Source organism: Peromyscus leucopus, chromosome 3 (genome assembly GCF_004664715.2).
Source record: "Peromyscus leucopus breed LL Stock chromosome 3, UCI_PerLeu_2.1, whole genome shotgun sequence".
NCBI classification, from domain to species: domain Eukaryota; kingdom Metazoa; phylum Chordata; class Mammalia; order Rodentia; family Cricetidae; genus Peromyscus; species Peromyscus leucopus.
In genome coordinates, this window is record NC_051065.1 from 82,632,592 (window position 1) to 82,748,736 (window position 116,145).

The 116,145-nt window shown below is 40.0% G+C and overlaps 1 protein-coding gene across 3 annotated transcripts; it reads left to right on the top strand.

Annotated features, from left to right (window-relative positions):
• Positions 1-10,474: 10,474 nt before the first annotated feature.
• On the top strand, positions 10,475-103,197 carry Tnip3 (TNFAIP3 interacting protein 3). Of its 3 annotated transcripts, none has more exons than XM_037203788.1 (10): positions 10,475-10,549; positions 46,281-46,374; positions 62,964-63,044; positions 65,879-65,956; positions 68,761-68,826; positions 69,955-70,053; positions 72,302-72,427; positions 75,459-75,575; positions 84,300-84,360; positions 100,267-103,196. In XM_037203788.1, the coding sequence occupies exons 2-10, from the start codon at positions 46,291-46,293 to the stop codon at positions 100,296-100,298; spliced, it is 744 nt and encodes a 247-aa protein (XP_037059683.1). In that variant the 5' UTR covers positions 10,475-10,549; positions 46,281-46,290; the 3' UTR covers positions 100,299-103,196. The 3 variants fall into 3 exon arrangements, with proteins under 3 accessions (XP_037059683.1, XP_037059684.1, XP_037059685.1); XM_037203789.1 differs by lacking the exon at positions 100,267-103,196 and adding an exon at positions 88,352-88,547; XM_037203790.1 differs by lacking the exon at positions 72,302-72,427 and having other exon boundaries at positions 100,267-103,197.
• Positions 103,198-116,145: the final 12,948 nt, after the last annotated feature.

Sequence of the window (116,145 nt, forward strand, 5' to 3'; positions counted from 1 at the left end):
GTGATTTAAGCTAAACATAATATTTAAGGCATTATTAGGAAAATGTTTTCTAAATTCTGTACTAGATGTGGTATAGTTCTCTATATAACCATCCGTGGCCATACTTGGTATTCAGTTCATTCAGTCCCTGTTTCTGAGACACTTAGGTATCCTAAGCACTGGACTGTGTACTGAGCATTCATTTGTTACAGAACAAACCAGCTGATAGAATGTACACTCTGTTGCAGAAGAATGATCTAGATTGAAGAGCCATAGGCTCCAAAAATAGTAAAATAACAATAAGTGCTGCTAAGAGGACTGAGAAAGTTGTAAAATTGCACATTAAAGGATTTACAGAGACCTGAGAGTGATTGTTTTTTTGTGGGAAGAATGAATCCAGAGGGAGTAGGAGCCCAGTGGGCAAGTGGAAGGGAGCACTGCACCTTGGAGGGACGTGTCACCATGGTGACTAGGGAGAACACCGGAGAGAGATTCCAGTGACCCATTTGAGGGATTCAGAACCTTCCAGCTGTGTTAACAACTTCTGTCTCTGTGATGGAAGACCACAAAGACTTGTTTATTATGTGTGTAGGAAAAGGGCGGATGACAAGATCGAATGTGTTTTGAGAAGATGGCTATATCATTAGACAGGGAATGGGCGGAGCACTCAGGATGTCGCCATAGTGGCCAGTGTGGATGGTATCGTCAGTGGCTTGAACACACTGGAGAGACATTGTTTCTTATCAGTCAGCCTGACAAAGTATTAAATGCAAATGTAAGGTCGACATATGAGATTGCAGTTTTCAGATGAGGCAAGTCTCCCGTTCTGCTTTGAAGGCAGCGAACACGGAGACTGTCAGCATCAGCACTGTGAAGTGAGGGTCCTCATCACAGTCCCGGGTTCTAACCGTCAGTTCTTGGACATGACCATTGTAGAGTTTTAGACTCCCAGTGACCTTAGAGATCATACAATTAGGCTGTGATTCTCCTAAAGACTGACACCCAAAGAGTCAGGGACTTAAGAGCTTACATTTAATTAATGTCAGGCCAAAAATGCATATGGAGAAACAAAAAAAAATATATAATTTCTAATCTACTATGTATTTTTCCCCTTCATGTCACTTTTTTATTTTATTTTGATGATAATAGCAGGGTTTTGTGTTATATTTTAATCAACACATTGGCATAAAATAGTTTATGCTTTGAAATTTGCAAAAAGCCACCCACAGCAGTTACTAGAAAAAAATAAGTGGTAACTAAAAATTAAGAATGTCGTGCCTTCTTCTGATGGCTTTTTTTCTAAATAAATTTAATGAATCGAGAGGAGAGATTCATTTGCTCATTCACACCATATGAGCACCTGTTGATATTAAGCTTCCTGACTCTTCAGGTGTCTGCCCACTCTGGGCTGAATTTACCCTACTTCCCCAGTCTTCGCCCAACCAACTCTCAACATTGACTCACCACACTCACTGTTTCCTCTGTACTGAATAGGAATAACATGAAGGGCAGGCCAAACGCTTGTGGTTGAGATGGTTCACTTGTGTGTGTGTGTGTGTGTGTGTGTGTGTGTGTGTTGTGTGTGTGTACTATGTGTGTGTGTGCACTAGGTATATGTGTTGTGTGTGTACTAGAGGTGTGTGTGTGTGTGTGTGTTTTTTTTTTTTTTTTTTTTTGTGTGTCTAGAGGTGTGTGTGTGTGTGTGTGTGTGTGTGTGTGTGTGTGTACTATGTGTGCTGCATGTCCATGCATATGTGAAGGCTGGAGGAGGCAATGATGTCAGGTGTCCTTGTCTATCACTCTCCACAGTATTCCTTTAAGACAGAGTTTCTCACTGATCCTGGACCTCAGATGGCAGCCAGGCTCTGGTATTCCTATCTCTGCCCCCTGGGGCACTGGGGTTATAGATAGGCTTAATAGCCATTTCTGGCTTTGGATGTGCTTGCTAGGGATCAGAATTCAGGTCTTTATCCTTTAATGACAGTTTTGTGTATCTTCCCAAGCTACTTGTGAATTTATGACTTTTTTAATTAACACAACTTAAGTGAAATGTGTATGTACTATGTTGTATGTGCTATGTTCAATAATATCAAAAGTAAGATTGTGTATGTGCAACCTAACTCGTATACCTGGGAAATTTCCAATACAGGTAGTCATAAGAATGTGATTGGAGCCGGGCGGTGGTGGCGCACGCCTTTAATCCCAGCACTCGGGAGGCAGAGGCAGGCGGATCTCTGTGAGTTTGAGGCCAGCCTGGTCTCCAAAGCGAGTTCCAGGAAAGGTGCAAAGCTACACAGAGAAACCCTGTCTCAAAAAACCAAAAAAAAAAAAAAAAAAAAAAAAAGAATGTGATTGGAAAATATTACAGAAATCCACAAGCACTATGTGTTCAGAAAGCATTGTTGCTTTCGTATGAAGAAGCTAAAATTAGAATCCACAGGACTGTAGTTAGTTGTTTTTTCTCTTTTGGCTCTTTGGGGGCCTGCCACCAGCTCCCACATAAAACACACACACGGAGGCTTATTCTTAATTTATAAGAATTTATAATTTATAATTATAACTTATAATATTAATTAATTTATAACTTATAGTGCCTGACCTTACCTTGGCTTGTTTTTTTTTTTTTGTCGCCTTTCCTTAACTTAAATGATCCCATCTATCTTTTACCTCTGGGCTTTTTCCTTTTCTTACTTCTGCAATCTTACTTTCACTCTTACTCCATGGCTGGCTGTGTAGCTAGGTGGCTGGCTCCTCATGTCCTTCTCCTTCTCTGGCTACTTCTTCTCCCAGATTTCTCCTGTATATTCTCTCTGCCTGCCAGCCATGCCTATTTCTCTCTCCTGCCTCGGTATTGGCCATTCAGCTCTTTATTAGACCACCCGGTGTTTTAGACAGGCACAGTAACATGGTATCACAGAGTTAAACAAAGGTAATATAAACAAAAGTAACACACCTTAAAGTAATATTCCCCAACACAGGACTGATCAGAAATTCTGGTTGGCAATGCACACATAGATCCCAGCTAGGAAAAAGAGGCATATATTTAAGTATTTAATACACTAAATTAATACTGGCACATTACTCTCCTAGTTTTAACAATGTTTTATTAACTTTCTACTAGTGGGGCTCCTTTGGGTCTGTTAGAAAGTTCGATACATATTCTTTATTTTTTATTTTCTGTGTATTAATGTTTTGCCTGTGTGTATGTATATATGCCATGAATTGCTTGTTGTCTTCCAGAGGCCATAACTGAGCAACAGAGCCCATGGAACTGGAGTTACATATGATTATGAGCTACCTTATGGATGCTGGGAATCTAATCTGGGTCCTCTGAGAGCAGCCAACTCCTTAGCCAGTCCCTGTTACATATTCTTAAATGCTAAAATGCCATAAAAATTCAGTAATTGTTCTTATATATAAAAGTAAATGAAGGCATGTGTCTCCATTTTCAAGACAGTATTTTTTAGACTTTTTAGTAGTTTTATATACAAATGAGTATAACAATTTTGATGATGGCTCAGTGCTTACTAAGAATACATCCTAAAAAAATGTCCTGAACCTGGTTAACATTTAATTTTAAATTTAGTAAAGGCAGATCCTGAAATGAAACAGGCTTGCTAAGCAAGTATAATGAGCTACGAATGCAACGCCTCAGAGAGAAACACATGTTGTAGAGATAGAATGACTTGTCAGCTTCAAGTACCTCCTGTCTTAAGTGAAGGTGTCATGCCTTTTGTGATATTTATATTCTGACACATTCTGACAATATAGCATAGGCTTGATCGGCACAGCATATTTCCAACAGTGCGTCTATCCCCAAGTTTGAATTATTTTGGAACTGGATTGTGTAAACTTCTGCTTAAACAATCAAGCAACTTATGATCTTCACTGGTGTACTGAACTCCATCCAAGAATCCAAGGCAAGGTTTGGTTAAGTTAAACACAAAGCACCATCTGCTTCTTTAGCGATATAGAGATTTCTTTGTGAAGAGGAGGAAGTGAGTGGGGTGAGGAAGAGAGGGAAGACATTAATCCAGGGATGGGAAGGAAGGAACATACCCGCTTTGAGCTTGAGAGGATGTCATCAGCCACTTGGGCATCTTTCCTCCTGTGGTCTTTAGTGCTAAATCTTTTGGTTCTAAAAATTACGTCTGACTTATAATCTGTTTCACTATGGGAACTAAATTTTGAAGCAACTCTAAATAAAATTTTCATCTTTCTGTTTTGCTTTCATTGATGTAAAAAAATGCAAAAACAAAACAATGTAAATAATCTGCAAAAAAAACTGAGCAGACCACTGTTGGTGACAATGATGTATAACCCTCTACTCTTAACTGACAACAGCATTTGTCTTTCATTTCACCATATGCAGTTAGCATGTGATCATTTTTTTCTTTTGTTAGGGTAAAAAGTCCTCACTGTGACCCATCCTGGGATATGAAAACAAGAAATCCCCGATTTGGGACCTCTCAGGCTTGTCATCCTATTTTTCTCAACAGGGTGATGAGTTCTCTGAGACAGTCTCGTGTAGCCTTACCTGAAAAATCATTAGTCAAAAGGAACTTCAGAAATAACAAGTTATATCTACTTCCACACATTAAGCTGTGTCAATATGATCATGAGTCAAGATGCTGAACTGACCTACTTCCTCAGAAGGGACCAAAATAGCATGATGGCTGCACTGACCTCATCCTTGCATATTATATCTACTCGGGAATATTGTGCTGTGTTCCAGTTTTTAAAATGATATAGACCTAGTTACCTGCCAGGCAGGCACTCCAGCTAGTGGCAGTCCTGTGAGGGGGTATACTCTTCCCAGCGACCTGCTCACCATTACTCTGCTGCCCTTGCTCTGTGGCTTAAAAAGTAGATAACTGGGGTTGGGGTGGGTGGTGGAAGCAGCTCTGAGATTTCCATCCTATGATCTTTTTGAAAGCAACTAGTATTGTTCACTTGGCTTTCCTTTCTTCACCCCATTCATCAAACTTTAACAGAACTTTCCTAAATATTTTCAAAAGAATATACCATAAATTCTAGGGGAGATTTTAGAAAAGGCTAATGAATTAACAATAACGTTGTTGGAGAGAAATTAGATGTATCATGGCAAGACCTTTGTTACATCACATTATTGATAAAAGATATGAGTGATTCTGGGGCAAAATAGGAGCTTCATCAATGATCCTGCAGGGTAGGAGATGGATGTCACAGACACAAGAAAACATCAAGAACAAAAAACCAGTAGCTAGGCTTGCAAAGATGGTTCAGTGAGGAAACTGCCTGCTAGGTGAGCTTGAAGACCTGAATTCAGGTTCCCAGAACCCACTTAAAAAGATGGCTGCGTCCAGATTCCTCAGTCCTTGGATGGGGTTTATGACACAACTATTAGCAGACAAATGGATGGATCTAGAAAAAATCATCCTGAGTGAGGTAACCCAGACTCAGAAAGACAAATATGGTATGTACTCACTCTAGGGAGTTGCTGGATGTGGAAAAAGGATGACTGGACTGCTACTCACATCACCAGTGAGGCTACCAGGAAAATGGGACCCCAAGAAAGACACGGAGAAATGGATGAGATCTACATGAACAGCCTGGACATGAGTGGGAGCAATTAGGGGCAAGGGGCGAGGGAAAGAGAGCGGGAGATCCTAGCTGGATCAAGAAAAGAGAGGGAGAACAAGGAATAGAAGACCATGGTAAATGAAGACCACATGAGAAAAGGAAGAAACAAAGAGCTAAAGAGGCCCACAGAAATCCACAAAGATACCCCCACAAAAGACTACTGGCAATGGTCGAGAGACAGCCGGGACTGACCTACTCTGGTGATGGGATGGCCAAACACCCTAGCCCCTGGTGGAGCGCTGGGAGTCTAGTTAGTGAGAAAGAGGAGGGTTTATATGAGCGAGAATTGTTGAAGTCAAGGTTGGATAAAGCACAGGGACAAATAACCAAATGAATGGAAACACATGAACTATGAACCAAAGGCTGAGGGGGCCCCGACTGGATCAGGCCCTCTGAATAGGTGAGACAGTCGATTGGCTTGATCTGTTTGGGAGGCATCTGGGCAGTGGTACCAGGTCCTGGGCTTGTTGCAAGAGTTAGCTGTTTGAGGCCTGGGACTTGTGCAGGGACGCTTGGCTCAATCTGGGAGGAGGGTACTGGACCTGCCTAGACTGAGTCTATCGGGTCGATCCCAGTCCTTGGGGGAGACCTTGATCTGGAGGAGGTGGGAGTGGGGGGTGGGCTGGGGGAGGGGGAGGGGGCAGGAGGGGAGAGAACGGGGGAGTCTGTGGCTGTTATGTAGAACTGAATAGTATTGTAAAGTAAAAAAATAATGAATTAAAAAAAAAGAAAAAAAAAAAAAGATGGCTGCGGTGGTGCCTATCTGTCATGCCAGTGTGAGGAAGGCAAAGACAGGCAGATCCTCAGAGGCCTCTGCCTAGCCAGTCTAGCCAATCAGTGAGCACAGATTCAGTGAAAGACCCATCTCTAAAGATAAGATGTGGAGCAATGGAGGAATATACCCAATAACAACCTCTGACCCTCACATGCACAGACAGGCATGTGTCCCCACATGAACACATGCATACACATTACACACACACACACACACACACACACACACACACACACACACACACACACACAAATAAATAGATTTTAAAAATAAAAACCATTGTACAATCATTGAGTGTACAGTGAGCAGTATGGTCTAAGCACAGTGTGGTCACTAATGTGTTGGTTTTGTAACTCGCTAGTTAACAAAGCAGAAACTTGACTAGTTGCATTTTTCAGTACTTCAAGATTATATATTAGGGAAGTCCAGCTTGAATGCATAAAGAGATTTAAGAGATTTGGTACACAATCCTGCCTTTGTTTTTGCAGTTTACTTAGCATTCACAAGCAATTTTTAAATTTTACTTATTTTTTAATTGCCATACAAGGTAACAACAGGTTTCTTTATGGCATTTTCACGCACAATTTTTTTGCTTGACACTTCTGTACCTCCAACACAACTGCTCTTGCAAAAAATCATCATCTTTGAGGTTGTGGGATGACCAGCTCAGCTGCTACCCAGGCCCATAACCTGGGATATGAGTTAGCTCATCCCAACATGTACCCCATATATGACCTGTTGGAGCAGGTGAAGGGGACAAATCTACAGATCCCCCAGAGCAGGATCTCCATGACACAGGACAACAACAGGATATCCAAGAGGAGCCCCAGTAAGAGCCTGTTATCAGTGGGTGGCACAGCAGAAGCCAGAGGCCTCAAGCCAGACCAATGACTTGTGGCAATGAACACTTGCAAGTAAAGATGAATGGGCTAAAGGGTAAACTGTGGGACTCAACGACCACACTACAGCTTCCTCGACAAGATTCTTCTCTCTCTCTTTTGTTGGTTTTTTGTTTTTGTTTCTGTTCCTTTGTTTTGTTTTGGGATGAAGGTTGCAAGGGCAGAGGGCAGACTTGAGGTGACAGGGAGATAAGTGGGATCAGAATGCATGATGTGAAATCCACAAAGAATCAATAAAAGTTAAAAAAAATCATCATTTTGTGTGTCCAGCTTGGTTATTTCATTTAAGATCTGTTTCAAGTATTAAAAATGTGTAATGAGGTAAACATGTCTTGAATTACATTGTATAATAAGTGAAGGAGTTATAATCAAAGATAGTTGCAGTGGGTTCCTAGTGCCAGATGGGCCTCTGACTCAGAAACTCTTGCCTGGTGTTTTCTCTGCCTGTCTGCTAGTCTTCATACCACCCAAGAGAAATCCAGTAAGTTCATGATCACCCAGTGAAGGGATCAAGTCAAGTCCTGAGTGAATGTGTATTGTTTGACAAGGGCATGGCCATGTCAAAGATCCCAAGGCCTCAAACCCATGGGAGTGGCAGAGCCTTCTTCTCATGGTAAAGCTCAGAGAGACGGCAAAGCCCTCCTCTGTTCCAAGTGGGAATGCCGAGTGTGTGCACAAGATGTCAGTGGTGGCTTTCTCCCAGCTTTCTGTCCAGATGTCTGCATCCTAAAGACTGCTCTCCTGCAGAGACTTCTCCTACCAAGATTAGCTAAATCTGCCTTTTTGTTTACCTGTATATACCAACATTGTTGTCCTGTTTGTCTGTATGCAATAGCCCTGTCTCCCCGCTCACTTAATAAAATAAATGCTCTGAGCTTCCAGGTACTGCAGCTTCTCCATGAAAGAGCACTGTCCACCAGATCCCATCTTTTCATCCCCTCACGACCTGTCGTCAGCAGCATTCTGGGCTTCCAGTCATGCAAGGATGAGACAATCCAGCTAGATGGATTCTGTGCTTTCTTGGCTCTATGAAGATTTTTTGAGGCGACTGTTTCAGTACAATTGTTTGTCTTGGGCCTCGAGGTTACCCTAACCTGGGATTTAGTGGAGATGAAGTCTGCAGGTTTCCTTTCCATGCATGCCATTTTCTTTTCTTCTTCTCCTTCTCCTTCTCCTTCTCCTTCTCCTTCTCCTTCTCCTTCTCCTTCTCCTTCTCCTTCTCCTTCTCCTTCTCCTTCTCCTTCTCCTTCTCCTTCTCCTTCTCCTTCTCCTTCTCCTTCTCCTTCTTCTTCTTCTTCTTCTTCTTCTTCTCCTTCTCCTTCTCCTCCTTCTCCTTCTCCTTCTCCTTCTCCTTCTCCTCCTTCTCCTTCTCCTCCTCCTCCTTTTCTCCTTCTCCTCCTCCTTCTCCTTCTCCTTCTCCTCCTTCTCCTTCTCCTCCTCCTCCTTTTCTCCTTTTCTCCTCCTTCTCCTTCTTCTTGGTTTTTTTGAGACAGGGTTTCTCTGTGTAGCTTTGTGCCTTTCCTGGAACTCGCTTTAGAGACCAGGCTGGCCTCGAACTCACAGAGATCCGCCTGGCTCTGCCTCCCGAGTGCTGGGATTAAAGGCGTGCACCATCACCGCCCGGCAGGCACCATTTTCAAGATTTCCCAGACTCCAAATAGTGTGACATAATGCCCATGACATCTTTTTTGAGGTTTCATTTATAATGTAAAAATTAGTGCTAAAACAAGCATACTTTTACTTTAAACTTAAAATGAGTTATCACCCGTACAATGTGTAACTACAGAAGTATAAAAATGAAGAGCTAGGTGTCTGGTCCTCAAAGAGCAGTTGACTGACTGGCTAGGTTGTTTGCCTCTCTGGGCTTCTGTTGCCTCCTTTGGCAACTGGGGGTGGTAGAGTTCTTGATGCCTTGGTTGAACTAATAGCATCTTTAAAGGCTTTGTTACAAGCTTATTTATTAATTCATGTTTAAAACCTCATCTTCTAGAACCACCACAGTAGGCCTTCTTGCCCCTCCTTGTCAGGTACCTCTGGCTTTGCTCCTCAGTGACTGTGACGAATTTTGCAATATCTCTGGGGCATCATGCAAAGAAGAGAGGCAGTTGCAAAATTTTGCATAACTAGGAAGGAAAAAAGCCACACTAGTTGGTGGTCCAGTTCCTACAGCAGTCCCCAGAGGCATCTGCTTTCATCTAGTAACTGGCTGCCATGGTGGTAGCAGATGACTTTGAAACAGCTGTCAGGAGCTCAAAACAAAAAGCCACCCTCCCACACTGTGTCTAGGTAGCTCGCCAATAGCTGAAGTGAGTCCTTCTCAGAGATCTGGGACAATCAGACTTTGGGGGCTTGTTGTTATAATTCAACAGAAACTGGAAAAATGCAGACAAGCTGCCCTCGTGTTCCTCACAGCCCCAACTCCCTACATTTTCTAAAGGGATCATGGAAAGTACTCGTTTCCAGAGGCATTTTAAATGTGTTAATTGCCTGCAGGAATTGGCTTTCAAAATATACAGGAGTCTTCCAGTTCTTTGAATTCAAGTGTCTGGTACATACCATCTGAGGCACCATGCTGCCTGTGCAACTTTTGACACAGTTTGGGTTACTAAGTTGCAATTAATGTTTAATAGAAAAAAAATGAGGACAAAAAATTGTGTCTTTTAGTGGTAACATCACTAATTCTTCTGTTATTCTAAAAGTCATGGAAATAATTACTAACTCCCATTGAGTAAAATCTGGAGTAAGTGGCATTTTAGGAAAAAAGACCTTGGTGGTACCCGGGTGGTTAGGCACTCCTGGACAACTTGTCCCTACAGTGTGGCTAGTTGAATTGCAAATATGTCAGCCTTTCAGCTTCAACAGTTTATGCTTTGCATGTTGGAATGCCCAGCCTTCTTCTCTTTGTTACAGGACAATTTCTCTCTGTCATCAGAATCTTCCTTAGCTGAAAGGTTGAGTCTTTGCTTACACTCAGTGCTTTACCCTTTCGCTGAAGCAGGCAGAGGCACGCCTGTGGTCTATTTTCTCATGACTAACAGCACTGAAAATAAGACATGAGACTAAAATCACGGCTTTTGATGGAAAACGCATTTAACACTTAACAGGTGGCTTTCTCTCTGAGACTCATAGACTCTTCTTCCCATGAGACACATCTGAACTTTGTGTCCTTTGCATTTATATATTTTGTCTTTTAGATTCCACATCGACACCTCACAAATGAGAAACATAACGAGACACTGGTAACCATCACCCACCAATGTGAAGATTATGAAAGGTAACAGCAGCGTTTGACTTAGAGCTTACATGCTCCGATGGAAATATTCTGCTTTCAGCATTTCTGCTTTCAATAATGTGTCTGTTAAGAACTCTGCGAAGTCTGCTGGATGGAAGAGAATGAGGTGGATAAGAGGAAAGAAAGGTGGTGGGTACAAGCATGAACCATTTAAGATTTTATCTTATTATCTTCTTCTTCATCATTGTCATCATTATGAAACAGGGAGAGGGACACAGACAACACACACACACACACACACACACACACACACACAGAGAGAGAGAGAGAGAGAGAGAGAGAGAGAGAGAGGGGTAGAGAGAGAGAATGCTGCATGCGAAGGCATGTGTAGGAAGGTCAGAGGACAACTTTGAAGACTCAGTTACCTCCTTCCACTGGTGGTCAGGGGTCAGACTCTAGCCATGCTGAGTGCACAGCGAGTGTTTTCACCTGCTGAGCTCTCTCACTGGCTCCTGATGTGCATGACCTGAGCCTGTTTCCTTTCATTGCTATCCAAGAGGCAAGAAGCATGGTGGGCCATGGAAACTGTTTGATTTTGAAAGTATTTGGTGAAGTTCCATAGAGAAGCTTTTGTGCTGGAAATGATTTCTCGTCAGTTGTCCAAATTTTGCCTAGGGAAGCAACTCTTCCACTAATAAGGTGAAGAAGTATCTGTTCTCCATCAACTGATTTGCTTACTCTTTAGCTCAGGTTCGGGGTGAGAAGTCGGCTGCCTCCCTTCCTCAACTGCACCCTTCATCCAATCAGTCTTTAAAGGACTTTCTCTCATCTCCTTCTAGTCATTGTTCCAGTGACTAACTCTCACTTCTCACTTGGTACCTTTTATGTGCTGGATGCAGTGTTAGCTGCTCTCAGGAGGCAGAGACACAGCCTTGCTGCCAGCTGCTTACAAGCAAAAACTGAAAATCTACCTGCATAATGCATCATAATATATGATTAAATATTTTGCCTCATAAAAATGACACAGTACTGGATGTAGTGGTGCACACTGGTAGTCCTAGCACACAAGAGACAGAAGCAGGGGAATCTTTCCAGTGTAGACCAGCCTGGTTCTGGCAAGGTTTCTACACTTAAGGATAGAGATGTATGCAGAGGCGTGTGACACACAGTGGTAAGGCGAGTTGAGCAGGGGTGTCAGGGTCAGGAAACAGGACATTTGAACTTGTTCATCTTTATGTGAAGTAAAGGGTAGCTCAGATGAGGTCCCATGGAGAAGCCGAATAGCTAAGGATTTAGTCTATAGACGAATATCTCTCTGTTCCTGGAGACTCCTTTTTATAATACCTTTCTTTTAAACAAACAGTCTAGACTTGATTTCATCTATCATTGTGGGTGTGTGGAGGTCAGAAGACAGTTTTATGAGTCTGTTCTTTCATTTACACCTTCTGTTGATTCTAGGGATTGAACTAGGTTATCCAGCTTAGTACTCAGCACCTGTACCTGTTGAGGGAGTGGGTCAGGCCTTTAATACCTTAAAAGTGAGAGATATTTAAAAACTTACTAAAACTCAGGTGCTTAACGTTGGTTCTTTCAGATTCTGAGTTTGTGAACAAACTGCTTCCAATAGGAAGATCATGGGTGTGGCCAGGGGCTCTTGTTAAAAAGCTTGCACAGGGATCTGATGGCAGGAGAGTCAGCCAACAATGTGGACAACTGATTCATGTAAAGAGCAGTAGTGTCGATTAGCAGCAGTGCTCACACTACCCCACATATGCACAGACTGGACCATTTGTGCTCTCCTGTCTTCAAGAGAAAACACATGCTGATATTTTACCATTAAATATTTACTTAATATATGTTTTAATTACAGCAATTACTGTTATATGATTCAAGCAGATGAGGTAATCCTAAGAGCAAAAGCTTGAAATAAAAATGAAGTTTCCAGCAACCTTAGTCAGTAGCTGCCTTCTTTTAGAGAGGTACTCAATAGTCTACGTGGACATTTGCTTCTCATCTATTTTTGATGATCCTGGAGTCTTGTATATGTGCTTATAAATAGTGTACGTCAATTAATTATATGAATTATATAGAAATAAAATGTGTATGCTCTGAATATTTTGTTAATAAGCTTTTTTAAAAAATATATCACAATATTGATTTCTCCTATTCCTCTAAACTATTTTAATTCAGTGCCTTTTATAAGTATATTAACTTCAATTACAAAAAATTTAGTATTTTGGTATGGACTATTTATCATTCTATAACAGTGATGTGTGTGTCTTGCCTCCTTGGTAAGACTTTATCTACCTCAAGGGAAAGAGTCCCCATGCAACAACCAAGCTACAATAAGTTTTAACGAAATATAGTAAGATGTGCAGTAGTCTGTGGATTAGTCATACTACAACCTCTGACATTAACAGAGAAAGAATGAGTGGAGTAAGAACTGGGAGGGGCACACGTGTCTCGGTACTTGGGAGCTAGAGGCAGAAGGTCCAAGAGTTAAAGGACAATGTAACAAGTTTGAGATCTGCAGAGGCAAGATGAGACCTTGTTTCAAAAAAAGACAAACAAAATGAAAGAATGAACAGGGTAAGAGAGATGGAAGTGGGAAATTGGAGATACCCAGCGTTTGAACAAAGAGGTGGAAGATATTCCTGCCCTATCCCTTCTTGGTGTAATCTTCAGAGCATCAGCCTCTGGCCTTAAGAATAAAATGAATCCAAGTTCTCAGACTGCTCCTTTTTATGTGGCATTAAATTGACTTGCTATAGCCATCCTCCAAGCTGCTGTTAAGGTGCTATCCAGCATATTAATACTTAACCTGTTTACCCTGCCTGAAAGCCACACGGATGCCAACAGTTTGAATCATTTTCATACAGTGTTGAAACTCTTTCTTTCTGAGAAGAGATAAGAGTGGGCCCGTTTTAGATTATTTCTAAAATGTGCAGATAACTGGCAGGTTAACCTGTGTGGTGTGTGTGGCTAGAGGTTCAGAAAGAGGGAAGAGGGGGTGAGGCATATGATGCAGTCGTATCTCTGTCCTGGAGAAACTGGAAGCTGGAAGGACGAGGTGAAATGAGAACAGATAAGGTAGAAAGTAGCCCAGGGAGTTACTGGATCAGCCATCTCTCACTGCTTCTGAACTAAGTCCTTTTGCATAGAAATGTTTCCCCGTCTACAAGAGCAAAACTCAATGCCCTTGAAGTTTTAGGGTTCATATATCAAGCTACCTTTTAAAGGAAAAGCAAGGATGAGGTAGAAGCAGCCTTGATATTCTCTCTCTCTCTCTCTCTCTCTCTCTCTCTCTCCCTCTCTCTCTTGTTTTCCATGTTTTGTTTTGTTTTCAAGATAGGGTTTCTCTGTGTAACAGCCCTGGCTGTCCTGGAGCTCACTTTGTAGACCAGGCTGGCCTTGTCCTCACAGAGATCCACCTGTCTCTGCTTCCCAAGTGCTGGGATTAAAGGCGGGCACCACCATGCCCAGTTCGCATGATCCACAGTGTTTTTTAAGTGGACTCACACAGCATGCCAAGATCCTGGAGTCGGGGCTTCGTTTAATTTTTGTAAAGCAGACGTTTCTCTGATTTTTGCCATGACATTTATTTTTAATATTTTAAACAGATTGTGCATTCCGAAAATTACAGTTACAGCCTAGCAAGGAAACTCTAATGATTCATCTTAGTCTAAAGCAGAGCTCATCTCAGAAGAAGGAGGTGAATGTCAGTTCTTGTGAATTGCCTGGCCTTGAACTCATGCCCTATAGCAGTCTTTGGCCCATATTATACACAATTAATACCATGGAGCAAACCCTGTCTTCTGGTAGCAATATACTTGTTTTCAGAAACCCTTAAAGGAGCTCTTCTTTCTGCACATCCAAAGCATTCAAGTATCTTTTTTGCAAAACATTGGTGTAATTTAAGAAAATTAAACAATGGGATGTTTTTTTTTTTCTCCATGTGAATAGCATACTCCCTTCCAGATGCAGTGTTTAGCAGCCAAACAGCTGCTATCTATTAAAAAAAAGTCTCTTAAAGCTCCATTTATTTGCTCATAAAGGGAAGAGAAGTGTAAGTACGTTTATGGGGTGACAGGCAGATGTTTGGGTTGGAGCAGGACAATGGTGGTGGTAATCAAAAAACTAAAATGATCTCTTTTATGGCATTGTAAGCAAATATTTTGGCCTCTATGTTTTTAACTCTCTCCTTTCTTGGTTAAAGATTTAACTACTATGGACAGGCAGAGTAAAGGGGCTTCTAAATAGGTATTTCCTCTACTGCAGAAAAGTGAATTCTGTTTTATGTAGAGGAAAAAAAATCTCTTTTGAAGAGTTGAGTAAATACTTTCATGATGTAAAGAACATGATTGATCGTAATTGTTTTACAAATTGTACTAATTTTATTTGCTATGGAAATGTGTCAGTTTTTCAGAAATTATATTTTTTTCCAAAACAGTAAACAAACATCAATCCCACTGGATTTCTGACATCAGTTTAATAAGTTATTTTTCTTTCCAAACTAAGAAAGACATGTGTCAACCATGTGCTTATGTGCAACATAACACATGAAATTCATCTTTAGTTGGTGGAGAGATTCACAGACACAGGGCTGGGGAGCCATGTGTTTTTACGAGGATTCTGTAAAGCTCAGTGTAGAAATGTTTTCTGTGCAGTTCATCCATTTCTGAGGCCTCACTTGTATGGAAAGCCCAAGCAGCTATCAGTGATGTATCTTTGTACAGATTTTAATAATTCGTGCTTGCTCAAATTTTGGACCCAGTGCGGCAATCACTTGTAAAATGAATACCGTCATCCAGGAAGTATTTGGGGGATGTTATTGGAAAATATAGAGCGTTCCCAATAATCAACTCACTATGAACCTAGAAAGGAGCCTCACTGCCTCTTCTAAGTACAGAATTCGTGTGTCTGGAGACTGGAGACTGGAGACTACACAGTTTCTCTCTCTCTCTCTCTCTCTCTCTCTCTCTCTCTCTCTCTCTCTCTCTCTCTCTCTCTCCCCTCCCTCCCTCCCTCCTTCCCTTCCTCTCCCCTCTCTTCTTTCAGCAACTCTGAGTCATCTCCTTTTGTGTAAGGTTTCAGAATTTATGCTGAATTGTCTCCTCCAACCTGATAAATACACAGACCCTCTAGGGTGATAACACTCCTTCTCTGTGGCTTGAATCCGAGGCAGTTCAAAACCAATCAGCACAATGAAAGACACTGTAGAAGCAAAATTCCGATTTTCAGGGTGTGTTAGAAACAGGAAATTCGGAACTCACCCATTTTCTGACAGGAAGCTGTGTGAACACACTGAAGAAAGAGCAGGTAGAGCAAAGAAACGGACTTCGGAAAACTCAGTTTGCTTTTGGTTTGGACAAGTTCCTTTTTTGAAAATTTAGCACCCTGAGGGGACCAGGTTCCCTTCTCTGGGGGCTTCTTTCAGTAAACTCACAAAAGCCTCTGCTCAAACATGGCTTTACCATGGAGACCAGGAAATTATACTGAGAAGTTTTTTGAAATACATTTTTTTCTTCCCTTTCAGAAATGTTTGCCACTTGCTAGATTCCTATTGGCATAGACTGTAGGTGACATCGTGTATTCCAGTGTTCTCTCCCATTATACAGGTGTGCAATGATTCAAATCGTGCATCCATTCATTTCCAAGCCAACCTAATTAGAGACATTTTTCTTATTCACATCTAGGAAATTTTTCTAAATCAAAGATATTTTTGTTTTTCAAACCCATTTATTCTCATTGTTCTTGTCATTAAATTTTCTTTAATCTTTTTATAGTTACAGATCTGTGTTTTTAATTGTCACAGAAAATGCTAGCATGTGAAAAACAAACTTAATTTTGAGATGCAAACTGATTGTTGATTTGTCCTTTTGCTTCATTTTTCTCCGTACTGTGTCACTATTTTAAAAACAGCAGTAAGCTAAACTCTCACACATAAATCACAAATTAAATATAAACATCACCAGTAACACTCAGAGACATTTTATACCCCATAGCATCATGATTACTAATTGGAACTGGACACCATTGAGTGCTATTATTCCCAATCACACGGTATGTTAGTATAAGGTTGTGCACCATATGGACATTAACAAATTTAAAGTAGTTACACAGAAAGGGGCTCTTTGGTCTACAGTTCTTCATCATTTCCCATCACATCCATGTGGTACCTGTTGCTTGGTTAGCTGCTCACAGGAAAGCACCTAATTGCAGTGAGTGAAGGATAAATGATAAGTGGCCTGCATTCGAGATTTCTCTGCAGCTCACATCTCTGAATGTACAAATTATGACATTGCCATCTTCTTATTCTTGTTGTCTTCTACTTTTAGAAGTAGTTTATATTTTTCTAATAATAAAACCAGGATATGGCTTACATCAGTTATTTCTGTGTGCACCAATTCTAAGAAGTGCTGCATGTATGCAGAAGCATTAAATGGTTGTGAAATATAGACAACAACAAGAAAAAAAAACACAATGTGTTTAATCCCTCATCCAAGTTAACTTGTAATAGAATATTTTGGGTGTCTTGTTTGTTTGTTTACAATGAGATCATCAGAGATGATATTTACTCTGCTTGTCTTGTTTTTGGTCGAGCTTGCCAGGCCCTTCTCCTAGAACCATCACCCTGCTTAACCCCGGCACAGTGAAATCACTGCAGTCCCTCTTCTTAGGATGTCACACTGACTTTCTGCTCACCCATATTTGCTCCTGAAAGCAAGCATTGTACTAGCTCCTTTTCCATTATTCCTAACTTTCAACATTCAAATCAGGGTCCAATTAAAAAGGAAATTACAAATTTGTTAACATAACTTAGGCATCACAAATTTAGAATAAACAATTTGAGTAAAGATTTAAAAAGAAAATAATGGGTATGGGCCAGAGAGAAGGCTCAGTGGGGAAACCCAGTTGTCACCAAGTTGGACAACTTGGGCTTGCTCCCCAGGACCCACATTGTGGAAGGAGAGAACCATCTCCTCCAAGTTCTCCTTTAAGCTTCCACATTCACACTGTGGCACATACACAAGCACCACATGTATACACATACACAAAAACACACACACTGTAATACACACAATAAAAATTATTTTTAAAAAATGGGTGCATGATAAAATGATTACGTCTGAATTTTTCTTTCAAATATTTTTGATTTTATATGTATGAATGTTCACTCTGCATCTATGTGCATGCACCACATGCACACCTGGTGCCTACCAAGTTCTGAAGAAGACATAGATTCTCTGGAACAAGTGTTAGAGATGGTTGTAAGCAGCTATGTGGGTGCTGGGAATTGAACCCAGCTCTTCTGTAAGAGCAGCAAGTGTTCTTCACCATTGAGCCATCTCTCCAGTCCCAAATCTCTTTCTAAAAAAGAAGTTGTGAAATTTTGCCAAGTAAGTATTTACTTGAAGAGTATCCAGTCATACGGTTCTATGGATATTTGTGTAATCATCAGCTTGTTTTGAGAAATTTAGCCTGAATTTAGTCATTTAACACTAGAACCAACAATGTAACAAACATATTGAAATCTTTGGGTACATTCATTTTTATTTTTTCAGGGTGAATTCCTAACAGTGGAATTGTTGAGTGAAAGCATTAATGAATTTAAGGAGTTTGATAGGCAGTTCCCAATATATTTTTTTTAGCAAAATGTAACACATAAAACTATCTCTATAGAATATTATTTTTCCTACATTGTTTTTTGCTATAAACATTGTCCACTATCGAATCAAGTAATTCAATTATCATTTTTTTCTAGTAATTGTACAATTTAACACCAGAGTTAAGAAACCACCTTCTACTGAAGTTGGTTGATACGATGGTCTGTTTTGGTTCTGAACTCCACTGAATCAAGAAGGCTCAGATATTAGTACAACACACTTCTTGGACACATGAAGAGAGGAACTGCCATGAATTTGGTTGACACCACCCAATGGGTTCCTGGCAACTGGCATGGACTCACTCTTCCTCTTCTTCTTCCTGTCCTCTCCTTTTCTAACTTTTGACTCCTTCCTGTCAGCCATAACAGCACTCTGTGCTGCAGACTCTCTCCACCATGGTAGACTAAAGCTTCTGAAACTAGGAAGAAAACTGAATCCCCCCTCCCGTCTGTTGTTTCTATCATATTTGTTACATTAACAGGAAGGGCTGACTAACACTGCTTTCTACATGTCCCCTCACCAAGTAAAAATAATGTCTGCCAGGTTTCCTCTTGGCCCATCTCGTTGCTCACCATCCACCCACCCCTGCTCAACTCCCCCACTCCTTGAGCTCTGCTCTCTTCAGTCTGGGCTGGCACTCTATGGCTTGAAATGTAACCCTTTTGCCTAGAATTTTTTTTCACCACCACAGGATTCATGACATCGGGCTGTTTTCTGGCTGTTCAATTTTGTGTTCTTTTCTGCTGAAGATGCAAAGCTATCTAAAGGTAAGGAAGAAAATTCAGACCACTGTAGTTGTCTGTGTAGAGGTTGTGACCCTCACTCCTGCCCCAATCCTCTTCTGAGCCTCTTTTATCTGACCCAAAGGCTCTGACATCCACTTCTCTGGCCTATCTACTCTTGGGTTCTTGACTATCGAGCAGTGTTGTGTGGGGGTTCTATCTTATGGAATGGGGCTTAACTAAAATTAGATACTGGGTGGTTACTCCCACCACCTTTGTGCCACTATTGCAACAGCACATCTTGCAGGCAGGTCACTCTTACAGACTGAGTGGTTTGTAGCTGGATTAGTGTGCCTTTCTCCTTTGGTAGCATGCAGAGCACCTTCCAGCATGGAATACTAGTCTATGGGGGTGAAGATTCTACGTCAGCACCAGTTTGACTTCTCTATGCTCAACCAGTTGTATACATGTTGTCTTCAGCAATGGGGCTTTCCCATCAATGTGTGAAGAGCCATGAATAGCCTTGCCATTAGCCTGATTGTTTGGGGTTCCCACAGGACTACTTTAGCCAAGAGCTAGATTAGCTATAACCCATTTTTGGTACTGAAGCCTCATTAGGTGATGAGAGATGTCCAGTTGGGGCTCTATTTTTCCTGTTATTTGGTGATTTTATTTAGATTGCCCTCACATGTGTATATATTATAGGAAGCTCATACTGTATTAGGTTTCCATATGACCCTTAGTTTTAGCTGTCCCTCTGCATATTCCCTCCCTTGCTCCCCTTCTTTCTCCTCTTCCCTGCTTGATTCTCCTAGTTCAGTCCTCTACCTCATTCATTCATAGCAATCTATGTTATTTTTCCTTCCTATAGAGATTAATCTACTCTTCCTAGTCCCTTACTTTCTATCTAACATCTGTGGTTATCAGGATTGGAGCATGCTTATCAATGACTTAAGATCTAACATCCACACACATGGAAATACATATCAAATTTTTTCTTTCTGGGTCTGAATTACCTCACTCTGGATGATTTTTTTCTAATTATATCTATTTACCCATGAGCTTCATAATTTCATTTTTTAACAGCTGAGTAATATCCCATTGTATAAATGTACTACATTGTCTTTACTCAGTCATTCATTGACTGTTTCCAATTTCTGGTCATTATGAACAAGTAGGCAGTGAACATGGCTAAGCAAATGTCTCTGTAGTTGGATGAAGGATCCTTTGGGTTTATGCCCAAGAGTGGTATAGCTGAATATTGAAGTAGATCAATTCCCATCTTTCTGTGGAATGACCACACTGATTTCCATAGTGACTGTACAAGTTTGCACTCCCACCAGCAATGGGTGAGTGTTCTTCTTATATCCTCACCAGCATGTGTTTTCTTTTGCTTTACTGATTTTGGCCATTCTTGTTGGTATAAGGTGAAATCTCAAGGTAGTTTTGATTTGCATTTCCCTGATGGTTAAGGATGTTGAGCATTTCCTTAGGTGTTTCTCAAGGATTTGAGTTTTCTTTTTTGAGAATTATGTTTAGATCTGTACCCCATTTTCAACTAGGATATTTGTTTTCTTCATGTCTACTTTTTTGGCCAGCACCATTTGTTGAAGATGCTGTCTTTCTTTGTGGCTTCTCAATAAAAAATTGGATGATAATGGGTGTGTGGAAGGTGTGTGTATTTCTGGGTCTTCAATTCTATTCCATTGATTAGCATGCCTATTTTTGTGCCAACTATATTTTTATTTTGATAGCCTGGTAGTACAATTTGAGGTCAGGGAAGATGGTACCTCCCACAGTTCTTTTTTTCATTCAGGAGTCTTTTAGCTGTCCTGGGTTTTTTGTGTTTCCACGTGAAGCTAAAAATTGTCTTTCCAACCTCAGTTAAGAGTTGTGTTGGAATTTTGATGGAGATTGTATTGAATCTATAGATTTCTTTTAGTAGGATGGCCATTTTTAATATATTCATCCTCCTAATCCATGAGCATGGGAGATCTTTCCATCTTCTGATATCTTCTTCAATTTCGTTCTTCAATGTTTTAAGCAAGATAATTTATTGAGGAAGGATAAATAGCTAACTCTTGAATGTCCCTATTTCAGACTGCTGGGTCCTTTCTTCCTGCAGGCCATTATATCATTATGCAGTGCCACCAGAACCCAGTGATTTGCTCCTTTTTCCAATCTAGAATTCAGCAGAACCTGCTGTGACAATATTCCTAAACCTAGCTTTCTTGGCTTGGGATTGAAAATTAAAGTATTCTGCTTCTTCACTCAGCCATAAAATTGATGTTTCCATCAAATCCCTGACCTCAGGGCTCAGAAAAGATGGCAAAAGAGGAGGCAGAAAAAGTATAAGAGCCAGAATGGATGGAGGAATTAAAGCCTTCTAAACACAACCGGGCTGGCGCACACATGAACTCACAGCGACTGAGGCCACGTGCACAGGGCCTGCACAGGTTGGCACCAGATGGGAGCCTAGAGCTGAATGAAGTGGACCCATGCACCCATCCCTAACCCAGAAATCATCTCCAGCTGATGACCTTTTGCAAATAAAACAGTTTTCTCTAAGGGAGTCTCACAGGGCAAGCAAAGTACTCTAAAGGGTGGTCCCGTCCCCAAGCCTGGCAGTAGATAACCAACCCAAAATGATCTCAATGGCATCTTTGGAGGTTGTTTGTCTCACAGTTTTAAGTCAGGGCAGATTTGGTTTAGTTTGTTTGTTTCTTTTCTAACTTACAGGTCCTGTGCACATATACAGTGCCTTCCAGCTTTGTGTTTTCATGAGATTCCTGTGTGAGCAAACATGTGTGTCTCTGCACCAATGTGTGTTTCCTGTTGTGCTTGAACTTTTTTCTTGTTTGGCTGTTGTGGCATATTCTGATTTGTTTGGTTTTTCTTTATCTTATTTTATTATTTATTCCTTAGATGCCTGTTTGTTTTCTAATGAGAGACAGAAAGAATATGGATCCAGGTGGGAGGGAAGGTGGGGAGGAACTGAGAGAAGAAAGGGAGGGGAAACCATCATCAGAATATATTGTATGAAAAAAAATCTGTTTTCAATAAAAGAAAAAAAAAAGACAGCTCCTCACATTAAATAAATGAACATATCCAGCTCACAAGCATGTGAATTTGGTTTTATATTTAATAAATGGTGAAATGATTGTATGTGCAGTAAATAAATAAATCAAATCAAATATTCTGATGCTGTTTCTAAGGCCAGACAATGCTGCCCTAGTGCCTTGTGATGGTATTTGGAGACAGGGTCCTCTGGGGGATGATGGACCTCTCTGTGCTCCATCTTCTCAGCCCTGATGAGAGGGTAGCCATCCTCAAGCTCAGAGTAGAGGCATTCAAATAACAAGACTGCAGAGTATGAAGTGGCATTCAGTTTCCCTCTCTTTTATTTACTAATGGTGTAATTTATTAGTGGTGGTAAAAATCTCACCAGAGCTCTTTCAGCAGAGCTGACACCATAGCTCTTATTTGTTAACAAGTGATGAGCACTCACTACCTCAGTGATACCACTTAGAAACAGTACTGTGGTTAAGAGTGTGGTTTATTGAGTCAGACTGTCTGAGTTCAAATCATGTTTTTTAGGTAAGTCATTTAATCTCTCAAAAAAATCCTTTTTTTTTTTTCATTTTTCCTGGTAGATCTAATAATAGTTGTTAGGATTAAGTGAGGAATACACGCACAGGCCCTGCTCTGAAGTAAGTATTCAGTCACCATTCGGGTGTCCTCAAAACAACTAGCCGAGGTCACCATGTAGAGCATGGCTAACTGGAAAACATTTCACATTTCAACCAGTTTCTTTTAGAAGCAGTCATGTAAAAGTAGATGCTACTGGATACATTACGAGAAAGTACTTATGAGAATATATTGTTAAAAAAAAGTATCTAAGGGAAATATATAGTTAAAAAATATTCATGGGAAACTTCATAAACATTTTCTGGGTAGGTGAATATAATAGTCATTCCACAGGGCATCAGGGAAACCCTCTGTGATAGCTCCCATCCTACATTGGCTGGGTGTACAGAACTCACCTACAGCACCTCACCATTGCCACCTCCTCTGGACTCACCATTCCTTCTCTGTATAATGTTACTTGCCGGATTCATGTAAGCCACTTACATATCAGTGTCCTTCTCCTCCTCCTCCTCCTCCTCCTCCTCCTTCTTCTCTCTCTCTCTCTCCTCCTTCTTCTTCTTCTTCTTCTTCTTCTTCTTCTCTCTCTCTCTCTCTCTCTCTCCTTCTCTCTCTCTCTCTCTCTCTCTCTCTCTCTTCTCTCTCTCTCTCTCTCTCTCTCTCTCTCTCTCGCCCTCTCCTGTCAAACGTGGGCTTTTGTTTTGTACCACTTCTCCAAAGTAACCAGGCATCCAACAGTTCAGTCCATTATCAGCTGCCAAGTGTAGGTTTAAGTGGGGTTCCCTCAAATTTGATCATTTCCTAGAACAGTTTGCTAACTTAGGAAGGCACTTATGTTTTCAAATTTATTATAAAAGATAGAGCCCCACGTACACAGATGTCTACAGAAATGAGTGGGAGGCAATGGACTGGGGAGGGTTTTCCTGCCCTTCCTGAACCATCCTAATCTAACTGTGTGTTGTCAACAGGGAGCATCTGCTGGAGATTGTGGGTTAGGGAGACATACACATTTTCCAGGAGTAGGTGTGCTCTTACTGGTTACCAGACCCCATCCTGAAGCTTTGGGTAGACTCCACAGAGTCACTTCATTACCATAAACTGAGGTGTGTTTTAGAGGGACTATTTATAAACAATAAAGGACAGGAAATCTCACTTGTCTAAAGATCTTAGTGCTGGGTCAGAGACAAAGACCAATCAAATCTCTGATTATATTAAGTTTCGGTCCCTTTCTCTAAATTGTCCTCTCTTTTGTGCCCCAAGTCTTCAAGTTTATTCTTGCTTTTATTCCCAACACCTTCCTTTAGTGTTAGAACAGCTAAACAAAACACTTTAAAGATTACCAAAATGATGAAGCCACACAGTGTACAATTTTAAACAATTTTTTAATTTTAAATTATGTGTAGGCAAATATGCCACAGGAATATGCAGAGGTCAAAAGAGTCAGTTCTCTCATTAACCTTTACATAGGTTTCATGAATCAAACTCAGGTCACTAGTCTTGCATGGCATGATTTTAAATTTTTATATATACATAATACATAGTGTGTGTGTAGCCAATCATTTCCTCCATTAACATTTGACTGTTATACTTTATTCCATAATACAGACTGATATCTAGCAAACTTCAATAAAATCCAATTAAAAGGAGTCCTTGCCCCCTCCTGGACTTGTTAATTTTCCCTTTGATTCAAGAATTTCTCTAAGCAAAGGTTAATGAGCTCTTCATGAGTTAAAACACGTTGCTGATCTGTCTTTTACACTTTTGAGATTTTGCTGGGTTCTTAACAGTTCTTTATACTTCTGAATAATTCTCTGAACACCCCAGATCACTTCTTCTTCAATCTCCAGTATTAACATCAGCAACAAATACAAACAAAATGAAAAGCAGCCCAAATACGTCTCCATTTTCACAAACACTGCTGTAGGAGCATCCTTTCCCCTGCCTGACCACCTCTTTTTCTTGGTTTTAGCTTTTTGCTCTTATCAGTTGATGCTTAGATATATAGTTTGTTTTTTTTTAATATAAAGGCCAACAAGGAACGTTCATGAACACAAAGTTGCATAGCTCTGCACCCTAAAGAGTTTTCTACAAGAAGTCTTGGGTTGTGCCATATTTAACATTTCAACAACTTGAAATAAATTTGTGCATAAAAAGTGAGAACTGGGGTTGGACACAGAGGTTAAGAGCACTGGCTGCTCTTCTAGAGGTCCTTAGTTCAGTTCCCAGCAACCACATGGTGGCTCACAACCATCTATAATGAGATCTTGCGCCCCCTTCTGGCATGCACGCATACATGCACGCAGAATACCATATACATAATAAATAAATAAATCTTAAAAAATGAGTGAGAACCAATATATAAGTGATATATATCTATGATAAGACACCTGTGACAGGATAGGTATGGTGGAGCCTGATGCTCTGCAAACTAAGACAGGATGGTCAAGATTTTGAAGAAGAAAAGGACTCATGTATTCTGCAAGCATCTGTATGGACACATATCCATGTACACATTTATTTGTATGAACACAGAGAGCAATCTGACAATGTCCTCATGATACTGCACATCATAGTCCAGTAGGAACTGAAGGAAGAACAAACATGGTTTCTGTCTTTTCTAATGTTTGTATTTGTATGATGTAAAAATACCCAGTAGTGTAAAACCAAGGGTCTAGGAACAGATGTAGCTCAATGACAGAGCCTACCATGTATAAGACTCTGAATTGGTGGCATTGGGAAATCCTTATATAAATAAAGTAAAAATAAAACAGGCTACCATATAAAAATATGGGATCCAGTAAGTAAATAAATAAGCCAATATAGCAGAGTAGATTACCTAGATTTTTTTTATGCCAGTGTCAATAAAATGTGGCATTTAAGATCAACAGCATGATTTCAACACTGGAATCGATGGAAGTCGTTCCTTTAATTTACACATGAGCAAAATGAGATTTTCATGCAAGCAGTGGGTTCTTTCAATACAAATGTTAAATAAGTAAATGTATGTGCTAATATGACATGGATTTATGAGCTGAAAGACTTTGTAAACTACAGCTGGCAGGTGGCAGAGGTGTGTCCAGTTGCATTCTGGGACTCTCTCCATGTTGGCACATGCTCTCCATGAAACACAGATGGGCATACACAGACTCTGCTCTCATTTGCCTGAGCTAATGGTGAACAAGTATGATCGTGTCTCTGTTTTAGAAATGCTAATAATACAGAATAATACTTAGAAAGTGAATGCAAACACATGAGACACATAATACTGGGTATTGATGGGACATCCCAGTGTGGAACCCCCGCAACTGCAGGAAGCCACCCGGATGGAGCAGCCTCGGGAGGTCTTTGTGACATCATTCCAGCATCAACTTCAGTTTGGTCACCAAAGTTGCTCCCTGGTGGAACATCTGCCTGGCAGGGGGTTCTGGACTTTCCTCACACCTCAAAACTTTCTTTCCTGCCCCCTACTCATCGACACTCATCCTTAGAGCCCATTCACAAGTCAGCCTTAGTTACTAAAGCCGCCGGATTTCCCCTTGACCTTCAACTCCTACTCTCTCCCCCAACACCAAGTTGCACTTTTACTTGCAGCCAGTCTCTTATCACAAAGTGACCTTTGCTTTTACTCTAAGCTAGCAGATCAAAGAATCAGTTTCCCTTCGTGACACTGCCCTCCTGGCTCAGTTACTGTCCAGTTTGTGCTCAGATCAGGGTCTCAGGAGAGCAGCTGATATGGCCAGTGAGGCCAGGGAGCCAGAAATCTGCTGGGGGGGAAAAAAGCAGTATGCTCTCTGAGGATGTTAAAAACAAACAAAAATCCCTTGGAAAAACGGATGGGAAGGTAAGGGCTGGTGAATGACTCCCTGATCTTTAAACCACAACCGGCAGTCAGCCACTGCTCTTGGAAATGAAGTGTTCCACCAAGGCAACAGGACGTAGTGTAAGCAGCAGGCTATGGGTGGTTGGTTACCTAATGCTCCCAGGGGAACCTGCTGGCCTGGGCATGTGCTGGGCCCCTTCATACATGCACAGATTCTGGAGACACGGCAGCTGCCAACTGCCACAGCTCTGTGTAAAGTTGAAAAACGCTGCTCAGAAGTGTGGAAAACCCCCACAGCCTGGCGAGTTCTAACTAGGTACAGTTTTGAGAAACTGGGTCTAAATAAGGAGTAGTGAGGGCCTTCCTATAAAGTTTTTTGAGAAATCTTAGATTGTCAATATTCTACTTGGTTCAAGATTATGCAAAAAAAAAGACTCTGATTCTTGTAGTGCCTTCTTTGCAAAAAAGTCTTCCACGGTTGGTAAAGCCGTTGTTCTGCATCCTGCTGGTGTGGTTGCTGTCCCTGGTTTGGGTGGTAACAAAGGTAGGGGAACTTCAGGAGGATATCTCTGTCCTTTGGGGGACAGGAAAGGAACCAAGTAAAAGTGGTCACATCATCCTATCTTACAAACAGAGTAAATGCCAAATGTCACCCCAACTGTGACAATGTCCATTAAAGTGGCCATGCACCATCCCCTGGGCCTCACTGGCCTGCACAGCCAGCTCTTTTTCCCCTGGGCAGGAACACCACTCAAAGGATCTGGGCTTGACAAGCAACAAAACAAAACAACAACAACAACAACAACAAAAAATCTCCACCATCACCCTTCAAGCCAAGTGTGGGTCAGCAATCTCTAAGGTAGACGAGCCACCTGATACATCACTTGCTCTGATGTCACCTCACAGCTTCCTGAACCTCAATGTTTCCCTTAGGGTACCACAAGGATGCTCTGCCTGACACATTGTGATTCACGGTGTATGTATGAGCATCTTCTCTTCTTTGGAACACTGCTTTCTGGCTGCTGCAGCTTGGCACCCAAAATCAGTTCCAGTTGAGTGCAGGGGAATTGAAGGAGATAAGAATCAGTTCAGTGAGAAACTTAATCTCATCTTGTCAGGGGTTAAAATCTGTAACTGCTGGTTACCAATTGTCTTTTCCTCTTCCATCTCCTGAGCTACGCTTACACCCAGGGCCTTCTGGGTGTCGGCTTCTCCTGTGTATCCACCAAGCCACCCAGAGATCCTTCTAGGCTACCCTGGGGTATTTCCAACACAAGAGTAGCAGGAATATTTTCTGACAGGCCCCATGCTGACTCCTTACTTGTTTTCTGGGACAGGCTGCCCTTAAATTCCTGTCCCCTCTCCCTGCCTCTCCAGTGCTGGGGTTACAAGCATGGGCCACTGTGTCCAGGTCACTTTTTGTTTGAATTGTGTGTAATTCTCTTTGAGGCCAGCTACAACCCTCCAGGTTTTTCAAGTCTGGCTTGCTCCAGAATTTCACTTTCTCTTAAGCTGTTTTGCAACTTTGCATCTCTGGCTTTCAGCAAGGATCCAGAAGATCTACTTACAGATTTATACTTAATTTAAATCTCTTTGGTTATTCTCTTCAACACTTTGTCCTTAAAAAAAAAAAAAAAAAAAACAAGTTTAAACACCCGAGGACCATGTCAATTTTTTGAGGCATAGTACTGTAGATGTGGTCACTTGAAGCATTCGCTTTTCACAATTTTGTCGATACAAACCATCTCTGAAACTACTTAAATTTTCAAGTATAAGCTGTATTTTTGTTTGTTTGTTTTAAATCTTTAGGACAATTTCACCAGAGATTAGATTTGAAAGGAATAACCTTGGGGCAGGAGTGCTGTAAGCCTCAGCTTCCACAGAGCAGTAGAAGATGAAGGGAGGGAGAAAAGGGATGCTTTTGAGTTAGGCTAGCAGCATTGGAGGTCCACAAGCAGCCACATAGCACAAGGCTACTGTAATGCCAGAGGGGAATGGGATGTGCTTTCAAGAAAGAGTCGGAAAGCCTAATGTGTTTGGGAAAGCATGCTTAGAAAGGAGACACAAAGAAGAGAAGAGAAAGTTGTGCAGAAAAGTAGGTAGACTCACAAAGCTTCACGTCTATGGCCTCATCAGCAACTGCGTGGAAGCTGGGATTTCTAAGAAGAAAAGTACATCCTCTCACTAAACACCTAGCCATTCTTTCTATTGTTTTTAACATGCTATTTTTAAAGGGCTATACTTATTGTGTGAGTGAGTATGTGTGTGCTTCTGTGTGTGTGTGCTTCCGTGTGTGTGTGTGTGTGTGTGTGTGTGTGTGTGTGTGTGTGTGTGTGTGTGATGTGTGGGGAGATATCTAGGTATGAAATGCAAAGCTTTGTGCATGGTAACAAAGCACCTACTTCTGGACTCCCAGCTCAGAAATTTAAATGGTCTTTGCTTGGACTGGACCCTCAGTGAGGGTCTGACATCTGTGTCATTAAAGAAGGTTTTCCTTACAGAAGCTACAGTAGGGCATTCTGCTGCTCTGGGATAAGGTCTTTGATTTCTTACCTAGGTCTCCTTATTTACCAGAACCACACAGCCAAGCCTTTCCCCCCACTCATGGTAGCCCATGCATTTTGGATAAAGATTCTTGAACATAGCCTCAAATTCCTCTGGATTCTTGGATGAGTCCCAGTGTTTTGTCTGTGTTTAGCTTTCTAATGAGGTTAAGGATAGATCCACTGTGTGCTTAGCTTGGACCTGTGTTCTTCAGAGTATCTCAGTCCTAACGCTGAAGCCGCAAAACAGGTTTAAGAGCCATCTGCCTGAAGATTTTGAGGTGGTTTCTGTATCACCCTGGCAGTAGCTCGCTGTTTTCCAAATGATTTTCACTTGTCATTCGTATCTTTAAGAAAGTGATTAGAAAAAGTAAAATATAAGACATTATCCAAATTTCCAAGTTTTGAAGAAAAAATATAAACATAGAAAATGGGGCTGGTGAGATATCTCAGTACATAAAACCTCTTGCCACCAAGCCTGACCACTCAAGTTCCTTGCATCCATGGGACCCATTTGCTGGGAAAAGAAAAGAGACCACATCCAGACACAGCTTAATTCTTTTTATAGCCTTAGTTCTAGGTAATTTGTTAACTATTGTCAGCCATCTACAAGCACAAATTTGAAATTTATTTTTATCACATCATTACTTGTAGATGCAAAATCTGCAACAGTAAATAGAGGAATGCGCACCTTCATTCTACACATAGAAAATGCATCATTAGTTCCTAGGTGGAATGCTTGTGGCTTCGACCTTGCCTTGGGCAGGTGACTGAATCTGTAAACTTGAGCTTCCTCACCTGTAAGATGGGAGGTGGTCCTGACTTCCAGAGACCTCCCAGGTTCCCTTGGTTTAGGGTGAAGCTCTGGGCCTTGCACATGCTAGACAAGCTGCTCCTCAACGCTATTTCCCTTACCCCATCCCCATTTTAAACAATAGATTATCTGGCCTGAGTAGATTATTCTGGAAATTACAGTTACATGAAGCTCCTCTATCTTTTCAAATATTCAAAATGCTTCAATTTTAGAACTATTTCTTTCAGAATTTGTGTAGTTACAGTTCCACAAACATGAAACTGGCCTTTATATCAAGCCTAGGAAAATTAATGAAGAAAAGCAATTAGTTTTGCAGCAAGTATTTTCTTTGCTAATTCTTCATGTGAAACACATTTGATAGTTGTCATATGTAAACAATATCTTAACATTTCATGAAAGATAAAGAGGACTCTGTTTGGGCATTCTGTTTAGGAGTGAACAATCCATTCCCTTTAGTCAGAAATGAGTAGAAAATAATTGTTTGGGCAGCTTTTGCATAAAAACAACACTGTACTAAATATCCACTTATGTGATGCTCTCTGGTGTGTAAAGACATAATGTTTATATTTTAATAAAAAGTATAATTAAAAAATAATTTTATGCACATTTCTTTTATCTAAACTTCATTAAAATAATAAAGATATATGCAATCAATTCTGAAAGTTAATGGGCCATACACAAAGAGGACTTATAGAAAGTTTGTTGAGTTAAAACAAATTGTTACTCATTTCCTTTTTTTCTCATGAACATGGAGCCGGTGTGTATTTCAAGGGTAGGCTTCTGTGAGAGGAGTTCCATGGAGAGATCCACAGGGAGGTGAAAACCTTCCAGTTCTGAGTTTTTGTTTATGTTGAGTATTTTACAATTTGGAATTCAAATATCACAATGGGAATATTCCTTTCATTTTCTGGAATATTTGGTGCTCATCAGTACAAAGTGACTTAGTGATGGTCCTTTATTTGTTTAGTTTAGTTTGCATTAACTTCACAAATCCCAGAGAAAACTCTCTAAGTGGTGGTGTAGGGAAACTGCTGAACTGTACCAGCCTGTGGGTAGAAAGGTTTATTGGGGATCAAACTGCTAAGGCCATTTCTGAAGGGCAGAGAGAAGAGCAAATGGCACAAAAGTAAGCATATTTTATATGACAGCCAGCAAGGTTGGGGATCTGAGCTGATATAGGCTGTTGACCAGGAACTATCTGACCTTTGGCAAAAGGTTAAAGGGGTTCCTGAAAGATTAAGGGTGGTTTCTGGCAAGCAGAAACTCATCTTAGGGTATCTGCTTTTCTGGTAAACCCACTTTTTAAGGCTTGTTTACCCGACAATAATTGTTCTGAATACCTGTCGAATTTCTTTTGTTTAGGACAATGTCGTCAGCATTGAATTTTTTTTTAAGGTGAGGGGCAGCTTTGGACCTAATAATTCAGCCTTTTTTTGGTAAGGGATGATGAGTCTTCTGGCTGCTTCTCGGTGATGGGGTTCTTGAGAAGAGTGGAGTCTGGAATGCCCGTCCAAAACAGGGGATAAAGCTGGCAGGTTATGGTAAGAAAACTAAGGAAATTCCATCAGAAGCATCTGGTTTACTGACCTTTGGGTAATTTCACTAATTCTTTCCTGAAGGAACCAGAAAAGACAAGGAACAACCATTATGAGAAGGATAGCAAGCAGTGGGCCAGGGAGGCAATAGAAACCAGAGCCTCAGAGAAGACCATAGCAAGAATTCCAAATTGGAGTCAGATCTTGTAGGGCGTAGTTTGTAAGACAGTTCTTTTTCACTTCAGATTGGTTCATATTGGCTTTCAGCATGTCCAGGGCTTGCCAGTTCTGCAGGGTCACCAGTGGCTAGGGAGATGAGTCTGATTTGGAGCAGATTCAAGGTCACAGTTGATTCCTGCATGGTGTATGTCAGCTGAGTAGAAATCAGCTGGGACAGAAGGTAAGCTAAAGAGTAGCTCACCTGCTACTTCCAGGTCTGTGTCTTTGCCTGGGAAGTCTGGAAGATAAAGAGAACACACATCCAACAGGAGGGGAGAAAGGGGTCTATTTGACCCATGACAGATGGATCCAAGTCACAATCCTTAAGAGCTTGCATGAATCTTTTAAGGTGACAAAAGAGATGTTTTAGAAATGTTAGTATGACCACTGTCTGTAATCTGCACTGGAATCCTTATTGTAGAAAAAGCAGTTAGTAAGTGCCTATAGAGAGCTCTAGCAGACTTATTTATACCTTTGAGCCATAGCAAAATAAATCCTGAAATTATTGCCTTTGTCAGCATTCTATTGCTGTGATGAGACACCACAACCATGGAACTCTTGTAAAGGAAAAGCATTTAATTGGGTATTACTTACAGTTCTAGAGGTTTAGTTCATTGTTTTCATGGAGGGAAGCATGGTGGCACACAGGCAGACACGGTGTTGGAGAAGTAGCTGAGAGTTCTACATCTGGATCTGTAGGCAGCAGGAAGAGAGTCACTGGGTCTGGCTTGGGCTCTTGAAACCTCCAGGCACACTCCCAGTGGCACACTTTCTCCAACAAGGCCACACCTCCTAATCCTTTTAAATAGTACCACTCCCTAAGTATTCAAATATATGAGCCAATAGGGGCTATTCATATTCAAGCTACTACAGTTATCAACATTGTAGAAGCATAAGAATTCAATTGTAATAAGACAGAAAAGCAAAAGAGAATGAAGAGAAAGAGCTTGAGGACCAAAAAGGTAGTTCTGGAATAAAAGCAAATGCTCCTCTGTCCAGAGGGCTGAACATATAGAGTTGACAGAGATTTTTGACATATGTTGGACAGGACAATCAAAAGTATTTCAAGTTTATATTTAGGAAACCATCAAAGGAAATTTAAATTTTCAGTCTGTGACTTTGATAATATACCCATTACCAAGACTAGATTAATAACTTCTCACAACTCTACTGATTAATTTTAAACTTTGACATCATATGTATCATCTTTAAGTCTCATTTTTCACACCTACAATTACTTCCTCAGACCTTCACAACTGACACTCATACCCCTTAAATCACTTCCTCAGACCTTTACAACTTAAAACTTTAAAGCTTTTTGAAACATTTAATCATTGACCACAAGACATAGGTATTTGATTACTGAAAGCAATCACTGAAAAGCAAGCTCTTTTAAATAAAGGACTAGTAAAAAGTAAATTTTTGGCAATAATGACAGTATGGTAGCTTGAGTTTGCTTTTACATTGAAATCTGTTTGTCTTTTTCGGTGGGAGACCTGGAGCTCTAGGAAAGGAAAGGCCTGAATTTTATAGATGAAATCAATTCAGGCTGGCAGGTAATTTTTTTATTTAAACTTTTTTTTTTTTTTTTTTTTTTTTTTTTTAGATTTTTAAAGATGTATCATCTGCAAGTAACATGTCCATCCCTAGAACCCAAAGTTACTGGAAAGCCAAAATGTTAAGGTGAAAGCAGGCTTTCCAGCTATGAATGGGCTATCTGGTAGCTGCAGCTTTGGGGGAGGGGCTGGCTGAGGTTGGCTTGCTACTGCTAAACTGTCTGATAAAGCTGGGGCTCTCTATCAAGGACATCACAGAGCTCTGAGAAGGACACGTTTGAGTAGGAAGTGTAAACCAAGTCTCCTCAGTATCAGTTAAGAACCATAAAGAATCACTTGCTACCTGGGCAGACAGCCTGACTCCTCCATGGTGATATTATCGATGGCTTTGTTGGTGGCACATGTCATCAGTCTTGGACTGCCACACAGGTTATTCTTAAGTTTTCAACCACCAGACCAGAAAATCTGAAAGATTTTCTTATGGAGGAACTTGGGGAACTGGCCTACTTTGGCAAAGCAGAGTGGAGAACTTTCCCTAACAGTGCTCATAGTATAGGTAGGGCCCTGGCAGCGGGTGAAACATTTTTGCCCAATGGTCAGTGTTACCACACTTGAAGCAGGTGTAGTCTTCTTTGGAGATAGCCACAGGACTGCTAGAAGCTGGTATTTATGTCTGTCAGGGTAAGCCTTTTTTATTAAACATCTTACATGCCATATTCAGCAGATTTCTCTGAGGGGTTTGAAGGCCATCATCTAACCTATTAAGCATAAGCAATTTTTAAAGAAACTGCTTGTTTTTTGTTAATTGCTTCAGGCTTAACCTTGACAACATAATACAGAAGGCTACATCTTGTCCCAATGAATGAGTTACATTTGTACTTAGCAAGACTAGAAACAGTCTGAGGACATTGAAGAATTTGATCATGTATAAGGCGACTTACCATTAAGTTGTATGTCTTGGTTATCTTTAACAGTTTACAACAAGATAATAGCTTCTGTAAGATTAGGATTTTATAGTTATCACTGTTAAGTTTAAGCCTCAAAAATTTGAATTGAAGATCTCTTTAGCATCAAAATAAAACTTTAAACCATAAATAAATACAGTTTACTGAGAGACTGGCAACTCTACTTTTCTGATCCTCTCATAGTGTGCCTTTACAGACTATCACAATGTCTAGTATGACTTGGTTTATCCAAAAAGCTAAAGCTTAGCAAAGACAAAGAAGCTAGACATACATCTTCAAGTCAGTTTTTGCTAGTCTAAATGAACCTTAGGAATTCATAAACCTGCTGTGGGATGGTCTGTATGTTAAATTGCTCTGATTGGTCAATAAATAAAACACTGATTGGCCAGTGGCTAGGCAAGAAGTATAGGCGGGACTAACAGAGAGGAGAATTGAGGGAACAGGAAGACTGGGAGAGACACTCCCAGCCGCCGCCATGACAAGCAGCATGTGAAGACGCTGGTAAGCCATGAGTCACATGGCAAGGTATAGATTTATGGAAATGGATTGATTTAAGCTATAAGAACAGTTAGCAAGAGGCCTGCCATGGCCATACAGTTTGTAAGCAATATAAGTCTCTGTGTTTACTTGGTTGGGTCTGAGCAGCTGTGGGACTGGCAGGTGACAGAGATTTGTCCTGACTGTGGGCAAGGCAGGAAAACTCTAGCAACATAAACCTTATTCATCAAATATTTGTTGTTCCTTATATAGAAGATTTTTTTGAAACCTGGTGTCGAATACAGTTAACAAAGACATAAGCCATCAGACATACATCAATAAGTCAGTCTCTTTTATCCTGAGCAGACCATTATATCACTTTAGGAACTTATGAACCTTAATCATCATGTATATGCTGTTTTTAAGTCCTATTTTCCATAAACCTTGTTCGTGGTTTTATCTTCACCTGTTATTTTTCACTTTCAGGGCAAAAATCATCATACAAAAATCCATCCTAATCTAAAATATCTTGGAGGCCTGCTGTTGCCTCCTCAGTCTAAAAAAATGAAACACATAAACAGAGACCACAGGACTGATTATTTTATGGATGCTGCCATAGTTAGTTCACACCATGTAATCAATCAACTTAACCAAAAGGGCAAAAAGTCTCATGTTACGCCCCTCTCTATCCTTAGTAAAGATTACTGCCAGCCACACGGTTACTTCCATTCTGATGAGGCCATCAGCTAAGATGGCAGGAAGCCACATGGTTGCTACTTACACAAGGTGAGCCCATCAGGTACACACACTCCTGACTCCCAATGTCTATTTTCCTAAACAAGAGTTGAATCCATGTTGCATACAAGCATGCTGTAACAGAGTGAGATTACCTGTGTATAAATTTTTAAACTATCAACCCTTTCTGTTACAAGTGTTAAGATTAACTTTCTGTTACAGATTTTACAGATATTTTAAATCACATCCAATAAATTTACAAATACTGAGATAAAGAGTTTATACAATGGTTTTACAAATTCTGAGATTAAAGCATTTATACTTTGGCAGAAGTTTTTAGAGATATGAGAGGGTTTATTCAGAGAGGTAAACATCTGTGATTGCATTTTGTCATTTTTAAAGATAGTAATGAAAACCACAGAAAGGAGTGTGAGATAGCAGTAGTGATTTCTATTGGGAACAGTTTATTTTTTAGCTGTTTTTAAGCATATCATATCTTCCTGGGCTGTCCTCATCTGCTCTTCTTCTCCTTGTCACAGAGTCAGATGGATAGCCTCATACAGGACAGCGATTTTGGAGGGAACTTTTGAACAAGCATCTGTGGATCTGGATAGAGCAGGCCACAACCCAGCTACACAGCCAGCTTTTCTAAAGAGAACAGTGTATGACAAATTGCACATATTGTCAGAATCTCTATAAGATCAGAAGGAGGGCAAAGAAGGCTTAAAGATGCAAGATTTTTAAGAGTGGGAGAAGAGAAAGTTTAGAGATGGAAGATTTTCAAGAGTGGAGAGAAGAGGAAGTTTAGAGATGGGAGTTTTTGAATCATTTGTTTGTGTGGTGACAGAAGTTGTCACAATTTGTGAGAATGTGGCAATGGGTGTGCCATTTTCTGGCCATTGAGACAGATTACTGAGTTTGTACTGAGGCCAAGCTGTTTGCAGTAAGGCAGTGAGGCTTAGTGGAATCTCTTGAGTCTGAGGAGGAAGAGATTGGAAAAGGCAGGGAAGGAATCACGACTCTAATTCTTAATGGAAAGAACTTTTTTTTAAAGGCCTGTGCCACCACCGCCTGGCAGGAACGGAAAGAATCTGTGGCTAGAAACAGAGCAAGCTTCAGGAGGGAGACAGCGGAGGCAGGAATGGAGACAACAATTTCCAGAAGAGCAAAGAGGAGGTGGGAGAGACTTAGGAAAGGCCTGCAGGACTCCTGCCCAGAGGATTCTAGTAACAGGAAATGAGACACGGGAGGAAAAGGAAAAGTGCCGTGATGACAGCCTCAATTCCAGGATGTCTGCAAAGAGAAAGAGACCTCTGAGAAAGATGTCTAGGATCAGTAGAGAGGTACCCCTCCTCCTTAGAATAGGGTGCCCATGAGGCATAGAGAAACTACCTGACACACAACTTCTGTAGCAATAGTAGTAGGTTCCAGGAACCAAGAGAGAGAAATGGGCTCCAGTGAGCCAGAGAGAGAGAGAGAGAGAGAGAGAGAGAGAGAGAGAGAGAGAGAGAGAGAGAGAGAGAGAGAGAGAGCAGGCAGCTACAAAGTGGTGCTTAGCAGAGTAGATGAGGAAGTACAAGTGGTTAGTGCAGGTGGAGAAGTGACCGAAGAGGTGCTGTGGGAGGCAGGAGGCAGCAGAAAAAACTGATTCAGACCCAGGAGGGTCTATAATGGGCAGTTTGGTTTAGCTATGAGGAACAAGGCTTTTGGGTGGAACCCAATGTCCCTCCCAGGTTTGGGGCACCAAGTATCAGCAATGGTGGAGAGAAACTAATTCCCTCTGTGGGTAAAAAGAAAGGTTTATTGGGCATTAAACTGCCAAGGCCATGGGAGGGGGTAGGGCATGGCAGAGAAAAGAACAACGTGACAGAAAAGCAGGCAGATTTTATATGACAATAAGCAGGGTGGGGATCTGAGCTGATACTGGCTGTCCAGACTGACCTCTGGGGGAATGTTAAGGGAGTGTCCTGGAGGATTAAGGTTGGTTCCTGGCAAACAGGAACCAGCCTTAGGAGATCTGCTTTTCTAGTAAACAGACACCCAATTACAGACTTGTTTACTGGATAACTATCCTTCTGTCTAGGACAATGTCACCAACTCTGCCATCTTTGGGGGATGGGGCTTTGGACCTAAGGGCTGCCATCTTAATTCCTACTACCTAATGATCCATTTCATCTTTACAACATGGCTCCTACATTGAACATAGAATAGTTTAAGTATTAATTAGAACTTTTTAGAAGTTTAGTGTTCTTAAGGATAATAGTTTGACTTTTAAAATAACTCCAAACTTAAGATAGAATTTTAAAGAATTATACTTTTTTTTTTTTTAATTCAGTCACTTGGATGAGGGTTATTTCTGGATGGTTTTCTGTGTGGTTCCTACACGCAACAACCTCTTCTAATAGGACCACAAGAGAACCATTAAATCAGAAGATGAACACTGACACAAAACTACCTCATTCAAGTTTTACCAATTCCCCTGTCAATCCTTCATTCCAACAGGACTAGAAAGGACTCAGTCTAGGCTCCAGCCTGACATTTACTGTTCCCTGTTTTTTCTGTCTTGTACTCTGTGAGAGTTCTTTGCTCTTTCCTTGGAATTCATGACTGAACTTACAGAACATTACAAATTAATGCCCTGTAGAAATTCTCCCAGCTTCTCTGCACTTACATTTTCCCATAATTATATCCTGGTTTTAATTATTAGCAGAAATACTGTGGATATAAGCTATTTTAATGTGTTCTATTATCTTATTATAGTTTGGAATTTTCTGATGATGTTTGACTATCATTTGTATAAGCTGCAGCTATCTACCAAGATTCTCATTTGTACATTCCTGTGTGCATGAGTCTGTGCATGTGTGTGTATATGTGTGTGCATGCACATGCATGTATATGTCTGTGTGTGTGAATATGTGCACAAGCATGTGTGAGTGTGCATGTGTGTGCATGCACATGTGTGTGCACACTTGAGTGTGTATAGGATAAGAGGCTAGCATCAGATATCTTCCTCAGATACTTTCTACCCTAATTTTGACAGAATCTCTCTTAAATTGGTCAGCAGTGAGCTTCAGGGATCCTCCTGCCACCAGCCCTCCAGGGGCAGAATTGCCTCCATATTTGGCCTTTTCTTTTTTTTCTTCATGTGAGGGCTGGGGATCGAACTTGGGTCTTCATGCTTGCATGGCAAGTACTATACTGACTGAGCCGTCTCCCCAGCCCCAAGAGTCTCTAAGTTATTCTTTAGTATTGACTTTAATACCAAATAATATTTTGATCAGGATACAATGAAATTATACAAACATCCCGTTCTTCATAACAAATTGTTATTGGCATAAACTAATAGTTTATTTGCTAATTATAGTGCCCTTGCTTGTGCTGTGGACTGAACCCTGGCACTGAGCACATGTTAAGTAGACACTCTACCACTGAGCTACTCTCAAGCCCTAAACTGTGACTTTATTTTTGTTTACTTTGATGTTGAAAGTACTTAAGCAGTTCTTGAAGGAGGATTCCCTGTTTTCTAGAACAAAAAGAAATCCTAAGTTCATAAATTTCATATCCATATGAAGATGGTGAAGAGAAGAATATCGATCCCTATAGTCTAGGTTTACATATGTGACAATTCTTTTAATCTCAGGTAGCATCTCCCATTCCCTTTTGTCATGCTATTAAGAGAAAGCCCCTGTGTTAGAGATGGAAAAAGTTACAGAACATGCTCAATCAAATCATCCCTGGATGCTACTTCATGAGGGGTTATTCTATACATTTATCAAGACCCGTTGAAAGGTTCCATGGTGCACATAGGAAGACAACTGCTTTATAATTCTGCTGTACACAATATCCAACATGGGTTGTGATTGCAAAGATACTTCATTTTTTTTTTTCAAAAAAGAGGTGCTTTCTTTGGTTGTCCAGCTACTAAAATCGTGGTAATTTAAAGATTAGCATGGTCTCTGTACAAAGCAGAAATGCTAATTCATGATATTTGAACCAAAATATTTTTATTAAAACTTTAAAAATGGATTAAAAATTAATGAGCCACAATTTTTATTCACATGTAAAGCACACCTTCTGCCCCTCCATCTATCATCTCTCCATCCTTCAACAAAATGTTGGAAGTTAAAATTCAAGATGAAAACCTCAAGGAACCAAAGTCAACAATGATTTCTAAATGAACTAGATGCAGAGCGCCCTCTAGAGACACCAATAAATTAGTACAGTATTTCCAACTCGAATGAGCCAGGTAGAGATGAAAGACCAGACAGCAAAGGCAGCCAGAGTGAATCTGCTCTAGTCTGGCTTCTCTGTGTTGGTGGTTCTTCTAAACATAGCCACAAGAACTTTGCCCTGTGCATGTGATAACAGAAGAGTGATCTGGTATATCTAAAAATGTAGGAAATATACGTAAGAATCCAGCCAAGAATGCTGGAGGGCAATAACAATGTTCACATCCTGGTCACCTGGACATTAATGTCAGAAATGAAATGCAATTTTAGAGCATTATTTACATTATTAAAAACATATCACCTTGGAGATAGCTTTGGAAACATTTCTTCTTGCATAAGAACAATACTACTTTACAAATTATCTGAGGGTCATCCTGGGACTCGGCCAGTAAAGGTGATTGCCAACAGGCTTGCCTGATGGCATCCTGTGGCCCACATGGTGAAAAGAACTGACCCACATAAATAAGTAAATGTAAAACTAATAAAAAGCCTTTAAAGACTCTATGCTTTTTCTTCTCCTGCTTTTCAAGCCACAACTCTTAATGTTTTCATTAGCATGGTAACTAGAACATTAAGACTTAATAACTTAAAGCCCACAAGCAATTCCTTTGTTGACTAATTAATTTCTCCTTGAAAAGCCAAGAACATATGTAAGTATCAATCATACTGTTTTGTGACAATGTTCTTGAGGAGCTGTGGATGAAAATCTACTCATCCCAGATAGGGACCCACAACAAACAAAAGGAAGGGTACCATCAAAATCCAACTTGGTGAGCCAATTAATTTATTAGGGTTTCATACAGGAGTTCAAGTAAGGCTTCACATCCAAAAGCAAGAATTACTCACATAACTGCATCATCAAAATTCCAGCATGGGTGACAGGTCATGGGAGCTGGAACCCTGAAGCACATAGCACAATTTGCAGGCAATTCTAGATGTGAAAATGTCTCTTCCTTGCTATTTAGTTGGTCTGAGCCTCTTTCTAGGCAGTCCCACTGGTCTCAGAGAATCTTCACATTCCTCGATGAGTATAACCTCAGAGAGGGAGAAGCCCATGAATCTAGTCAGCTTCAGGGACTTCTTGAAACCTTTAACTTGTTTTCCTTCTGCATTTTGATGAGCTTCCCTCCATGACAATGTTTTATCTCGGATGAAACTGTTACAAAGCATATACTAGTAAAAACTAACATGTAGAACTTTAAGACTTGATAGCATCTTTTGAGCCACACTTCTCTGTCTAGGTTATCTACTCCTGGTCTTTGAGCAACTGGAAGCATTTCCATTAAAAAAGAATCTACTGCTGGCCAGCGGTGGCACATGCCTTTAATCCCAGCACTTGTGAGGCAGAGGCAAGCAGATCTCTGTGAGTTGGAGGCCACCCTGGCCTACAGAACAAGACCCAGACAGGCACCGAAACTACATGGAGAAATCCTGTCTCGAAAAAACCTAAAAAGAAAAAAAACTACTGCCAATTTTTCCTTGTTACATACTTCAATCTTGGTTCTCTAGAATCTTTCCTTTGAAAACAAAGCTTGTAACACAAGACAAAAGCTCAAATTGTGACTCTAACAGTGAATGGGCAGGACATGTGTACACTGAAGGAGGAAAGCAATAACTCTGAATCCTTGTCCTGGCTTTACTATCTGCCCTTTGCTCTGCTGAGACTGGCTTCTCTGTCACATAGGAGATGAACTAAGAGGTCTCCTGGTGACTTCAGAAATGTGGTTTTCTGTTGTTTGTTTTTTCTCTTTTGGGGGGGCCTACCACATAGCTCCCAAATAAATTATTCACAGAGGCTTATTCTTAATTATGAATGCCTAGCCTTAGCTTGGCTTGTTTTTTTGACAGTTTTTGTTAACTTTAAATTAACCCATCTGTCTTTTGTCTCTGGGCTTTTACCTTTCTCTGTTTTTGTATACCTTTCTTTCTCACTCCATTGCTGGTTGTTTAGCTGGGTGGCTGGCCCCTGATGTCCTCTTCCTTCTCTCACTCCTTTTTTTTCCTTTTGGTTTCTTTAAGACAGGGTTTCTCTGTGTAGCTTTGCCCCTTTCCTGGAACTCACTCTGTAGCCCAGGCTGGCCTTAAACTCACAGAGATCCACCTGCCTCCCGAGTGCTGGGATTAAGGGTGTATGACACCACCACCTGGCTTCACTCTTTCTTCTTTTCTCTCCCAGATTTCTCTTTCTATTAATTCTTTCTGTCTGCCAGCCTCACCCATAGTTTCTCCTGTCTTGCTATTGGCCATTCAGCTCTAGATTAAACCATCAGGTGTTCTAAACAGGCAAAGTAACACAGCTTCACAGAGTTAAACAAATGCAACATAAACAAAGTAACACCCCTTAAAATAATATTCCCCAATCAGTTTTCTGTTTTGTTTATTGAGTGCTGTTATTTTCTCCAGAAATTTACCTACATGCCAGTGCTAATTAAACAGATATATCACGTGACCATGGAACCAAGTCCTCTTGTTTGAATTGTGTGCTCACTGTACACCACCAAGGCCAGGAAGAAAGAAGCAGGTGCCCAGTGGTGTTAACATACAATGTGCAAGAAGCTGAAAGTATGACTCAGGCACAGGCATCTGCCCAGGGTTTTATTCAACTCATGAATAAACAAGATATCCTGTAGGTGGAGTTTTCTCATTGGGACTGCTGGCTCTGAGAATAACCACACAGAGACTTACTATTAATTATAAATGCTCGGCCAATAGCCCAGGTTTATTTTTAGCTAGTTCTTATAACTTAAATCAGCTCATTTCCATTCATCTATGTGCTGACCTGAGGCTCCCATGTTGCTTCTTCAGCATCTGGTGGCTGACTTCCAAGATTCTGCCCTTCTTCTTCCCAGCATCCTCCTGCCCCCCAAATCCTGCCTAGCTGCCAGCCAATCAGCTTTTTATTAACAATGAGAGAAACACATCTTCACAGTGTAAAGAAGAATTATTCCACAGCAGTATCCCAAAAGATAAGGCAGTTCAGTCACAGAGAACTTGAAGAATTGGGTGTATGTATTATCAACTAAGAAGGAACTGCTAAAATAAAAGTGTAAGGTTAGACACAAAGCTTCCCTTAGGCAATAAACCATAGTATTTAAGAGTTTTTTCTACCAGAAATGATTCTACAGGTTAGCAATGACTTGGCTCTGATCAACTCATAAAATTTAAATAATTAAATGACCCTGGGTGAGCGTTGTAAACAATGGCATTGAAGCCAGTCATTTGGGGACTTTGAATGTTTTGAAGATGTTTCTACTGGGAAACCTTTGCACTAATTATGAAAGCACAAGAACTCCGACTATTCCTGGCAGTTACTCATCCCTCTCCCTGTCCTCTCTGGTGGTCCACTGTGTTCCAGGGTGGATAGTCCTTTGTGGAGAAACAGCTCACACAATCATATAGAAGCAGGGGAAGCTTGTTCTCAAAAGTTCGTTGTCCAATTGGCTTAGCATACTGTCCTCACTTGTCTCTACTAATTTCTATAATAACTATGTGATGAAACTTTGCTTTAAAGTGGTCATGAGTATGTGTGGTGTGTGTGTTGGGGGGGAGGAATTTCTATGCACATTTATATCAAAGTTACGACGACGACAACCTGAGGTACATTCTTCAGGCATCGTCCATCTTTTTTTTTTCTTCTAATGTATTCTCTCACCAATCTGGGGCTCAGCAAGTTGACTAAGACAGCTGGACAGAGAGCCCCAGGACTCCACATGGCTTTGCCCTCCTAGTGCTAAGACTGTGTTTGGTGAGATGTGGCTTTGAAGTTTTGGGGAACAAATTCAGATCCCAGGAAAACACTTAAAGACTGAGCTGTCTCCCCAGCTTCTCTGTTTTTTGTTTTGTTTTATACTCCACTGCAAACCACAGTTCATTGTGTTATAATAAGGATGTAACTATGTGGACACAATTAATTAGCAACCAAAAAAGAAAACAGGCATCTCCCAAGGTTAACGATTTCTGCCCCAGTTGTCAGGATTATTACTCTATAGAAAAGAAGCAAGTCTGCATTTCTCTTGGTTTTAGGGAGCATTGAAATTCCTAAAACATAAGGGATTGTGATAATTAAAAGCAAAGTGCAAAATATTTTCACCTACTTAGTTCTTACATTGATTAGATAATATTAAAAATGTGTTAATATTCTTACAAAATCTGAATATGTTTCCTTATATCCAACAAGGTCACTAAACATTTCATTATCTCTTATGCCAAATTGAATTTTTGTGCTTTTAAAGAAAGAACAGGAAAGAGAGACTAGAAGAAAAAGTCAGGAAGGCAGTGAGGAACCAGACCTTTTCAGGACATGGACCTCAGAGTGGGTCTTCTCAAGGGATCTTCCTGCCTGTGGTCTCAACACTCGGAACCATGTTTTTCTACCAAAGGTTGTAATACCAGGAAGTAGGGTGGCCTCTTGGCAGGCAAGTCTGGATCACAATATAAGTCTGAAAGCAACCCAGAGGGACTGGCCTTCTGTGTCCTTCAGTCCTGCTGCTTCTTAGGAGCCTGATGAAGCTGAAGGTTGTAGGGTAGTTTCTGTGATGGTTGTGATATTCGGTTGACTGATTTGAGAGACACCTGGGGGACTAGCAAAGCATCGCTCTGGGCATGTCTGCAAGCGAAGATCTGCCCTCAGTCACCATCCGAAGGACTGGGGGCCAGACGGCCTGGCAGGCAAAGCAGGAGGACAATTGCTGGCAGAGTCATTGTTTGTTCTGCTGCCCAGCCCTCACAAGACTCATCTTTACTGTCATGTTAGCCACCCCCCCAACACCCATCCCAAAGCAACTGATCCAGCTGGCCTTGGACAAAAACCTCTGGGACACTGAACAGAAACACATCTTTCCCCTTATCATTGTTCCTCTCGGGTATTTGTTAGGGACAAAATGCCAACATGGTTACTGAAGGGATTTTAGGAGCTCTCTTAGAGGAGTATGGGAGCCTTGAAGGAGATTCAAACTCTGCACTGTACTTATTCAATCTTTCTGGCTATGGAAAGTGCTCAGTGGCCCAAGCAATTCTCTTTTGCAGCAGGGTGCTGCAGGGTGTATGTGACGGTGTAGGGTACAGGCATTGCACAGCCTGCGAGGAACATGAAAAGAAATGTGATCATCAAGTTACATTATTTATTGTTTTTTGTTGTTGCTGTTGTTTTTGCTACAAATAACAAAAAACAGGCAAAATTAGCTTTGTTGTTTAAAAAAAAGAGAGAGAGATCATTAATTCTAGACATGGAGCAGTAAGGTCAGTTGCTTACTTTGGGTCTAATAATTATGAGCAAAGGCAAGTCTTATCATAAGCCTAGATGTCACTGCTTCCTCCTGGGAGCTCCTCACAAAGAAAGCACAGGTAGAGCACACAGCCCAAGCAGCCACTGCCATGCAGATAGACTGATAGGCCTTCCATCTCCGTGTTTATTTTATTTGGAGACAATTTAGAACTCCTTCTTAATCTATGGGGCTCAGAGTCTCTCTCTCTCTCTCTCTCTCTCTCTCTCTCTCTCTCTCTCTCTCCCTCTCTCTCTCCCTCTCTCTCCCTCTCCCTCTCTCTCCTCTCTCTCTCTCTCTCTCTCTCTCTCTCTCTCTCTCTGTGTGTGTGTGTGTGTGTGTGTGTGTGTAGAAATACCACAGTTAATGTGATTTTTTTTTGAGTTGTGTTTTATTGAGAAGCTTTTTCTTTCATGCCAACACAAATGGGAAAGAATACTGATCTTGTGGGCTGGAACAGTGTCTCAGCCTGGAAAGGTTAGGCTCACAACCAAATAGACAAGAGTACTGGGCTTGCACTGAAGGGCATGCTAAGCCCCCAGTGCCATCAGTGACTGGCCACTGGATGGAGCACAGCTCACAGTGGTGCTCTGCAGAATGAAACAGAGTTAGATTCTCCTCACAGTAGCTTCAATATAGTCCTCAGCTATGAAGTGGCCTTTCCCTTGGGTGGGATTTGTTGTCAGGTTGACTGAAGATATTCAGAGAAAAAATAGTTAAGAGAGGCTACAGAATGGAAATAATATTTCTGGAATTTCACAGTCATTGTGTATAGTGTCCCTAACAAATCCTTTCTTTGGCTCCTGAGATGCTAATTAAATGTACATTATACTATCATTCTATCATATTAACTTTTCCAGATTTGTTGCTTTTAGGTTTCAGTGATTTTTTTTATTACCTATGTTACATTTTACTAATTCTCTCCTCAAACTGTATTCATTTAATCTTTAAAAATTTAGTTCATATGTTTCTTCGGAGGTCTTGTTTGGGGAGATGACTCAGAGGGTAACGTACTTGCCACAGAATCATGAGAATCTAAGTTTGAACCCACATACAGCCAGTCATAGTAGTACACATCTGTAATCCCAGAAGCCCCAAGGCAAGATAGGAGGAGGAAATGATAGTCCCAGAAGCTTGAGTGACAAAGAGAGCTCGCCTCAGACAAGGTGGAGGGGAAGACCTAACTAATACCACCAGCCTCCTTATGCCTGCTGTGACATGTGCACATGCATATCATACAAACACACACACACACACACACACACACACACACACACACACACACATACACAGAGTTAATAGGTTGTCCTATAGATACAATTTTGTCCTACAAGAGTTACCGGGTGCGATTTTACAGAGCAAGACAATATCCTCAAGTTATGAACTCAATGAACTCAAGTTAACATAGCTAAAATGCAGGTAACTGACTGTGAGTACAGCATTTCGTTGTTCCTATTGGTAAAGAAAGATTGCAGAGAGTCACCCTACACAAATGCCATCTTCCTATCCTCTGTAAGCTCGCTGCATCCTTGGATAATTTTAATCAACTTTGTCCCATGTGACTTTCCTGCTTTCTCCTTGCCAGATGTGAGAGCATGGAGCTCGATGACAAAATCCGGGATCTGATAGCAGGCACCCCAGAGGCCACATTCAGTCACAGAAATGGCCACTCTTCAAAGGTAAGGAGCTATTTTCTTTCTAGTTTATCTCAACATGTACTTAACAATTTGTTCACCCAAATCATTTATGGTCAGCCATGAACTTCTTTGATACCTGAGAAGGGAGTGTGAACCTGCACAAACCTTATTTCTCCAGTCAGTATAAGGCCCCTGCGAAGGGGAGCCTGAAGCATCAGGGGGAGCCTGGAGCAGCAAGGGAGGGGGGCTGAAGTGGAGCACCATGGCTTCCAGGAGAGTAAGAATGACACCAAGTACTAGAAAGAACACTGAATACAGCAAAGGCACCTTTGGAGAATGTGACCCAGTTGGTTAAAATCAGCACAATTCACGCCCATGTTTGTTTGCTGTTGATTTTATTTCCCTCTGCATTGCTTTAATGGCGGGGGTGTGGGAGCACTTTACCGATGAAAGGAATTATTTCGGCTTTTAATTTCCTTGTCTTTGAAGACGTTTGTTGGTGTAGTTATACTCTCCTTTAGGCCACCAGCTCACAAATAACAACAAAGAGACTTATTAATTATGAAAGCTTGGCCTTAGCTTAGGCTTTTTCCCCAGCTAGCTCTTATAACTTAAATTTACATTTATATTAATCTACATTCTGTCATGTGACTTGGTTACCTCTCCTCTGTACCATATGTCTAAATTCTTCAGTGTCTCCTGGCATCTCCACTCACCTAGATTCATCTCCTCTTTCTCTCTGTCCCCAGAAATCCCCACTATCCTCTCCTGCTTAGCTATTGGCCATTCAGCTCTTTATTAAACCAATCAGAAGGTGCCATGACAAAGACACATCTTCACAGTGTACAAAAAGATTATCTCACAACAACACTGCTATGTAAATAGAGAACACTTAAAATCAAACTTGAACTGAGGATGTGGTGGACAGCTTTCCAGGAATGCATCATAAAACACCAGGAGCTGTACAGCTCTGGATAATCCACAGTTAGAACCCACCTCTAGCAATCATTTGTAAGATCTAATGTGAGTACTTTTGCATTTATGGCTGATGTTGAAAGCTAAACACCTTAGATTTTATAAAAAATAATAACAATTTCAGTCTGTATCAGTAATTAATAATCTTTGTGGAAAGTATTTATGGATTAGCAGAGAGAAGACTATCAAACTCAGAAACAAATATTTACTGTAGAGAAATGGGGACTGAATGCCCCTAAGAAAACATTTACTATCATAGATAATTTACAACAATGAATTCACATTCTTAAGTGACCCCTGTGAAAGGATTGTTCCTGCCCCCCAAAGGATTGTGACCCACAGATTGAGAGCCACTGGGTGTAACCTTGCCCTTGTGACTGTTATAGCTTGAAGTCCTTAGTGAGGCTGTCCCTCCTACTATTCCCTCCCTGTCTCTCTCTTTAATCTTCCTGTTCCAGTCTCCCCCTCCTAGGCTCTCCATGGCTGTATATTCTATATCTTCCTTGGGTGATCCTTTCCCCTACCCCTAGTCTCTTACTCTATACCTAACTTCTGTGGTTATATTGATTGTAGCATGCCTACTGAAGGCATAAAAGCTAACATGTAAGAGAACACACACACACACACACACACACACACACACAATTTGTCATTTTGAGTATAGATTACTTCACTATATGTGATTTTTTTTAGGTCCATGTAAATTCACATCCCTATGAATTTTGTGATTTTTTTTTAAACAGTTGAGTAATATTTCATTTTTGGAAACATACTTCATTATCATTTCTATTGAAGGGCATCTAGGTTGTTTCCATATTCTCGCTGTTATGAATTGAGCAGCAATGAACGTGGTTGAGTAAGTATCTCTGAAGAAAAATGGAGAGTCTTTTCATTAAATACCCAAGAGGGATATAGCTGGATCTTGAAGTAGACAGATTTCCAGCTTCCTCGGTGACTGCCATACTGATTTTCATTTCCTGTTCAGAATGTCTTTTCCTGTGCCAGTGAGTTCAAGACTACTCCCTACTTGCTTTTCTATCAGATTTAGTATATCTGGCCTTATGCTGAGGTCCTTGATATATATATATGGAATTGAGTATTGTGCACAGTGATAAGTATGGCTCTGTTTGGATTCTTCTACTTGTAGCCAACCAGTTTGACCAGTACCACTCATTGAAGGTTCTGCCTTTCCTCCCTGTGTATTTCTGTCTTCTTTGCAAACAATTGCATGCCATTAAGCTTGTAGGCTTAAGTTTGAGTCTTCAATTCCTTTGGTCAATATTTTTGTTCTTATACCATTATCATAGCTGTTTTTATTACTATAGCTCTGTAATACAATTTGAGATGAGGGATGGTGATAACCCTAGCAGTTCAGGATTGTTTTAGCTATCTTGGGTTTTTGTGTTTCCATATGAAACTGAAAATTGGTCTTTCGAGTTCTGTGAAGAATTGTGTTACAATTTTGAGGCTGATTGTATTGAATCTGTAGATAGCCTTTGGCAGGATGACCATTTTCACTCTATTAATTCCACTCATCTATGATCATGGCAGATCTTTCCATTTTCTGGTATCTTCTTCAATGCCTTTAAGTTTTTATTATTCATTTGCTTGGTTAGAGTTACCCTAAGATTTTTTTTTCCTTTTTTTTTTTCAGGCTGTTGTGGTAGGCATATTGTTTCCCTGCTTTCTTTCTCAGTCTGTTTATCATTGGTATATAGGAGGGCTACTGATTATTGTGTGTTAATTTTGTATCTGGCTACTTTGAAGAATGTGTTTATTAGCTGTAGAAGTTTCCTGGTGGAGTCTTTAGGCTCCTTTATGTAGAATATCATACTTTCTGCATAAAAAGAGATTTCAACTTCCTTTCTTATTTTCATTCTCTTGATCTCCTTTGTTTTATTGCTTTAGCTAACACTTAAAAGTACTATATTGAATAAGATCGAGAAAGTGGAATGCTTGGTCTTATTTCTGAATTTAGTGGAAATACTTGAGTTTCTATCTCTTTATGTGGATGTTATCTGTGGCCTTTTGATAAACTGTCTCTATTATTTTGAAGTATAACCCTTGTATCTCTAGTATCTCCAAGACTTTTAACATGAAGGGGTGTTGGATCTTGCCAAAGGCTTTTTCTTTATCTAATGAGATGACCTGTGGTTTTTGTCTTTCAGTATGTTTATATCAATTTACTTTACAATTTCATCCCTGCATCTCTGGCGTGAAGCCTATTTGATCATGGTGGATGATGTATTTCATGTGTTCTTAGATTCAGTTGTAAGTATTTTATTTAGAATTTTTGCGTCTATGTTCATTAGGGAACTTGCTCAGTAATTTTCTTTCTCTGTTGGATCTTTCTGCAGTTTAAGTATCAGGGTATTTGTGGTCTCATAAAAAGAATTGGGCAATGTTCCTTCTGTTTCTATTTTGTAGCATAATTTGAGAAGTATTTGTGTTATTTCATCTTTGAAGGTATAGTAGAATTCTTCCTTGAGTCCATTTGACCCTGGCCTGTATTTGGTTAGGAAACTTTTAATTACTGCTTCTATTTTACAAGAGGTCATGAGTCTGTTTAAATTGCTTATCTAATCTTGGCTTAACTTTGGTAGATGCTATATATCAAGAAATTTATCTATTTATTTTTGGTTTTATAGTTTGCTGGAATACAGATTTTTAAAATACGTCCTTATGATTCTCTAAATTCCTTAAATGTCTGTAGCTGGAGTTTTCCTGCCTTGCCCACAGTCAGGACAAATCTTTGTCACCCACCAGTCCCACAGCTGCTCAGACCCAACCAAGTAAACACAGAAACTTATATTGCTTACAAACTGTATGGCCGTGGCAGGCCTCTTGCTAACTGTTCTTATAGCTTAAATTAATCCATTTCCACAAATCTATACCCTGCCACGTGGCTTGTGCCTTACTGGCATCTTCACATGTTGCTTGTCCTGGCGGCAGCTGGCAGTGACTCCTTCTGCCTTCCTGTTCTTTCTTTTCTCCTCTCTGTTAGTCCGGCCTATACTTCCTGCCTAGCCACTGGCCAATCAGTGTTTTATTTATTGACCAATCAGAGCAACACATTTGCCATACAGAACATCCCACAGCAGATGTCTGCTGATATGCTCCCATTTTGTCTCTAATTTTATTAATTTGGAGCTACTCTGTCTTTTAGTTAATTTGGCTGAGTTTGGCAATCTTACTAATTTTCTAAAAACACCAACTCCGTGTTTCATTGGTTCTTTGCATTATTTTTGTTGCCATTTCTATTTTATTGATTTCAGCTCTGACTTTGATTATTTCTTACTATCTACTATTTTTGGATGTTAAAAGTTTGTTTTGTTTGAGAGATTTCAGGTATACCATCAAATTGCTATTATGAGATATCACCATTTTTTTGTTTTGATTTGTTTTGTATTGCTATGATCTTGCCTTGTAGAACCACCCCCATTGTGTCCCATTAGTTTGCGGTATGTTGTGTTTTCATTTTCAATCAATGCTAAAATGTTTTTAATTTTTTTATTAATTTTGTCTTGACTCATTTTTGATTCAGTAGTAAGTTGTTCAGTTGTGATGAGTTTATATACTTTCTGTTGTTGATGATATCCAGCTTTAAGATGTGGTGGTCAAATGGGATGGAGTGTGTTACTTCAATTTGCTTGTATCTGTTGAGACTTGCTTCGTGTCCAAGTATGTGGTTAAGTTTGGAGAAAGTTTCATGAGCAGCTGAGAAGAAAGTATATTGCTTTGTGTTTGGGTGAAATACTCTGTAAATTTCTGCTGGGTTCATTTCATTTATGTATTTTACTACAGCATTTCTGTTTAGTTTATGTCTGTCTGACTTGTCTGTTGGTGAGAGTGGTATATTAAAATGACCCACCATCACTGTGTACAAGTCAATGTATTATTTTAGCTGTCATAGTGTTTCTTCTATAAACTTGTGTACCCTATGTTTGGTGTATAAATGTTTAGAATCACAATATCCTCTTGGTGAATTTTTCCTTTGATGAGTATGTAGTGTCCCTTCATATTTTCTTCTGATTAATTTTCATTTGAAGTTTATTTTGTCAGATATTGAAATGGCTACACAGGCTTGCTTCTTAGGTCCATTTGCTTGGAATATATTTTTCTATTCTTTTACACTGAGGTGATGTCTATCCTTGATGTTAAGGTGTGGTTTTTTGAATGCAGCAGAAAGATGAATCCTTCTTTTCTAATATAATGTTAATCTATACCTTTTTGTTGGGTGAATTGAGACCACTAATGGTGAGAACTATGAATGAACAGTGTTTATTTGTTCCTATTATTTTGTTGTTATGGTGTGGGTTTTTTTTCTGCTCTTCTGATTTGCTGATCTGGGATTATTGTTTAGTGCTTGTATTTTCTTAGGTGTGACCAACCTCTTCAAATTCAACTTTCTCTTGCAATGCCTTCTGTAGAGATGGATTTGTAGTTAGATACTGCTTCAAGTTGGTTTTATTGTGGAATGTTTTTCTTTCTCCATTTACTATGTTATAGTTTTGCTGTGTATAGTAATCTGGGCTTGTTTCTGTGGTCTCTTAGAGTCTGTAGAACATCTTCCCTGGCCCTTCTGGCTTTTAGAGTTGCCACTGAGAAGCTAGACGTCAATCTAATGTAACACCATTTATATGTTACTTAGTCTTTTTCACTTATGGCTTTTAATATTCTTTCTTTGTTCTGTATGTTTCATGTTTTAATTATCATGTACATGGGAATGTCTTTTCTGGTCCAGTCTATTTGGTGTTCTCTTTGTTTCTTTAGGTTAGATAATTTTTCTTCTGTAATTTTGTTGAAAATATTTTCTGTGCCTTTGACCTGGGTTTCTTCTCCTTCCTCTATTCTATTATTCATATCTGAGGACTTTTCATAGTGTCCCAGATTTCCTGGATATTCTGTGCTTAGATTTTTATTAGATTTAACACTTTCTTTGAGTGTGCTAACCATTTCTTCTGGCTTGTCTTCAATGCCTGAGATTTTTTCTTCCATGTCTCGTCTATTGGTGAGTCTTCCTATATTCTTCATTTCTTAATTTGAGTTTCCTTTGGAGATTCTATTTCTACTTTAAGGTCTTGGACTGTTTTCATTATTTCATTCCACTCTTTGTGTTTTCACAGACTTCATTAAGTGATCCATTCATATCCTCTTTAAAGTATTTGATAATATTCATTGTGATATATTATACTTTTATGTCATTCTAAACAACCTACTTTTAAAAGCATATTACCAGCCAGTGAGATGGTTCAGTGGGTAAAGATGTGTGTCAACAAGCCTGATGACTTGAGTTTGATCTCTGGGACCAACACAGTAGGAGGAAAGAACAACTCCTTCAAGTTATCCTCTGATACTCGCCATGACATTTATGCACAAAATGTGTGTACACATCCTCAATGTAGATTTTCCTAAATGGTGACAGCAATAAACAGCTTGTTCATTGATATGGGTCATAGTAGGGTGAGATTAAGAATAAACTGTGCTGAGAATTTTTTTTTACAAATCATTTTCAAAACCCCCAGGACAGACTAAAGTACAATGTACCCATGATCATTTTTTTGTGTGTGTGACAAATGACTGAGAGAATTTTTTAAAAAGGAAGATCTGTTTGTCGCAGTTTTTGAGCATCACTTTTTCTGAGCTGCTATGAGACAGAACAGCATAACAGGAGGGCACAGAAGAACAACGCTGCTTTCCTGGTGGCGGCTAGGAAGAAGAAAGCTATGGGGAGGTAGCCAGGGGCAAGGGTATCTTTCCAGGGCATGTACCTACTGTATAACCCACTTCTTCCAGATAGGCTCCATGCCCTCTTTTCCAGCATGTCCTAATAATGCTGTCATGTTGTGAATATATCCAAGGATTAACCCATCCATCACTTAAATCAGAGTTCCCAGGACCAAATCACTTCCAAAGCCCATCAGTTTTTAGCATATGAGACTTGGGGAGAGCACTTCATACCCAAACCATCCCACTCACAGAACCAGTCTCCCTGTTCTCACATGGAAGTTGCCATGTGATCTTCCTTATTTCAGTCTCCTGCTGTCTGCTAACGGTTTTCACACATATACCCCTTACCGAGATGCTTGCTTTCTGAAGCACTGGCAGGTAACCTTTCTTGCACCAGGCATTCTTAGGGTAGGATATGTCCTCTGAAGTCTCAAAGGCAACTGCACACTATGGTTTCGACCTTTGAGGGTGGGGAGTGTTTTTCTCAACATTTTCTCAACATACAGGCTTCTCATGCTATCTTGTACTTTTAGTATTTCCCAGAGAGGTACATCATCACATTCTAACAGCTTCTTATTGTCTGGGTCCTGGGTACTCTCTAGGTAGTAACCATTCTGAGCTAGCAATTTGCAAAGCATTTTTTTCTACATTGCCCACTTAATCCTTACCCCTGTCCAGATGAGGAACAGGTTCTACAATGTCAGCTCAGGCTGGTGTCAAGAGTGACCCCAGCCTCTTTTAAGCAGCTTCTCCTCCTCCTGGCCACCTCGCCACACATGGTTCAACCAGTATTCCCCTCCCCCTCTCTCAGAACAACACAGCCTTGGAAATCTTCATTTCTCGCCCACTAGACTGTCCTCTGAATGTGTCTTCAAATATTTGATTCTTTGAGTCAACAGCTCAGTCTCCAGTGGAAGTGGCTGAACTGTGGTTTATGCAGAAACACGCAGAAGGAGGCAATCCTCCACTCAGAACAAAACAAACACTTTCACACTCTTACTGTGATAACGACAGAATGGAAAATATAAGAAAATTTCCATTCAAATAAGATTAGGAGTGGGCCAGTTGCCTGGGGGCTGTGGAAGGCAGCTCTAGTTCTCCTTTGACTGGAGTCATTATTAGAACAGTAGGCAGGCTCTTTGTGCAGGAGCTGAAAATGCACTTATGACTTGATGAGGTTGGAAGGTACTGGAATGGAAGAGATATAATTGAATGAAAGTTTCTGAGACAAGTGAAAAGTTCTCCTTTTCCTCAGCTTCTATTGCCAAAAATAAATAAAGAGAGTGGAGAACTGCAAGAGAAATGAGCAGACTGACTCATTGTGTGGAAGAAATGGGAAGGTGGTGAGAAGGAGGCAAGAAACTGTATCAGAACGAAAATGGGCTGTAATATTATAAGAGAGCCTCTGAGGTACAATGCTGCTAGATGTAGGTCACCTTCAGGGAAAAGGAAAACAATTGCCTAAGTGAGAATCAAGCATCATTTCTGTGTAGAAATTATACCTGAGGTACCTCAGGAGGCCAAGAGATTATGTGTAGAAATTATCAGTTATAAAAGCCCATTTAAAGGCATACAAGGCACATAGGATCCTGAAAATAATTTTTATAAAATAAATTGGGAACTTAATATTTCAACTGATTGAGCCCTTAGAGCAGAAAGAATTCCCCTTAATTTTATTGTAGTCATTATACTCACATCTTCTCTGGGACAGGTAATGACTTCATTAGGCAAATTTGTGCTGGTGCTCTTTTCCATGAAAGGATTACTTACTATAGTTAGGCTAAGTGTTAGTTCAGGACAATTGCACACAAAAGTCATGTTTATTGGCAGACTCCATGCAGAACTTCATCCTAATGTTACTTAATGTTAAGTTCTTGATCTGTTTGGCTTTGCTACATCTAGAACTCTCCTTAGAGACTCCAAACCTGATCTGGACTTTAGATTTTAACACCTCAATAAGCCCTCTTTCTTAAATAAGCCTTCTTATTTCCAGGTTTGCTGAGAACCACTTTATAATGAGTTTGGGAAAGTTATTAGAAAAACAACTCGCGTCACACTGAGGAATTGCATTGTGTGCTAACATCCACTTCTACCTGGAAATGAATTTCAAGACAGTTTCGACCTCATTTTGCACCCCTAGAGAGCATTTGACAAGGTCTATGAAATACATATGTAACATTTTCTGTGGGATTTTGGGATGAGTAGCAAAAAGTCTCATAAATCATTCTTTTTATTTAATGAGGAAAGTAAGTACACTAATTACTTTTTAAAGTACATTTATGGACCAGAGAGATGGCTCAGGTAGCTTGCTGCCAAGGTAAACAAGGAGTTCAAACCCTGGGACCCGAGTGGTGAAAAGAGTGAACCAATGTCTGCAACTGTCCCTTGACCTTCTCTGACCTCCACACATGTGCTATGTCAAACTCACAAATGAATAAATGTAGCAAAAAAAAATTAGAGACCATTTTCATTTATTATTAAGCAGATGTTGGCAAATGTTGGCATATCTCATTCTAGCATATTCAAAGATATTCCTTTGATTTTGATATAAAATTCCCTTGATGTGCAGAAAAGCTCCTTGGGTTCCTCCTGGTTTTAGTCTTCACTCTAAATCTCTAATACAAATACTTTGTCTTGTGCATACACATTTTCAGTGCTTTTATAATGATAGTTAAAACAATGTCTGATTGTTGGAACAGTTTTGAAGGTTTAATTCAGACTCCTTGTGTAATGTTTTATTGTGGAAAGTTTCAAATGCACATAGAAGTCAAAAAGCATTGTATGGTGTGCAATGATATTCCCACTAACTGAATCTGCCATTAACACTTTAATCCACTTACTCATTAAGTATACACATATCTACCATTCTGCTTCCCACCATCAATCAATGTCTTGTTTTTGAATTATTTCCAAATAAATTGAACAGAAGATTTTAGCCTTTCCAACATCAACAAAATTCATTTCAGAACTTTGTTCATGTATCATTCTCTTACAGGAAAGCCTCACTTGCCTCTGCTTCTCAGAACACAGTAGGATCCAGGGATAAGTACAGTTCTGCTTTGCTGGATGGAGCTGATTTTTTCCTCCTTTTTAGGCTAAGATCTGCTTAACTAGCCTTACAGCAAATGACAGTGCTTACTGAGCAAAGAGACCTAGTTACAGAGAATGGTGAGCAGTATGTGCAGTGAAGAGTCATCAGTCTATAGGTCAACATATTGCTTCAGCTTCTAAGATCTTATGAAGCTCTGTGCAGTGACAGATCGTTACTGAAGATCATGGTACTGCCTTTGAAAGATCTCACATAGATCCAGTCACTCATAATGTTTACTCATTCAATCTCAAGCAAGATTAGGGAAGATATTTTAAGGATTTATATTGATCTAAAACTGAAGTGTGGAAGGATAGGTGTTCATTTACAAGTTGAATGTATATATTAAGGCAGAATAGCTCCATAAAGATGGGTTGAAATTCCTACTTGACCACCTCTGGTTTGCTGGTAAAACATCCAACTTTATATGTCTCTGGATCCTACAGTGTTCTAAGAAGCAGAGACAAGCTAGGACTTCTGTAAGAGGGTGATACAGGGACAGATCCATTTCTGGGGTCACTAATCTGTACCCTGAAGGTTTTATGCTGTTTCGGTGTCTAAACAATAAATATCAACCCCCTCTTCAAGAGGATTGCATATGGGGAGCAAGTAAGTAAACCATGATGCTAAGTGATAGAGTGGATGAGTCATACAATACCTTGAGAGCACAATGGAGTATGTAGCCAGCTCTGCTGCTCTGGAGGAGAGAGGCTTTTGCTAAGTTGTGGAATTCTGAGAGACATTTAAACAGGGAGGTTTCATAGACTACAAGACTAGTCAATGAAAGTTAGCTATTTTTTCTCTGTATAAAGTGCAACAAAAACTACAAGTGTATAATCAAAACATGGAAACTCTGTTCCCATATTACATGGGAAAATTGTTACAGATTTTCCCAGTCAGAAGAGTTATCATCGAGAGAACAAATTCTGGCAAGAATGCTAGGAAAAGGAAGCCTTATTCACTACAACTAGAAGTGGAAATCAGAAGAGACACTGAAAATCAGTGTGAGGGTTCCTCAGAAAAGTAAAAAAGAGAATGAAATATGATCTAACTATACCATTGCTAGGTAATAACTCAACATACCTCAGACACACTTGCTCAGCCATGTTTATTACTACCCTGTTTATAATGGCTAACAAATGGAACCACCATCCATCAACAGCTACAAGGAAAAAGAAACTATAGAATTTTATGTACCCTGCTGTAGAATAATCCTTCTGTACACTTGTGAATACATGTTGCTATGATTGGTTTAATAAACAAGCTGACTGGCCAATATCTGAACAGGATAAAGTTAGGCAGGAAAGCCAAACTGAGAATGCTAGGTTGAGGAAGGGCAGAGTCAGAAGAGTCACAAGGAGACATAGTGAGAAGCAAGATGGACATGCCGTACTGAGAAAAGGTACCAAGCTGCCTGGCAGAGCATAGATAAATATGGGTTAATTTAAATGTAAGAGTTAGCTAATAACAAGCCTGAGCTATCAGCTGAGCATTTACAATTAATATAAGCCTCTGTGTAGTAATTTGGAAGCAGCTGCCAGGATAGGAAAACCCTGCCTACAGTATTCACAAAGAAAAATATCATCATGTCATTCTGGGGGAAATGGGTGATCTGGAAACCATCATGTTAAACAAAATTGGCCAAACTCAGACACATACCTCTCATTTTACTTAATTTGCAGGTTCTAGCTTCAGGTCTTTATATGATTGTGTATTTTGTATGTGAATTCCCACATATGTGTAGAGTGTAAATCTTGAAAGCATAAAAGGAAAGAAGAGATCTTAATAGATAAAGGAGAGAGACAAGGGGATGGAGTATATGTGATGTGGAGGTAGAGAGAGAGAGCTATTTGTAGAGGATAAAGAGGAACAGAAAGTAGAGGAATGGAGTATGGGGGAGAACACGGGAAGAGGATGATGAATAACAATAAGTTAAAGTAACTTAGATGGATTAAAATGTCCTAAGGAAACATTATTTCATATGGTAACTTAAAATTTTAATATATACATATATATGTGTATATAAATATGAGTTCTGCTTTCACTCCAAATCAGGGACATCACTGGGGCACAGATGAGGAACAGGAACATTAAAGTCTCACAGTAGCTACTGTTCTGATATGGTGGGGTGGGGGAGTGCAGGGGTGGGGGAGTGCAGGACGGTAATCAGGACAGGCCTTAGGGTCTTTCAGTACAATGATGGCTTGCTCTTAGTCCAAAGGCTCTAAGCATCTTAGACAAAGCAACATCACTAGTGACTAATGGGACTATCAAGTGACGGAGCCAGGGATTGGTCACTGTTGTACATCCTCTCCAAAGCATTCCTATGAATAAAACCAGGGGGCAACTGTGCAAGCCCTCATCCTGAGCAAATTTTGAAAAGGTCTATTTATTTCATTGCCACTTGTCAGTCATCAGTCATCAAACTGGGGATTCTCTAGGTTTTGTGGAAATGGAAAGCTCTTGTTTGGGGTCAGTCTAAAAAATGTTCATAGATGCTGAATACAGGCACTGAGATCCAAAGAGGAGTTAAAGATGATTCCAAGATTTTTGGCCTGGGAGAACAAGATTTCATTAACCGCAATGGGGGAAAAGGGTCTCATAGGTGTAGACACATGGAAACAAAGGGGACTCTGTAACATCCCCTACAGAGATGACAAGATGGCTATTAGCATGGGGTGTTGGAGTTGGTGATTGAGTTCTTGATCAACTTGTTCTTAAAATTTTTGATTGGCATAGGATGCTACATATTTTAAATATTACTTTTGCCAGAACCTATTAACTTGTGTGCAGCTGCCCATCTTTCCCATTTAATACACACTGTACATCTGAAGGCTTTTTTTTATACTAGAAATCCACTTTGATCATATAATTGCTATGTTTGAGGCTCTTTGACAGAAGGTCAAAAGTACTTACTCTGAAATTGGAAGTATTACATAGTTTCCATTGTTAGACTTACATGCGTGAACCCTCCTCTAGTCAAAAATGGGCTTTTTAGACACTCTGTTCATGGCTCTGGCCATCTCTGTAGTGTTTATTAAACTGTCCTTTTATTGCACGACCTCTCAGCTTTCACCATCTGTACAATCCTGGACATTGGGTCCTTCCATGACTATTAATAGCGGAGAAGGGGCAACCACTGTTCTGAGCTGTCACCTGCTTTAATGGCATTAGCACTTTGCTGGCTTCCACTTACAGTCCAGTTTACATATGTGTATCATACCCAAGTGTGCATAAATTCATGTACATATACTTATAAATATCTGTAGACACGCACACACATGTATTGTGTATGTAAATGTCATTACAAGCAGGGATTTTTTTTTTTCTTTTTTGCTTACTTTTCTTCAGAACTCATTAATTTCCAAGAGCGTAGTGAGTGATACACAAATTATGGATGGCCGTTTTCATTTCTCATGTCATCTGCTTCATTGGCCCAAACATCATATTGTGATCATCACCCAAGGTTTTATTTGTGTTGTCACAGCCATTGTAGAAAAAAGATGCTACCACTATCCCGTTGCATAATGTTGGAGTTGAGCCTCGAACTGCTGAAACATCTTGCCCCATTACAAGTCATGAAGGATAGAGCTGAGGTATGAAGCCAGACAACCTAACACCACAACTGGAACATTTGTCCCTTCCAGTTCCTCTCCCCTATGGAGATAGTGCACATGCCTCAGCATCCACACATATGGGTTCAGAAAGCAGGGGGTGAGGAGTGGAGGGTGGGGAGGTGTTAAAAGAAGTCTGTTCCTTTGGCCTGTCAAAGAAGGCCTCCAGGCATCAGTAGACACAAGAGCTTTCTTCTCAGGCTAATTGTGAGAGAATTACTGTCAATACCAATGAGAGCTGCAGATTAGTGGCTGGTAATTCCTGAAGTTAATTTTCTCCTATCTAAGGTATTATTGTAGCAATTTCACGATTGAAGAATCTTTAAAATTGCTTTGGAAACATGGAGGTGACCCTCAAGTTTCTCTGAAAGTCACCTCAGTGGGTGAAACTTCTCATGAAAGAAATGGTGACTGGAAGCCACACCTAGGAGTGGGTAGAGCCAAGGCCTTGAGGCCTGAGGAGCAAAATCCTCTCTTTTCATTTCATTTCAAAATCCTACTGAAATTCCTGTTTTCTTCTACAAAAGTTGTTTATTCGTACATATTGGGACTGATAACTCAGTTTGCTATTGATCTGTATAGCAGAAGAGATGGAGGAGTCACGATGAAAACTGCAAGGCTGTAGGATTTGGCATGATAAATGCCATCATATCTCATGCAAGGAGCATGCATATACATCAGGATGCCATGGCAGGGAAGACCCCAGGACAGAAATGCAAAGGATAACATTTGAAGAAAATGTTTGTAGTGGTATTGTGTTCCCCAAAATATTGTGCACCCTAATAAACTTATCTGGGGGCCGAGAACAGGACAGCCACAATATTAAACATAGAGGATAAGCATTGGTAGCACACACCTTTAATCCCAGCATTCCAGAGGCAGAAATCCCTCTGGATCTCTGAGTTCAAGGCCACATTGGAAACAGCCAGGCATGGTGACTCACGCCCTTAATCCCAAGAAGTGAGCCTTTAATCCCAGGGAGTGATGGTAGAAGGCAGAAAGATATATAAGGCATAGAGACCAGAAACTAAAAGATTTTGGCTGGTTAAGCATTTGGTTGGTTAAGCTTTTAGGTTTTGAGCAGCAGTTCAGCTGATAGCCATTCTGGATGAGTACTCAGAGGCTTCCAGTCTGAGGAAACAAGATCAGCTGAGGAATTGGCAAGGCGAGGTAGCTGTGGCTTGTTCTGCTTCTCTGATCTTCCAGCATTCACCCCAATACCTGGCTCCAGGTTCGTTCTTATTAATAAGACTCTTTAAGATTCCTGCTACAAATGTTAGTGGGTTAATGTTGCTGCATCTACTAACTAGTACGACCTAACACAGAAAAGCATAAAGAACATTTAACCACATGCCTCTTACTCTCTGAGTATGTATGTGTGTGGGGGGGGGGCGGTTTGCGGGGGTCAGGGTATATGCATGTGTGTTAGAATAAAATTACTTTTTTTTTTTTTTTTTTTTTTGGTTTTTTGAGACAGGGTTTCTCTGTGTAGCTTTGCTCCTTTCCTGGAACTCACTTGGTAGCCCAGGCTGGCCTCGAACTCACAGAGATCCGCCTGGCTCTGCCTCCGAGTGCTGGGATTAAAGGCGTGCGCCACCACCGCCCAGCAAAATTACTTTTATATTAAGGATATTCTGTATTTTTGATGAGCATGTCTTGGTGTCGATAACATTCAGTATCTGTTTCTATCCTCTAAATTGAGCAAGTGCCATAACTTTTACCTTTAGAACCCTGCAGGAACACGTTGAATCCCACGTACATTTTTGGATATTGCTCTAAGGCAACACACTCTCCTTCACTCATTTTCAAAACAGATTCCCCAAATAGCAGGAGGTAAACAAATATGCTTATAGAAATCCACAAATTTAGAGTGTAGTATAGTGGATATTCACCAATTTTCTCATTTAGCAAGATATGTTGAATATGACGAGGGCAGTATGCATGCAGACATGAATACGGGAACAAAGAAATGCACAACTAAGGTGCTTGGTGAAGTGCTGCCTCTGGTTGGGAAGAAATAAAAGATAAACTCAGAAGGCAAGGGAGGCATTGGCTAGGTTCTGTGTTCACCAGTTACATGGGAGGCATTATGAAAGGGCAAGTTCAAAATCACAAGGCAAAGGAGAGAATGCCTCATTTCAGGATGTAGAGGTCATCCAGTATGGCAAAACACGGAGAATAGGGAAGGTGAGAGATAGATGGAAAAAAAGAATGGTCAGACCTTGGACACACATCGCAGTTTTTTGCTTTAGCCTACCTGTATGTGGGTGTCTCCATAGAAGGCTCCAGTCACATGCCTCAACCTAAAGAAAGAAGTCTCCCTTTTCCTTTCAGCAACTCATTCTTTTCTTGTTTCTATTCCAGAAATTACAGTCCAAAGCACATCTCCAGTATCTCCATCTCCACAGCCCTTTCTGTGGCACGTCTTGCACCATTAGCTGAAAGGTCTGTTACAAGGCAGGAGTCCACCAATTAAGACAGAACAAAACATTGGAGAAAAATAGATTTAAAGATGTAAAAAAGTGCCTTGGTGAAAATTTTGAATCTATGAAAAGTTAGGATTTATAAAGTCTGAGAGCAAGCTTATTATTTCTGCCAATACAGAACACTTAATGTGCAAGCAACACACATTTTATTTTGTAGTGGATTATTTTCTCCCTGTGTTTCTGTAGCAGTTAGCAGCACTCACAGGTCAATGTGACTCACAGTGCCCTCCCTACACAGCTCAGCTCACATTTCGAAGACATTGCCAGTAAATCACACTGTAGGAAACAAGAAATCAAGCTGTTAAAAAGCAACGGTGACCTAACTGCTCTGGAAAATACAGTCGATTTATGACAGTTAGGCCACTGAAGAAAAGCTAGGTTTGCCCCGGGTACGCTGAGGGTAGGAACTTCCTCCTGCAGTGGGAGAAAATGCCAGAAAGGAAGAAGCACAATTTACACACACAGCAAGTCCAACCTGCCTCAAATCTTAGTCACAGCCTGCCTACTTGAGACACCTTGGGAAATCCCTGTTACATGGAAGCCAATAAAAGTTAAATCACATTTCTCCTCTTACATCCTTGTTCTGTGTGATTTGCATAGAGTCACTTCTGCTAATGAGAACTTGGTATTTTCTATCCTGAGTTAACAGAGACGTAGGTTTTTCAGGGTTGGAACGTTCTCATCCTAAAAGGTACCACAAGAGTTTTTCTTTTTCTCTTTTTCCTTCTGCCTTACAAGACTCTCCGAAAATCAACTGGCTCATCTTCCCAGGACATGGCTGCACGGAGCGGGTCAGGAGCTTATACAGAGCATGCGCAGGTAAGAACGTGTCAGGATGAGGTGGCCACCCAGAACCAAGAACACAACAGTAGACAGTAGGATGATTAAAGAGCAGTGGTGGCTGAACCTCCTTCTTCAACTAAGACCTGCTCTGTATTTTAACCAGTGTTATTTGACATATGAAAGATCACTGGCGACCATTGCACTGCCTTTGAACTCACTGAGCCGGGCTGCTTCTACTGGATGAGAGAAACAGCTGCACAGATTCCTTTCCCTGTGCTGTGTGTCTTCTATTTCATTCTTGTATAGAAGAGCTCAGTTCCATGTAAAGTTTAATAGGAATACTGTAAACATGTGGTTAGAACTAGAACAGTTAGCAGTGAATGACTTAAAAGATTAATATATTCAAGTAATGCTATAATTTTGTTCAGTTACTACAATAACATTCACTATTTCAATGAATTAATTATACTTTCTTAATGTTTTGCTCTATTTCTATTGCTTTATATTGAATGTGTGCACACATGTGTGCCACAGAGCAACTGTGGAGCAGAGGACTACCTGCCAGAGTCAGTCCTCTCCTTCTACTGTGTGGGTCCTAGGGAACAAACCTAGTTATTTGTCTTGGTGGCCTGTGCTATTACCCACTGAGCGAACTTGCTGGATTTTTTAAAATTCTTTTTAAAGAGATAACTGAGACATAATGAGAAACTAAATGGAATTCATTTATTCCTCTAGATATTTAATTTGCTGTGTTACAACTTGAATGTCTTAGCAATTGACTAGGATGTTTTGGTAGAGGAAGAAATATCCAGACATTTTCAACACAGACTGCATTTCACAGAAAATAATAATAATGAGTTGTTTAGAAGGAATAATTGTTTCATAAGTAGGCCCTTTATAGAACCCAGTGACTAAATATCTTTGTATGTACTGTGATATATGATGTCTTTGCTAGCAAGCAAAATGAAAAACAAATGCACACAAAAACTCATGAAAATTCGAATTCCTTTATGTTTGATTGACTCTGCTTGGTTTTATCACATGTATCCAGGGTATACAAACCATGGCACAATGCTGATTAATCTCTCTAGAAATACGTGCTGATACATTTCTTCCTCATACTCCTCCTAGCCATTGTGTTCTTTATTATCTCTTCTCAATGCCTCCTGTCAAAATTACTGTTTCAGAATCTTGTAAGACAGTACTCTATGATTACAAGTAGATTTCCTTAGATATCAAGTACAGAAATCTTACATATAAAATAAAAATCCAGAATCAATGTGTTTTATAATTTTTTTTTTTGCATAGAGAAAATTACCCGGGGGTTATAGTATACAAGCAAGACCATGTAAATGTTTCCTACTCACAATTTTTGTATCACAAAATGAACAATTTTAGGGGATCTAAAGTTCACATTTCTAAGCATGATGTTGGATGTTAGGAAACTTATCATTAGTGGGAATTGTGATGTCCTCTGACTGGAACAGTGCTCAGAGTGCTTTACACTTCCAGGGCTCCCCTCTGATGTTGTCAATCTGTTGGGGAGAACCACAAGTTTAGAATCAACTTCAGGGCACCTCTGCCTCTCGAAGTTCAGAATATGCTGGGTAAGATGGATTTATAGGACTTTCCAGGTCGAGGCCACTTCATGCTTTATCAGTTCTGATCCAGAATGGGTCCGGTTTCTTAGAATCATCCCCCAGAACAGAAAGTTCAGTTAGAATGCCTGGCATTGCTGCCACTTAGGTTTTGATGTCATGCTTCGGGTTTAGCTAAATGCTTCCCAAGGTAATGAGCTAGTGTATCACCCTGTTTCTTGACCAACAGAAGACTGTCCTTAAAATGTGGTCTGTTGAGAACCCAACTCTAAATTAAGAGACATTTAACAACAAGAACAGCATCTAGTCTGTGTGAGATGTTATCAAACCCTGAAATATTGAGACATAAGTTAGAAAACTAGTTTTATAAATTGTTTCCAATGGAAAAAGTCCTTGAAATCCCCAAGTGATTACCCAACAGTCACTTCCTCTGACCACTTTTGGTGAAGACCAGTAAGTCTGGACAATGTTTCTTAGTTGTTTATGAATGGCTTTCAGGGTTGTGGTTCATGGTAACTATTGTGCCTGAAACTAAGCATAGAATTCAGGACCGCCCTGATCACCCCATTCATTGAATTACTTAATGAGTTGGATGGGATGTACATAGACTACTGAGTACAGCAAGGAAGCAGTCTTTTCTGTGAGCTTTCCTGGAGGTCATCCATTTGCTAGATGGTGGGCAGTTTCTAGAACTTTAACCTCTTCTTTGAATAATTATCTCAGTCCCTGTGGGAAAAGTAACTGAAGACAAAGGTTATTAGTTCTCATTATGCTATAATTCATTATTAGTCTAAACTGTTATTCTAGTGCCCTGCCCAAAAAGGCTGGCTAAAATACATAAGGCAAGATAATCTCTACCCCCTTCTATAACATACTTGTGCCATGGCCATTGAGGTAGTAAATTTATTTGTAATTTGTAACCAATTTTATGCATTTTAGCTGTATGTATTAGTCTTGCTCATTTACAATTTATTAGTGAATTATTTTAGTAATTAATTAAAATAAACGATTAGTAGATAGTATATCAGGCTGGTCCAACAGCTTGTCACTGTGATGAGAACTTTGTATATTAAGTTCTGGGAGTCAAACTCAGGGCCTTGTGCTCACTAAGCATAGGCTGTATCACAAGACACATATCTCCAACCCCCATATCAAATATGTTTTATAAAACACAAAATTTGGCTAGATGCATGATGTTTTTGAAGAACAGAATCTCTTCTCTTTATTTTGTAGGCTGCTTAATCTCAGTCTTTTTTTTTTCTTTAATTAAAGTGTGCTCCATCAAGAAGACAGGACTTGACAAGTTCTCTTGAACAAAAGATAAGGCACTTAGAAAAACAGAGGCAAGAGGTAATGTAGAAATATTGGATAAAGTCACGTAGCCATGTATTAAGCCTGAGAATAAAACAAGATATCCTTAATTTCTTTTATCTCTGTCCTTAAATCACAGTATTTATCTCTAGAGTACTGAACCACACTATTTTAAGAGAAAAAGCTCTTAGAAATCATGGTTTGTGCAATGATGGATGAAAAAGTGTTGATGTCATAAATGTGGTAATCATAACCCTACTTCCCCAGTTGTTGCTATTTCTACCACTTGCATCTGGAAGCTTACCACCTATGACCTTGCAAACTGACTTATGATGGGATTTGAGCTGCTACAAGCTTATGGTCAGTGAATTTAAGTTCAGTGACTTTCTGTGTTGAGCACCTAAATGACTGTGGGTTACAGAACACTGTCTAATGGGCTGGAGAGATGGTTCAGTAATTAAGATACTTGTTGCTGTTGCAGTAGACCCAAGTTCAGTTCCCAGCATCCACATGATGGTTCATAACTATCTGTAACTCCAGTTTCGGGGAGGGGGGTCCTATATCTTCTGTGACCTCTAAGAGCAGCAAGCACACATGTGGTTCACATACATGGAGGCCAAATATTCAAACAAATACAATAAAAATTAAAAATTGATCTTAAAAAAGCACATTGCCTTAGACAGAAGATGATTTCTAAAATGCTGCTGGGAATTAGCAGATGCTGTTAGCTGTACTATGTTCTGTCTCTAATGGGTGTGAGGACTCATTCCTCTTCTTGACAGAGGAGGTGAAGAGCAAAGTAGATGCATCCCACATTGGGTCCATTTGCTGCCTCCTTCTGAGCATTTCATCCTCCTTGTTTTCCTCCGCAGCACCTTCTTCTCTTTGATGCTGGGTAATGCTGTGTCCTGGAAAATCACTAACTCTTGCAGAATAGCCTCTCTATGGCATAGTCCTACATAGCAATGGACCGACTATTTTCATAGACTATTATACACCTGAATACTAAGTAACTAAGAGTTTCCACCTGAGTTCCACTACAAGCATAATCTAATGACTGCCACTCTGGATTAGGATTTTGTTGTTGTTGTTGTTTTGTTTTGCATTTAAGTAGAAGTTTTGTATTTTTTTTTGACACGGTGACTACTCTCTTGATATCTACCTCATGCTGCTAATTGTTAAGATTTTTTTTTTCAACACAGAATTGTGAACCTCTCTTACAAGAAAAAGAAATACAGACCAGGATGTTATTTCTTCCTCTGGCTAGCAGAGAGTTTTAAATGTATTTCTAACTGTCTGATGACAAAAACCATTACTCCTGAAAATCCACAGGTTCAGGAAGATTTTATTGTCCCTTCATCCAGGAAGAATTAAAAGTTTATCTATAGGACGTAAAGATGGCTCAGTGGTTAAGAGCACTGGTTGTTCTTCCAGTGGATTCAAGTTCAATTCTCAGCACCCACATGGCGGCTTATAACAGCCATTACAGTTCTGCTCCAGTTCCAAGATGCCTGACACCCTCGCACAGATGTGCATGCAAGCAATACACATACAAATAATTAAATTATAAGAAACAAAGCAAGTAAATAGTAAAATTAAATTTAAAAAATGTCTACATCTCAAAGCATGTCACTGCAAGCAAATGACTGCCAATTAATAGAGTTTAAACTTCAAGATAAATTCTTCAAAAAAGCTGTCATAAAAAATGCATTTATTAGCCATATTAAACAAACAGGAAAAATATGGAAAGAAAGCGCTCCTATAATAATAATTCTTACAAAAATAAATACTTACAAAGTTTTATCAGATCCTGGTTGAACTAAACAAAGATGAAAACTAAAATAAGTAAGACAAGTTGAAATTTTCTAATAAACGCCTCAGCTGACTTGTCACTGACACTTAGTAATTGTTTATTCAAGAGCCAGTTATGAAAATATGAAAATGTGTCCATCTAAATTGCCAGCAGTAGAGCTGTGGGGGACACAGCCCAGCACTGCAGCTTGAGGTATCCCCTTAGCTTGTAGGGACCACCACTCAGAGGAAACCAGATCTTTGACTTCACCACAGAAAAGAATTTCTGGATGAGCCAGTATGAACTGGAGTCTATCACAAAGGAAGTTAGACTTAGAAGGGGTTAGTAGGAAGTGAAGCTCTCAGGGAAAGAATAAGGTACACTCCAGAGTGTGGGTATGGGCTCTTCACAAGAGAGCTGTGCTTACTCTTCTAGTGGTAGCCATTGCATACTATTTTGGTGACTCAAGTTACAACTCACAGAGCTGCATAGATTCCTTCCCTCTCCATCTTGTTTTGAAAAGAGAGGCTACAAGATGGCGCTCGAGGTGCCCCGGATGGACTGTCCTGTCATAAAATTAAATAGTAGATCATAAGGTTTGCACAGAAAATGCTAAGGCATGCACTGTAGTGTAAACGGGGTTTCTAGGGAGATTACAACTAGGAACAGAGAAAAGCCATTCACACTCAGGCCTCGAGCATGGTTCATGGCTGTTGTAGCAATCTAACTTGAAACCTCTCTCTATAAAAGGAAGTTTGTCTTTATACAGACTTCTTACAGTTAACGGTGGAGGTCTTGACTTAGCCTGGCTGATGAGAAAGAGGCTTCCACCAGACTATGGGGTGAGAGGTTCCTCTCCCACCCATGTCCTCACAATTCTCTCTTTCTAGCCTGCCTCAAAACCATCTCCATCCAACCAGAACTTCCAAGAGTGCTGCCTCTATCCATGGCTTCTAAAAATCTCATTAAGTTCAAACAGTGATCTCTTGTTCCCTAAACTTCCAAATGGGGGGAAAGCTTTTGTTGAATCACCAAATTTTAATAATTTCAGCTCCTGGAAGTCAATCAACAATGGGACCAACAATTCCGAAATATGAAACAGTTATATGAAAGAAAGGTAGGAAACTCTTCGTTTGGGGTTTTCTTTAATCCCAGTAGGGTCAAAGAGATTTTTGTGGATCCCTAACTTCTGGCAAATGAGGGACCGAGTTCTATCATCTTGATTTGCCTCTTGGTACTGAGGGTGGATGCAATGTCAGTCTGTTGCTGGAAATGTAGCCTTGGTTCAGTCCAAGCGTTCCAGTGAGTGCTCCCAGCTCTGCGTTGTTACTGAGGCTGAGGTCGGATTAATGGAAAGTCTTCTAGATAATCAGCTATCTTCCATCCAGTGGTGACAGTCAGAGTGGAAGGGAAATGCCTCTTCCTGCTTCCTTTAAAGCACACGCCTGTGGAGAAGCTTGTTAGACACAAAGGAACCTTCGGGGCAAGTTTGTAATAGATTAATGACGTTGTTAAAGACAGAAGAGAGAAAGTAAGTTCCCCTAAATAATTCAGAATGAAGAAAACTGACCACAGTAACGCAACAGCGCTTGCATTTTCTTCCTCATTTGATGCTCAGAAGAATTAAATTTGGAAACAGGAAGATCGTGTCCCACGGCAGTAGTCTGGCTACCTGGTTCTGTCCATCCTGAACCCGAATGTGGCTCCAAATTTTAACGACAATGTCCCCAGAAAGAATGTTTCCGCAGCTTCCTAGACTGGCCAGTGAACCCAGAGAAGAGAACAAGTACAATTGTCAAATTGGAGGAACGGCCATGTCTAAGGTTCTAGCGCAAGACTCTATTTTGTCTAGAGGAGGAACAGCAGATACCCCGGCCTGGTGGGTTTGCCCTTTGTAGAGGGCTATACCCACTTCCTGACCACCTGCAGCTTTGTCTTGTCCCGGCCTACTAGAGGCCAGGCACAAAGAGCCCTGCACTCTCTGCTCTGGCTCCTCCATTCTTTGGAAGTAGAGGCGGTTTGGAGAAAGAAGGGGAGAGAGCAAGACGCCATTTGGGAGTAAAGTGTGTGCCTTTTTTTTTGTGTAGAGCAAACCCCCTTTAACACGCAAACATGCTGATGTGTTTTAGGGACGAGCTTTTCCTTGGGGGATTTCCTGAACAGGTGGCATGGGGAACCCCTGTTTTCAAGTGCACTGGGCTAGATCGTGGTGTGATTGTCTGCAATTATCTCCTGAACCCCTAAGGTCCTGGAGCTGAAAACGAAACTGGCAGCCACAGAAGACATCCACATCCTAGAGAAGAAACAGAAACAAAGCGTGACAGAGGGCGACAGGCAGCTAGAGGTGGGTAGCCTGCGACTGGCCTCTAATTGAGCAACTTAGGGTGGTGAGAAACAGCTCCTCTCTAAGGAACCACACGCAGGCTCAGTGCGCTGGGGTGGGTGAGTGGGGGGGCTGGGCGCTGCCTTCAGTGACCTGGAAATTAGAGGCCTGCTGATTGGGTGAGAACCTTCCAGACTTTGCAGCCTCTCCTGTGACTCCCTTTTATTGTTAATGACAAAGTCTCACTAAATCTCCTTAAACCTGCTATTCTCCAGTCTAAGTGTCCCAAGTGCTGGGATGGCAGAAGTACTTCACCACATCCGACTACACAGAACACTTAAAAAACCACTTCACACTCATTATCTCATTCAGTATCTTGAGCCTAGCCTCCAACAGGTCAGTCCTAAGAACACGGAGACCTGAACCCCGGCACCAGGCTGAAAGGATGAGTAGGGATGGGTTTTTTTTTTTTTTTTGTTTGTTTGTTTGTTTTCTTTTGTTTTGATGCAGGCTTTTTCCTCAGTCGTTAGACTTTATGAAGTATATAAAAGGGATGCTAAATTCTAATGACGGCTCTCTGAAGACATAGTAAGAATAAAAACAAGTATATGTATTCTCATGGGAAGTCTGGCCACTACTGTTGTGAGGTACTGGCAATGTATTTAAACATGCAGAAGTCTGACAATACTGTTAACAGAGCTTCTAGGGTGGGAGTTTGGGTCCTGGTGTCCCTGACAGGCAGGGCTCAGCCACTATCTTCCATAGGCAAATTAAAAAGACAATCATGAAAAGCAGAGGAAGGAGACTTTGTCTGTGTACTCACGTCGAGAAGACTAATAAAGAGGCCCAGTGACTTCCAAGGTCATCTTCAGGGTCCTGACATGAGGTTGAGTTTTAAATAGAGGTGAAGAGGGGTCCATTACTAATCAGTCCTGGTTAGGGCATGGTTCTTACTAGATACTGTCATGTCCTGCTTCAGTCTGCCCTGCAAGATGGTCTGACAAAATTGTCAGCACCCCACAAAATCTCTTTGGCTAGCACCAGGCTTCATTTCCAGCATGAGATTCTTGGGGAAATCCCAAATCCTTGGGGGCATTATCTCAGTAGTCTGACAGTCAACCAGGAGAGCAAGAGTGCCTCCCCGAGTGTCTTCGCTCCTTCCAGGAGCAATACCTCCCAGACCATAACCCAGGTTTGCTCACCTTGCTGAGGTTACTGTCAGGGTGAACCAGGAAATGGTTGTGACAAGTCCCTTTCTGCCATGAAGCACACACTCACTTCCTTCTCCAGCTACACCCTAGCTTGGAATTTCAGTAACATTTTCCTCATGCACTTGGAAGCATTTTCTAGATGTAATATAATAATATTCTTTTCACCTCTGCTAAATTAGAAAGTGATTGACTCATCTAAGTGCATAGGGTCAGCCTGCGAAAGTAAGTGGTAATGAGATGTTTTCACTTTCCAAGAAAATAAATTGCCTAAAATTGATTTCTTAAATTTAATAACTATATTGGAATGTGACTAAAATAGCATTTGAATCCCTGTATTAGCTACTTTTGATCTTGAGCTATCTATAGTCTGCAGTATTTATTTTTTCTAGACTGGATTCTCATTAAGGATCCAATTTACTCTACCAGATTTTGCTATCTTCTGTATAAAATGAAGAGCTGAGAGACACGAATTAGGACTTTCAGTTGTATGAAATGGTGAATTTCTTGGAGACTGAGACACCAAGGCATGATGGCAGCTGGAAGGCTAGATTTCTGCCTTTTAATGGTAGTTGGGACAATGCTGTGCTCTGAATATTTATCTGGAGTGAAGGTCCTTATTGGTCTAAAATTTATTGCTTTTGTCCTGGCACAAAATGGTGCAGCGGGCCTTGAGCTATTTAGTACCAGGTTATTTCAGTGACTTCTTTCTTCTTTTCCTTTCTCGGCCTTTTAAATGTTTATAACCAGTCCCCTAGGAACAGGAAGTAGGTTGTTCTGCAGACCCACTGACTTGAGTATTGAATGTGAGGATTAGGGTTTTAATCCCCCCCAGGATCACCACAGTATCATTAAGTTTTGATAAAGGAAAATCTGTTCAGTAACCCTGTCCTCCAGGAATATTGCTTAAAAAAATGTTAGAGAAAACCTCACAGGTCCTATTTGCTTAGTTTGGGGAATGACTGTCTGCTAGAAACAGCCAGTCTTTAAGGATTTCTGTCTTATCCTTCCCTTGGTAATTTTTGATCCGGGCCATGTTTTCTTGTCTCTTTCTTCATAAGGAGAAGGAAAGCCTAAGGGAAGAGTTGCAAGCCCTGAAGAGGGAGAATAAGCTGTTGAAGGAAAACAATGCTCTCGAGAGTAGGAAGAAAGAACATTATGCATGTGAAATTAAACGACTCAACAAGGTACCAGAGCAGGTGAAGCATGGGGGTAAACTGATAGCCCAGGCAGCAACTGAATCCTGCTGGGTCACAACAGAATGGAGGCCACAGTGTGCCTCTTTTGCATCTCGTGAGGACACTCTCTCAGGTTTACACAGAGCTCCTAGCCACAGCCTGCGGCTGGCCACATTTGACTAGAACACTTTAGGGAATTTATGTCCTTGCAAAGGACTGTGAAAAGGAGAAATGAAGAGAAATTATAGACGTCAGTAAGAATTTTTTCATTTTTTTAAGAACCACGTAATGGTACTGGGTGTTTGTGAACAATAACGTATCTCTTGGTCAACCACAAAAGCTTCCTGAGGAAGCAAGCTGTTCTTTAAAGTGATGGCTATGGAGCTGGGTGTGATGCATGCATGATGCATAGAAGCATGCTCAAGGCTGAGATGTCTATTGTCTGGGGAGTGAGCCTGAACCCACTGTGAGTAGGAACTGGTAACAGAAAGAGGCAAGGCTTTTGGGGCACACATGTGGCTTTGTAGATAAGCTCAGAGGAGAAACTAAATTGTTGTAAAAGGATGATGATGATAAGTGTGTGAATGTGTGCATATGTTTCTGTGTGTGTATGTGTGTATATGTGTGTGTGTGTGTGTATGTGTGTGTCTAAGTATATATGTGGGTATGTGGGTATTGTGGGTATGCATATATGTGTAGGTGTGTATGTATATATATGTGTATGTGTATATGTGCGATATGCGCATGTATGTAGTGTACATATGTATATGTGTATGTGGGCATATGTTTGTGTATATATGTGTATATGTATATGCGTGGGTTGATTAATAAACTAATGTAATATTTTGGAAAATGAGAACAATAGTTCAGCACAAAAATGTAAACCCAATACTGTTGTTTTCCCAGAGCTAAGCTCAGAGTAAACACAGGCATGTTGAAATATATGAATGAGTTGAGATCTATATTACCCAATTAGGGATTTCAAGACCAAAGTAACAGAAATGATCTTCTACAGCAAAAGAGAACAGCTGACAGTCTTCAAAATATGCTCAGTCCTGTAACATTGGACTGCATGCCAGCTCATGCTCAGAGGTGCTAATAAAGACCCCCGGGTGAGATGTGTGTTGGTATCCTTGACAGAATGCTTACAAAGTAGATTCAGCATCAGGTCTGCTTGTAGCACAAGGCTATCTTTATATGCACCATGTGTAGGAACTGCCCTCAGATTCCAGAAGATGCCACTAGATCTCCTGAAGCCAGAGTTTCATGTGACTGGGAACAGCCTGATGTGAGTACTGGGAACTAGACCTCAGGACTCTTAAAAGTTCAGATGCTTGGATTTTGTGATGAATCCTTTTCTTTTTTATTATTGTAATGAATATGGAGATATTTCTAGTATCCCTCAGAGCACAACCTTGGGGCCAATCTTTAGCTACCTGCTAACCCACTCACTCAGCAGTGATACAAGGTTAAAAATGAGAACAGGAACAGACAGTAACACAAGTAATTAAAATGACCTTTTCAAATGTATGCTTGTACTCACTCAGTTCCTTTGTTTGGAATAAAATACCCAAGGATTTTTGCCAATATCAAGTTCTTACAGAAATAAGATACTTGTTGGATACTTAACCAGAGTGAGAACTGAGACTAGTCAGCTAGTGCTATCCTGCCCAACATTGGCTTGTCTGCCACCTCACCATTTTGGGAATGGATGGATTGTTTAGTGTGTCAGAACTGATAGTGAAAATGACTAATCTACAACAATTTCAAGGAAGTTGGAAAGCACCAACAAATGCTGATTCAACTAACATTTCATTCATGACTCATTTTTAAATTTCCTGAATAGCATTGAGGGGTAAACCAGGAAATTAAAATATGGTATCTGCAGAAGTAGTCTAGTTGTAGGGACTTGGCATTTCATTAGCACATATGATCATAGTCATTCATTCATATCACCCTCCCTGGATTCTCTCTGCGATTGTTGACACAGCTTATATTATGCGCAACTTTTCTGATTTTCCTTGAACTATGTAGCTTGTACATATTACAAAGGGACTAAGTGCCATTTCTGTTTCACACTAGTAAGGATCCCCAACACCATGGTAAATAAACAAGTGAATTAAGATAAAAACCACCTTACTTCACGACTTGGTTCTTTCTCTAATTTTCTCCTGGAAGAAGAAACAACGATCTTTCTCCTGCACAGTTCTGAAATTTACACTCCTATCAGGCTAAGTGGTATGTGTAGATTCCAAGACACGTAAGTAGGAAATTCAAGTGTGTTCAAGACTATAAGCTGGCTTTCCCTTTCTGCCTTTATGACCATACTGTGTGGTAGTGGGGAGAGTGCACTGTCACTGAGATCATCCATCAGCCTCACTAAGTTTTGTAAGCTCTTCACAGAGGATGTGAATTCATAGACCTCTGAGAGGAAACTTTTGTATGTCTAGAGTCCTCACTTGACTAATGAGTAAGCTGTAAAATGGTGGTGCTCAGAAACTCATGGATGAGAGTGCCTATCACAATGTTGAAAATCATTTTTATTAAGCTCGTCATGAATTGTAAGTCTTCAAACAAGAGTGCATAATCCAAGTATGAACATAATGCACTACAGGCTGGTGATAAATGATGAGAATTCACTAGCAATGAAAAGTTTCTCTTTGCCTCCTCATGCCATGGTGAAATCATAAAGTTATAGCACATACCATCACATATAGTCATGAGTAAATAAATGTTTTGGTAAAGCATAAATATGGCTGGCTAGGTCAGGGAATAGAGTGCTGGAGAATGACAGAACAGAAGAGAAACAGCAGGGCCTGGAGGCAGTGGCTGTACAAATGATCAAGTGGTAAGGATTTCCTTGGAGATATGGAGTGGTTATATAGCAGCGTTCTTGGATCCCCACTAGACCTGTGGATTCAGCATCTCTGGAGAGAGTGCCCAGGGAGGATATGTCTGCTTTCTTTGATACCCCAAAGGTTGAGTAACACTAAGGTCCTTGTAAACCTCCTATCAACAATGTGCTTCATTTTTAACATAGGCTCTTCAGGACGCCTTGACAATTGGGAGCTCTTCTCTTTCTGAGGGCTCAAGGAAGTGTAAAGGCAGGTGCAGCCATGCAGAGATGAGGCCAAAGGTGGAAAGTCACAAGCAGCAGGTAAGAGGCTGAGGCAGAGGTGGGAAGTGGTGTGATCATGGGGAGAACATAGGCTCACTGCTTGTGTGCCTTTGTATGTGTTTGCATGTCTTTCGATTAAAAAGGTAGTAAAGGTTTTCTGACTTAGAGTTATTCAATTTTAAAACTTGATAGGAAAAATGGAGATGGATTACTTCAGCCCCACTGTTCATAGAAGAATTCACAAAAGAGAGAATTGAATTTCACATGGTGAAAGGGCTTTACCCAGGATCAGTTAGTCAACAGAGTGGCAACTGCATTACCCCTTGTGAAATTCTGTCAGCAATGAGTCTCGAGAGTCTCATGTAGATATGCTGTATTTCTACAGCACTATTATCTCAAACTCTGGACCTTTTCAGAGAATGATAGCAATAGGAGCATTCCATTGTAGCTGCTGGCTTCTGGCTGGCTGAGCAGTAAGTGAAGTCCATTAAATGGCATTTATTTGTATGCGTGTGTGCAAACATACATGTCACATGGTTTCTGTGGAAATCAGAGGCCTTGGGCATTAAACTCAGTTCTTCAGGCTTAGAGGCAGACCCTTTACCTACTGAGTCATCCTGCAGGTCCCAACTAGTGTAGTCTGAAAAAGAATCCCTCTCTCTCTGATGTACTCACTGCCAACCAGGCTAGCTAGATGACTGACAGTTCGCTGATAGATACCAGCTTCATCCTCCCACTGCCTCAGCCTCTCTCCAGCTCACCAAGTGAACTTCATTAATGCATCATAGGAAATAGATGATCTGCAAATTAAACTGTAAGGCTGATCTTCTTTCCCAGCAAGGAAAAGTATCTGGGTAAATAGTTTAGTTCAGGTTTGATGCAGACAATGGCGGGTATACATTGGTTCATAACAGCAAAGAGGAAACCGAAGCCCATCTCCTCCGTATCGCTAATGTCTTTAATTTCCATTTTAACCATCATGGAGTGCCACATGAAATACATGTGGTGTATGGAATTCTGTGGCTTCACTTAGGAGTTATTGCCAGTTAATTCTGTTTTAGAACTTGAAATAGTGTTCAGACATTAAAGCCCTTCATAGATATGGTTGACTTACTCCACCATAGCAGTGCCTGAATTTGGCCAGTGGTCCACGATTGAAGATAGAACAAAATAATAAGTAAAGACAAATTTTAAAAACTATCCATGTTGGCTTGGTCCTGTCTTAACTGGGTGTACAAGGATTTGCTGACTCCTCATGGGAGGCCTTACTCTTTTGGAGGAGGAGATGGGGGTGCGCTGGGGGAGGGGAGCAGTAGGAGGGATGGGAGGGGGATCCGTGGTTGGTATGTAAAATGAATAATTTTTTTAATTAAAAAAAAACTAGCCATGCTTCTTTACATCTGAGCTCCAAATGTGTGCTCAATAATAAAGATTTGTAGACTGGCTTTCCACACAACCAAAGATAAAATTATAATCATAGGTATCTCTATATCCACCATGAGGGAACATTTATGAACAGAGATTAAGAAAGCTTTAGATCGAAAAAACACAGATAGTACCTTCTTTTAAAAAATAATTTAAATACCTAAGAGGGGAAAGTAAGTTCTCAGTCCCTGTTGGAAAGACTGAACTCTCAGGTGTAGGTTAGAACAAAGAACCTTTGGCAAACATATGTGTGTTCCTTTTTTAATTTCTTTTTTTTTTTAAACCTCAAGTCCTTTTGAATTCTAGTGATTAACACTTGGTATTTTAAGAGGTTATTACTGGGGATGAAATCATCTCCATACATTCTTATAAGGAGATAGAAACTACTAGAAATTCCTTTTACCTTAAGTGTACTAAAGAATTGCCCAAGACACTGGGTCCCAGACTATTTATGAAATAAGAATTCTTCTGATCTTTTTCTTATAATATTTGTCTTGGTAGAATTGAGACTTTAACTGCCTACTATACAAATACAGGCAAATTGTTTTGAAGCCTTTTTCTTAGAAGGGTTGTGCTGGAATGTGTCTGCCTTACAATGCATACATATTTATAAATGCCATGAACATGACCAGTGAAATCTCAGGTTTTCCTCAGTGGATTTCCAGAGTAAATGGAACTGGTGCACTTCCAAGGAAGCAGGTTTCATGAAGAGTATATTAAATGCAAGCAAGTCAAGTGCAATAGAATATATTAAAAGTAGACTAAGGAAACTACTGTGATGAGTAAATACTGACGTTAATTAAAGAAAATGTAGCTATCATCATGTTTCTATTAATTTTGAAGTTAACATGCACTGTAAAGGATTTCATTATATTTTCATAAATATATTCATCTGCCCCTCCTTTGCCTGTCTCCCTTTTCCTGGTGTTCTTCCTCCTCAGATGCTTCATTGCTCTCAGATGCTTCCCTCCTCTCAAATGCTTCTTTCTTCTCAGATGCTTCCCTACTCTCAGATGCTTCTCTCAGATGCTTCCCTGCTCTCAGAAGCTTCCCTGCTCTCAGATGCTTCCCTGCTCTCAGATGCTTCTTTCTTCTCAGATGCTTCCCTGCTGTCAGATGCTTCCTTTCTCTTACGTTCCATGCATTCATCCCATATGCTTTCTACCCCTGTCCTTTCTCCTTTAAGATTTCTCTCCATCCTTTCATGACTTCCTTTTAATTTTAATATCTTACACACACACACACACACACACACACACACACACACACACCTTAAGTAATTTGATTTATACTTAAATAGCCAGAACATTTCCTTGGAAGCTGTGTTATGCCTCCAGTGAGGAGGGAATTGGTGTGAGACCTGCTATGATGGCCATTTAGCTTCAAAACTTTTCAGTCTTGCAAGAATTAATCATTCTTTCCTTAATTCACAGTAGATTGTGAGTTAAGTTTTGCTTTCTTGACTTTTTTTCCAGGACTGACATGAAATTCCCAATTTTACATGTGGATTATTTTGGCAGAACCATTTATAAGAATTTAGAAATTATTTTATGCAATAAAGAAAAGAATTAAGTTAAAAGGGATCAAAATATAATTAGATAATTTTGTGAAAATCATTTATTCATTCTAATAAGTAACATAACAATGGGTGAAAAGTTCTAATTTTTTTAGTGAACAAATTACTCTCTCATTTATTTCTTACATAGGAAGCTACTTTAATTCTTTTTGTTCAAGCACGAATTATTTTATTTCCTACCATATTTCATTCCTACTATATTAAATTCAGATTGGTGATAACTCAGTGTTGAGGTTTGGCAAGGTACTTTCTGTTACAGAGCTCTGGTCCAGTCAAGAACATATATCCATTTGTTTAACATTATGGAGAATGATCCACTATTAACTTTTATTCACATGACGTCTATAATTTTTATTTATGTCAATAAAACAATTAGTTGTCTAAGAACAATATAGCATAATTGTGTTTGTAAGCAAAGAAACATCCTCAGATCAAATATCTTAATTCTATCAGAATTTTTTTCAAACTATGACAACCTAACATTTTTAATGTCTCTTTCATTGTTGTAAAACAGTAATAGAATTTATTTAAAAAGAAGCGCAGGAGACAACTTGGTCTTGTTACATGTATTGACAGGGACATGTGACCATACTTTATAGGGATGTGGAGCATGGGATGTAGGACGTCAATGATTTGAGTAACAAATCAAAAGCATCTTCTTCTGGGTGTGTCAGGTATGGAAAGATCCCAGGCTGTTGACTTTGCAAGATGAAGTTGGACCTTAAATAGTGAAAGGACGTAAAGCAAAGCAGTGTGATTCTGAATGGCATACCTTATTTATCATATGGTGCAGAGAGGTCTGGTGAGGCTGCTGACTGTACAGAAGGCACACAGAGCAGTGGCCTTCCTGTGATAACACATACCATACTTCTCAACAGAGAGAGAGAGAGGATCTCAGTGTCAGGCTGACCAACTCCCATTTCATTTAGCAAGCAGTCGAAGTTTCCTGATTTATATCCAAATAGCTTTTACCAAGACAGACTGATATGACCTGACAAATTTGTTTAACAACTTAAAGTTATCTGACTTTCTAACTTGCACTTGGGAATTTCAAGATAGAGTCAACATATCACAAGCAGGGGCAGTCCCTTTCTGTTGGCATTACTGCTAGCGACACACCCACCCTTGGGCTTCTGAGTGAGCAGTTTATTCATAGCTGGGTCAAAATCTCCTGAATAATATCTTTTTTTTTTCTGGAGATAAAATCTTGTCAGATGGAGAAAGAAAAACCAGAAAAGCAAGCAACTAAAATGGATACCTCGGCCCATACATAAGGCCTCTTGTCTTTCCTCCGCAGGGCTTTCCCCACATTTCCCGTGGTGCCAATGAAATCTTTTTCTAGTAATGCAGTAGATGGTCCAGAACCATCGACATTTTCACTAGTCCTAAAAATGTCAGTGAATAGATAGTACTTAGGAATTACAGAGATCATGGAACCCATGTGCTTCTCAGAGTATATCACAGGCACACAGGATGTGTCAGTATGTTCTACAGAGTCGTGGCCATGTTTCAGAGTATCACAGGTACACAGGATGTGTCAGTATGTTCTACAGAGGTCATGAAACCCGTATGCTTCTCAGAGTGTATCACAGGTACACAGGATGTGTCAGAATATGTTTTAGCAAATGCAGATTCCTTCACAAACCCACAAGCACCTGAGAAAGTCAATTCTTAGGTGATTCTCTCAGTCACTGGCACAGTGTAGACTGGAAAGCTGCATCAAGGACTTTGTCCCTAGAGAACAAAATGTCTTCCTGTCACTGAGGCATCCTGCTCTACTGATTTTCTAAAAGAGACTTTATTTCTCTTCATTACTAATTTCCTGCCTGGAATCTCACTCCATCATCTCTGTCTATATAGTTTGCCTTTAGTAAGTCCCCTCTATGGAAAGAACTGACAAACAAAGCCATCTGCGTGTACTTCTCAAGTGTTTCCAATTTCCTTAATGAAAGTGCCGTCTTGGGTAAGACTGACTTCATGAGACACTTCTGTCATACCTAAGTTTTTATTGACATTTATTGTTTTGACCAAGCATTATGCTAGATTAGGCTAGGCCTTCAAATGTAAACAAAGGCTGGTTGTATGTAGCAAGTGTCAGTGTGACTTTTCAGTTTTACCTTCTTGCAGTAAACTGGCCCTATTGCTCTCCCCAGATGTGTCTCCCAGCCTGTAACTGTGGCCTAGTTTTCCATCTGCAGAACCAATTGGTACCAAAAATCCCAGGGCTAGTACAGCATCCATGGGAAAATGCAGTGAGTAAGGATTCCTCTTCCAACATAGGAGTATAGAGGAATCTCTTTTGGTAGAACTGATGTGCATCTCTGAAATTAGAGCATCTCTTTCACATAACCTCTGATTTGCAGTGTTCCCCTGGTCCATGTCCACTATAATTATCCTTGGAACACTGAACGCACAAGACATATAGATATAAATAGATTAAGTAAAAGATAACACATTGAGCTCTAATTTCTTAAACAAACGTGTATTACACGGGCCATTCTCAATTATCACATACGATACCACCCAAAATACATTTTTTTTAACATATAAGATGAACAAAGTAAATATAGCCAAACCAAACAACTGTGATGTTCCCTTCAGTTATAAACTGGTATTGAAATACTATGAATATTTCTAGGTACATGCAAAAGAGTTTTGACCTTTTCCAGTTAAAATGATTGTCTTGGAAGATCCAAGACATAGTAGCTCACTAAAGTTCTTTGCAGGTGTGTTTGCCAGGACAGCTGAGTTATTATTTATAAGTGGAATTGATTTGGACCATCAACCTAAGTCGGTACCAGAGTGTTCTTGCTGTCCTTCTGAGGAACAATATTCCCTACCCCTATGATCACTGTATTTGATTCTACTCTGCTTTGTCAGCATGGGCAGAGTCTTCATCCATGTGGAATGGTCACACATTCTCTGCATTTTGGGATGACCAGACAACTCTCCCTGCCTAAAGGTTTTATGAACAATGTCTGTAACCATGCCCCAACTCTGATATTGAAGTAGGGTTTTCCTAGCAAAGCACTTAGAGAATTAATTTCTCCTGATTGCCTGGAACCCTGGTACTTTTGTATTGGAGTATAACTAAAATCTTTCTCTTGTGGGAGCAGATGATGTCTGTCTCCTTTTGGACCTGCTTCTTTCCCTGATGTGGTCAGTTGCTAGTCGAATCTACTCCCTCTCTTTGTTACCCGCTCTCCTGCTCCTCAGTCTTCACCAGAAACACTTCTGGGCCTTTTCAACCTCAGACATCATTATTTTAAAACTTTTCTTTCAAGGAGGTAGAAGTAAATTAAGTTTGTGGAAAACATAAGGAAAAAGAGTTAGCCCTACAGTTTGGGAAATCAGATACTCTTGTGAAATACAAGGTACAAAAATAATTCAACTTTATGTAGGAATAGAAATGGTTGGCTGCTGCTGTCAAACCTTCATTAACAGGAAGAAGGAAGAAATTCATGTCCTATGGTGTAGTAAACTTATCCTGTCGATTAGAAGAGGCAAGGAATTCCAGATCATAAAATCATCACCAAAAAAGGCCAATATTTGATTAAGGCAATGTAAAGCCTTACATTTTAAATAGTATTCTGTTGGATGAAATCGGTGTAACAAAATCTCAAGGTGAGTTTTAAAAGATTAATTTGCCTTTCTTTATATCTAAGCCTGAATTAAATCACATCTAACAATGTTGGTAAGATTACACTTTATTGCCTCCTTTTGGCAACTCTCCTGGAGTATAAAGCTAGGGAGTACACCACTTATCCTATGTGTTACTTGAGACATCTAAAAATAAATGAGAAGATAAAGAAACAGAGCTGATCTCATTTCCTCTTGTAGCTCTTTCATGGACCAAGGAAGCCAAGAGCCTAGGTGCCTGAGTGGTGAGGGAGGTTAGACTGCAGGGGAGGCAGCCTTTTTGGTAACTGAACTAAATAAACAAGGATGGTTGAGCTTTTCTGCTACTTTTTGTATTTGCTATTCACTACAAATTGCTGTTGTGGCAGCCTTGCAAATTCTCCAAGTTGGCTAATTTTCCTTGCATTATATTTAGGAGAGAATTAAATAATTGTGCCCAAGCCTGCATTATCTGTGGGAGAATGGGAAAAAGGAAGTAGAGTGAGAGTGAGCAGAAAGCTAGACCAATTCTAGGGACTGGAAGAGCTGGTGATCCTTCATTCCAAGAAGTTAAATACAAAGACAGTGGCTTGCAATTTTCTTGGCAGTTTCAGACAATAAGTGTCTTGCTGCGATGACACAAAATGACCAATAGCAACTTAGAAGGAAAAGGTTTATTTGGTTTACTTATCCTGAATCACAGTCCATTGAGGAAAGCCAAGGTAGGAACTCAAACTGGTCAGGAACCTAGAAGCAGAAGCTGATGCAGAGGCCATGGGGGAGTGCTCCTTCCTGGCTTACTCCTGGTGGCTTGCTCAGCCTGCTTTCTTACAGGACTACCAGCCCAGGGGTGGCACCGCCCACAATGTGTTAATTAAAATGCCCTACAGGCTTGCCTGCAGCCAGATCTTATGCAAGCATTTTCTCAATGGAGGTTCCCTCCTCTTAGATGACTATAGCTTGTGTCAAGTTGACATAAAACTAGCCAACACAATAAGGTATCATTTATTCAGTGCAGCTGGTTTATTCCCTGATAATCAACATTTAAGTGCAAACTTAGGAAAGTTTAAGTGAGAAAAAAGTCTAATCCATCTAGTGCGACTCCTGTGTAATGTAGAGACTACCTTCCGTGGAGCCTCAGCATGAGGGAAGCTTTGTCCTGCTTGGCCTCCTGAACTTCTCTTCACTGCCTTCCCAAGATACCTGGACATTCTTTTGCAATCCATTAGAAAATATTAAATTTGTATTTTGTCCCTGGCTTTCTTATTCTCTATAAGTGAAGGTTTTAAAAAATAGTATTTATTGACAGCAATCTGTTTTATTTCATTTGCAGGAAATAGTAAGTTTTTAAAAGTGTTTATAGTTCTTCAGAGATCCAAACACATCATTTCAAGACAGAGAGAGGGAGAGAGAAAGGAAACAGAGAGAGAGGAAAGGGATGTTTTAGATACTGTCTGTTGCTATCATAAAACACTGACTGAAATCATCTTGGGGAGGAAAGGGTTTATTTGGTTTACACATTTGCATCACAGTTCATCATTGGAGGAAGCCATAGGAGGAGTACAAGGCAGGAACCTGGAGGCAGGAACTAAAGCTGAGACCATGAAGGAATGCTGCTTGCTCCTCCCAGCTTGCACAGCCTACTTTCTTATACATCTGTCCAGGGGTGGCACTGTGCACAGTAATTTAGGCCCTCCCACATCAGTTATCAGTGCCCCATAGATATGCTTACAGGTCACTCTGATAGAAACAATGCCTCAGTTGAGGTTCCCTCTTACCCTGTGATTCTACTTTATGTCAAGTTGACAAAACTTAACCAAGACAGAAAAGAGAGAGGCTGGAGGAGGGAGGAAAGAAAAGAGAAGAGAAGAAAGCAAGAGAGGGGAAGAAGGAAAGAAGGGCGGGGGAGGAGGAAAGGGACAGAAAACGTACATCTTCCAAGTCACTTGAACTCAAGCCAGCCATGTGCAGAAGGGCTGGGGTAAGGGGGTGAGATGAGGAAGATCGGCAAAGGTGTATCAAAATGACTCTTTTTGTATGTTGACTGCATCATGAAATGCATAGAGTATAATTATATCTTAATGTGTCACAATGCTTTTTTGAAGTCTGTATTTCTATAACAGTGCTTTATTTTCCCCCCACAGCCAGAGTATCAGTGGAATGTTCTTAACCAGCTTCCTCCACATGTACAGCACAAGGCACATGGTAAGACCACAGCTTTAATGGGCATTCTTTCATTTTTACATACAAATGGGATCTTTAGGGGAATGCCTACTCAATATCCAGCTGTACTAGGGAAGGACTTCCTGTGAAGTTCTGTCGCACACACAACTCTAATTTGGTGGTCTGAAGTGAACTCCTTCAGACAATGTTGAAATGCCGAAAGAAATGTATGTCTCAATTCTCTCTTCTGCTCCTATTCCAGACTCAGAGTTAGAGACTTAGAAATGAGAACTTTAAGTAAAGCCATATATAGTAACATCAACAGCACCCTGATTGTACCCCAAGGACAGAAGCAAACCCACAGCCCAGGAGGATTCCAGACAGACTGTTCATTTTGTTGGTCTCATGTAGACAAATAGCTTCAAACCCACTCTGTAGCTAAGGATGAGCTTGAACTCCTGAACTTGCTATGGTGTCCTAAGAGCCAGGATTACAGGTGTGCATCACCAAGCCCAGTGAACAGTGTGTTTCCAGGAGTGGGTAGTATGAACTGAGTTATGGTTAGAGTCCCTCTTTCATTCTCATCCATTTAAAGCCTTCTATGACACACACTGACTCCACCTTGTTCATTTTGAGATGTGATTTTTTTCTAAAAACCTCAAGATAAGCTCTGTAGCTTCAACAACTACTTGAAATGTTATCACATTTGTTAATTCAAAGCTGAGACGATTTTAGTTTTTAACATGTTCCACCCCTCCAGCTCTGCTATCTGCAGTGCACATAGCTCCTCTCTTGGCCCAGCATCAATCCACGTCCACAGGTCTCTGTGGCAAGTATCCCATATTCCTGGCATCTCCAGTATCGTAGAGTCTCTATGGTCACCTTTGCTCTACCTTCACAGCTTCACACAATGGTCTCTGAAGACCTCCTTGCAGGGACTTGGATCTTGCTACACATTGCCTGGCTTCAGCTGCTGTGTGAAACCATGGAATGGAACAGGACTCCATGACGCTTTGTCTTTCATGAACCTTGTCTTTCATGCCGCTAACGCAACACCACATGGATGACACTGCCAAGCTCTGCTGCCGTCATTAGATATAACCTGGGATGCTTGGAGCACAGTTGCATCAGCTTCTGTGCTCTAAGCCTGGGAAAGCTCTCTCCTGAGCTTCCACCTCTGAGGAACAGGAAACTCTCTCAGGTGCTTTCTTAGTCCAGGCTTTCTCTTTTTGTGTAAATTTGAATTTTTATAAATTGGAGCCTTTAACGAGTGGGTCTTATCTTGAAGTCACATTTTACACTGTTCTAGTGCCGAGTGCCATCTTTCTTCTCAGTGGAGCTGCTCTACTGAACGAGTGTAGGTGCTTTGTTGTCTGCACTCTGTGTGAAACCATAATCTTGCTCACATTCCTTCCTCAACCAAACAAATCAGTCCATTGTCTATAAATACAAGTTCTCAGGACACAGCTAGAATGTAGTCATAGTCATGTTCTTTGTCAAAACATCACACGAATGCCTCCTAATCCTTTTCTCTCTCTCTCTTTCTTTTTTTTTTCAAGACAGGGTTTCTCTTTGTAGCTTCTGTGCCTTTCCTAGAACTCACTTTGTAGCCCAGGCTGGCCTCAAACTCACAGAGATCCACCTGCCTATGCCTCTCGCGTGCTGGGATTAAAGGCATGCACCACCACCGCCCGGCTAGTCCTTTTCTAATAGAGCCCTCATTCTTCATTGAGATCTCATTATCTTCATTTTTCTTAGCATTTTTGTTTCCCAAGATCCCAGCAAAATGGCCACCAAGCTCTCCTCCAGGATTCTAGGGCTTTTGTAGTCCGGAGCACCAAACTATTGTCTGTTTCAGTGATAATGCAGTTCCAGAGACCCAAGAACTGCATTCTTACGTTTACACAGCAATCCCCCCACTTCTCTTGTAGGTACTAATTTTTGTCTAATTTCTCTTCTGTTGTGATAAAAGCTCTGACAAAAGCAATTAAAAGGGAAGGGTTTATCTGAGCTCATAGTCTGAAGTTAAACTGTGTAATTATGGAGAAGTCACAGTGGCTGCAGTATGGGATACCCTCTCATGTTGCATCCAGTCAATAAGCAGAGATAGAAATGACAGGCATGTGGCCCCTCAGGTCCCTCTTCCACTTTTGTACAGGATCCCATCTACGGAATGGTGTCTCTCACAGTGGGCAGTTCTTTTTGTCTCAATTAATGTAATCAAAGGAATCTCCACAGGCGTACCTGGAGGCTTTTCTCCCAGGTGACTCAAGACTTTGTCAGTTTGACAACGCTGATCACCACACAGCAGCCCGAGAGTAGTAAAGGCCATAGGTAACATTAGTATGACAAAGAAACACAAAAAGTGGGAATTCTATGATAAAGTATCCAGATATTTTTCAGACAACTAACTAGACTTTCATTTTGCTTTGCTTTCTACTACAGATAGATTATAATATAACCAGCAAGGTTTTGGGTTCCTTCCATAATGGAGAAATTTATTTGAAGGACATATTGTTAACCAGGACCATTGCATAAGGTCTGCAGTTTTGAAATCCAGTGAATTGCTACATGATATAATTTTCCACTTTCTATTGGTCTTCAATGAAAATAAGCTATTATTTCCATGTGCTACAGTTTTAGTCACTAGAAAATACAATACAATACAATTCTCTATAGAGAATTCACTAATTAGTCATTTATAAATCACTACTGCAGTCCTCTTAAACCAATGTTATGGAAAATAATAGTCACATAAAGTGTGAATTAGTTAATTATATTCATAACTTAAATAAAATAAATTAAATTAAATTTATCATCAGTCAAATAAGATCTATTGACATATCTGCCTAAGAAAATGTAGTGAGCTTTGTGATGTATAGACTTGTAACATAACAGTAGCTACAAGAATAACATTATAATCAAGAAAAATACTTACAATATACCAACTCCAGTAGTTTTATAGCTGTTTATTTTAATCTTCTGAGCAATACTATAACATAAATTTGTTTTATGACATATATAAGGAAATGAGCACAGAGAATTTTAGTAACATTTAAATTTCAAAGGGCAATTTAGCACAATTTAGCACTAAAAATCTACATTCTTTTATACACAGGATTGCAAACCTTGGGATTTCAATTTCAATCAACAGTGTCTTTGAAAGCCTACTCCCATCTCTATATTAGATATGTGAAAAATGAGAATGTGGGCTCTTATTTGGATAATGTTTAATTCTCAAGAATTTCATCTTCCTATGACTCACAGCATGCATTATAGCTTTCTCTAAAATTTTTCATTATAATTAAAAAGTAATAAACTCATTCTATAAACAACACAATTGCTCTAAAGGAGGGGATGAAACCGCTATGTAACACAAATAGAAGGTTTTGTATTTTCTTCATCTGATATTTAGACTATCACAGGTAAAAGACATAGTACTGTATATAATTATTAATGAACATATCATTACCTAACCAGTGCATGAAAGGCCTGGCAGAACCTCGCAGAGTAGCTGCTGTTGAAGGCTGTCATTCTCTGTCCCCACATAGCCCTGTCACTGACTGTGGCTGGATACAGCAGGAGGAAGAGTATCTGTGGGTTACTAAATAAGTTCCTTACTCGGAATTAACTGCTTGTGTTCCTGCTGCCCCCTGTCTACTCTGTAATTGTTTCAGAGCTCACATTAGGCTGTATTCAGGAAGTCTCTGAATTCGTCCTCATGACAATGATTCCTATGTGGTCACTAGCTTTACCAGTGCATCTTGCTGTGCTTTGGTTTATCTGATTGAGAGTCCCTTTAGGTCTGTAGTTTTAACAGTTGTTTAGAATTTTCACATAACAACTTAATGGTAATGATTACTAAGAAATCATAGGTTTAAATGTTTGATTATACATTGTCTTAGCTTTGTTCCTATTGCTGTGATAAAGGACCCTGACAAAAGCAACATAAAGGAGAAAGGAGTTATTTGGCTCACAGTTCTGCTTACAGTTCCAGAACAATGGATTAATCTCTCTCTTTCATTCTCTCCAGGACCCAGCCTATGAAATGGTACTATTCACATTCAGAGTGGCTCTTCTCACCTCAGTTAACCTAAATATGAAAATCCCTCACTGGCATGCCTACAGCCCAACCTAATCTGGACAGTTCATTCTAAAGTGTATTAAATGACAATTAAAACTGGCCATCACACCGGGCCGTGGTGGCGCATGCCTTTAATCCCAGCACTCAGGAGGCAGAGCCAGGCGGATCTCTGTGAGTTCGAGGCCAGCCTGGCTACAAGTGAGCCAGGAAAGGCGCAAAGCTACACAGAGAAACCCTGTCTCGAAAAACCAAAAAAAAATAAATAAATAAAAAAAAAATAAAAAAATAAAATAAAATAAAACTGGGCATCACATGCATCTGATTGTTTAATGATAGTAGTCCTTGTTTTAGTATCTGACTAACAAATTTATCTACTATTCAAGAACATAGCATGTTTAGATTGGAAATACTAGGAATAAAGTGAAGGAAGGGAAATTGAGTAAAAAAAATTTGATATTAGATTCTCTTTCTGATAATATATAAACAAAAGTTACTTCTTAGAATTCATGTATATATTTTTTTAAAGTAGTTTACTTCTGTGGTCAAGAATGGCTCCAAGAAGTGTGACTATTTTTTATTTTTTATTTCTTTTTCTTAACTAATGTGTAGCTATATGTGAGGTACAGAGTGGTATTTCAGCACACATGTGGTTCACACTGATCAATCAGAATGGTTAGCACTCTGTCTACTCACCATTTCTCGGGATCTAGAATCCTTGAGATCTTCTAGCTCCTCATAAGATGTAAGAGGTTGCTGTGTGCTCCAGTCACCCACAGTTCTGTGTTTTGATATTCACTATCCACTTTCCTGTATTCTCCCCAATCCTAGCCACCCTTCTTAGCATCTAGTGATTACTAACATCCTCTCTTCTGTTTTGAGATAAAAGACTTTAGCTTTCATATGTAAAAGAGAACATCTGACATTTGTCTTTTTGTGGCTGGCTCATTTCACTTACCATAACCTTCAGTTCTATCCATTTGGATGTAGATGACAGGGTTTTGTTTTGTTATGATTCAATAATATTTTATCATGTACATAACCCACATTTCTTTATCCATTTGCCCATTAATAGATGCATAGTGTCTTAGTTAGGTTTTTATTGCTGTAAAGAGATATCATGACCATGGCAACTCTTATAAAGAAAAACATTAATTGGGGTGGCTTGCTTACAGTTTCAGAGGTTCAGTCCATTATCATCATGGCAGGGAGCATGCAGGCAGATGTGGTGCTGTAGGAGTAGCTGAGAGTCCTCAGTCTTGTAGGCAACAGGAAGTTGACTGACACATTGGGCAGTAGCTGAGCATAACAAACCTCAAAGTCCACCCCTACAGTGACACACTTCATCTCACAAGGCCATACCTAGTCCAACAAAGCTGCACTGCCTAGTAGTGCCACTCCCATGAGATTATGTGGGTCAATTACATTCAAATTACCAGATTCTACTCCTTGGCCCCCCTATAAAGTTGTAACAGTATCATCATGCCAAATGAATTCAGTCCAACTTCAAAAGTCCCCATAGTCTAAAACAGTTCCAAACTTGTTTCAAAGTCCAAAGTCTGTTCTGAGACTCATGAAATCTCTTAACTGTAATCCCCGTTAAAATTAAAATAAAAAAGCAGATCACATATTTCCAACATAAAATGGCACAGAATAGACATTACCTTTACAAAACATAGGAAAGGAATTATAGCAAGGAAATATTGGACCAAAACAAGACTGAAAATCAGCTGGGGAAACTCCAAACTCTGCATCTCCAATTCCTTTCAACTTCGTTGACTGCAACCCCTTGGGCTGGTTTCACTCCCTGTTAGCAGCATTTCCTGACAGATATCCCAAGACCCTGGCATCTCTAATATCTTGGGGTCTCCAAGGCAATCCAGTCTTCAACTTCACAGTTTCACACAATGGCCTCACTGAGCCTCCATTCAGGGATATCCCTGTTACATGTCTGGCCTCAGTGGCTTTATTCCATATTCCCCTTTTTTTCCATCCTTAACTCTAAAGCCAGAGCCATGTGGCTGATGGTGCCAAGTTCTGATGCTTACTGGGCTGGATCATGGCCCCCTTGTTCAATTATATCTTCACTGGCTTTCTTTTACCCTTTACTGCCTAGGCTTAACTGTCCTTTAACTTGCTCTGTAGACCAGGCTTGCCTCAGACATCTGCCAGCTTCTCTTTTCCTAGTGCAGGGATTAAAGGTGTGCCCCACCAAACCTGGCTCTAAGCTTTTCTTTAGTTCCTTTTCACAAGTTGGAAACTTGGTAGGATCTTGCCCTGGGTCACCACTCTCTTTATTCCATTTATTGATCTGTTTATCCCCTTGAACACGACTTAACTCCATTCCACTTCCTGGTACTCTTTTTCTCCTCAAAATTTACATTTTGTAATTTACCCTGCTCAGCTTGCTCCTTTTCGTTATAAATCTTCATTAGAGTTAACACTAATAACCACACAACTATACTAGGTTGTTTGAGATTTCCTCTGCCAATGGAGTTAATCCAAAACTCTTCACTTCAACCGCAGGCAGACTCTTCAGACAAGGGCAAAAGGCAGCCACTTTCTTCACCAAAACATCACAAGAACAATCTCTAGGCAACATACTAAAATTCTTCTCTGAAAACTCTTGAGGTACCCCCCCCCCACAGTTCATCAAATCATACTCAGCACCACTGTCTTCCATACTCCTACTAATATGGCCCACTATGTAATGCTTAAAGCAGTGAACTGCTTCCCTAACCCAAACTCCCAAAGTTCATATTACTCCAAACAAAATCATGGTCAGACCTATCATAGGAATACCCCAGTCCCTTGCTTCCCTAACCCAAACTCCCAAAGTTCATATTACTCCAAACAAAATCACAGTCAGACCTATCATAGGAATACCCCAGTCCCTAGTACCAACTTCTGTCTTAGTTAGATTTTTCATTGCTGTGAAGAGATATCATAACCATGGTAAATCTTAAAAGGTAAACATTTAATTGAGGGGGCTTGCCTACAGTTTCAGAGGTTCAGTCCATTATCATCATGGCAGGGAACATGGCAGCATGCAGGCAGATGTGCTGAAGGAGTAGCTAAAAGTCCTACATCTTGCATGCAACAGGAAGTTGACTGGCGCACTGGCTGGTATCTTATCCTGAACATAAGAAACCTTAAAGCTCACTCTCACAGTGCACACTTCCTTCAACAAGGCCACACCCACTCCAACAAAGCCACACCTCCCAATAGTACCATTCTCTATACGATTATGGGGACCAAATACATTTAAACTACCACACATAGCTTGAATCCATGGTTGTGCTACTGAGGTGTATTTTTAATACACTGTTTTCTTCCCTAGGTATATTTCTACAAGTCTGAACATTTTACCTTGTGTTAGATCTACAAAAAATGTGGATATTTTGTGTGCCATCAATTGTCATGTGTAACTTAAAGATCAGAAAATACTGTTGCTCTTAGTTTCCTGTTTCTTTTTTTTTAATTTCTGATTAATGGAAGTAATAAAAGTAATCATTTTTATCACAGTATCTTCCATTGTAATTATTCCTGTTATGAGAACTAAAGCTAAATGATAGGGTTTTTTAATACCTTCAATATTTATATAGAAATAACATCATACATCTTATTTTGTTCATTTTTATAAACAAGGCTACATTTAAAATTCTATTTTTAAAGTTAGCACAAAAGATAATGGGTTTCACTGTGGCATTTTTAAACATAGGTTTCATTGTATTTTGTTCTTATTTGTTCCCCTCCCTCATCCTGACCTGTCTTCTGGTCCTCTCTTCTGCTTGCTTATCACATGTATTCTATTGACCTCTCTTCCCCATCCCATTAGGATTTCCTCCTTCCCTTCTGATGACTACAGATTTACTGGAAATGCCTTTGTTATATTGAAGTATATTTTTTCTATTGTTACTGTCTTTGGGACTTTTATCATAGAAGGGACATTAACTTTGGTTAAATGTATTTTTTTAGGTGACATGAGAATATTGTATGATCTTGTCTTGAAGTTTCTTTACACTAATTGACTTGTGTGTATGGAACCAGCCCTGCATCTCTGGGATGAAGCCTGTTTGCTCATGGTGTATGATCTTCTTAATGTTATTGAATTCACAAGAATGTATTGAGGATTTGTGCATCGATGTTCATGAAGGAAGTATGAGCACAATTTATGCTTCTCTTTTGTCCTTATTCTGTTTGGATATTGGGGTAATATGGGCTTCACCAAATGACTTTGATAGTGTTCCTTCCCTTCTTGTTTGTCTATCAGTGTGGGGGAATACTAGTGCTAGTTCTATCCATCTAGTCCTGTATTTTTCTTTGTAAGTAGATCTTTTATTCCTTCTTCAAACCTGTCATTTGTTTGGATCTTCTTAAGTTTTTAAAATATGTCCTTGAAATCACTTTGATATCTCATATGTGTCAAGGAATTTATCCATTTTTTTTCTAGAGTTCTCTGCTTTTTAAAATTTTTTTTTTGTGTAATGTTTTTTTCTATGTTTTTTCCTAATGATCCTCTGGATTTCACTGTCATCTGTTGTCATATCCCCCTTTGATTTTATTGATTTAGATCTTCTCTCTGTTTCTTTTGTTTAGTTTGTGTAGGGTTTTGTCTTGCTTCCCTTCTGTAGCTTGATATATTAATTTTCATTCTTTGCCTCTCAGTCTGTGGTGTTCTTACCAGAAAGCTGTGTCTCTTAGAGACAACAGGTGATTGGATCTAGTTTTCTCTTCCAGTCGTCCAGACTGGGTCTCTTGATTGGGGAGGTGAGACCATTTGCATTTAAGATTTCATTTGGAGATATTTGCCAATTTCTTCAATTTTGTGGTTGTTTCTGCCTGGCTGGATTACTGTTTGATCTGTTTCTTCTGTCTGTCTGTATCAAGGGCTGGTTCGCTGTGTGGGATGAGATGAATTTCCTGTTAGTTCTCCTTTGTTTAGTTACTCCTGTCATGACATTTATTCTTTCATATGCTGTCATTGTTGAGGAGACTTGTGTTTGTGCTTCCAAGGCCTCCTAAGGGTTTAATCACCCTGATGGAAAGACGCAGCTGTGAATGTCAAGCAGACCGCTGGGCTTCAGAATTTCCAGGTTCTATAGCAGTAATCAGAAATAGATGTCTGCAGGGGTTGCCTGACCTCAGTCTCAGGACTGTCAGACTGCAGGATTATTGACATTCATGAGATCTGCTCCTGGCAGCCCACAGCAGAGCTAGGTACTCTAGCCTTGGCATCATCTGTCCTCCAGCGTTTCACAGCTGCTTTCAGAGGCTGTCCATTGCACTGTGGCAAATTAAATTCAGGTTTCTGGGGTCTTGTGATTTTTTTTCCTGTGTTAATGTCACCAGGGTAGCTGTTTTAAACAATAGGTCCTTGCTGTAGATGGCACATGACCCCTGTCCTCCAAGCCATACAGAGTGACAAAATGAGATTCCTACACATTGCAGAGATCTCTGTCTCACCAGAACCCACAACTGGCTTTGAGGCTGTTGAGGCCCATGGCTTGCCCTGGGAACAGGACTGCCACTGTCTTTCCGAAGAGCTCTCCTGGCTGACCTTTTGGAGGAGACTTCTGCCTCCCTGCTTGGGGGCCCACATAGTTGGAGCTGTGGTTGGCTTGGCTTCTTCTCTGGATAATACTTTCATTTTCTTTCTACTTTTAAAATATTCTATCACTACCTTTGTGAACTTCCAACTCTCTGTTTTTGAAGAGAGTCTTTTTTTCTTTCTTCTCATTCTGATTCCTTCCCTTCACCAGGTCACATAGAGATGCCTGTAAGGCTACCATCTTACCTGGAAATGCTTCACACGCATTGTAAAAGGTAAACAAGTGATGGATGGTGAAATTTCAATACCAGCAGAATTTTTTAAATAATCAATGTCAGGTTCAAGAGTAAATGGAGAGTTGCATACTGTACGTAAACTATAAATTACATTTAGAAATTGTTACAGTCCATTCTTTACCTTGATAGGGAACATTGCTGGGAAGAGAGGATTTAAAATGCTCTTTTTAAGCCAGTTCTCTGCCTCAGCATGAGCCTAGCTCCTTGCCCACAGGTACCTTTTTCCCTTCTCTCTAGGCTACTGTCGGCTTCAAGGCAGCACAGCTGGCACATTCTGATTCCTCCCTACCTCCTTTACCACTCAACAGACAGTGTCTCCTGCAGTACCCCTAGTTCTGCAGAGACTGAGGGTATCCTGAAGAAGATTTAGGGGCATTTGGTCAGGGTCTTTGGGGTCCACATTTGTGAACCAGGAACTTTTGTTTGGGTGGAAAAAATGCTCACACAGCGAGGAAGGCTAGTTGTATCTGGAGCAGGGATGGAGCTGAATACCACCTGGCATAACCCTCCAGTCAACTAACTTCCAGCCTTGAGCTCATCCATTGTCTGTGGTTAGTTTGAATGCTTTGGAGACACATTGAAATCAATGAACATTCCCAAAGCGTTGGAGAATTGCCTGCTTCCTCTCTGAACATCACAAAACAATGAGCTTTTTCATGTGTTGAAATCCACAGATGTTAATGAGCGACAGCTTCCGTTTACAAAGGTGATTTTACAAAGCAGATTTCCATCTCCTTTCATGTGCTTTGGGGGTGGGATGGGGAATTGCTTTCATATTTCCAGAATGACTCTGGCATAACAGAGTTAGTCCATCTTGAAAACACGCTGCTTGTTTGTTTTCTTCAAACGTCAGAGAGCTCTGGCTGGCTGCATAGCATGCCTGGCCCTGGAGTGCACTGTCAACTTCTCTTGTGGTGCGGAGTGGGAGTTTGCTTAATGACTTAGAAGGTTATGAAATAAGGACTTGTGACAATGTGCTAGAAGTAGAAAAGACCAGTGCCTAAACATCATAGTTGACCATTTCTACCACTCTGAACACCGGCTAGACTTGTTTTGTAGGAATGGAATACACAGACCAAAAACTAGTTGGTTTCAGAGAGCAGAAACATTCTTCCTAGTGGTTTCAAATCAGGGTGTTGACAAGGTCATGATCCCTCAAAAAACTCTGTAAGGGAGGTTCCTGCCTTGCCTCTTTCAACTTCTGGTAGTTCCAGGTATTCTGAACATGAATTGCTTTTCTCATCATTGTAACGAAATATCTAACAAAAAGCAACACAAGAGAGGAAGGGTTTATTTGGGCTTAGAGTTTGAGCCACCCCAGCAGGGAACACGTGGTCTCAGGAGCAAGAGCAGCTGGTTTTACTGAGCCAGCTGTGAGCAAGCAGGATAAGATGAATGCTGGTGTTCCACTCGCTCTCTGTTTTATTCGGTGCAGAACCCAAGTCCATGGATGGCCCTTGCCCACATTCAAGTAGATCTTCCCAGCTCAATTATACCTTTCTAGAAACACCCTCACAGACATGTCCAAGGGATTGCCTCTCAGGTGAAGAAAAGTAAACATTGTAAACAGCCATCACGGGTCAGCTCAGCTCCTATTTGTACCTTCCTTTTACATGACCATCTTCCTCTGTGTTCATACTCAAAACTCCCTTTTACCTGAAATACATTGGTTCTGCTGAGTGGCAGGTAACTCTGAGGAGAGCTACCTTATCACCACGCAGTCTCATATGCAAAGATGTATTTCCAGACTTTGGGAATTAAAGGTCTCTTCTCCAGGGTACAATTCAATCCATAATACTGACCACATGGCAAACATTATTTTAGGTGCTTTGTGTATACATATAATACTTGATCACAGCTTTATAGCAACCCTGTTAAGTAGCATGAATCCTAATTGGTCTTAATGAAAACCAAAGCCAGATATCAGCGTAAATGCTGACAGATCAGAGAAGCAGAGCAGCCAGATGCTAGAGTTCTTACCTCTACCAAATCCTCAGCCAGAAAGAGCTCTCAGCTCCTGTCTCCTCCCACCTTATATTTTTCTCTCCACCCAGCCATATGACCTCCCTAGTGCTGAGATTAAAGGCATGAGATCCTAAATGCTGGAATCAAAGGTGTGTGCCACCACTGCCTGGCTCTGTTGCTATTTTAGACTGGATCAGTCTTGTGTAGCCCAGGGTGGCCTTGAACTCACAGAGATCCATCTGCCTCTGGCTCTGCCTCTGCCTCCTGAGTGCTGGGATTAAAGGTATGTACTACCATTGCCTGGCCTCTATGGCTAACTAGTGGCTGGCTTTGCCCTCTGACCTTCAGACAAGCTTTATTTGTTAGAGCATACACAAAATATCACCACAACTGTCCATGTTTTATAAATGTGGAGATTTGAAGCACAGAAAGATAACATAACTTGTTAACATGCATACAGCTTGTTATTGTCTGGGGCATAGGAAAGTCTAGGTAGCCTGACAGCAAATCCCACATTAGGACTACCAAGAAATATGGACTATCCTGAACTAATAGTAGGTAAAATAAAATAAAGTCAAACATGCATGATTTTTAATTCTAATAAATTATAATATCTTATTTTGAAAACCAGCATCTTTAATTTTAAGTTTCTATGTTTTTTATAGCAGTTTTTATATTGTATCATTATAGATAATGCTTATGGTAGTAAAAACACTGGCTACTTGCTATTTCACTGTTCCTGTCAGGATGCAAAAACAAAGTGACTATATAAATAGCAAAGCTTACTCTGAGATACAAGAAACAGGATGTTTACAATTATACTTAGGATAGTATCCAGTACAGATAGGTTATTGAGAATATTTTCCTTGTAAAACACATTTTCCCTTATTCTACTAGTAATTAAAATAGAAAATCTCTCAAAAGTTCTGCTTATCGCTAAATGCAATGATTTTGCTAAAGAACTATTAAAGTATATATAAACATAAAAGCAATAAATATATTCCCATTGAAACATTAATTCACAATGTTGAATACTTTAATTAACAACTATATATATGTACCCAGTAGATGAATAAAGTTAGATAGTGATATATATATTATAAATAGATGATAACTAGGTTATAGGTGAATAGACAATGGATAGGTAGATAATATATGATAGATGGATAGAGAATGGGTTGTTAGATACTGTATGATAAATAGAAGATATATACACAGCTGAATGATAGATGATAGAGAATATATAGAAGGTAGGTTCATGTTGGATGGATAGACAGATTATAAACTGATAGAACGTAGATGGGCAGATAGATGATACATACAGATAGATGAAAGATAGATGTTAGAAAGATAGATAATAGATCAATGATAGGAGGTGATAGGTGATATATAGACAGTATATAGAAAGATGATAGATATTAGAATAATATGTAGATAAAGAGGGATATGTGACAGATATATTGATGGATAGAGATATAGGGTTAGCTAGGTGATAGGTAATAGATGATAGATGTATTGGTAATAGCTGTGATGAAAGGTGATTGGTAGATGATTGATAATAGATGAACAATAAATAGATGATAAATAATAGATATATAGATGATAGATAGCTATGATGATAGATAATAGAGAGTAATAAATGATAGTTGGTAATAGATGAATAGATAATAGATAATATATGAATAATTAATAAATATAGACAGATAATATATAATAGACAATATATAGACAGTAAATAGATGACAATTAATATAGACAGATGATGTATAATAGATGAACATATAGATAGATGACAGATAGAAGACAGATGGATAAATGGGTATGATATATAATTAGTTACTTAAATTAGTAAATTGCTTATGTTCTCTTAAACAGAAACTAAAGGCTTTTAGGAAGGAGAACAAGCTGTATATTATTGCATCTCAAATGGGAAGCAGGTTTGGGAAAACTGGCCTAGGTTTTAGGAAAACTCTATCTTCCCTTCAGAAAAAAAAAAGTATGACTTTGGTTTTGTCAAATTCCCATTCTGCTATGGGTTATTTCATGGCCACAGCCTCTTTCCAAAGCAAGATGATAAGGATCTTAGCTCTACCTATCTCAAAACAGCACTGGCCAAATGACAAGAGGGCCTTTTAAACATGCCTGCAGACAGGAGCCCTTAGTGTATTCAGTCCTAACCCCCTTAGTTACACTGGTGAATTACGCTTCAGTGTGACAATTATTTATCTTCTTAATGCACAGAAAGCTTCTAGCTTTGGCTTCTCCATTGTTATGACTTACTATAATAAGAAGTGTTGTCATATTACATAATCACATGCATCTTGCTTCTCTTTAAGGAGTGTGTAATAACATTTCTGCGTCTTATTTCTGAAGGAGTGTGTAATGACCTCTCCTCTCTGTCACAGTACTTCGTCAGTTACCTTTTTTATGATGGCCATACTTTTCTGAAACCTGTTTTTTTTTTAAATCTTCTTGAAATGAAAATATAAGTACATCATCTTCCCTCCTCCTTTTCCTCTTTTTAATTCTTCCCATGTACCCCCTCACCTTCTCTCAAATTCATGGCTTGTATTTTTAATTGTTGTTACATGTCTCTCTCTCTGTGTATATATATATATTATAATAAATTTACAAATATGTAAATGTGTTAACATATTTAGGAATACATATTTATATATGTTTACATATGTATTTCTAAATGTATAAATATAATCTGCTAATTCTATATAATGTTATTTGTTTGTATATGATTTCAAGGCTGACCACTTGGTATCTAAAACACATTGGGGACTTTTCCCTGGAGAAGGTTATTTCTCCCCTGTCAGCATACATACTTTTGTTGCCTATAGTTCTTTGCCTAGAGTTGTGGCCCCATGAACTTCCCCCTTCCATGGTAGCCTACCTGTTGGTGTCATCTTTGTGCAGGTCATTTTTTAGGCAACCATCTGATGAGACTTCATGGGTGTAACCTCTGACCTTTCTAGGAGACAGTCTCATAGCAAACTCCCTGTTCCTCTGGCTCTTACAACCTTTCTACCCCCTCTTCTGCTAGAATCACTAAACCTTAGATGCAGGAGCTGTGTTGTAGATATTACAGTGGGGGCTGGGCACCACATCATCACTTGTTCTTTGCGTGTTGATGGCTTGTGGTTTTCTGTACTGATTTTTATCTGTTTCATAGAGATGTTTTTTTAGATGGAGAAAACTAACATTTTCCTCATGGCTTTTTTTTTTTTTTTTTAACAAAGATGTTAGCTTTTCATGTCTTGGGTATTCCAAGTGCAGGCTATCAAACATAAATACTCAATATATTTCTATGTTATGATGAATAAATGAAACATGTTCTTTAATGACAACTCTATTCTTGTTTCCTGCAGCCACGTGTAAACTTCTGGTTCTATCTTCTCTCTCGTGCTCACTTATGCTGTTCTATCCAAAGCCTATGAAAATATGTAAACACTTTCAGCTTCAGCTTCATACTGCACTAACAAATTTTACAAATTATGGTATTTTCTGTGGCTTTTACAATACAGTCAGTACCATTTTACCCTTCTTTTAGTTTTTTTTGAGACAACATATTGCTCTTTAGTGCCCACTGGTCGAGGTCAACCTCCTACCTCAGCCTCTCAAGTACTGAATTCCAGGCATGTACTAAGGAAACATTTTAACCAGCAATTGTGTGCATTTGGCAAGTGCTTTTTCTTTGGGGGGAGGGTAAGCCTGAGAGGTAACAGTAGAGATGATTTACCTTTACAAGCAAATGCCCAAGCCACTGCAACACCAGAGAGAATGAGAATTCTGATGTAAAATATTCTTCTCCATTCATGATTAGAATTAGACCATTCTGATTGCCTCAATGGTTAGCCTGTGTTAGTACTTGAAACAATGACTGTCGATTGCCCACCTTTAGATTTCTGAATAAGTGTGTGGGGAGTTCATGAGTGAAATATCTCTCCTTTTGGCCAACCCAGAAGTTTATGTTTTCTATCCCTATGCCAGAAGAAAATCGAAATTTAAAAATGTAATCTGAATCATTTTCTTACTGTCTTTCATAGGTTTCTCCTCGGAAAGGAAATTCAACCAATAGATGCACGCGCTAGCAGAGATGAGCGATGGGCTCTCAGCTGTGGCCACTTTGCTTCTGCAGGACAGCTATGCATGTTCTTCTCTGAGCTCTGTCCCTGGTTATCTTCCTTGTGGCCCAAATACAGGAAAAATCAGGACCACTGAGACACGAGAGAGCCGAGAGACACTCCGTAACCAAGTCCCGATTCTCTCCACAAATGAGACAGGGCAGCTGATTGCATTACATGCTGTTCCTCAAAACTCTCTTCAACTAACTGCTGATGGGTTTTCAAAGATGATTCCAGGACTTACGTGACTTCAGCTATGGTGTTGTGACGTTATATGCTGATTTAGAATGTACAGATATCAAGCCAGGCAAGGTGGCACATTCCTGTAATTCCATGGGAAAGTTGAGGCAGGAGGATTGCAATGAGTTCGAGACCAGCCTGGGTTGCAACACAAGTGCCAGATCAGCCAATTCTCCATCTCATAAAATTAATAATACACGATATAGTCTTTGGGAGAAAGCCTTCTTCCATAATGGCTAACTTAGTTCTTCATCGATTTGACAGTTAGACTATTGATGAGTAATAAGTTCATTATTACTGAACTTTAAACTAAATGAATTTGAATAGACAATCAAAAGGCCTATAGACTCCCCTGATTAAAGGAGTGACACAAATTGAATAAAATGATAAACATGAAACTGTCCTTCCAATGGATCACTTTAAAAATTGTCAAAAGTCGTGAGCCTCTTTTGTCCTTAGGTAAATTGGATTATGAAAGAGTAATGTCCTGACAGGATGGTGATGGCCACCTTCTGTCTATATATAGTTAACAGGAATTGCCAAATATATGCATTGAAGTTCTGTCTCTTTGCCATCTTGTGGATTTGACCAGTGGTTTAAGAAAACTTAATTATGACTTTTTGAACTAATTAACCTGAAAATAATACATACCTAAGTTTTACTGCAGTTGAATTACAAAGGATCTATCAGATTTCTAAAAGAGTTCCTGTTTGTAAGAATGAATGTTCCTAACAAGAATGTGACATCTGCAAATATCTCACACTTCCAGATGAACTTAAATAAAACTAGGAACATCCAGGGCATGTGCAAATAAAACAACCGGATCTATCTAGCTTCACTTCCAAAATTATGCGGCTTGTCTAACTCAAACTATTTTTGTTTTAATTTGTGGGTGCACACTGCATAATGAGAAGGTTAAAAAAAAAGTCTTAGGAAACTAAACATTTTCCTTTTGGAGAAGCAGAATGATCCTGCCTCATTAGTTTCCAAGCCCTTTGTTTATGCAGCCATTTATCAGAAAGACAAGTCATCCTTGGGCATTACTTCATGTATTGAAAGGAAAAGTGATGACTCAGGGCCCTCAAGACCAAGTTCTCATCACAAAGGAGCTTTATTTGCCCCAGAGGTACAGAAGGCAGGGAATAAGAGACAAAGAGGGGGTTTAGGGACGAGAGAGTAGGGGAAGGTAACCAGGGAAAGGAGTCAGGGACATTTGTCCTACAGGACAACAGACTGCCTCTGGAAAGAGGGGAAACAGATGAGGCCATAGACAAATAAATGGTGGCTTATAAAGGTAAAATGGGAAACCTCATGTTAGAATGAGGTGTTTAATTTTAATTTGGCAAGTTAATTAGGTGAGCCAAAGGGGGCTTTTGATTGCTGAACTTCAGTACCTTGATTCAGCTACTTTGGTGGTCAGCCTCAGGAGGAGGGATTGGCCACATAAGGGAGTAGACTTTGGTGGATAGCTTTAGGAATATAATCTAATGGTTTTTAGCAAGGCAGGGGGAATGGGCGAGAAGGGCAAGGCCTGCCAGAGCCACATGCTAGCTACAGTAGGCTAGTATCCCTTCAAGTATTTCAGAAAAACAACTGTCAGCTCTAAGAAGGCATACGGCATATTGGAATTCCATTTCTTCAGATTGTTAAGAAAATCATTGTAATGTCTGTTTCTCCCGATAAATTAAGTCTATGAAGCAAGATGTGCTTATAGAATAAAAAATGTACACATAAGAAAACCCTCTTCACAGGCCAGTAACTAATGTCTGCAGCAATAAAATATAGTTTAACTATCCAACTTGACCCTATTACCAATTAACAAGGTGCTCAACACTGTCAAGAATGCATAAATGTTAACCTAGGGGAGGAATAGCCTAAGTTAATAAGAACTAATTTCATTTTTCTCCCAGGGTGGGGGGACTGCAAGTGTGAAAAGGGAACCCTTTATGCAGAATCAAACTGTTCCAGAGAGATTTCAATCCCCACTCTTCCTAAGTCCCTCTCCCCAGTAACATGTCTGGAGAATTCCCTGCTTGGGATCATAATAAGGTTCATTACCTCATATCTGTGGCTCTATTTTATTTTCACATAGAGTTTGTAGACATTAGTGAGGAACAGCTGTGTTGCTTTGAAAGGAAAGGAGGTCATGATGCCTGTCTGAGGACGGAAACATGAAAGTAGGCACACTTCAAGGCTCTGGGTGATCATGGAGAATTTGATCTTCAGCTTGAAGGTATCACATGAAGGGAGACATGTGTTCTTTTTGTTTTGGTTGTAACGTGTTTAGAAGAAAACTGCAGGTATGGTAACACCTGGGGCAGAGGTCAGCCTTGCTTCCTCCTTGCTGGCTTCCCTCTGTTTTATTCGCTTTAGGCTTTATTTTCTGTGGTGTAGTGTATTCACTGAGCTCTGACACCACCAAGAGAAGCATAATGATGTACTTGTGATGGCTGATCGATCTGAAGCTCACAAAAGATCAGTAATTTTCCCAGAGGCACGTGACCAGGAGGGGACAGAGCCAAGATTCAAAACCGAGCACAAAAGGGAGGCCCAGGTGTGTACATGTCACAGCTCTGTTTTCTAGGATACTCCAGAATGTTCTGTCCACTGTGGTGGTCCACTTGGTTCTCACTAAGTTCTATCATAGAGCATAGTTTTGAAAAAAATTTAGAGAAAATACTACATATTGTATGGAATTATTAAGTTACATCTTGAGTTAAGAGAAATCTTATGTAGAGTATGTGAAGAAAGTTAGATGTGCACAAAGTGTGCACTCCAAGTATGGGCATGTTGTTGCCTTTGGATTTCAACATTTTTAACAAAGGCCAGTCACTAGTAGAATCAGATCAAAAATATATATGGTAGGTTGTAGGTGGACTTTTCTGCCCTACCACCTGCTCGTGAAATAACCACACAGAGACTTATATTAATTATAAATGCTCAGCAGATAGCTTAGGCTTGTTACTGACTAGCTCTTACACCTTAATCCATATTTCTTATCTAAGTTCAACCACATGGTTCATGGCTTGTTACCTCATTTTCTATATAACCTGATTTCTCTGCATCTAGCTCCAGACTCTCAGACTCTGCTCTTCTCCTTCCCAGCATTGTCTCTGCCCCCAAAATCCTGCATAGATATTGGCCAATCAACTTTTTATTAGCAATGAGAGCAACACATATTTACAGTGTACAATGATTGTTCCACAGCAGTAGGTATTAAATATTGCAGTGTAATATTCAGTCCAACAGTCATGACTTACATGCCTTCTTATTTTAAGTGGCTCTGCTGCCTGTCTTCTTGAACTACATGTGGATGGATCCACATTTGGAGGAGAGGACAGAGCAGTTGCCAGCCCAAGATCTCCCCAAATTAAGGGTCCTGTTGTTCCTTTTTTGTTTGTTTATTTGTTTCTGCCATTTCTCTTTCATCCTGCCAAGATCCATATGACTCTAGTTCCTAGAGAGTGATTCTGTAGCATTAAGATTACAGCTACACTGAGGTTTCTTCCTCTGCCCAATTACTTGCACCCCAGTTACATACTTCAAAAGAAAAAAAAGTCATTATAATGTCTGTCAGTTATTTTTGGAATCATTTCTTCTGCTTAGTTTCTCTTTCATAGTATTCATTTTCCCATCTTCTGCTCCAAGAGAGAAAGCTACTATGAAGAACACTATATTAAGTTTACTTCTTAGTTACTGTGATAAAGCACTGACCAAAAGCAAGTTAGGGAAGAACAGAGTTGATTAAGCTTACAGGTAACAATGTATTCAGAGAAGGCACAACAGGATCTCAAGATAAGAACCTAGAAAAAGGAACTGAAGTAGAGAACATGCAAGGTTTACTGCCTTTCTTCCCATGACTTGCTCAGGTTGCTTTCTTATATAATCCAGGACCAACCAAGCATGAGTAGCACTAGTCACAATGGGCTGTGCCGTCCCACAACTATTAATCAAGAAAACTCCCCAAAGATAGGCCCATGGGCCAATCTAATAGAGGCACTTTCTGAGTTGAGGTTCCTTCTTCCCAGCTCACTCCAATTTGTGTCAAATTGACAAAACTAACCAGCATGGGCAGTTACACTCCTTTTCTTTGTGATTCTATAGGAGAGGAACTGTGTGTTATCATACACCTACACACTCCACACATCACGCACTCCCACCTACAGAACTGGCATATAAATATGCATGTTCTGAATGTACACACTATACTTAGTGTGTGTGTGTGTGTGTGTGTGTGTGTGTGTGTGTGTGTGTGTGTATCAATATGTTTATATAATATCACATAAATACAACATACATTCACACTCCTTGTTCCCCATGAGAATGATACACATAAACATACACGAAGTAAAGAACACTCTTCTTGTACCTCTGCCTCCTCAACCTTATAAGCCAACCACTTCAAGTACCGTATCAAATAGGGATGGAGAGAATAGATATCCATGTTTTGTTCCTGAATTTGGAGGAAATGAATTTCCCCTATTTGGTTGATTTCAGCTTGTTGTAAATTGCCTTTATTATGTTGAGGTATGTCCTTATAGTCCTTGTTTCTCCAGTATTTTTTATCATAAAGGGATGTTGCATTGTCAAAGGCCTTTTCTGCATGTAATGAGATGATAATGTGGTTTTTGTCTTTTAATCTGTTTATATGGTGGATTAAGTTTATTGGTTTACCAGCCACACTAGTAGAAGCCCATGAACTGTGGACTGGTGTCTGTGGAGCCCCCATGGGACTGGACTAGGCCCTCTGGATATGGAAGACAGTGTTTGGCTCAAACTGTTTGGGGGACACCAAGGCAGGGGGATCGGGATCTGTCCCTGGTCTATGGGCAGGCTTCTGGAATCTGGTGCCTGTGGTGTGACACCTTGCACAGTCCTGGTGCAGTGGGAAGGGGCTTGGACCTGCCTAGACTCAGTGTGCTAGGGTCTGCTGACTCCCCATGGGAGACCTCGATTTGGGGGTTGTGGGGTTGCGGGGTGGCTTGGGAAAGAGGGCTTGGGGTGGGAGGAGGGAGGAGGGGGTTTGTGGATAGTATGTGGAGTGAGTAGAAAATTTCTTAATAAAGAATGATGAAAAAAAAGTTTATTGGTTTACATATATTGGACCATCCCTTCATCTCTGGAATGAAGCCAAGTTGATCATTTTTTTTATGTGTTCTTAGATTTGGTTTGGAAGTATTTTGTTGAGAATTTCTGCATCTATGTTCAGAAGGAATGTTGATCTATAATTCTCCTTTTTTGTTGAGTTTTTCTGTGTTTTTGGTATCAGGAAAATAGTGACCTTCTAAAAAGAATTAGGAAGTGTTACTTTAATTTCTATTTTGTGGGATAATTTGAGGAATATCGGCATTAATTCTTCTTCGAAGGTCTGCCAAAATTCTACACTGAATCCACCTAGGCCTGGGCTGTTTTTTGGTTGGGAGATGTTTTAATTACTGTCTCTATTTCACTAGGGGTTGTGAATCTGTTTAAATTGCTTATTTCATCTTGATTTAACTTTGGTAGTTTGTGTATATCAAGAAATTCATCGTTTTGTTTTTGGTTTTCTCGTTTGGTGCCATACAAATTTTTAAAGTGTGTCCTTTGATTCTCTGAATTTCCTTGGTGTCTGTTGTAGTGTTCCCCTTCTCACCTCTCCTTTTATTATTTTGGATATTCTCTGTGTGTCTATGTTAATTTGGCTTAATGTTTGTCAATCTTATTAATTTTCTCAAGATATTAATTCTTCATTCCATTGATTCTTGATGTTGTTTGTTGTTTCATTAGTGTCAGCCCTGAGTTGGATTATTTTTTCCTGTGTGCTCTTTTTGGATACTATTTATTCTTGTTTTTTTAGAACTGTCATATGTTTCATTAAATTACTAATTTTACATCTCTCCAGTTTTTTGATGTAGGCACTTAGTTCAATGAACTTACCTCTTAGAATTGTCTTCATGGTGTCTTACAGGTTTGGGTACGTTATATATTTATTTTCATTCAAGTCTAAAGAGTTTTTAGTTTCCTTCTTGATTTTTGTCTTGACCCAATTTGCATTCAGTAATGAATTGCTCAATTTCCATGAGTTTGCCTACTTTTTGCTGTTTCAATTGCTGTTGATATCCAGCTTTATCCACGATGGTCAGATAGGATCAGGGTGTTATTTCAATGTTTTTCTTTGTATCTGTTGAGACTTATTTTGTGTCCTAATACATGTTCAATTTTGGAGAAAGTTCCATGAGTTGCCAAGAAGAAAGTATATTCTTCAGTATTTTGGTGAAATGTTCTGTAGATATCTGCTAGGTCCATTTGATTTATGACATCACTTAGCTCCCACATTTCTATTTTTATTTTTTATTTTATTTTATTTTATTTATTTATTTATTTATTTATTTATTTATTTATTTTTGGTTTTTCGAGACAGGGTTTCTCTATGTAGCTTTGCGCCTTTCCTGGAACGCACTCGGTAGCCCAGGCTGGCCTCGAACTCACAGAGATCCGCCTGCCTCTGCCTCCCAAGTGCTGGGATTAAAGGCGTGTGCCACCACCGCCCGGCCTAGCTCCCACATTTCTATGTTTAGCTTTGTCCAGATAAACTGTCTATTGGCAAGAGCAGTGTATTAAAGTCTCCCGCCATCATTGTGTGAGGGCCAATATATAATTTTAGCTGTAGTAGTGTTTCTTTTATGAACATGGGTACTCCTGTGTTTGGTACATAAATGTTTAGAATTATAATATCCTCTTGGCAGATTTTTCATTTAATGAGTTTATGATAGCCTTCCTATTTTTTATTTGAAGTCTATTTTTTCAGATATTTACATAGTTATATCTGATTCCTTCTTGGGTCTATTTGCTTGGAATATCTTTTTTCATACTTTTAAACAAGGATGATGTATATCCCTGATGGTGAGGTACATTTCTTCGATGCAGCAGAAAGTTGATTCTGCTTTCTAATCCAGTCTCTTACTCTGTCTTCTTATTGGGGAACTGAGACCACTAACACTGAGAGTTATTAGTGAGCAATGTTTTTTCATTCCTGTTATTTTGTTGCTACAATGTGATCATGTTACATTTCTTTTGTATTTTTACTGTTCTTGGATTATTTATTCTTGTGTCTTCTTGGGTGTAGTTACCCCTTAGATCAAAGTTTTCCTTCCAAGGCTTTCTGTAGAGCTGTACTGGTAAATAAAAATAGCTTAAATTTGTTTTTATTGTTGAACGTTTTTCTTTTTCTGTCAGTTTTGATTGCTGGTTTTGCTGGGTGTTGTGGGCTGTCATCTGTAGTCTCTTAGATCTTGGAGAACATCTGTCCAGGCTCTTCTGACTTTGAGAGTCTACATGCAAAAGTTGGGTGTTAGTCTAATGGTCCTGCCTTTATATATGACATGGTCTTTTCCTGTTGTAGCTTTTAATATCTTTTTTGTTCTATACATTTTGTGCTTTGTTTATTATTTGTGGTCAGGAATTTTTTCTGGCCCTGTCTTTTTGATGTTCTAAATGTTTCTTGTACCTTAATAGATACCTGTTTCTTTAGATTGGGGAATTTTTCTTCTATAATTTTGTTAAAAAATATTTTCTGTGCCTTTGACTGGGGTTTATTCTCATCCTTCTATCCCTGTTATTTGTAGGTTTGGTCTTTTCATAGTGCCCCAGATTTCCAGGATGTTTTGTACCTGGAATTTTTTTTTAAATTAACATTTTTCTTGAATGAGCTACCCATTTCTTCTATCTTATCTTCAGGTCCTAACATTTTTTCTTCCATGTCTTAGAGTTCGGTTGGTGAGGTTTTTGGTTGACATCCTAAGTTTTTTGTTTTCAGTTTGTCTTTCTTTAATGATTTTATTTTTACTTTCATGTCTTGAAACACTTTCATGGTTTCATTCCACTGCTTATATTTTCATTGTCTTCATTAAGGCATCTGTTCATATCTTCCTTAAGGTCCTTGAACAAATTCATAATTGTTGTTTTGAATACCTTATCTTGCACTTAAATAGAATTTACTATTTCTAAGGTTCTATTACAGTAGGGTTACTGGCTTCTGGAGATGGCATATTTATTTATTTATTTATTTATTTATTTATTATTTATTTATTTATTCATGTTTGTGCTTCTGCTCTGGAATCAAGGCATCTGTAAGTATGATGCTTGAGATGTTCTTTGTTGTTTCATTCTCTGGTTTTGTCTTTATTGAATGGGTATTCCATTCTTTGTTTTTTGCTGACCACTCTAGATTCTAGGTAAGTGTGGTAGATGTAGGATCCCTGATAAATTATGCTTCTACTAGTAGGTGGGTGATATAAAAGCATAGAGATAGAGTAGGAGAAAAGACTGAGAGAGGCAGTTGGAAAAAGCTAGGGGGATCCTAGGTCTGTATCAAGAGGTTGAGTCCCGGGAAATGAAAGTACGGTGGGAAGGGGGGATCCTCCAGGCAGGCTACAGCAGGATTTAGAGTAAATTTGAAGAGATCAGAATGGAGGACAAGAAGAAAATGAAAAGTTGCTTACCTCCATCCTCTCTGCCAGAAAGTGTTTCAAAGGAATGGAGATAGGCTAAAGGGGAAGGCTGAGAAGAGTAGCAGGAAAGATCTAGGGGGACCCTGGGTCCACACCAAGAGGGAGATCAGGTTTTATTTTAAAAGATTTGTTTGCCTTTTATTCCTTTGTTTATTCTTTCTAGACTCATATATGCAAAATTGAACTCAATATTGAAATATCCCTGTCTTCTGGTTTGTATTCTGATGTTGGTGGTGATGCTCATAGAACTCAACAACTTTGGATTCTTAACAGCTGTGTTTTCCAAACATAGAGGATCACCTTGTCCCAGTGGTTAATTCTCTGTTTACTTTGCCTTTAGAGGGTAGACTCACTGGTTTTCATAGTTGAGCCCAAGCCCAAGGCCATATTCAAACATGAATATTCCTGATTACAGGACCATTTTCAGGAGATGAGGCTGAGGAAATCATGTCCAGATTTGATTCTTACTTCTAGAACAAACAACATCTTCGAAATGCCTCAGCACCAGAAGAACTGAGGTTTGAGGTTGGTGAAGATTTAGAAGAAGATTGGTAACAATGCCCTGGTCTTGAGAAGCAGACTACTGGGGCATGATTCCATGACTTTTATGGTTTGGTGTGTTTCTTCTATGAAAAGAATCATGCAGGTATCCTAAGACTGACAAAAATATTGAAGACTCATCACCAATTTCAAGAAATAACCTTGACAATTAGTTTTGCATACAGTTGAAATGAAAACACAAGGAAATACAATGGAAGGTTGAACAAAATACTATCTAGGAAAGCCACTAGAACTGCATAAATAAATTGGCATAAGCTCAGTGAACTTTGGACACTGGGCTTATGAAGAAAAGTTGCATTACAGAGGTCAAATATGCATCAAAAATTTTAAGAGTCAGTTGGTGAAGATTTAATATCAATAACTAAGATCTTTGAGAAGTCAGCTGTCCTCCTTTGTTACACTTTCCAAAGTTCTTAAGGAATGTCTTCAAGGCCACAAACACTAAGCCATTACAAAGGTGAGCTGCCATTTTCACACTGTGTCATTTCTAATCATGGGACCCCCAACCTGCTGTAACCTGGTCTCCAGACCCAGTTCTAGTGCTGATGCATTTCCAAGATGTTGTTTACTCTAGAAGTGAGAATCAAATCTGGACATGATTTCCTCAGCCTCATCTCCTGAGAATGGTCCCATAATCAAGAATATTCATGTTTGAATATGACCTTGGGCTCAACTATGAAAACCAGTGAGTGTACCCTCTAAAGGCAAAATAAATGGGGAATTAACCACTGGGACCAGGTGATCCTCCATGTTTGAAAACACAGCTGTTAGGAACTCAAAGCTGTTGAACTCACAGTATGGGCATAAAAGAACTCTAGTCAATCTTTCTTCATCAGACCATCTGTAATTTGTGGCTACCTAGTTTGGCCTTATATGTGGAGTAAACAATAGCACCATCAAATCCTGACATCCTGGAGGAGGGCTAATTGAAGTCCCTTTGTGTGCACAGTCAAATAATGCTCTGCATCGGTCTTAGCCTTTTGCATTTATATGGGCACATTCAAGACATTCACAGCACAAGAGCATAGCATATAACTGCAAGGAGAACAAACAGATTTCTTTTTTCTCCCAGTTAGAGCCGTACTAAAGGGTGCTGCAGAGGCCATGTCACATTGATCTGGGCTAGGCTTTATTATACCATCTGGCTCCTTTTCTAGGGATATCCTTAACTAACCCATCAGGGCCTTCACGCCTATACATCCGTCCACGTGAAAACAACAAAGGGAGTCAATTGTGCTGGTTCTCTGTGTGAGCCCCCATACCAGGCTTGTTAGCCGAAGCCTTCTTCACCCAGCCTGCCTAGCCTCCCTTTCTCAGTCAGGAGTCTTCATTTAAGTCCCTTTTAATGAGAGGAGCTGAGCGCTAACTCAATAGTTCCAACCTTCCTCTTAAAGAAACTTGAAGGGTGAACTCCACCCTCCCAGCACAGCCACTTCTTCCAACAGCATTCCTAATAAGATTCTGTAATGTTTTCCTATGGTATTTATGCAGTGCCTACACAGTTTTATTTTCAGAACCACTGTGCTCCTTTTCAGAATAACTGTTATAGGAAGCTTATTCCATTTGAAGTACGACCCATCACTTATTGCTTCCCCAAATTAGCTTGTGGATTTATATTATTATAACAACCTATGAGTAATACAGACTGCTGGAAAGGTTGGTCACTCAGAGACAAATGTTAGAGATTCCTTCTACCATACAGCTTATTCTACTAAGTCCTGGACTGGCTGTTATTTCATTGGGTAAGACTTGTTCACTGAAGAGGTATATTTGGCAGTCAGAACAGGAGGAACAGCTGAAAGAGTTAGTTCTGTTTCCAGTGAACTCAGTGATTCATTTGGAGCTACGTAAGCCATTTAATCAAGAGGAGCTTAAATAATGCATGGTCCAGGGTAGCTTGCTGACTCGTGGTGATTCTTTTGATCTGAAAAGAATCCATATGGCTCTCAGACCACTTGTGACATCACCAGGAAGTCTATTCTTCCTGTTCCTTTTGTCCTTGTTCCCAACTTACTGTGTTCTTCAAATATAAATTATTGTGTACAAAGACAAATTCACAGTGATTCATGTTGGGGCACATGCAGGTCTTCAAACTCACCATCCAGAATCTTCATTATTTAATGGAAAACCGAAGCCAGTTGGTATTTCTGCACCTTCCATTTACTTGGCATAGCCCAACCAGTCTTGCCTAACACAGACAACTTTCTGCACCTATGAGACAGGGTTTGAAACACTGCTGCATCTGACTTGCCACTTTGCATAGGACACTTTGGTAAGTTGTCTGGGCCAAGTTGTCTATCTTTCTTAGTAGCAGAGAAGTCCACATGTTAACTTAGGGACTTTGCCACAAACTGCAATTTTGGCATTTCAGTAATGATTCTTTCATTGTGATGAAGTGCAACATTCATATTTACAGCTACTGTCCTCAAAGTGATCACCAGCAGTAGCAAGCCCGGCTAGTGGCTTTCTGGTAATGCAGATTCTCAAGCCATAGCACAGAATCTGGATTAGAAACTCAATATGAGAGGTCTACCAATTGGTTTTGACAACAGTTTGCCCCAAAGTATAATCACCTGAGCAGGGAGCCTCACCCAAAGAACTGTTTTAATTGCCTTATCTGGCATGGAAAAAGCCCCTGCCCCCAAGTGTGGGCAGCACCTTCTGTTAGCAGTCCAGATAAAAATGGCATAGCAGAAGAAAGATTATTTGCCTTCTCCTCCATTGCCCTTCTGTCTTGCCTGCTTTGACTTCCCTTTTACTGTTGAATTGAGTAGGTTTACCCTGGTGCTCCTGCTAATTCCTTTGCTGATAACAGACCCACTGGGTTGTTATTCCAGGCTTCCAGCACTGAAGAAGGACCAGGCTCTCCAGGAACTTCCCTGTTTTTCAGTGTCAGATTGGGACTGCTGAAGTATCCATGAGACTGGATAGTCCCAGGTTTGCAGCCTCTCAGGTAAGCAGAAACTGTTGCTACTACTTCAGTGTGTTTATTTAATAAATTCTTTTTGTATATACTCATTCAATCAGTTCTGTTTCTCTAGAGAACCCTGACTAATTCTCTCCCAAAGCTTTATTGACACATACAAATACTTAAGAGTGGACCTTACCTGCCCCTTAACTTGGGAATGTCTTACTGTATGTGTATTATTACTCACAGCTCAAAAATACAGTAGCCAGAATGCCAGAGGAGACTCGAATAATCTTTTCTTAAAACCTTTGCCTTTAGTAAAAAATGCTGAATTTTAATATTTTGATGTTTGTAATCAAATGCATTTCAGCATGTTAGTCATAATCTTGCTTCTGGAAAGGGAGCCCTGTTGAAAGGGAGGGACCAGTTACCAAACAGTAAGACAACCGGGATGGTAGTGATGTATGTACAAGGCAGGCATTGTTCCCCAAGTGCCTCTCAGCTTAAAAACCTACGTGTGTTTTAAACATTGAGTCATAAGAATCTTCACCTGTGAGATTCTTATTACTAATTACTAATTCTTATTACTAGTAATTCTTATTACTATTCACATTGCTAAGCTGAAGCACAGCTTTGACTAGTGTCTTATCCACAATTGGCTTTCTTCTAGATGTTTTCACTCCTTTTGTATCATCCAGTCATCTTGACTGGGACTTTTGGTACTGTGTGATCTTCAATCTAACCTCTAATTCATGTCTCCTTGTCTTTTTTTTTTTTTGGCATCTATTTAATATCTGACTCTATCACATCTCCTCTTCTATTAAGTAACATCCTCTAGATTCAGAGTCTAGAAGAGCAGAAAGAGGTTCGGGAGAACGTTCTAAAAGGGAATTCACTAGACTGGCTTACACAAGTGTCTGCATGCTAGAGAAGTTGAGACCCCCAATTACTGCTCAGTCCATGCAGCTGGATGCCCCAGGATCCCAACCACTGATGAATGCCTGGACAATTCCTGGGAAGTCACTACTCTTCATGTTGGAATGCCAAAGGGGCTAGGCAGCGCCTGACATCAGCCAAGGCAGTAGTGGTAACAGCAGGAGGAGGGATACATGCCCTCATTCAGCAGGAAGCAAAGACAGGCAGGTACTTAGCACTGCTTGTTTCTCACACTTCTTTGTAATCTAGACCACAAGGAGGGAGGTGCCACCATTTAAAAGGAAGATCCCCTTTAGTGATTCCTTCCTGTAAGACCTGATCAGAAGTGTGTCACTTGAGTGATTCCAGATCCTGGTAGGAAGACAATCAAGATTAGTCATCATACCTCCCTTTGAAGGAAAACTTTCAGCATGGAAAAGTACCAAGAGATCAGGAACAGTTTGCTTTTAACATATTGAGGCACCTCCAATTCTGTGTCGTTGCCATCTTTGTATGTATCTTCCAGCCTCTGGCATAACCCATGCCTTTGTGCAAGTTATAAGGAGGGGGCACTCTTGACCAGATTAATGATATGATGACACAACCCAGAGGACAGAGTGTGTCATCCATCCCTTTAGATGGATACTATGCAGAAAGACAGGTGAACCCTCCTTAGGGAGGTCTAGCCTCAGGGATGGCTGTGTATGAGGTAGACTGACCTGAAAGCCCAATTTTCATGCACAGCCCATCCCAGTGCTGTTCTCACGCCAGCTTGTGCAAGCTAATCCACAGTCCCCATCAGCTTTCTGCTGCATCCAAAGGTATGTCATTTAAAGCATCATTCTTGGTCCAGTGGTACTGTGGCCTAGAAACACGCTGAAACAAAACTTCTGAAACTCTGCTGTAGACTTGACTCAGGAAGCAGCAGTTTGTAACCACATCCTGCAGAGGACTGTGCTGCCTGCTAGAGGGGTGTAGGGTACATAGCAGGTCCTCATAAATATCTATTGGTTGAATAAATAAGTGAATTCCTCATTCAAAGAAACCCAAGCTGGATCATGCTTTCCCCTTGAGCAGCCCCTTTACCACATGTTGGCTTCTACCCTTTTCTCTGTTCACAGGGTTCTGGAATACGGTGTGATGAGATTTAACCACTGTGTAAAAACTGCCCTGGCTCTTCCAGTGATTTTACATCTGGAGCCCAGGAACTTTTTCCTAGAGACTTCATTTCTGTCATAACCATGCAGTGCCTGGGCCACCATAGAGACTTAATTCACTGGGAAAGAAGAAGAAGGAAGATGGAGAAATAAGCAAATGGGCAAAGGATGGCGCATCTACCTGTCAAAAGCCCAGGCTAAGGAAGTAACTGTCATTATTTTTCTGAAACAAGTGCCAGTTCATCTTCCTTGACTGCAGGTGGATCAGCACAGTATGCTGCAACACAAGGGATAAAGACATATTATCATCTCAACAGACACAGAAAAGCCGGGACGGAGTTGATGATCACAGAAAACACAGTGTTCAATGGAGCAGCTGAAGCCTTGCCTGGTCTAAAGCTTGCTCATGTAAAAATACTTTTACTAGGCTCAACAACAACAAAAAAACTCATGGAACTAAAAAATAAATTCAGTAAAGTGGCCAAATACAAACTTGGAGTCCAAGAACCAGGGTCTTTCTCTGCCTGAACAACGAGCTGTTCAAAAGGAAGCTAAGAAAAGAATCTTACTTATAACTGCAACAAAAAAATAAATAAATAAATAAACATGGGCATGTAAGATGGCTCAGCAGGTAAGACTCTTACCAAGAAAGTCTGGAAACCTGAGATCAACCTGAGAAGCCACATAGAAGTGAAAGAAGAGTCGGGTGGTGGTGCACACCTTTGATCCCATTTGGAAGGCAGAGGCCAGCCTGGTCTACAAAGCAAGTACCAGGACAGCCTGGGCTATTACACAGAGTAATCTGTCTCAAAAAAACAAACAAAAAAAGTGGGAGAAGAGACCAACTCCACATCACACACAAGTTGTTATATGATCTCCACATGTGTATCACAGCAGAAGATCTGACCTACAATAATAATAAATAAAAATTAAATTCAGTTTTATCTGGGTGTCCTCATTAGGGTTACTATTGCTGCAATGAAACACCATGACCAAAGACAGTTTGGGGAGGAACGGATTTATTTGGCTTATGCTTCCACATCTATGTTCATTAATGAAGGAAGTCAGGACAGAAACTCAAATGGGGCAGGGACCCAGAGGCAGAAGCTGATGCAGAGGCTGTGGAGGAGTGCTGTTTATTGGCTTGCTCCTCATGGCATCCTCAGCCTGCTTTCTTGTTTTGTTTTGTTTTTCGAGACAGGGTTTCTCTGTGTAGTTTTGGTGCCTGTCCTGGATCTCGCTCTGTAGACCAAGCTGGCCTCGAACCCACAGAAATCCTCCTGGTTCCACCTCCCGAGTGCTGGGATTAAAGGTGTGCGCCATCACCGCCTGGCCTCAGCCTGCTTTCTTATAGAACCTAAGACCACCATCCAGGGATGGCATCACCCACAATGGCCTGAGCCCTTCTCCATCAATCACCAATTAAGAAAATGCTCTACAGCTATATCTAATGAAAGAATTTTCTTAATTAAGGTTCTCTCCTTTCAGATGACTCTAGTTTGTGTCAAGTTGACATAATACTAGCCAGCAC

Bases quoted from the DNA above. Each gene is read 5' to 3' on its own strand.
- Tnip3 (XM_037203788.1), top strand. From the start codon at position 46,291: ATGGAGCTCGATGACAAAATCCGGGATCTGATAGCAGGCACCCCAGAG. The intron at 65,957-68,760 runs GTAATGTAGAAA...TAATAATTTCAG, and splicing joins TAGAAAAACAGAGGCAAGAG to CTCCTGGAAGTCAATCAACA. The intron at 84,361-100,266 runs GTAAGACCACAG...TGTCTTTCATAG, and splicing joins TGTACAGCACAAGGCACATG to GTTTCTCCTCGGAAAGGAAA.